The 141215-nt window shown below is 41.2% G+C and overlaps 16 protein-coding genes across 22 annotated transcripts; 10 read left to right on the plus strand and 6 right to left on the minus strand.

The window, feature by feature from the left end:
* The first annotated feature begins 2452 nt into the window (after nt 1–2452).
* LOC108600890 lies at nt 2453–6146 on the plus strand. 2 transcript variants are annotated; one of them, XM_017988709.2, is made up of 2 exons: nt 2453–2860; nt 3723–6146. In XM_017988709.2, the coding sequence occupies exon 2, from the start codon at nt 3989–3991 to the stop codon at nt 5882–5884; it is 1896 nt and encodes a 631-aa protein (XP_017844198.2). In that variant the 5' UTR covers nt 2453–2860; nt 3723–3988; the 3' UTR covers nt 5885–6146. The 2 variants fall into 2 exon arrangements, 1 of the variants encoding a protein (XP_017844198.2); XR_001915206.1 differs by lacking the exon at nt 2453–2860 and adding an exon at nt 3539–3644 and having other exon boundaries at nt 3723–3812.
* A 1161-nt stretch (nt 6147–7307) lies between these two features.
* LOC108600460 (protein draper) lies at nt 7308–19890 on the minus strand. 5 transcript variants are annotated; one of them, XM_017988050.2, is made up of 12 exons: nt 19592–19890; nt 13145–13474; nt 12920–13083; nt 12726–12851; nt 11338–11584; nt 10237–11273; nt 9747–9953; nt 9188–9688; nt 8816–9124; nt 8598–8753; nt 8475–8507; nt 7308–8359 (listed from the first exon to the last, which is right to left on the minus strand). In XM_017988050.2, exons 2-12 carry the CDS (start codon nt 13261–13263, stop codon nt 8106–8108), a joined length of 3153 nt encoding a protein of 1050 aa, XP_017843539.1. In that variant the 5' UTR covers nt 13264–13474; nt 19592–19890; the 3' UTR covers nt 7308–8105. The 5 variants fall into 5 exon arrangements, with proteins under 5 accessions (XP_017843539.1, XP_017843538.1, XP_017843540.1 ...); XM_017988049.2 differs by having other exon boundaries at nt 13145–13477; XM_017988051.2 differs by lacking the exon at nt 8475–8507 and having other exon boundaries at nt 13145–13477; nt 19592–19889.
* Nucleotides 13804–14961, plus strand: LOC108600461. Its single transcript, XM_017988055.2, has 3 exons — nt 13804–13913; nt 13970–14148; nt 14213–14961. The coding sequence occupies exons 2-3, from the start codon at nt 13973–13975 to the stop codon at nt 14952–14954; spliced, it is 918 nt and encodes a 305-aa protein (XP_017843544.2). The 5' UTR covers nt 13804–13913; nt 13970–13972; the 3' UTR covers nt 14955–14961.
* A 227-nt stretch (nt 19891–20117) lies between the features above and the next one.
* LOC108600991 (cyclic GMP-AMP synthase) lies at nt 20118–21709 on the plus strand. The gene is made up of 2 exons (XM_017988854.2): nt 20118–21384; nt 21452–21709. The coding sequence occupies exons 1-2, from the start codon at nt 20404–20406 to the stop codon at nt 21692–21694; spliced, it is 1224 nt and encodes a 407-aa protein (XP_017844343.2). The 5' UTR covers nt 20118–20403; the 3' UTR covers nt 21695–21709.
* Nucleotides 21710–21763: 54 nt separating this feature from the next.
* Nucleotides 21764–31438, minus strand: LOC108600992. The gene is made up of 5 exons (XM_033293676.1): nt 31299–31438; nt 23216–23382; nt 22745–23155; nt 22429–22683; nt 21764–22365 (listed from the first exon to the last, which is right to left on the minus strand). Exons 2-5 carry the CDS (start codon nt 23236–23238, stop codon nt 22101–22103), a joined length of 954 nt encoding a protein of 317 aa, XP_033149567.1. The 5' UTR covers nt 23239–23382; nt 31299–31438; the 3' UTR covers nt 21764–22100.
* A 5521-nt stretch (nt 31439–36959) lies between these two features.
* LOC108601168 (BAI1-associated protein 3) lies at nt 36960–50651 on the minus strand. The gene is made up of 10 exons (XM_017989100.2): nt 50225–50651; nt 48000–48210; nt 45409–45649; nt 43213–43381; nt 41987–42287; nt 40791–41303; nt 40253–40726; nt 37627–39016; nt 37322–37568; nt 36960–37234 (listed from the first exon to the last, which is right to left on the minus strand). Exons 1-10 carry the CDS (start codon nt 50649–50651, stop codon nt 37143–37145), a joined length of 4065 nt encoding a protein of 1354 aa, XP_017844589.2. The 3' UTR covers nt 36960–37142.
* Nucleotides 50652–81299: 30648 nt separating this feature from the next.
* On the plus strand, nt 81300–82354 carry LOC108598448 (uncharacterized protein F13E9.13, mitochondrial). The gene is made up of 3 exons (XM_017985087.1): nt 81300–81416; nt 81489–81571; nt 81633–82354. Exons 1-3 carry the CDS (start codon nt 81341–81343, stop codon nt 82296–82298), a joined length of 825 nt encoding a protein of 274 aa, XP_017840576.1. The 5' UTR covers nt 81300–81340; the 3' UTR covers nt 82299–82354.
* LOC108598447 lies at nt 82309–84524 on the minus strand. The gene is given in 5 exon segments (XM_017985085.2): nt 82309–83123; nt 83178–83340; nt 83342–83663; nt 83718–84275; nt 84345–84524. Coding segments are annotated over 5 exon segments (1908 nt in total). The 5' UTR covers nt 84466–84524; the 3' UTR covers nt 82309–82379.
* Nucleotides 84525–84705: 181 nt separating this feature from the next.
* Nucleotides 84706–87210, plus strand: LOC108600715 (RINT1-like protein). The gene is made up of 5 exons (XM_017988452.2): nt 84706–84873; nt 84929–85762; nt 85826–86051; nt 86114–86903; nt 86972–87210. The coding sequence occupies exons 1-5, from the start codon at nt 84733–84735 to the stop codon at nt 87156–87158; spliced, it is 2178 nt and encodes a 725-aa protein (XP_017843941.2). The 5' UTR covers nt 84706–84732; the 3' UTR covers nt 87159–87210.
* Nucleotides 87211–87314: 104 nt separating this feature from the next.
* Nucleotides 87315–89659, minus strand: LOC108600717 (major facilitator superfamily domain-containing protein 1). The gene is made up of 2 exons (XM_017988453.2): nt 89558–89659; nt 87315–89260 (listed from the first exon to the last, which is right to left on the minus strand). The coding sequence occupies exon 2, from the start codon at nt 89132–89134 to the stop codon at nt 87713–87715; it is 1422 nt and encodes a 473-aa protein (XP_017843942.1). The 5' UTR covers nt 89135–89260; nt 89558–89659; the 3' UTR covers nt 87315–87712.
* A 270-nt stretch (nt 89660–89929) lies between these two features.
* Nucleotides 89930–90624, plus strand: LOC108600405. Of its 2 annotated transcripts, XM_017987956.2 has the most exons (3): nt 89930–90054; nt 90111–90256; nt 90314–90624. In XM_017987956.2, exons 2-3 carry the CDS (start codon nt 90132–90134, stop codon nt 90477–90479), a joined length of 291 nt encoding a protein of 96 aa, XP_017843445.1. In that variant the 5' UTR covers nt 89930–90054; nt 90111–90131; the 3' UTR covers nt 90480–90624. The 2 variants fall into 2 exon arrangements, with proteins under 2 accessions (XP_017843445.1, XP_017843446.1); XM_017987957.2 differs by lacking the exon at nt 89930–90054 and having other exon boundaries at nt 90072–90256.
* LOC108600401 (structure-specific endonuclease subunit SLX4) lies at nt 90470–94279 on the plus strand. The gene is made up of 5 exons (XM_033293703.1): nt 90470–90555; nt 90649–91178; nt 91240–91976; nt 92030–92174; nt 92236–94279. Exons 1-5 carry the CDS (start codon nt 90488–90490, stop codon nt 94221–94223), a joined length of 3468 nt encoding a protein of 1155 aa, XP_033149594.1. The 5' UTR covers nt 90470–90487; the 3' UTR covers nt 94224–94279.
* A 448-nt stretch (nt 94280–94727) lies between these two features.
* LOC108600403 (ADP-ribosylation factor-like protein 5A) lies at nt 94728–96177 on the plus strand. Its single transcript, XM_017987955.2, has one exon. The coding sequence runs from the start codon at nt 95329–95331 to the stop codon at nt 95866–95868; it is 540 nt and encodes a 179-aa protein (XP_017843444.1). The 5' UTR covers nt 94728–95328; the 3' UTR covers nt 95869–96177.
* Nucleotides 96178–96490: 313 nt separating this feature from the next.
* LOC108600402 (ras-related protein Rab-43) lies at nt 96491–97731 on the minus strand. Its single transcript, XM_017987954.2, has 4 exons — nt 97381–97731; nt 97230–97314; nt 96733–96989; nt 96491–96677 (listed from the first exon to the last, which is right to left on the minus strand). Exons 1-4 carry the CDS (start codon nt 97591–97593, stop codon nt 96573–96575), a joined length of 660 nt encoding a protein of 219 aa, XP_017843443.1. The 5' UTR covers nt 97594–97731; the 3' UTR covers nt 96491–96572.
* A 480-nt stretch (nt 97732–98211) lies between these two features.
* LOC108598953 (glutathione S-transferase 1) lies at nt 98212–98987 on the plus strand. The gene has a single exon (XM_017985724.2). It carries the CDS (start codon nt 98303–98305, stop codon nt 98966–98968), a length of 666 nt encoding a protein of 221 aa, XP_017841213.2. The 5' UTR covers nt 98212–98302; the 3' UTR covers nt 98969–98987.
* A 3198-nt stretch (nt 98988–102185) lies between these two features.
* On the plus strand, nt 102186–103382 carry LOC108598176. Its single transcript, XM_017984792.2, has 3 exons — nt 102186–102507; nt 102589–102982; nt 103036–103382. The coding sequence occupies exons 1-3, from the start codon at nt 102186–102188 to the stop codon at nt 103316–103318; spliced, it is 999 nt and encodes a 332-aa protein (XP_017840281.1). The 3' UTR covers nt 103319–103382.
* The last annotated feature ends 37833 nt before the right edge of the window (nt 103383–141215 follow it).

Genomic DNA, 141215 nt, shown 5'->3' on the forward strand with positions numbered 1-141215 from the left:
TTTGGTTGATTTGTCTGCAAGCTGAAGCATTATCCAGGCCAATTTACAGTTGCTTGACCCACAGCCTTGAGCTACACTGTGCGAGCGAGAGCGCAATATATCGCCATCTTATACATACATGTCTCCAAGTTGTTGTCTGCCATGTTTAGTTGCAATTAAAATGCTTTTATCTTATTAAAGCGTCTTATCGGCCAGACAGCCTTTTAAGATAGCAATGTGTGTGCAGCGTTTAGCGGCAAGTAGCAAGTGGCAAGCGGCAAGCGGTAAGCGGTGAGCGGTAAGCGGTGAGCGGTAAGCGGTAAGCGTCTCTGCAATCACAGTGGCTAATAAATTGTCTAGCTTATCCCAAGCTGATCTCAGTTACATTTCACAGTTCCAATTCAATGAGTCGCGTCGCGATTTGTTTGCTTCGCCAGCTTTCCCACATGCAGCAACATGTGGCAACTAATCACATGCAGCTCCAATCAATTCCAAGCGCCTTGTATGCCCAAAACAACAACAACAACAAATAATCAAACGACCGTTTTGCACGCTTCGACATTTGCTCGATTGAATTATTAGCGGCGCATTGCAAGTTGCAACAAGCAACAGTGGGGCAGGCCAACTTGGTCACAATAAAGCCGCTGCCGCTGCCACTACTGCGACAACGACGACGCGACAATGCCCCAGTGGCACAGCCATGTTGCAGTTGACCATATTTGAGCGCAACTGCACAACTGGCCACAGCAGCAGCAACAACAAGTTGCAAAACAAATTTGTCAGAGTTTTATCCATTTGTGGCACGGTGTGGCATGTTTGGGCCTTTGTGTGATTTGTGCAATTGTGCTTAACATCAGTCAGCGCCTGCGTCTGCATCTGGGTCTGCGGCTTGTCATTAGCTAATTTGGCAGCCTGTCCCGCGTTTAATTAAAGAGTCAGACCTCTGACTGCGCTGCCCCGTCTCGAGCAAACACTTTCAATTTCTTGAGCCGCATTTGCTTGCCCTTTTGAGCCGCAGCCCAAAACGCCCAAATCAGCAGCTCACGTAGTGGCTATTAAGGCCACAGCATCACGATCTGCTGCGAGTGAATGACTTGAAGCTGCTTTTCGCCTGTCGTCACACCCCCATGTAATCCTCGCACGATCTCTGCAGCGCTTTTGATTACGCGCCTTGCACAAGGAGGAGCCAACAGCACTGCCCAAGCTTAAGCTAAAACTCAAGCTCAAGCTCAAGCGCATGTTGCACTCACTGACACTGACAGTCAGTCTGCCTGCCTGCCCCACGCTGCAGTTGCAATGGCCGCAAGTCAACGCACCTTGGGGCTTTATCCTTTCTGCGCTTCATCAGCCTTTAGTTATTACGCTTAGCAGGGCACCTCAGCTGAGCCAATAAGCTGCGGCTTGTCCTAACCAAAATAAGATATAGAATGTAAGTTGTACTCGAAATTAAAATCAAACAACTACTGATGCATAAAATAAATTATAAAGAAAATTTCATAAAAGTCAAAACTAAACTTATTACTGAGTTTCTTAATTGATTGGGCCAATAGATTTATCTCATCTTAGACATGAATGCGTCTAGTTTTGGACATAAATGTTGTTTTATTTAAGCTTTCACTTAGACGAGTCTAAATAAGTGAATCAGGTCTAATCTAAATCTAAAGCATCGTTTACATTTTTTTATGTTTAATTTTCAGAATTATCTTTAAGGCTAGCAGCATTTAATTTGCAGCTGTCTGTTGTAATTTAGCTTTAAATATGCTATTGGAAATTAAATGAAAAAATCTTTGCTAACGCTTTTAAGGCAAACTTCAAATGGCTGGCAATGCATTAAGGCAGCTCAAGTTGCAATCTTTGCGTTGATCGCATTTTCAACTAAGTGCAACTGGCAAATACTTGGTTAAGATCCCAGAGCTAAGGGTAATAAGAGTTCGACATGCTAGCGATAAACTTGATTTGGCGCGACTAGATTAAGAGAAAGACAAAGAGAGAGGACGAAGGAGAGCGTGCAGTGGCTAAGGCCAAGGCTTCATACACATAATATTTGGTATTTTTGAAATACCGTCACGTTTTAACATTTTACTACTCACTTCTGGCACGTTGTTGCCATTGAGCATATCAGTTTGGAATTTTATTGGCCACGCTTCTTGCGTATCTGCCAAGCATTTGTTGTTGTTGCTATTGCTGCTGTTGCTTTTGCGCCTGCGTCTTTTGCCATTGCCAGAGCGCTGATCTTGGCCTTGATAGCGCTTATAAATGTATCCACAGCGCAGAACTCTTGCCCGCCAGGCTGCTGCGCTGCTGGCATTGCCATAAGCCTTGACGCTTATATTGGCGCATATTTTAAATATCTCTTGTGTGGGTGTTATTGCCTGCTGAGCCGTCTCCTCCATATAATTGCCAATAAACAAAGCTGCATTGTATTTATTTGACTTTCCCCTGTTCACAGCACCGCCTAGCTATGCGCACAATGGACTCGACCCGGCCAGCGCTGAAACCGTGGCAGCTGCTACTGTTCGCTACCAAGAGTCCAGCACACTAGAGCTTTCGCTGCAGGTGCAGCCCAACGATTACGTCGAGACCAATCACTGCCAGCGCGCCCCGCCGCCGCCTTTCTACTGCCCGCTGCCGCTCACGCCGCCCCCCTGCTATTCAGAGCGACCAGCAGTGGTGCCCCCACCACCACCACCAGCACCAGCACCGCCCAGCAGCACAACAGCAGCGCGTCAGCAGGCGCGTCGCCGTCGTCGCTTGCGCGAACTACAGCAGCAGCAGCAACAGTTTGTCCACAGCTCCAGCAGCAGCGATCAGAGCAGCGACAGTGACACAGAGCTCAATCCACGACAACGTTCACGTCGACGCAGCTCACGTAATGCAAGAGGTAAGCAATTCTATTTGTTTAAAACTCATCCTTTAACTATCCATGAACTAAGTAAGTTATTGCTCTAGTAAATACCAATGAATATCAATTAAATTATATAAAAGATTTATGAGAATTTCTATTAAATATATATTTATAAATGTTACAGCCCTTCATAAAAAACGAATATATAATATTGTAGACAAAAGCTAGCCAATAATCTTAATCCTAAAGATCCTCTATGTATTATAAATAATTTGATATATTTTCCAAAAATTAGTGCAATGTTCTTGTGTAGACAAATCTTACTTCGAGATACTAAATTGCTTTATTTGAATTCAGTACCTTTTGTTAAAAGAACTTACTTAATTTATTTGGAATTTTTTTTAAAAGTCGTTACGGTTTTATTTTTTACTTAGCAGTAAATCAAGCAGAACCATATAAGTTTGGCTTACAGAAAAGTAATTTTGTCAAATGTCCAAATCGGTGCTTAGGCCAAATTTGATGCGCAGATTGCGGAAACCAGAAGCCCAATGAGGTCTAATGCTGATTTTTATGTGTTTTAATTTAGTTAATTGACCCTTAAGAAATCGTGCCTAACTGTCAAAATATGAAAGCGTTTAAAATTGTCTGTTAGTTAAATAAAATGTTTCTGTTCTGTTGTTTCGTTTGTTTCAATTTTATTTAGCGTGAGAGATTTTTAAAGAGCTGTACGTATATAACAAATCTAAGAATTAAAATTGACTCAGAAAAAAAGACAAATCAAATATAGAGACGGTGTTTAGTTAGTTGGTTCTTAACTAGAGTAAGTTATTAGTTTAATAGCTAAGATTATGCGTTACCAAATAAATTTCATACTAATCCTTTTGCTTTTGCTCTACAGATGCCTATTGTCCGGACTTGCTACACGCCTGTGAACTGATATTGCAACAGCAACAACCCGGAAGCAGCGACAGCTCTGTGGGCAATTTTACAGTTACACCGCCACCAGCCACTCCTACACAGCAGCAACTGCGTGCAACAAGTTGCAGAAGCATCGAATACAGCTCCGACTATGTGGAAATCGATGAGCTGTTGCCGCTAGGAGGCGCCGCACGCGCCAAGAGCACACCACAACTGCAGCATGCTGTAGCTCTGGACGGTCTAGCGATGGGTCAGAATCTGAGTCTGCGACGTCCGCGCATCTCACTGACCTGGGTGCTGCGAGAGCAGCATCAAACGCCGCCGACCACACAGCCCCAAGCCAATGAACCAAACACCGAGAAGCCACCAAAGGAGCAGCCGAAAGACTCACACAAGCTAAGCAATGGCCATGTGCCAGAGCCAACCAGCACAGCGACAGCAACAGCCACAGCCACGTCAGTGCAGCAGCGCACAGATCCTGTGCCCACGCAACTGGACGTGGGCAAGAAGCGGTATCGCATCAAGCAGCTGCCGCCGGGCGCTGAGCCACTCAATGGTTATGCAACGACGCCCACGGCGCATCAGACGCCTGGCAATGGGCAGCTGGCGCAGCAAAAGTTCTTCAGCAATCAGAATCTATTGGAGTACAAGGACAAGACGACAACGCGTCAAGCGGCTACTGTACCCGTACCCATACCCATGCCCGGTGCCCCAGTGGCCGCCGCCTCCACCAAAGAGTTGCTATTTGTTTGCACGCCTCAGCGTGCGCCCAAGAGCGATATACACAGCGAGGCGCTGCTGCTGGCGCGCAAGCGCAATGAGATACGCAAAAAGCTCGCGCATCGATTGCAGCAGGCGCGTCAAGCGGCAACAGTTGCTACTGCGCCGCCAGCAACTGCAGTGGCTACTGCCACTGCGGAGGCCACAGCGCGTCCCGCAGCATCCGCGGAGACACTAAAGTGCACCTACTCGGAGCCCAGTCTGGTGGCAGTTTCGGAGGCAGGCGCACCACAGCAGCAGCGTCGCCATCGCCATCGCAAGCGACGCGAACGGGAGCGACAGCGCGTGCAGCGCTTTGGCTATGAGATCCACAATGTGGATGAGTTTCTGTCGCGCTGCTCGCTGGCGGCGCCTGGGAATATACCAGTGGTGCTGGCCACAGCCAGCACGCTCTACCAGACGCGACCCGGCGGCTATCAGCTGGAGATTGCGCTGCCGCTGGGCATGGTGGTCAATGCAGTGTTCAAGAACCAAAACTGGCTTTATGTGCAGACGCCGCACGCCGAGGAGGGCTACGTGGGCTATGCCTGCTGCCTGCCGCTGGGCATATTGCCCTCCGCGGCACGCGGCTCCAAGCATACGCCTTGCTGGGAGTCCAATGCGGATGTCTTTCCACGTCCCTGTGGCAACATGACCGATTCCGAGAAGGAGATACGACTGCGCGGCGGCACTCGCTCCGATGGTGCACGCACGCCTCGCAGCTCCAAGCCCAGCGAGGAGTTGTTGCCGCATAACAACAACAATAACAACAACAACAACAGCAGCAGCCATAGCAAGTTGTATGGCGAGCAGCATGTGGACAAGCTGTATCTGCGCGCCGCCTCGCAGCCCAAGCTGGTGGAGAAAGCCTATGCCCAGCTGCGCTCCACCAAACAGCTGGGACTTAGCGCCGGCTCTTGCTCCGCCTCTGTGCGCAGCGCTGCCTCAAACGATGAGTATGTCACACTTCAGCAGCACCAACAGCAGCAGCAGCGATCGCTGACGCCAAAGCAATTGTATACGCAGTCGGCGCGGCGTGCGTCCAATGTGTCGTACATCACGAATGGCCACAATGGTCAGCATCTGCATCCAAAGAGCATGCCGCAGCCGCAGTTGCTACAACAACAACAGCAGCAGCAGCAGCAGCAGTCACAGCAGCTGCTCAGCGTGCTGCGGCGTCAGCAGCAGAATGGCCTGCGCCAAACTCTAGTCGCCATCAATGCGGATTACATAACCGAGAGCATTGTTGTGCACAAGGGCGAGATCGTTACGCTCTGCGAGTGCCGCGAGTCCAAGGATCAGCGCCAGTGGTTCTACATTAAGACACGCGACGGACGCGAGGGCTTCATCCCAGCCGAGGTTGCGGGCCACGGCTATCTGTAGACAGCCCAGACTGATTTGATTCGCCAACACCACAAAGTCATGCTACATACATTTAAATTAAAACTAGTTGGAATATTTCATACACTTAACATACCTACGTATTACATAAATATACAATTTAGCAATGTTTGTAACTTTTATAATGCTTTTGCTCTCATTAGTTGTAGTCGTATGCGTGTGCTTCATAGATATAATCTGTGCTATGGGTGTATATGTCGTTAGCAATTGCATTTTACCAACTTACAAACAACAAAACTATTTATATGAATAATGTACTTGATGCTTATACTAAATAATTTAAATAAACAATATACATACATACTATTGAAATTATACACAAACTTGCTGGCTCTGTACCATACATGACTATAATGAAATTTTAAGTATGTGCCGCACTCAACTCGCATTTAACTTCGCTGAGCTACCGACTATTAGTGTTTGAATTTGATACAAAAGGAAGGCGGCATAATTTTTATATATTATATATATAATTAATCATAGAGCGGAGACATACAAATTTTAATGCAGCTTAACACAGATATCAGCATAGCAGGAGTATCTGAAATCGGATGCTGAGCTCTATACTCATTTGAATTGTGTCTGGCACGCCCACATAATAGATGGCAGTTAAATTGGATTTCAGAAATAGTTCGTTTGTTTTTTTATGCTCACTTCAAATGTGTTTGCCACGCTAACAAAGATAGGTATGAAACAGCGAAATCCAATTTGCTTCATCGAATTTAAAAAAAAATATTAGACGGAAATCTTATCTGTAAAATTAGCCATTATTTTGCATACAATAACGTCAGAAAACAAACGCAATAGTGTTTGACATAAAATAACTTAATAAATCTTTAATTTTAAATGGATATAACGAAACGTTGGTTGATATATTAAAGGTGAGAGTGACAGTTAGACAGACGCCAACGATCGCCGCTCACAATTGGAGGAATAAACATAGTTGGATTAGTCCACTCTCAACCTTATGAGATTAGATCACTCTCTAGATCTACTTGGAGCAGGAGTGCATGACCAATTGCATTTGGGCTCTTAGCGCATTGATTTTCATGGTCACCGAAAGCCTCTCAGCACACGAGGTTTTCAAAAATATTTTTGACACCCAGCTACAGTTTAATTATGTTGGGTAACTTTCTTTTTCGCAAATCGCAAACAAAACAATAATGTACGTTGTTGTTGTACATGGAAAAACATCCAAATTTAAAGTATAACCAATTTTCCAAAGTACCAGGTGTTACAGCTTCTTATTTAAAAAAAAAGTAATATGGCAGCATTGGAATTTTTTCAAAAGAAATATTTTATAGATGAATTGAATAATAAAATAATTATTTTGAGTCTAATGAATTTGAAATAAAATTTCAATTCGGTTTCAGTACAACATAAACGAATTACACAAATGTTTGTTTTTAAATAATTTTGTTTTTTATTTTGCCTTTGTAAGACAGCATTAACTTGAGCTTTAACTTACACTCTACTACTGTGAATACAATTTAATATTTCTAAACAAAATATGTAATGCCAATATTTTAACTAGAAATATTTATGCTAACAAATATTTTGGCCAATCGCTTGCAGTTAATGTGGATTTAACTGTTTTTATTTTGACATATAAATTTCACAATTATTTTGTAACGTTTAAAATTCAATTCTTGTTGTTATACAAATATATATATTTGCTTATGTATACCATATGCACATGTATATGTATTGGGTATTGCCAAAATTATTGCCAGTCTCGGTTAGAGAGCTAAAGGTATCGATTTACATTTTTTTTTTTAACAGCACAAATTTTCTTAAAAAAGGAAGATTACAAATGTATATATGTGTATATAAATATATATGCCTGTATGTATATGGTATGTTAAACTAAATGAGCATACATGAGCATGAATACAATGGTTGAAAAACAAAACTATATATTATAAACATTTACAAAAAGTCGGCACACTTGACGCAACACTTAAATGCAGCGCTGGGTTGTAAAGGGACCTAAAATATAATTTACAATTACATAGTTGACGCTAAAACGTTAAAATGCCTGAATACAAATAGACAAATACACATTGAAAAAGGAAAAGCAGACGCTACACAAAATGTACACAACTTAATATAACTTAACAATTCTAATGCTTTAAACAATTACTGACAATCATTTAAAAATATCATTATAATGAAATCATATTGTAAGCCCAGCTGCAAAAGTTTATTTGCTCAGGTCCGGACTAGAGCTGGGCGATGCTGTTGACGCATTGTCCAAATTGTTATTATCAAAGCTATCGTGCTGCGCCTCCGTTTCCACTGGCGCTTCGGGCTTCTCCTCCAGCAGCACGGTCATGTTCTTCACATTGCTGGGCTTCTCCTCGTTTAGATTAATGTTCAGCATGGTGTCGTTCATGCGATGGTAGTGCGGCTTCTGCGAAGTGCTGGGCCGCGAGTAGTCCAAGTGATCGTATTCATCTAAGTGGGCAAGAACAGAAAGTTTTTTTTAAAAAGTGAAAGCAATCGTTAAAGACAAAACATGAGCAAATGCTAACTACACACACACACACACACAGAGACAATGATGGCTTACCCTCCGGAAACAAGATCTTGCTATAAATTTTCACTAGTTTGTGTGCATTTTATAGGGAATATAGCATGATAGTTAATTAATACAAGCGCAAAGCAATTTTGCAATTAGAGTTTGAGCACATACCGGGATCCTTGTAGCCTTCTTTCTGTTTGATTTCATCGTAGACGTGCTCCTCCTTAAGCGGATCGCCTATGGCATTGTACACATTCGGATTTGTCATATCCGCATTCATGTTCTTGTTGAGCAGCTCGTGATTGTAGTTGATGGAGTAACTGCCCACTGCAAAAACAGAAGAAACAAATAGTTTAGTTTGTTACTGCGCACTGAGCTGGGATAGCTACCTCTGCTGCTGGCATTCGAGTCGTCGCCGTAGTCCGTGCATAGCGAGCCATTCTGGTTAAAGTTGTTCATCTTGGGACGCAGCTGATGCGGCAGCAGACGCGTATCTGGCTGCATGCCGTACACAGGATTATCAAAGTTATGATTGGCTGGGGGCCAGCCCAGGCCATTGGTATCGTGCGTATAGTGCACATGGGCAATCTCTGTCTTTAGATTCGACATGCGTCGGCGATAATAAAGCAGCAGCGCCGCAATGACGGCTATAGAGATCACCAGGAGCACCACGCTCAGGGCCATGCCAGCATTGTGAGCTGTCAAATTAAAATACGAATAATTAGCAAATATTTAGCTACTGCGTAATTTAGTTTGTTTACATTCTTCCACAGGCGCTGCCATGTGCTTCCAGGCAATGGGCTCGTCACAGTTCTCGCCGGTGTAGCCAATGCGGCAGACGCAACCGTTCGCTGCATGACACTGGAAATTGGAGGTGGGGCAGGCGCAGGACTGCGTGCAGAATTCGCCGTAGAAGCCCTCTGGGCATATGTCCTGGCACTGATCGCCCATCCAGCCGGGCAGACAGATGCAGTGGCCGTCGTTCTTGCGGCAGACGCGATGATTCTGGCAGCGACAATGACGACTGCAGTCCTGGCCATAGGTATCCTCCGGGCAGGACTGATTGCAGTTGGCGCCCGTCCAGCCGGGCAGACACAGGCACTGACCAGTCACATGATTGCATTCCCCGTTGTTCTTGCAGCTGCACTTGAGCATGCATTTGGGTCCATAGAAGCCGGGCGGGCAGGCATGCTGGCAGGCGTGTCCCATGTAGCCAGGGCTGCAGTGCATCTGACCAGTGATGTGATCGCATGTAGCATTGCCTGCAAGCATGAGAGGCGTTAGCAAGTGAGGGGAGTTTTCTATGCGATTAAGACTCACCGTGTAGATTCTCTGGGCAGCGCTCTTGGCACTCCATGCCGTAGGTGCCCTCGGGGCAGGGATCAGCGCAATAGGCGCCGGACCAGCCGGGCGCACAGATGCAGTCGCCAGAGTCGTTGTCACACGAGGAGTTGTTTAGGCATCTGCAAACTTTAGCACAATTCTCACCATAGAAACCGCTTTGGCAGTTGGTCTCGCAATGAACGCCTTGGGTACCGAACAAAGAACGGAAAAGAACAAACGAGTGCAACACAAGAAACATAAATTAAAAACTAAATGCCAGAAGAAAAACAAAAGCAGTAATGAGGCGAGTGTGGTGACTGTTGTGTCGGGAGGAAGGGAAGACAGTTGAGAATACATTTTAATGATTTGAATATAAAGATATATACAAGATGCAAGTGCAGCAGGTGTCATGTGTGTGTGTGTGTGTGTTTGGAGATGTGTCAGTGTGAGTGAGGTATGAGCTTGCCAAAGCCGGCACCCGCCGTACCTTTGTAGCCCTGTTTGCAGATGCAGCGTCCCGTCTCGGCATCGCAGCCAATGGAATTGTATTCGTCGCACTTGCATTTGTGGGCACAGTTGGTGCCGTAGCTGCCTGTGGTGCACTTTTGCTCGCAGCGCTGGCCCGTCCAGCCGGCGGCGCAGGTGCAGGTGCCGTTGATGGGATTGCAGGCGGCATCGTTGCGGCACTCGCAGCTGCTGGTGCAGTCGGGGCCGTATTTGTTGAGCTCGCAGGGACGATCGCATTTGTTGTGCCGCCAGCCGGGCGCGCAGAGGCATTGGCCCGTCTCCGGTGCGCAGGTGGCGCCGTTTTGGCAGTCGCAGTTGAGGGCACAATCCTGGCCGTAGGTGCCGGGGCCGCAGCTCTGTTCGCAGCGCTCGCCGCTGAAGCCCGGCGCACAGATGCAGCTGCCGTCGGTGGGCGAGCACTTGGCGCCGTTGCGGCAATTGCAGTTCTGCTCACAGTTGATGCCGTACTTGAGGAAGGGGCAAGGACGCGTGCACTGAGCACTGCTCCAGCCAATGCTGCACTTGCAGCGTCCCGTCTCCGGATGACAGAGTTCCGTGTGCTCCATTTCGCATTCGCAGGTCTTGTTGCAGTCCACGCCGTATTTGTTGATCTCACAGATGCGCTCCTCGCAGTGCTCGCCCTGCCAGCCTGGAGTGCAGATGCACTTGCCGTGCACACTGCAGGTGGCGTCGTTTTCGCAGTGGCACTGCTCCGTGCAATTGACGCCGTACCTATTGAACGGACACTCGTCGACGCAGTGCTCGCCCATGTAGCCCGGCGGGCATTCGCATTGTCCGGTTATATGATGGCAGGGCGCATCGTTGAAGCACTCGCAGGAGCGTTCGCACCTCAATCCGTAGCTGCCGGTGGGGCACTTGTTGGCGCAGACATCGCCCGTCCAGCCCTCGGTGCAGTCGCAGTCACCGTTATGCGGATCACACTTGCCGTCGTTTTGGCAGCGGCAATCTTCCTCGCAATGATCGCCGTGCTTGCCGTCCGGACAGCGCATGTCACATCTATTGGTTTGGAGTTTTCAGTTTGTTAATAGCTAATACTAAGCCAGCGACCACGCCCACTTACAAGGGACCCGTGTAGCCGGGGGCGCAGAAACATTTGCCGGAGACATGGTGACAGCTGCCGCCATTTTCACAGCGACACAACTCCGCACACTTCTCGCCATAGCGATCCGGCGGACAGTTCTCGGCGCACTTCTCGCCCGTGTAGCCCTTGGCGCACTCACACTCGCCCGTGTAGGGCTCACAGGTGGCGTTGTTTAGGCAATCGCATTGCTGCTTACAGTCGATGCCATACAGACCCGGCGAGCAATCTGACGAAAAGGATCGGTAACGTTATCTACATGTTGTTATCTCTCTCTCTCCTCTCGGTCTCTCTCTCCTCTCGCTCTCTCTCTCTCTCTCTAGCGCAATACATTTACAGTTTAGTGGCGTGTTACAAAAATATAGCTTAAAGCGTGAATTCCGCTTGACTATATAATAGCACCTGTCGTGAGTCCACTAATTGCTAATTAAGTAGTGTGGTGGTTGGTGTGAAGTGTATGGGATATGTGTAGATTGTGTGTGTGGTTGCGCATAGCAACAGCGGAGAGGCACAAAGATCTAACTAAAGCTTGCTAAGCAAACAACATAGAATTGCTCGTCTGGAAAGAAAAAAGTGCAACGCGTGTGAATCGGGAGAGCGACTCTTCTAAGAAAAACCTTGCAGAGAATATTGCAAATTAGTTGTTTAAATAATTATTGATTCATATAGCTGACGCTCGTATGTGAACTAAAGAGAATGATAAAGTTGATATAAACGATGATTTATGCCTGAATCCCTTTAGAAAGGCCTTTGGGCTTATCTATCAAGATAATTTGACTCAGACAATAATTAATATGACATGACTAAACTGACAATAATTTATAAAAATCATTGAGACTAGTTTCAATTCAAAGTAAAACTTCAAGCTCGACAACATTGTTGAAAATGTTATACATTTAGTTTGATGATAAATTGGTGCATTAGCTTTAATCTCTAAGCTAATTACTTGAAATAAGTGATGAGAATCTTTCTTAAATTGATACATAAACAATAATCAGACGACCATAATCACATTGGTCATATCTCATCAGCATAAAAGCATTTTTAAGATTCAAACATAACTTTATATGACATGACATGACTGATCGGACAAGATTAATTGAAACTAGTTACAAGTTTTATATAGAAGTTTAAGCTCGACAACATACGCATTTTTACTAAATTTTGGCATCTCTGCAAGGCTTTGGAACACATATGTTAGCCACAACTACAATTAATCAAGTTGAACATGAAGCTAGCATCCAACAACGTACTGGAGGAGCAACGCTGTTGGAGCTCGACTCCATGCGCACCCAAGGCGTTTCATTACTCTTAAGGATACACTTAAAGTACAACAATAAATATGGGAGTTTAAAGAAATTGAGACGAACTTATATTGCAGACTGGTCCACCGTATCCTTCGCTACACTTGCACTTCTCCGGAGCAATGCATTTGCCATGCTGGCAGGGTTTGCTGCAGTGTGGCACGCACTCGTTGCCGCTGCGCTCGTAGCCGTCTGTAAGTAAGTGAGGTGGCATGTTCAATAGGCATATAGGGCAATCTTGGATGTGGCATGCAACTTACCGCAGCAGTCGCGTACAATGCGCGACTTGGTCAGCGTTTGAGTTTTATTCACAATGCGATGTTTGATGCGATAGGTGGGACACTTGAGCGTCAAGCTGAGACAAAAGACGCTGTCTCTCTCCTGGAACGATTGCATTTCCGTAACAACCACGTCCACTTCATAGCTGCAAGAGACGTAAAGTCCCAATTAATAACAATTCAAACTTTATCTCTTTTTCTACTCACTTTTCACGCTTTTTGCATATATTCGGTCCTTCCAACTGATCCAAATCTATGAGCTCAGCTAATGCTAAGCTCGCTAGCGTTAGCAGCGCCAGCGCCAAACTCCAATTCAACTGCAGCATGGTGCGTGGTGGCTTAAACACTAACGATGTGTGTGGCAGTAACTGCTATAACTGCAATTGCTGCAATTCAAATCATCACTGGAACTGAAGCCACAGTGCTAGTCATTTAAATATAAACAGGGATTAGCCTCGCTGTCGACGATATGGGAGTGAGTCAAGAGCGCAACAGTCGCTTAATCAGCAAGCACGACAAACAAAGGCGGGAGGGCTACTGCTGCAACAAAGATGAGAATTGTTAACTTTTTTATTGTAAAAAATACAAATGGGTATTTCCAAAGCGATTTGTCGCGTGCAAAAGTGTTTAAATTAAATGTAAAATGCTATAAAAAAAATATAAACAAAAAAATATTATGCGCCTGCCTGAGTTTTTGATAAGGAAGAATTCCCTAAGGCAAAATTAACACGAATTATAGGGGGCTCATTCATTTTATACGCGTGCGACTTATCCAAATGAATTGGCAATATATTTATGAAAAGTTAATCCTAAAAACTAAATCGAATATTGTAGATCAAGCAGTCCACAAGCATTTGTCAATCTGTTAGCTGCTCATTACGTAGCTAAATTTCAACACAGCCGGACTATAAGCAGCTATAATAGTCCCCAATTTAAAACCAACAAATACGTAAATCAAGCAGCTTGGCTATAAACGGTGAGTGCGAATGAATCACACAGCGAACATCGCTTGAGTTTATAACCAATGTGTAGATAATGCAGAAACAACGCTCACCGTACACTGGCGGAGGCGGCGGCGGCGGCGGCTTCAATGTGCAGCAGCTGAAGGAGCCAAGCTTTGGCCAGCACAGTTGCCCCAGTGGCATGCCGCTGCTGGCGCAGCTCAAGCAGCAGGTGAAGCATACAGTGAACGCGGGTCCTTCGTTGAGCTGGTAAGTGTGAGTGTGAGTTCAGTAGCTAGTGCTAAAGTAGACACCGCCTTGATCCCTTGACCAGCAACTTGCCGCCATTGAATGTGCTGGGTGGTGGCTTTGAGCGTGGCTTGCGCAGTGGCACGCCGCGTGGCTTCATGAGCAGCGGCAGCTTCAATGGCAGCTACGAGGGTGAGATACCGCCATTGTCATTGCCATTGCCGGGCGGCTCGGATGACATGATGCAGTGCGGCGAGCCCAATTTGCTGAAGCCGTCAATCTCAATGTCAAGGCAGATGCCAATGCCAATGTCGGCGCAAGCGCAGAGCTATAACAGCGAAACGGATTCCGATTCGGAGTACACCCAGCACAAGACGAGCTTTGGCAGCAAGCACGAGCTGCGCTCCCGCCGCATTTGCGATAATCTCAAGTCGTGCTTGAACGCGCAGCAGCAGCAGCGCATGGAGACGGCACTGCAGCGTTGCGCGCAGAGCAAGCTCCTGAGCCATGTGCTGCTGCTGCTGCACTTGCTGGCCGTGCTCATAGGCGCCACTGTGGCGTACACACGACGCGCCGGCCTCACTGTCAGCCAGCTGAGCCTGCGGCTCTGGCGCTGCAAGTTTCAGCTGCGCAGTCTGCTGCGCCAGTTGCTCTGGCGCATGGCCAATGCCAAGGGCAACGATGTGCTCATCTTTCTGTGCATTCTGATTGTCACTCCCTGGGTGTTTCTGCTAGGTCTCGCTGGCTTTCTCATATCCTTTGTGTTTAGTCTCAAGGAGGGCATCAGCTATCTAGCACGTCAACTGCATCTGCGTCTCATAAACTAGAAACCAAACTCCAACCAACGTATCGTCGATATATTAAATATGCTACAAGTTGCAATAAATAACATACATATATACAGCCAAAAATAATTTCAAATTCCAAAGCACAGCACACAACAGTTTTTGTTTAAATGAATAGCTTGATGTATGTATTGGTATGGCAACAAATAAATGCAGCGGCAATGAGCAATGTTTAGTAATTTATTGCTGTTTACATAAATTTATTAAATATATATATTTTATAAATGATAACTAGGCAGAGCAACAAAAGCATTTCCGTTGGCTAAGTATTATGTTTTATCAACTGGCCGCATTGTTGTCCAGCTGCGTTCATTTCACTTTCAATTGTGCTGCACTTTAAACACACACAGAGAAATCACTCATCATGCCCTACAAGCAACATATACATATGTATGTATATATATCCATACATATTATATAATACGCTGTGCGTAGCCCAATGCGTCATTTATTCATTATAAAATTAGTTTAATTTAATCTGCGCAGAAACAAGCGCAGCGCAATTTGTTGCTTTTTACTTGATATATCGCTAAAATAGAAACATTTCAAGGCTGGAGCTTAGCGGCAGATAACCAGCCGGAAGGGCATCTCAAGCCTCGAATTTCCTCGTAGCATTGACTGATAGATAACGGAAATTTGATGATGTGTGAATTGTGTCAAGCATATGACCCAAAGAATTGCAAAACTGCGATTTTAGAAAGCAAATTGAAAGCAAGTCAGAAAGAACAATTGGGCGCAAGCGACAGTGTGAGACTCTGTAAGTAGCTAAGTTCATATACCCAAACAGAGATGTTCTGTCATTTTATTGCAACTAAATTGTCTAGGGTGCCAAATCAACCCAAAAACAGCTTCGAGCTGGTTTCAGGCGATACAGATTCGTCTTTTGTGGGAAATGCGTGCATTTTAGTACCAACAACAATAAAATCCCTCAATCTCCCAATATTCCTGTGCTCCAAATTAATGAATCCAAGTAATGTATGAAATGATTGCCAAGTGAATCGCAACGGAACGCTTGAATAAATCACACAGATATATAATTATTATTTGTACTATAATTCGTTGTAGTGACATGACATGCCGGTACGTTGGATATTATAATTATTTTGACTACACTACGTGACTCGATGAGCTCCACCCAACGCTTTAGCTAATGTCGTTGTATGTTCGGCAACAAATTCACTTATTCAGTGCGAAATCTGTAGCAGTTAAACTTGCGTGTCATGAGGATAATTACAGAGAAAGAGTATCGCATGTCTACTTTTTCAAAAATTACCCACAGCATACACACGTGCTGCATTCTAAATGAAACATTAACAACTTACATATATGCATATGTGTGTGTGTGTGTGTGTGTACGGGAAAATAACAAGATAACCCGTGTGTGTCTATCTGCTTAAAAGTAATAATTTTTATAGCCCTTAGACTCTAGGCAAGCCGGCAAGATAAGCAACAGCCTTAAGATAAGCAAATGCTGATAATATATTTGCCTGCCTGACAGTGAATCACTCAACTGTATAGAAGAGTCATGGACCAACTGCCAGCACAAATTGAAATAGTAAAGCAAGGGCTAGCTGAGCTACATAAATAAGAAAATGTCTATTAACTATTTACATTGTTTATAAACAATTACTTTAACTAGAAACGTTTGTCATGTACATAGCGTGTGCAAATAAACTTTGCACTTTAAGTAGTTTTCCTGTTGCACACACACATGCACATATGCACATCTATGTGTGTGTGTGTGTGTGTGTTTATGAGCACATATGCCAACTACATTCGCTAAGTGAAAATGAGACGCATGTGAGTCACAGCAGCCAGCGAAATCCAAACAACACCTCAACTATTTGTAGCTACTATATTATTATAGTTGTATTTGTATCTGCGCCTATTTATTTTAAATTTTTATTCAATGGCTGTATATGCAGCGACTATATATCGATTTATGGACGCTCAAGTTAGTCATTCATTCACTCATTCATTCATTCATGCGGTGCCAGCATCTGTTATTGTTTCTCACGCCCGTTTCATTCATACGCTTAATTATGTGCCGCCTCATTAATATGTTAATAACAATTACAAGCAATCTATATAGCATTGTACGATACGAATTGAGTATCAATATGTTTGGTACACAAGTTGTTATCAGTGCAAATAATTGTAACAAACTCTTCAGTTCCCGGTTTCAGAACTTTGAATTAATAACATTGTACCTTGTGTTTTATTCTTAGAAAAGTTGGGACTATATATATACTTTACGTTATATATAACAGTGCTGATAGTCCAGCTGTTTATTGTTGATAAACTGGGTGCAAATGAGTAATTGCAAAAATGAAAACTTTAAGTATAGATTATGATTTCAGTTCATTACGAAGACGTTTTATAATATTTTTAAAGGATTCGTTTTGATAGTCAATGCTATCTAAGCAATGAATAAATGGAGTAGCAATGATCATAGATATCATAGTTTCGCTTTGAGTGTGTGTTAATTTCTAAGTCAAGCGTATGTCAAAGTTGGGGATTCCAACATTTGTCTCAGGCTGGTTTTTATAAAAGCTGTGCTGGATATCGCTGATGAGTGGATGCACTGTATACTTACAGTATATAGATATGCATGTGTATTTGTAGCTTTGTGTATTATTCATAAATGATATCCAATCCTCTAGTAGAATGGCGTATGTTGATTAAAGCTGAACCAAGTCGTTCAGCTTTTGTTTGAGTAACTGAGCGAGCTTATAAAGAACGAACACAAGTCGCACTTTGTATAATCAAATCAAATTCAAGCTTTATTTTTCTAACTGCCCGCGACGCAAATGCTCCGTTGACAGTTGTCAGCGAAAATTACTAACAAAAAATGCAGCTAAAATCAACAAGAATTTAAATAAACGAACACCAGCTGCTGAGAAATAATAATTAATACTTTATACGCAAACAAACAAATGTTTCGTGCTACAATTGGCAATATGTTTGTTTTTGCAGCAAAAATTAATTATTTTCACATTTTTGCTTTGCTATTACTTTAGGTTTGAAGCAGATTAATTTTAAAAAAATTTTTTTAGTGAGTTCGGCAGGGTCTAAAGTTCTTAACAATTCTGCTGCGCTCAGCATTACTTTCCGAACATACAAATCACTTGTAATTTGGACACTGGCTAGCAGTTTCATTAAAATTGTTGGAAATTCTACAGCAGTTTCAACAGTTTCAGGGGAATGTAATCGCGTTGAAAAGCAAACAATGCCTGACAGATTTAAAATGTTTGCATTTAGCTGCTTAAGACTCGTAATTGCTGGCAACACAACGAGACGTGCAACATTAACAAATATGCCGCTCGTCAGGTTGTTGTCTAGAGCTGCTACCTTTGCATGTCTCTCTCTCTCTCTCTCCAGCTGCTTACATTGCCAAGAAATGTTGTTAGTGGAAATCTTGTCCAGAGTAGCGTCATTGCTGCTGGCCACGCCCCAGCCGTATTATCAATAAAGCTGAGTAATTACTATAAAAATACATATATGTATGTATGCAATCCTTTATCAGGTAAACAAGTGTTGGGACACGTTTGTAACCACTGTCATGAGTAGGAAGCGTTTTGGATATCACGATTTGATGAATTGCAGGCGCGTGTTTTGTTTCTTGCAGCATATTCTACTTTTTGTTGTCTCCCCACTGTGCACGGACTTGATCATGAGATGTCAATGTCAATGAGACTGACTAAAAGTTACAAATCATTTGCATATTTTCATTTGAGACTCAAATCTAGATTTGTTGCAATCTGTGAACTTGGAAACTAACAATATTGCTATCTTTATTGCTATGACGTGTGCAGTTTTTATAAAAGGAAGCAATTGTATATGCACATATGTACATATATATTTATGCATGTTTGTATGCTTGTGACTTCAGCTGATGATGAGAACAAATCTCAAAGTGAGACTGCAGTTGAATCTGTCTGCTGTTCAGCTGTTAATAATTCCCATCTAAGTCACCCTCACTCTGCCCTTTCCCTCCTCCAAGCCAGCATACACTTCGACAAACATATGTACTATGTATGTATCTGAAAGTGTGTATATGTATGCTGGCCACAAGTCAGAGAGCGGAGACATCATTCTCTAAATTGTATATATTGTATCTAAATGCTGATATTGCATATGCGGGCAAATGGTAGAGCGAGATAGCAGTTTTGTTTTCTTTGCTAAGTTAATTTATCGAAAATTTTGCAAATCGGATCGTGCAGATACGCATCTTTCTTCTCTCGCTTTCTTTGCTATTACGTTGTGTGGGGGCGCACACACACACACACACACACACACACTCAATAAAGAACACAATAAAATACTAAAAAAGAAAGAGAAACCGCAAGTCCAAAACAGGTTTAGCACTGTCTTTTTAATGCGCTTCACACTCAAAATAAGAACGCTAATTGACAACACAAATACATACTATATTCATACACATACATACGTATGTACATATATTTCTTAAGCTAAAAGTTAACTGGAACTTTCGTAAAAAGAAATACAAAACTCTTACGCGCGCACAAAGGCCACACATAATTACGTTGTTTTTATATTTGGCCAGCTTACGTTAGACAATTGCATTAATACATATGTATGTATTTGCACTCGCTTACCTTATTATTTTCCAGTATAGTAGACTACTATTAGTAGTTGAAATTTGTTCTCAAATTGAGTGAAATGCACTCAATTTACACTCAAGACACTGCACACGCACACAAACACTAAACTAATAACAACTATAAGTAGCCAAGCATATTTGTATTTTTCAGCTTTAACTAAACTGATTTATTTGGTTTGGCACCAGTAGTGTACACCTAATGACTTTGTTTCACATAAGCAATTGTTTAGCACATACATATATTATTTATTTATTTTGATGTTTTTATCATCCGCACTCACGTTACGCCTTACACAGATACTCTTTAACACCTATTCGATACAATTTAGAATCGACCTTGTCGATTGCATTTAAATCGACTCATCGCTGCAACATGTTTGAGTTGGAAGCGAGCAAGTATCATCCCTTACAAGAGCTTGTAATTGAAAGAGAAAAATACAAATTTTTTGCAATAATATATAAGTAGCTTTAAGTCTCGGTCGGCTTGTGGCTTACTTGAACAAATTAACAAAATTATCGAGTGCATTCAGATATTGTGGTGGTCATCAATAATATCAAAATATTATGATCCCAAACAAACTGTTGATTTTAGTAATATACTGACTAAACAAAAGCTAAACTGTTATAAACACAGTGCTACTAAAACTGTACGCAAACCACAACACTTGTGGCGGCAGAACAATAAATGTATTTTATTAGAGATCGACGTATAATATACAAGAGCAAATAAATTTGTCCAAAAAGTGTAGTTCCCCGGAAATTTTTACTTGACTCGGACTCGGTAACGAAAGACTGTGCACAGTTAAAATGAGTTTTTATAAAGAGGATGTTGACGAGAATAGTGATGAATACGATGAATACAGTGAATTTTCATCAGTACATTACACCACCGAAAGTACTGATAATAGCACCGAATACGAATTGAGCTTTAATGAAGGCATAAACTACGTGCTAAGTGAAATTCGTATGCCGGATCAGCAAGTGAGACTATATACATCACACGCACAAATAATTGAAGATACTATCATAAGAGCCATGTCGCGTTATGATCCATATTTTAAGAATGCGTTTAAAGGTCTGAGTTTGGGCGGCAGTTATTTGGACCATCTTAAGATTTGCTTGCCAGATGAATTCGATATGCATGTGAAAATATACTTAGGCTGTCATCTTGAGCCTGTCCCTGTGCAAGGCATTCCGGGCTATGTGTTTTTGCGTGCTAACAATGAGTATCCGCACAAATGTATAAAGCATTTTCGGAATGGATGGTTTGTTGATCGCATAGCAGTGCAACAATGGTTCCGCGACATTATCTCAGCAGTTATGGACGAAATCCAGTATATACGCATCTCACGGCGCTACTGTTATACAATGTCATATAAGAAGCAAGGTTTTGGCGTGGCACATAATCTAGTGGCGACTGATACTAAGAATAGCGATCGTCAAATAAGTTTTGATTTTGTGCCTGTTTTTGAATTTGAAGCAAAACAGTTTCCCAGAACTATGGAGAGCGTACCAAATAAAGGACGTACCTGGTTTGCTGTGCCGCGCAGGTTCAGTGCGAAATGGAAGGACGACTCCAGATCATTCATTGTTTGCGCTCCACATTGGGAGCGCATTGTACTAAAGAATAAACAAAACCTAAAGGACTCATTACGTTTGATGAAAAGATTCCGCGATGCGAACGACATGGGCGCACTTGTCAGTTACAAACTGAAGAGTCTTTATTTGAGGGAGCTGACCAAGTCAAGAGTTAACTGGGACTGGCCTCCGGGTGAAATACTAATAAAAGTATATGCCAATATAAACATATTTAATGCAACACTAAATTAATTCAAAAACTTTTATGTATTTGCAGATGTTATTTAACTTACTCTGGAGTCTCTATCAAAAAAAGTTGCCGTTCTATTTGAATACAAAACATAATCTATTAAATGAGATAAGTGACAGGGATAGGTATAGATATATCTCAATTTTAAGATCACACGCTGGAAAGTTAGCTTCCCGCAGGAAACAGAATTATTTAACAAGCGACGATATGTACAACATTTTTGGCATTGACGACCAATCTCAATGCAATTCCGAATATGAAGACGATTAAGATACTGGAGTTATAACAACACTTTATTACTGTGAAGAAAGCATTTTTGATGTTTTATATATATGTATATAAGTAATTTAGTTTTTATTATTGCTTTGCACATGTTAAACGATTTCTGTTAGAGTTCAAGCCAAGAACTGTCTCTGGAATATGGCAGCATTTCAATACTTTCTATTATTTTGTATCTCTTGCATATCTTTACATCATTTGTTATGAATAAAAACAAAAACATACAAACTAGCAAGCAACTTGCAGCAGGTACGTTGAGGTCTTGTTAATAACCGCTAAAAACTAGCATCTACTTAGTAATATAATAGATAGATAGATAGATAGATCGTATTATCGAATATAGACGTTTGCTCATACATATGTAAGTAAGTTAGGTAATTAATCAATTGTAATTGCTTCAGTAGCGCTGACTCTCGCGATCCGAGTACTTGCCACTCAGCTTGCTGACCGAGTAGCGATCCGAGTAGGCATCATATTTATCCGCCTTGTAGTTAATCTCCTGCGGCGTATAGCCAATGTTCTTCTGCCAATGGCGTGTCCAATAGAGGTCCTCATTGCGCACCTGCGACGGCGTCTTGGCATCTCGGCACACATACACACAGTAGATCATGCAGCCGATGAGCGTAAGGAAGCCAAAGATCAAAAATATAATGCCCAGTACCCTGAAAGCAAACCACATTGCAAATCATCTGGCCAGCTGCCAACTGAAATTATCGGCCACTCACCAGACATAGACGGGCTCATAGAACTGCACCACAATCACAAATCCAAGCGTGACAAGTATAAGACCCAGATTAAGCAGCAGCGTCAGACAGCAGACGCCCTTAACATTTGGACAGAATGGATTTGGCGCTGACATGGTTTCGATCTTGGCACCACGCCTCGTTGTGGAGCGCCCACTGCGCCCCGTTTTGGCTGTGCTTGCCACCGAGTAGACACTACGTGGCGCTCCCCGCGAAATTGGACGCTGGCTATAGCGACTATTAAAAACCAACATTATGATATACATATATAGAGTTTGATCTAGGCAGGCTGGCTTACCTGATTTCAGATGGCGCCTTGTAGGCAGCACTGGTGACATAGATGTCGCTGCCCGCATCGCCCGCCTGATCATAGCTCAGGGCGGAAGGCGCCCGTGGCGGTTGGCGCGTGGGCGGCGGGCCGCTTAGCGAACGCGGACCGCCATTGTCCGGCGAACTGGAGAGGCCCATTTGACTGTGGCTATAACTATGCTGCAGGTGTTGATGGCCATTACCCAGCGCCGAGCGTGCTTTGCGCGACGTATTGTACTGGGACTGGGATTGCGGCGAGATGCGCTCATGAGCCACCGTATACTCGGAGTGGGCGCGATGCGAATGCGTTTCCTCGCCATCAGTCGAATAGCCACGGTTCACATATGGCGGATCAGGCGTTAGGCGTCCGTGCGTGGCCACATAATGTCCGCCCTTCAATCTATAGTTGAAAATAAAGCGTATTCAGCCAATGCCTATGGGCGGAATTTTGTCAACTCACTTCTTAACGCGTCGCTCATGCATATTGTTGTTGTGGCTGCTGTGGCTGCTCTAGCTGTCGCTGCTTGTTAACTTTTGGCTGCGTTGGCTGCGCTGCGTCTCCTCAGTGTGTGCTTGTGGACTGCTATTGTGCAGTCGCCTAAAAAGTCCCACGAGTGCTGCGGCTGCCTGCGTGCAATAAAAACAAAAATAGTTTAGTTTCATAGCAATTTACTTGTGTCTGGTGTGTTGCTAGTTTTCCCAACTTTTAGCTTTGTTTGCGTCCGTGCACAGCAAATTATTTTAACATATTTGTATAGCTTTTAAATTGTAGTTTTCTTTATTATATACCTGGCTTTCATGAAGAACTCTGACTGCAATTAGCTTTGCTAATTGGCAAGCCCAGCTTAAGTGGCAGCTTTATACATTTATGTTTTAATATATATGTATATTTTTAACTGCTTCTGAACTTTACTTTGCATTGTTCGCATGTCAAAAGCACCGCACAAATTATTTCAATTTTTCTTCGAATGTATGTAAATTTTTGCTGCCTGCCACACCCTAAGCCGTTTCAACTTGCAGTTCGTTGCACTAGCGCCCACTGCAGCGGCAACAGCTCGAAAAAAAATATCTTTCAAGTTCATTGCTGCCAAGCTGAAGTTGCCTGCAATTTGTCACTTGATCACGTACAGTCACCCATTTGGTTTTTAGCCACTGTAAGCCAACGTAACCGCTGAACCATCCCCATCCCTCCCCCAACAACAGTTCTTGCAACTCTTCAGAGCTCAGACTAGTCCAAGTTGCCGCAAACTTAATTATAGTTGTATAGTCTATGAAGAAAATGCAGCTTAAAATAGAAATTGAATTCAAATTTGCTTAATCCTTTTAGGCAAATTCCTATAAAATAATCAATTTGACAGTTGAGATAAACGTAAATGTAATCAAGAATTAAAGAATACAATATTTAAGTAAAATATTTGATGTACATATTAAGCAATGTATTCATAAGTATCAAAGATAGATGTAAGCGTGTCGAGCAAGTTAACTTGTTTAAAATGTTCAACCTTTTGCAGCTGGCTGCAAATAAATTTTATTATCGCTTGTTGTTGTTGATAAAAATTGAGTTATTGTGTCAATTATGGCAATTAAAGGGTGTCGTTGTCTATCGTATGCCCCACTAGCCCGTCAACAACAACACCACCACCACCACCACAACAACAACTGGGAGGCAGCTGCTGGACGCTGAGGACTTGACTCGACTTGAGGCTTGAACCCAACCTTCTTCTTTTTGTGTATTGCAACTCAAGATTGGTTTCTGCCTGCATTGCCCACTTCAATCGCGATACAATTCAAGTTTGCTGCGGTGATTTTTAGCGCCTGAGGGGACTGTTGGGCATGGTTTGTAGGGACATTTATGGTGTGGGCGGCGCCGTCATTGTCAAGTGAAAAATCGAATTGTGGCCCATGCCTCGCATGTGTGGTCGGAGAGGGGAACTGGTTTAGTACACAGGGGCCTATGTCCATTTCTATCACTTGGCGGGCATCAAAGGCTTTTCACAAACTCCCCTGGCACGCTCGTTTGTGGCTTTAACGTTTGTTTTGCCCGCCAGCATTTTTTTGGCCACCCTCCCAGCAGAAAGTAAATATGCAGTATATTTGGAATGCCATTAAAATGTGTTTGCTTACATATCTACCTTAGCCGCCCGCCCCAACGCCACGCCGAACGCCTTGGCTTGTGTTTTAACCTTTAACGCTGCGTAAACAGCGTTAATAAGCCATAAACTTTAAGGAATATACTTATGTCCAGCTGCATATATGTGGCTTATATGGCTCGTAAAGCATTCTGAGCTTTGTGCCAGTGACAAGAGTTTTGCATTTGGGCGGGCAGACGTCTCAACACGACATTGTGTTGTCAGCTCTGGCGGATTTCACAACTTTCGCTCTCGAAACGGCACTGAGCTTCCGGTCGCGCTGGCAACAATGGGTTAACACCACTGCCAGCCAACGGAAGTCGTTACGAAAAGCCAAACCAAACGAAACGAGAAGTTAATTTGTAGCAATTTGCATTACTCCAAGTGAGAAAATACAAGTCAAAGACACTTAACCGCCAAGCGAATAGCACCACCCATAGGCATAGACTTGTGGTCAAGTGTCATAAAGCTGAATTTCGAAGTTTTGGGGCGCGGTTTAGAAAGTTTATTTGTTTTATGCTCCCCATGTCCAAAAACATGGACAATGCGACTGCCAATTTATGTGCGGCCCAGTTAACCCACATAAACTGGTGCAAGGCATTCACTGTAGAACTGCAGGCCAGCAGCACCACTCACCAAGCAGCCGAGCCACATCTCCCGCCGCCTCATCGCCTCAACCGCAAATGCTCCGAATGCGCCTTTCACATGCGAGAGCCTAAGTAAACAACCAACTACTGCGGCCAATAATGACCCACAAAATGAAAAGTGCAGGGAAATAAATATAAAGATCATTGCATGCAACTTGTAAACACATTTATCTTCATCAAGTGAGCGTCAAGTACTTTTTAATGTACTAGATGCTATTTTTAACTTAAACTTCAACTTTTACATTTACTATGATTAAAGTGAAACCTCTATTTCGATGGATACTTTTATTTATAAACATAATTTTAAATTTAGATATGGACACCTAGAGCTTCATTAAAGCAAATAGTAAACAATAAAAGAATAAATTATGTATTATATTTTAATTCTTAAAAGCTATACCGACTTACAGTACATATGGATAAGCATACGCCCGCACATTTATGTAGAAGAGAAACAATATTTTAATCTTTTATTTATATTAAATCTGTGCACTATAAGAAAACAAAATTTTTAATTTTTAAGTTTATAAATATTAGTGCAAGGTTTATTTATCTAAATTTAATTAACGTTATTATTGGCAGTGATAAGCTTTATATATTATTAGAGAATTTCAGATATTTGAACTTGTATTTGATTTTATACAGTTTTATAAATAAAAATGTTGCAACTGAAGAGTCTAATACAAAAGAGCCAAACAAAAATTGCAGTAATAGAGCTGTTCAAATAAAATTTGCTAACAAATATTTATTTGCAGATTTTCAAATACAAAAAAAAAACTTGCTTAATCAATATGCAGCTTAATGGCTAGCGTCTAACAGCGGTACGAGCACTTAATCTCTGACTTGATTTGGCTGCCCCCGAACGCCGCAGCTGCCACATGGGCAGCCAGTATTAAAGCGCTGCTTGGCATCTTGGAGTAGCGTTAAGTAGTCGTGCGTTAATCGCTTTTAATTGCTAAATTACGCGCTGCATGGACAACATTGTGTGCAGACTTAGGCCGTGGAGCAGTAGCATTGGCCCAGACCAGGCCGGGCCGGGCCAGGCTATGGACACAGCTGTTAACACGCAGCTTTGGTTGGTCTATCTAGGGCTGTGCTTGGCCAGCACTAATGCGTGTAATTAGCCGCAAAAAAGCGGCAAGACCACTTAACTGATTTATTAAAACGTTTTTCCATTAAATTTTTAACCCTGCAGGCTATTAAAAACACTCACATAGCCACAACACACACACAATACATATATATTGGGGGCAAAGAAGCCGCAACTGCTAAAAAATGAGCAACGTTTAAAATTATTCACTGAGCTGCACAGTGGCACAATAGCTGAGCTATAATTAATGTAAACTTTTAAATGCAAATTAAACAATGTTTTATTTTATTCTGTTTCATTTGAGTTGTTAATATATACAATTTAAAGCTGGCACTTGTAAGCTTATTTATAGCAGTTGGTGTCACTGTGCGAAAGCCTTGTTAATGCCAAACTGTCCAGTCCTCGACTGCAATGTCAATCTAGCTGGCCACGTTCAAACATGCAAATGGTCAGTTTGCCAAAATATTTTGACAAAAAAGCAAAAACAGAGGAAGCAGCAACACTTTCTAGCAATTAATGCTGGCTCACGTCGTTGCTGTGGCTAATCTATTTGGGTAAACAAGTAACAGCAACAAAAACAGCGGCACTTAACAGCAACAGCTACAAAAATTAATAAGACACCAAGTGCGTCAGTTCAACAAAGGGCGATGAAAGTACAGACATACATATGTTATTTTTTTACAATTTTTTTTATAAGTTTTTCTAGCTGAGCGTAAGCTATAATCAATGCATAGCCAAATATAATGAAATCAGACAAAAGTCAGCTTACAATTGAAGTTGCTATTATTATTATTATTGCTGTTGTTGTTGTTGTTGTTGTGCAGAGAAAGTTGGCCAAACGCACTCACGCTGTGCTTTGAATTATTGAAAGCTTTTAAACAGAAAACCAAATTTGCAGTAAAGGGATTTAGGCTGATTCTAGCATTGACAGTACCTACCATATATATGTATATACGATATGTCTAAATGTATGTGCTTGTGGTCAATTTGGTCTGCATTAATTTCAATCAGCTAGCGCCACTGGCGATTTGTAAAAGCCTAAAACATCAAAGGCAAAGACAACACACATACAGCTCAGAGACTCAATTGCCACATGGCAAACAGCAAGTATTTCCTATTTCAAGTCCCCAGACTAAGCTTTAGTACAACAATAGCAGCAGCAGCAGCAGCAGCAGCAGCAGCAGCAGGTGAACTAAACCGTAACCAACTCGATTTAAAATTGTATAAAAAATATCTAAATAAAACAGTCTTAAGCATCAAATGTGGTGCATAGAGAGCTGCTCCAAAAGTCTTGAACACAATGCGCATTCTTGATATTCGCTGCAAGTTGCTTCAGGGGAATTGTTTACTTCCAAACACAAACCTGTTCACAGTCAAAGTGTTGGCTAAAAGGCTTTATTTATAGTCTTATGTGTGTGTGTGTGTGCGTTAGAACTTGAGCTGCGCACTTGCAAAAATTAAAAGCAAAATAACTGCAAATATTCATGGGGATTAGCTAAACTGCCAACTCATGGCGCTGGCAACCGCAGCCGAATGTCTAACGCGTTGGCCATTTGGTTTGGACTTAGCCAACAATTCCCACGCTCGTTGGCTTCAATTTGAATTAACTGTTTGCTTTAGCTGTTGTCTATTTGTAACTGACAAAAATTAATTTATGTTCATGCAAAATTTCGCATGCAGACTATTATTATTATCGAATTTTAAATGCTTATTAAAAATATAAATACTTGCAATTATAGCACTAAACTAATTTAGCTTTAGTTAATTTAAAGAAGACAATGCAGTTAAAATTTAGTTTATTTTGTGTTTTTTTTCTCAAGCTTCAAGGTCTGTTGGCAACTGCGCATAATTTGAGGCGTGCTAACATCCATAATTTATCAAATACATTGCTATTGTTGTTGCTATTGTTATTTTACACACACACACACACACATGTATAATTTTAAATGCAGACGGGGCTTTGTGGGCGTAGATTTTGAAGTTTGCTTTAATGTCAAGTGTGGCAGATAAAGTTGCCATGGCTCAAGGCACTTGAAGCAATTTTTAACAGGCATAAGAGTGCCGGTTGCTTTGACTCGATTGGGTCATTGATTCATTAAGAGCGATAAGTACAGAATTTATAAAAGACTCAAAATAGCAGCAAGAATCTGCTTTGTTAGTTTTGGCTTAAAGTTGTATTTAAATTTCGTAGCCACAATTAACAGATTGGCATCAACATCCAATGTATGTATGTGTATGTGTGAGTGTGCATGACATTTGCAGTTTAATGTTTATATAATTGGCACGCAATGACACGAGACATCAATTAGATGATGAAATCATTATAAACTAAGAGTTTCAATTGCAGCTAAAAGCAATTTATGGCCAAGACCGAGTAAATGTCAAATGAAAGTTACAGCACAGCAGTTTTAAAATGCTGTTTGCGCTTAATTATACCTCAACTGTCTATGTGTGTGTGTGTGCAGAGATGAGCTGAACGTTGAGTGATTGATTATTGCAAAAGTATATGGTTTAATTTTGTATGCGGCAAAGTGGTGGTGATTAATGCTGATTGATTTTGTGTATATTTACTATGTGCTGATTTGCATTTTTTGGCGGCTAATGTTTGTCTCTCGTATAGGTTTTTTATGCGTGCGTGTGAATGCGCATACGCCACGTTGAACGACGTCAAGTTGAGAAACCTGTCTTAGGCCGTTGCGTAACTTTCGCTAGCAAAATGGCATTGTTGAGATACCACTGCACACACATAACGGTAAGAGTAGCTCTGTTTGTGGCCCAAAGATGAACTGCTACTCAATTAAGGCAACCACTAATGTAGGCTTGCGGCTAGACTTGCTCGCACAGTCAAAGAGCCAAAGCTATTCTAATTGCTATGGAGCTCATAGACATTGGTCTATGCCGGTAACCTAGCCAATTTGCTTGCGCGCAGTTACAAGCTCAGCTTGACCCCAAAAAAGTAAACACAAAATAATGAAAACAGACAACAAAAATTATTGCTATCAAAACATTGTCATCAGCAAAATAAAAAAGCAAAACTAAGCACTTGGCCCGCTGGCGCTTGGGTTTTGAATTTCTAGTTGCCAACTACTTTTATTGGATGGCAAAGCGTACGCCAAGCTTGGCTGACTCTTTATCATAAACATCGCTAGCGGTGCAAGCTGCTGCTGCTGTTGCTGTTGCTGTTGCTGTTGCTGTTGCTCTTGTGGGCTATGGACTGGGAACTCTTTAAGCAGACAACTGAAAACGCAAAACAACTCAAAACCCGAAAGCCAGTTCTGTTATGCACAGTGGGTTGCATGCCAAGTGAAACGCTTCGAAAAAAAAATATAAACACTGCTGTGCGGTAACCCAACGGTGTGAGAGTAAGAAAACTATTCAAACTCCTGGGATATTTATGTTAAATACTCTATAATGCGACTATTGTTTTGCAAATGAATGTTTTATTGGCTTGCCAGCTTTGAACAAACAGACTAATGCTTACAGTTTATTTAAGTTGACACTCATAATGGGGTTAGGCTGTTTTGCATATTTATTGTAACAGTATTTAAAAGCTTGCATAAATATTATATAAAATTTAAGCCATGCATTGGGTCATTCCAATTTTTTGTTCTACTTTTTGAATTTGGCAAAAGTCGAAAATATATATAAGCAACATAATGAAATATTTATAATGCCTGCAAAGTTAACTAAGTGTAAATAATTTATTGAAGTATAAAAAAAGGAAATGACAACTGCATATATATTTAACTTTATTTGCACATCTTGCTTAGTCTTTAATTAATTAATTATATGTTGCCTAGTGTTGCATGTTTTAGCATTTGTTACAGCTTCAATGCCATAACAATTGCATACATGTTTCGCTTTAATACTACAATTTATTATGCTGCTAAAGCAACTCTGTCTTTAATTAATTAATTAGACTTTGCCTAGTTGGTTATAGGTTTTTGTATTTGGTTACTTTCCTGGCTAAGCAGGAAAGCATGACAATATTGCGAAGTAAGCTTAAGCCAAAACCAACAATTGGCAATTATCGCAGCCAAATAAGTAGCTCACACACACACACACACACACACACACGCATTGGCTGCAGACAAGTTGTGCACTTTGGCCAAATTTGCTTGGGCTTATATACTTAGCTGAATTCAACTAATGATCGCTTCCTGCACTTAACTTAAGTAAACTTTTGGCAGCGCTTGCATGGCGAACAGCTGTTGAATTTCCGCAACGCTGACAAATCTTTGGCAAATGACATAAGCAAGTGGCAAAAAATAAATAAAAGCGAATCATGCTCAAAAAAGGCAATAATATGTACACATGTGTGTGTTGCTTTTTTGGCTTGTTGCTGTTGCTGTTGCCTTTTTCACGGCCAACTGGTGTGTAAAGTATGCGAGAGATCTGTTTCAGTTTCAGTTTCAGCAGTAGCTTTAACTTTAAAGCCTGAGCTGGCGACGCCCACCCGTTTGATTTATGCTTATTGCAGTTTAGAGTTCAGATGAGCGGGAATAAACCGTATTCTGACCTTCTAAGTGGAGCGCTGAATTCAATTTGAAGCAACTGTGACAATTAAATGCGCAAAAGTAAACAATTTATGCATCAAGTTGTAAGCAGGTCTGAATGTATTTCAATGTGGGCAAAAAAATATAACTTAAATATATATATATATAAAAACTGGCTTACCTTCTCTGCTCATTGTTGTACTGCCAACTGTGGTTGTTGTTGTTGTTTTTATAGCTGCTATTGTTTCGTTTTATTTATTGTTAGCGCTTTGCCAGCTACAACGACAGGTTGTTAGTACTTTATTATTATTGCTGTTGTTGTTGTTGACATAATTGTTGTTGTTGTTGTTTTCGTTACTGCACACATTTCATTACACTGACACTGCACAGAATAAAAAATGCCAAATATATTTATGCATACAAATATTAATAAACTGTCAATGAGCTGTGTGCTGTGCGTGTGTGTGTGTGTGCGAGTTTGTGTGTGTGTGTGGCTTAAATCCCACTGTTGGCTGGCCAAAACGACAGCCAACACATGTGTTTATGTTATGTGTGATATAATCGCCACCAATGAATGAAAGGCGTTGCTGATTTTTCACACACAACATTTATATAGGCGTGTTAGTTGTTGTTGTTGCCTGAATGGCAAACAGAGTGTGCCCAACAATGGGCAAAAGCATCGCCAGAGTATGCGACTAAGCCAAATCGGCCATAATCTTGGCTAAGGCTAATAATAGCAGCAGGTTTTTTGGTCTGCCAGCAGCCAAAGCTATGCGCCTACACACACACACACACACAGACAGACAGGCGGACACACATACCAAAGCAAAAGGGCAGCTTTAGCTTGCACGCATATCGTTCAAAACTTTTAGCACTTTTTTGTAATTTTTGTTTGTCACAGTTTAATACTTTGTAGTTTTATTTGTATTTTTGTGGCTTAAAAATTCAAATGACACTCACGTAATACTCTAAAAATAGTTGAATTTATTGCGCACTGATTCTCGCGTGTTTGCTATGTATGCGAAATCTCTATGCACATGTATTTGTGTGTGTTTGCTTGTAAGTATGTGTGTGTGTGTTTGGTTGGGGCCTAAGCGCGCACTCGTTGTGATTGCGTCGCGTTTTCAACTCGAACTGAGCCATGTTGATCTGTTGCGCACCTGTGTTTGGTCTAAACGGGTCTAAAATGCCTCCAAACTGGTTTTGGCGCTACGATCTGCCGCTCAGCTAAAAACTGGAGAGCGAGAGAGAGAGCGAAGAGAGCGCGCAAGAGCAAGAGCGCCAGAGAGTGTGAGCTGTTTGCTTGAGCGCTGCTTTGTTAACGTTGCACTTTGCACTTTTGTGCCGCATTTTGTTGTCAAACTGCATTTAATAACCGTTAACCGAAAGTTCTGCAACACGTGCACAAACTACACAATGCTATCGCTGTGTGTGTGTGTGTGTGTGTGGACACTTCATTAGACACTGCGACTGCGGGCAACGTTCGACCAGCTGCCGCACGTGACTTGCAACACCAAGAAGGGTGGGGTGGGTGGTGGGTTAGTTGTCTGGCTTTTGTAGTTAATTTGAATTTAAGCTGCAACAGCTCATTACGCAAAGTTCCCAAATAAATTGCAGTCTGTGGGTGGGTGTGGGCAGCAGTTTAAATTCTTCGCTCATTGAATATTTATGCTATGCAAGTTAACAATCTGGCATACATACTATTCACGCTAGTATGAATGCTTACATGTAGTACTAAAGTCTAAGCGTCCTTGTGGGCAAAAGAGAAAATAAAGCACAAAAAAAAGAAGAGAAATGGCTGCTGGCATGTAAATAAAAATTCGCATTCAAATTTATGCGCAGCGCTAGCGGCAACACACACACAGCCACACACACACACAGGCAGAGTAATGGTAAAGCAACAAGGCTGAAATAATATGGCGCATTTTGCATTTCCGGCTGCACTGAGCAAAAGTTGAAGTAGCTTTGGCTTTAATTGTTAGAGTTCTATTGTAGTTGGTCGTCTTGTCTGGCCAGCAGTTGCTGCAGCGTCATAATTTGCTGTCATGTGGCAAGTTGGCAAGTTGCAGGCTAGTTTGATGTATGTGTGCTGCTGTTGACAAGTGCAAAAGAGTTTCTAGTTTTACTTGCAGCACACAGCGCTGAGAGTCAAGCTGCTAGACATTTGAGGCATGCCACACATGCCACTCACACACACACACACACTCACACACACAAGCGCATACGCATTTCTTTCTTTGCGCACTCTTTGTCTTTCGGGCAGTTGACAGTTGGCGTTGAATTTTTCGTGTTGCTGCTTCTTTGGCATTGAAGTCGTAAAAACTTTGTGCCACGTTGATGTCATAAAAGTTGCATGCAAACTGCTGAACAGATTCACATTTTAGCGTGCCACATTTCCGCTTGCCACAATGCTCTGACAGCTTTAAAGCGCAACTCTCAACTTTGACAAGCAAACAAATGGCAAATCATTTGCACACACACCATGTTGCTGTTGCTGTTGCTGTTGCAAGCTTTAAGTGCGACAGTCGCGTGTGCCTTTGAATTTTAATTTAGATAAAAGCTTTGTGCCACCTTGCGGCGCCGGCGCCTTTGCGAGGGCAGCACTGATAATGCACTGAAATCAATTCCAATACCATAACCTTTGCCAGCGACAACATTTTGTGTTTTCAGGGCCTAGCTCATGGGGAGGCTTAGACCGTTCCGAGTCCACTTATCCTTAAGTGCACACAATCGCACTTCCTTCGACCTTTTTGCGTTTGATTTGCAAGCATGGCGTCCAAAGGGATTTGTTAAAGTCGCAAGAATAAAACACAATTAATGCCAAAAGTATTGAATTAATATTCATTGACATTTATTGATTGAATTTGATAAGGTTCGCTGCAGCATTATTTATTTATTTTTTTTGTATGCTTACACTTTAAAGTTTAAACATATACTTGTATGTATGTATATTATTATTTTTAAGTTTTTAATAATTTTGCTTGAGTTTAATTTGATTATTTCTTGTTGCGCACACTTAAACACTTACAGTTTAGTTTAGAGTTTGTTTGCTCAATTGGAGAGTGTGTAGGAACCTGCATGTGGCTCGTTAGGAGTTCTTATTAGTTAAAGTTTGTTGTATATATATGTTATATATACACATTTAAAGCAATAAACACCTTAATAAACAAATAAGTTGTTAGCAAGTTTCTTCGGCGGTAAACGTTTGCATTTGTCTTGGCTTCAAAATTCAAACATAAACATAACACACGCAATAACAGTTCATAGTTCATTATCTATGTATATATATGTATATGTATAAGCATATGTGTATATGTTTGTTGTATATTGTTGCATTTGGGACTTAAAAATCATAAAGTACATAATCAAAAATAGTTTGTCTCAGTTTCAGCTTGTATATAGCATTCATATGTATGTATCTTGTATATATATGTATTTGTATTTGTATTTGTATAGTGTGGCATAATTTTCTAAACATGTAGGAGGGCTCTTTGTTAGGTTCTCTTGCATTTGTAATCAGCACAACTCTTGTATATTCTGCTTTATAGTATAAACTTGCAGTAAAAATTGAATTTTGAAATCTCTCAGAATTTATCTACTGCAGACATATATGTTATATATACGATATTGCCGCATATTTAATATGTTTTTGTTGTTTTGGCCATTGGTTTGCATTCAAGTTAGTATGAAAATGTTATTCGTATATGTGTTTGTATTTTATATTTATATTTGTGTGTTGGCTTCTGGTAGTTGTATGCTAAATGCTTTTGGTCTCTGTGTTTTTTGGCCAATTTCGCATTTGTTAGTTTAATTCGCTTGATTTGCTTTGAAAATTGTTATTCAGTGCTTATTACATTTGCATAATAAATATTTTGATTCATTTTATTCTTTTGGTTTTGTGTGTGTCCGTGTGTGTGTTGGTGTCTTGATATAGCAAATAATGATAGGTACACATATATCAACACACAAAAACATTTGACTATTTTCTATGTATATTTAGATTTATATAACTTTTATATGCAATATTTTTGGTTAAATAAATTATAAATTAGCAATGCAAATGGCGCAGTGAGTATGTGCGTTAGTGAAATGAAAGTATAACTAAAAATATAGGTATATTATAGTAAGTAGTAAGGGTATCACATTTCAAACCTTTAAGTCTTACACTAACTATGCCGTCTCTAATACGAAGTCTAACTATTGTGCCTTGTCATATGCATGGCAGCATTGTTTAAGCTTCGATGTTGTTTTGTGTTTGGTTTTTTTGTTTTCTTAACGGCAATACTAAAAGCCAGCCAGGATTGTTGCGCAGTTTCGATCGATGTGTGTCAACCCTACTTTAAGTTGAAGCAGTGCTTAGGCCGAAAGTAAATAGCACATAGTGTAAAATAGCATAGCTTGGGGCAAAGAAAACAAGTAGCAAGTGGTACAACTGCTTAGTCTAAATAGGCGCATTACATTCATAATTTATACTAATTTCAATTTGTAAGTATATATTTTAAAAATATGCTTCATATTTCTATGCATGTATATGTATCGGTATGTTTATGTATATGTATGTGTGTATGTAATTTGACTTGGATTTTGTTGCTCTAGTTCATTGTGGTGCAATTAGCTTCACTAAGTGTCGCCGCATTTGTTAAAAAATTGTTGCCAATGCAGAGAGGTATAAAAAGTTTTGCTATATAGTTTACAGTTTTGAATCATAGCATTAACAATCTTAATTTATAGAGACCCATTGTATATAGTACAAAATTTACAATAGAAGCAACCAACTTCTGTAGACTTAGAAACTTAAACAAAAACTTGGCCTAGAAGAGTGGAAAAGAAATGTACAAAATAAATCGAAGACGTGTGTATAAAAAGCAAAATAGCTGAAGGCTACTTTAGGTAGGTACATACAAAAAATCTGTGCTCAGAAAATAGTTTAGTTTTTTAGACTTAAGTTACACTGTCCATTGGGCGTTATACATAGGTATAAATTGTTTACAATAATATACTTAGTTTTGTGTGATTTGTTATCGTTTCTTTTTGTTTTATAAAGAAGCTCGGCGTTACGCAATATTTTTGATTGTTTTAGGTTTCCACACTGATATTTCAAGTAAAATGTGTTTGGGTTTATTTAGTTTCATCGCGCTTAAATTGACCCATCAAATATTGTTGTGTATTTTATAAACGTGCCTCAAGTGTTTACCTTGTATTAAGCGAAACTGTTTCTCTCCTCCCTTCAGTACGGCTGGTAGCAATTGGTGATTTTGTTGGTGAGTTCAGTTGGTGTTGCTGTGAATTCACCAACGCTAATCTCAAATAATGCAAAACCATTTAGTTTAAAATATTGTTTAAATAAAAACAAAGCAAGCGGCTGTTGCTGAAATCACCAATGCTAATTACACCAATAAATGGTGACCGGTGACCAGTGCAGTTACTAGTCCTTCACCAGTGGGCCGTACTGGAGGGCTATAAGTCTGTATGGGTATCTTCAAAACGCCGTTGGGTGCTAGAAATGCTTTTGTGTTTGTGTTTTTTAGTTAAATATTTATTTAGATTAATTGTGGCAATTTTCAGCAAAGCTACGCCTCTACCTAGCTCTTCCCTAATACTCGTATGTGTTCAACAGTTTATGTCTTCTCTGTTTGTTTGTTAAAAGCAACATAAAGTCTCTAGCAAGCTGTGGGATGCCTGCCGCTCCACACAACTTGTTCGTTTTTGCACCATTTTGAATTTAAATTTTGCTAAACATTTACAAAGTAGATTTTGTGTTCATTTTTTGTTAGACAACTACGTTACATAATTTATGTTATAATGTATGGCTTACTTTATACATTTTTAGTTAGCTCTGAAGAGAGAAACAAATTTGAGTGAAAATAAAATACACTTTTATGCAATTACATTGCCCTGCTGCTCCAGCGTTTTTCAAACGTCTCTCCTTATACCTTTCACCATCTATCTCTCTCACCTCACCTGTCTATCTGTCTGTCTGTCTGTCCGTCTGTCGGTCTGTTTATGTGTTTGTGTTTGTTTTTGCTTAGTTGATGAAACGCGCCTTCTGTTTGCGCACAAAGTCCTGTGCCTGCTTGTCATTGATGCGCAGCTCAAGGATTTGCAAAATGGGATTGCCTGCAATGGAATTTTACGTTTTGCATAAACATGTGAGCCCCAAAGGGAAGCGCCAAGGCAGCGGCTATTAAGCTTGTTTACACTCACATTTATCCTTTTGCTGCATGAGCGGCAACTCGATTTGCTTCAGGCCATGAAAGTTATCCACGCTAGTGCTGTAGTCAGCCACGCCGGGTATGTTGCCCAGCGCCAAATAAGCCTCGCCGCCAAAATCGTTGGCCGTCAGCACATCATGATCCATGACAGTAAAACAAATCATGGCGCCCTCAGTGAGGCATTGCTCCAATGTAACCGAAAACTCGAAGCATTCATCGAAAATGGGATTCAACGTGCGCTGCAAGCGAGCAACTCACTCAGTTTTCAAGCCCAATCAGGCGCAATTTAAAGCTTACCTTGTGCACATTCGTCTGCTGCTCCATGCAGTGCTGAAAGATGCGACGTGGCAACAGCTCGATAACGACAAACGGATCGCTGAAGCCATTAGGATCCAGCGGCACCACATCCCGCGCATGCAGCACCTCCACGCAGAGCGAGTCGTGATTAAAGTAAGCGCGCACCGCTAGCGAGCCATATGGACTTGGACTTACAGCCATTAGCTGCTCACGCAAGCGATTCATGTAGAACATGTCGATGAGACGCTCCGTCTCCGTTTTGTGGAACTGCAGACGCTGCTCGATGCGCCAGAAGTCCTCAGTATGCAAACACTCCAGCAGCAGGCCCTGACCCTCGGCATGGAAGAAGTCCACCAGCAGCTGCAGTGCCTCGTACAAACGCTTGTGAAAGTGCGTGGGCTTGTCCGAGTCATCGCCAGTTTCCATTTGGCGAGCCATTTCGCCCAGCACGGTCTTCCAAATGAAACGCAGCGAGCGATTGAAGTTCTTCGTCAGCAGCGCGCTATTGAGCGCCGCCAGATGGCAGTCCAGATACTCCAGCAGCGGCACTATGGCCTGATTGGCTGGCAGCGAGTCGGGGGACCAGGCCAAATGGAATACGGCCTTTTGCAGCGACATTTGCATCAAGGGCGCCAGCTTGGATAGAATGCGCTCGCAGCGATTCTCCATGTGCGTCAGACTGGACTCGAGCAGATTGTCGGCAGACTCCTCCAGCGGCTGCTCATCGGAGCGAAACTCGGCCAGTGTGCGACGCACATACTCCACATTATTGACGGTCACGCACATGTCGTCGGAGCAGCGAAACGGTCCCTGCTGCTCATAGTAGCCGCTCTCCGCCAGCGTGGTGTGTATCAGATCGCAGTAGTGCATGGCTGCCGAGCAGACCACATCGATGAGCTGCGACTCCAGCATGATGGCCGTATCCTCGTCCGGCCAATTGATAACCTTCCAGAACTCTTTGATGTTCAGCAGCGTGCTGGCCGTGTCCACCGAGGAGCTGCTATAGCGCACTATGCGCTCCCCCTCACAAATGGCGTCCATGCGTATGGCGGCGCGTATGCGTTGCAGCGCTTTGGCCTTGCTCACCATCATCCAACGCTCAAAGGTGGGTATGAACCACTCGTGGCTGTTGCTCAGCGCCAGCGGCTTCTCCGGCGGCTGTGGCTGTGCGGACAAGTGTCGCTTCAAATGACAGAACTCCTGCAATGCTAGAAACAGCTCGAATGGCTTAGCGTCCACCGGCTCGGCATCGCCCTCGAGCACTGCATACTGCGACAGATTCACCCGCACGCCCGGCACCTGACCAGCTGCCATGCGTGTGTAGATCTCCTCACCCACCATCGCATCGTACTGCTTGTAGATAATGCTAAAGTATTGAATGCCGTTTGTGCTGCGAAAAGAGAAGCAGAGAATGAGCGGGATATGTAAAGCTGCTTTTAATTAAGCTGCACGGCAAAAAAGGATTCAGTATTGGGTTTCCAAACTTCATAGCTTATACAACATAACTGAAGTCCCTCTGAAGAATTTCATATTTCTTAACATTGTTAGTAGTCTTACAGTTAAGTGAAATCAGACAACATATATATATAAACACTTATTAAGCTATGTTATCTCAATTTGTATGGGTGAGAAAAATTGATAAAACAATAAAAGCCAAAAGATATTTATAAACTAAAAATTGAAAGCTGTATTGAAGCAGCGTTATTCTTAGCATTAAGTGAAACTTAAAACATTAAAATGGTTGCCATAGAATATATTTTTAGAATTTTCTATAGATTACGTTTTGTCTATTTCAACCCTTATGCAAAATTAAGTGCATATTCTTAGTAAAATTGAGTGAATAGCTTATGTACACAAGGAAGTAACAATACCTAGGCTTTCATATCCTGTGTGGGTCAAGTTAGTTATGAAATTGCGCATTAATGTATGTTGGCATTTATAGAAGTTTCTATTTTCGAGTCGACAATTACATTACTTAGTGCCTTTGATACAGGGTCCTACACTGTTGACTACAACCAATTGTAAGAACTCTTGTTGACTAATTGAACAACCTGTATGTCATACAAAAGACTCGCTCTGCAAATTGAGCGAATTATTGCTTCCTGTGCAAATCAAATGATGCTACTTTAAATCACTCGCAACGCTAAATTAGAAATGCTGCTCAAACACTGTCGTCGCGATGGCAACACGTAAACGTGAGCGCCTTTTTTATTGACAGCGGCAAAGGAATGAGGCTTATGTGTGATGCGCATGCGATGTGATGTGATGTGCGCTCATTAAGCAGCTTTTATGGTCGCTAACTGGCGCATATGCTAGTGATTAGTTGACCAAAGGCACTGGGTGCTCTCGAACTGCTTCGAGTCTTGGCTATCACATTTTGCATAAAGCACAAACAAAAAATAAAACAAAATTAAATGCGGTCGACATGACAACCCAACCCAAAGGGTCGAACTTCATAGTTGTGCTGTTAAGCTGCTCCTGAATGTGCTTTGTGCAACCTTGAGGCGTGTGTGGGTGTGTGTGTGTGTGTGTGTGTGTGTGTGTGTGTGTGCCACACGTGCCGCACATGTTTAATACAATTGTCCAGCCAGGCACACAAGTGTGTAATCAGGCATCGTTTACTCACTTGTCGAACAGCGCATGATAGTAGGTCTGACCCAGCTGTATGTCGGCCGTTAATGTTGTAACGAAATTCGATAATGGATTGGGCAAGCATTGCGATTCCCGCAGCACATTCTGTCCCCACATAATGGAGCCCTTGCGTAAGGCATTCACCACCTCGCCGCGCACGCCCTTGTTGAAGGGGCAGACGGCACGAAAGGCGCGCATGGAGCCCAGCAGCCCAAGACAGCGCAGCAGGAACTCCAGTCGTATGAGCGAGGGCGGATGCAAAGCCGGAAAAATGTCCCGATGCCGTCGTATTTGGTTCAGCGAGCGTTCCACAAAACCATTCATAGCTTCGGCCAACCACTGCTCCAAATCGCGTGTGAGCGCCTCCTGAATGGGCTGATTCCATTGCTTCTCCACATCGCTCAGCAGGCGATGCAAGAACTTGGGATCCAGCGGCGTCGAGCGATTCAGCTTGGCAGCTGCCACATATCTATAAAGCAAAAGCAGACAAGCATATTAGCAGCGTAGTGTGGTTTAGTTACTTCGTTTAGTACCTTGCCATGGCGCAGTGCAGATCAGAGAGTTCCGCCTGCACGGCCAATTGATGTAGAATGGTTAGTGCCGGACCGGGAAGATCACCGCACCAGGTCCAGGAGGGCTCATGCGTCGTGACCTCGTGTTGCATGAATACCATCTGCAGTTGCTCGATTTTGCGCAGCTGTGGCTCATGGCACTCCTCTGGCGCATTGCCGCGATCCTCGCGCGTCGATAGCCACAGCTTGAGTCTAATGCGTCCCTGCACAGTGCTACGTTGAGAGCGCGCCTCCAGCTTGAACCAGGCATCCAATCCGGTGGAGGGTATCTCCGCTATGGGTATGTTCACCGAGCCTAGAAAATCATCCTGCGAGCCCTGACGCGCCGACTGACAGACCTGCTTGAAGAAGCGCCCCAATCCGCGCACGCCGCGCACCTCGTTCAGCCGCGAGACCGCATCCATGACGCAGCTTTCGTCATCGTGGTCCCATATATCCAAGTGAAATGTATCTGTGTTGATGTCATCGATGTCACTAAAGCGGTGAAAGTCATTAAACTATTCAACTTTGTCTACTGCCTTGCATATTTATGTATAAGTGGGTGTGTCTCCTATCTCACCAACCCGCTGCTGTTCCTGTTCCTGCTTCGCCACTTTTAATTCTTTTTCTTATGTTGTATCGCGCACAACAAAAATAAAAGTTATTTGTTTGCTTGAATTTAAAATTTGTGCAGTGAAATTTATTCTTTTGTTGCTTGTTTAGCTTGCAATTGCAACATAAATTTGATTGCAAGTGTTATTGTCATTGTTATTGTTATTGAGAAATGTATTGCCATTTTATGGCGCAATTAAATGTGTTTTTTGTGTTGTTCTCTGTTTTTTTTTTTGTTGCTGCTGCTCGTAAATAACGCTTCACAATGAAGCACACGCTTTGTACTTTGTGCGAGATCGCAAGCTCAAAGATAAATGCGTCGCACGCGGCGTATGCGCAACATTTGTCATGCCAGGCTAGGCGTAAATGAAGTCTCCCGCCTCATTTAGCATAGACGCTACTAAACGAAACGAAACTAAACTCTACTCAACTCAGCTCAGCTCAACCCATATAATTGAATAAGTCCACGCAAATCCGCCATTTAGCAACGATTTGTCACATAATGGCCACGTGATTGAATTTAAATGTCCGTTTCGTCAATGGAATTGACAATGACTGGCACTTACAATTTGAACTTCTCATTCCATTTGGGACTTAGCGTGTGCGGCTTAATGCTCGTTGCCTTGATGAGTTTGGCCGGCACGGGGCCGCCCAGCGAGTCGCGCTGCTCCCGTCGACCGGCCTCGCGCCGCTTGAAGCTCAGACGAAAGCTGTGCTTGCGATGCGGCGGCGAGTCCGTGGCGCTATTATCAAAGCCACCGCTCATGTCGGCGGACAGGGCGCGTGGTGTCGGCGGCAGCGGCAGCGGCGACACGGGCGGACCGCCATCCGGCTGTATTCCGAGCATACAATACGGATCCGAGAAGCCTGCAAAGAGACAGAGATAGAGAGAGAGCTCAAAAGCAATCTAAAGTAAAGTAGAAACGTCGATAAAGTGCAGACGAACGTAAAATGTTGAAATATTAATTAAATGCCAATACCAAATGGCGCATTGCAATGACATTAAAAGGCAATTAATGGCAGTCAGCTGCAGGGCAGGTGTCTTACTGGCCACACATTGCGTATGATTAACATTTCATTTGCATAATGCGACGCTCAATTATTAAGCAACTGCGCAGACAATAAGCCTGGAGGCCGCCGAGACTGTGGCCATTGGGATTGCGTTAACAATCGCTTAAACGACGCGATTGGGAGCACTGAATAGCGAACTACTCAGCGCTTCTGCTTGACTGTAAGCCCAAATGGAATGCCAATAGGCCTAAGCGAAGGCAAACGCACCAAACTTTGCTGCATTGTTTGTTTGTTTGTCAGTTTGTTTGCTTGTGAGTGTGTCAGGTGGGTCGACAGGCAGCAGCCGTCAGCAGTATATTTAGCAGCTGCTAGTATACAACAGTTGCACTGACTGACTGGCTGGCTGGCAGGCTGGCTGCCACTCAACGTATTCCTTACACATCCTTGAGCACATTAAAATGCGAAATTGCGTTGCCTGCTAGAGCTAGACTGCTCTACTGCCGACTGCTGCGTCGCTGCTCTTGAGCATAATGAACAAAATGGGTAGCATTAAATTGCAAATTTATTGAACGACTTGCGGCTGGGCTCTCAGACTCAATAACTGCGTCTTTCGTTTGCCTTGGCAACTGTGACTGTCGCAAGACGTAAATATACAAAATTGTCAATACACACACACACACTGTGCTGGATTTCATAATGCAATTACTATTGGCTGCCGCAAATCAATTTACAAAACTAAAAATATTTACGCACGCCGTCGACAGTCTGTTGAGACTCTTACCATTGGCATCCTTTGCCTCCAGGCCATCAGCTTCGATGACAACCGCAGAGAGCACGATTATCTTTGGTTTATCCTCGGCGGAGGCGTGCAGCAGGCGATAATGACGATCCGGATTGACACCAAAGGCGCGCTGTGCATGCAGATACATTTCGTCCTTGTAGTGTGCAAACTGTAGCAAAAAAGTAGAAAAAAAAAGACAGAAAGATTCAAATCAAATTGCAATTGAGTTTGAGCTCGCATACCATACACGCAGCTGTGTCGGTTGAAATTACGCATACGCCGCATATTGCAGCACGCATGTAATTTAATTTAATTACTTTGTTATTTATACGTAAATATTTTGCACGTACCGCCCGCCGACAAACGCAATTTTAATAACAACAAAATTTGCATAGCAAGCATTTTGCTTTCATCTTGTTTTTGTTGCTGTTCTTGTTGTTATTGTTGTTGTTTATCATTGGCATCCGCCATAAGCCAATTTCTTGTTTTCGATATAAAATTTGTTGTTCTAGCCTGCGCATTTAAAATTGCGCTATATATACAGGCAGCATGTATATTGATTTATTCAAGTCGAATTTATTAGCTTGTCGGCTTGCCGTACACGCTTCAAGTGGCGCTTTCATCAGGAACCTTTCAGCGCATTTGACTGAGTCGAGTATTATTATTTTAATTTGATTGCCTTGGCGTTTTGCCTGCCTGCAGTCGCCTAGGCAGCTGGCGGAGCAGCTATCCAGCTAAATTAGTAAAACAACACAGAACAGAGCAGTCGACTTCATTTGCACTCTGCTCTCGCATAGTATGAGCTATGTTTCAATTTAAAGCCGCATAAGTTTCATCTTTAATGCCAAATCGCTTCAAAGTGATGAAGCTTCGAATTTAATATTTAACGAGCTGCTCAAACTAATTGCAGAAACTTGATATCTCAATAATAAGTAAGGACCAAAGCTTTTTGTAGCAATTATTAAAACTAGCGCTCGGATCTTTATCGTGTACCTCTCGCTTTTGTATTCTGGCAAGCCAAATTGTTTGGCCATTTACTTTGAGGCTAATACATCAGCGCATTAAGTTGCTTGGTGTGGCATGGCTTGGATCTAAATTCTCTGGTGACAGCATTGGATTTATTTGCGCGCATACCTATATTTATTTCTCCATTAATTTTTATTAAAAGCATTAACCCACTTGCGCAACTTGTAACTGAAACGCATTTATTTGTAATTATTTTCCATTAAATGCAAAAAAAAAATCCATATACATGGATAGTTGGTGCGAGCAGTCGAGCAAATGGTTGCTTAAGTCCTGCCCGCTGTGCTGCGTCGGAAATAAATAACTTTGTTGGCCCGAGACCCCGAGAGAGTTGTAGCAGCTTCAACTCAATCACAGCAGGACTAACGTTATTTTCTGCTGGCGCTGTTGAAACTTTGATTACGCGGGCGTAACGCAGCCACACCCCCAGCCAGCACTGACACTGTTTTGCTGTACCCCCTTCGTATTGAAAACGTGCAAGAGCGCGCGCTTGAAGTTTTATTAGTTAGTGTGCCACACTGGGTGTCTAACAATTTTTCAACTGTTAAATTAAAAACGATAATTGAAAAATGAACTTGTGTTAAGCAGCTTGCTTGCTTGGCTGGTTGGCAGCGGGGTGAAGGGGTGGAGCCCACTTGTGAAAATATTGGAAAAATACTTGCAACTGGCAATTGAAATGAAACTAAAGAAGCGTTAGACCAAACGAGAAACGCTCTACGTTTCGATAATAAATTTATAATTGAATTTATGCCCACATCGTAAGCCCAATGCCACAAGAACTAATTTGAGCTTAATTCGCCCAGGCAACGCTGTCGGCAGGCTTAAGCACTTTGGCCCTTATGCCCCAGCATTAATCATTTAAATTGCTCAACATTTTAGCTTCAGGTTAAACGCATGTGATTAACTAGACCCTTCAATCATCTATCATCTTGCAAGGGAGCTCGCCTCGGCATGCTGCTCGCTAATTTTCAAACATAGCTACCTAGCTACCCACCCACCCGCACACCCACACACAGTTTAACCCACAATGCTGCTGTAATTTGAAACTATTTACATAAGTTGAGCTCAGCTATGCGAAGACCTCAATCAAAAATTCATGCGCTCGCTCGCTCGCCAGCTTTGGCTATTGATACATGCATAGTATAGTACATATAACTAAATGTTGTTACTGACTTGTCCGCCGGGCGCGGGTGCGCCCACTGTATTGGCTATGGTATGTAGAACTTCGACGTAGAGCTTCTCCTTTTCATCCTGACGGTCAATGGACTCCTCAGGCGCTGGGGGATCACGTTCATTTTCGGGATTAGCCTCAGCACGTGATTCAGCAGCACGCGTTGCTGACATGCGACGATTTTCACGTTTCCAGCCCAGCGATGTAAAGTTCTCAAAATACGAGCCATCCGTTTCCTGTACGCTGTAAAGAAGACATGAGACAGAAAGAGTGAAAAGTCTGAATATGCATATGTGAATTTTCATGTGTGTGTGAGTGTGTGTGTGTGTGTGAGTGCACTTCATTTCAACAAACAATTTTCAAATTGACTGCCTGCTGCTGCTGCTGCTGCTGCTGCCTTTAATTGGCAGTGTCAATATGCTCTACATATTAAGTGTGCCATTTGCATTTTGGGCCGGAATGCTTGTCGTACCTATTTTAACATTGATAAGGGTCACCAGACACAGTTGGGTTTGTATTTGAATTTCGATTGCTCGCCCTCTGTCTCTCCGACTTTCTGTCTGTCTGTCTGTTGCTAATTGTATGTATATATCTATTTCTATTGAAAACTTATGCAGCATGCGTGCTGAGCATATTGTATATCAATCATACGCCTCGTGCGACCAGCAACAGATTTGCTACACTTAGAGACTTAGCGCAGCGCCATGGACTGCCATGAAATATGACGAGGCTCCTAATCGTTGGATTTGCATGAGGTGGAGCTATGTACTATATATGCAGCTGTAGCGCAAAACTTTTCACAGTCAGCACTATAAAAATAAAAAACGGTCAGCAGCTAAGCGGCTTAACTTTGTCGCCAGCGTGAAACATTTTTACGTTTATGCCGACTGCCAACTGACGTGGCTCTAAAAAAAAATGGGTATATCAAGTGTAGAGTGCCAAAAAAAAGGAGCAGCAAAAAAAGAGCAGCGTGTTTGTCCTCTTCTTGCTGTCTCGACACTAGTCGGCGTGTGAAAACTGCTGTGAGTGTTGCTATCATGGCCTCAGCATTGCCTGGCTGCATTGTTGGCTGGCTCTGCGAATTTGTATTTATTTAGTTGCTTTGTTGGAAATTTAATTTTAAACTTTTCGCTTTGCAGCGTTGTCTCGTTATCTCTGTCGTCGCTTGTACTTGTCGTCAATTTGAGTTTTAAAGTTCTTTAAGTATTTGGTTACTGCTGCTTGCTGCTTGCTTGCTGCCCACAAAGTTTTGCAACTTGCAACTTTTTATTCTCTTGCTTTACGAAATGATTATTATTTATTTATTTTGTATTTATCTTGTCGCTAAAATACTTGCTCCGTTCTTCAAGCAAACATAGACGCCGTCCTAAGGGCAACAACTTGGCCGAACTTGCGCGCAATGATTCATTATAAATATTGCCTTTTAAATTAATACATACGGCCCATTAAAAAATTATGCTAAACTAAATGGCATTTAAATGTGTTTGGCAAACAATAAATTGTAGGCTTTGATTTGTGTTTGTTAATTAATGTTGCTTTTTATTTATGCATGCCTGAGGTTTTGGCAATTTCAGCCAGCTAATGCATTAGCACGTAATTTACATTTCAAACGCTGCGTATACGCAATGTGGTTAGCTTTTGGGCTAATAATAGAAAATAAATTAGTGCATGTTAATAAACAATGTTAAATGCACGCTTTGTCAGCTGCTGCAACACGAGGCAAGTTTGGCTTATTATAGCGCCCGCCCACCTAGGGAAATCTCATTTGATGCTTAATTAAATGTAACCTCAAGACCAAAGTCTCATTATGCGCACATTTTCAGTTAAAGCTGTAGTCGCATTATGCTAAGTAGTTGCTGTTGGTGTTGCTCCTCCTGCGTGGCTCGGCGACAAGGCGCTCTGGCTGCAGCATGTTGCATTTAACGGTAACAAGCTTGCCGCAAAGCTCAAACCAAGCTGTAAACAAGCAAACGCTGCCAAGTTGCTACATAGCCTTGAATATACCTACGTTCGCTTGTGTGTGTGTGTGTGTGTGCGTGCTGGCAAAGCAAGTTTTGGGGCTAAAAGTTTCGAAGAGCTCGAAAGGTTGAGACCCGCATTCGAAACTGCCAATGTTGCATAGACTTAGGCACTGGGCGCCAAACTTTTGCAAGCACAAAAGAAAACTGACAAACAAAATAAAAACAAAACTGAAAACAAGAGAACAAACTTTTGTAATTATATAATTATGAAGGTCGACTGCAAAGTTGAGCATTGAATACAAAAAATATTTGAAAACAGCAATTGAAGGAGTACATTAATTAATTGGTAAATAATTCATTTGATGGCTGACAGCAGAAAATCTCCAGGCCTATGACCAAGCTACCATTCCAACAAGCAAATATATTCCCAAAGACGCTCATTAAGCGCAGGCTCCATTTAATTTATGCATGTCTGCCTATCTAACTTGCAGTCTGTGCGTGTGTGCGTGTGTTTTATTTGAATATTATTTCCAGCTTGTCAGCTAATTAGCATGAGCAAACATGTGCTGCATTTAATGCTGAAAATTCATTTGCGGCTTTTCGCACATCATCAGCTATGCATTAACACTTACCCGGAGTTGGAGCGTGGATCCACCTCGGGCCAGCTGAGGCGTCGCTTGCAGAATGCCAACGGTGGTCGTGGCGGCGGATCCGGTTGGTGCAGCGGTGAGTTACGGCTGCGAAACGAGCCGGTACGCGGTGGCGCCAGACACTCCAAGGCGCGCGATTGGCGACGTGAATTAATGGGCGAGGCATTGCCGCTGCCTGGCGCCTTGGGATAGCCTGTGTAAATGGAAAGTTGTACAATATAAATTAAATATAGTGCAAAATTGAATCCCACACATTAAAGCTTTGCAATAACATGGCTAGAGTGTCTCCCAACCCTCATGTGTGCTCAATTTGTTTAGGCTTTTATGTGTGTCTGTTGCCTGCCTTGAGCTAGTCTGGCAGTTAGAGCAACAAGCTCGTAACTTTTCATACAATGGCCGCTACTTAACAGTGAAGCGAATGTTAATGGATTAAGAGCAACTGCAATTTAGCGTCGGCAACGGCAACGGCAACAGGCGCCAGGAAGGATATAGGAAGGAAACCAGGCAGCCAAGGCAACTGGCAACTTAGCTCAAGTCAAGTCAAGACTATGTGATGCGGTCACTGCGGCATCGTGTGGTAGTTGCACGAAGCCTGAAGGCAATAGCACCGCAACCTTGACATGCATCTGTGCGGCTGCTGTGCTGGTGGTGGATATTGTTGCTGGCGCACAATGGCAGCAACTTCAACTGCATTTGCAACTGCAACTAAGACTCGTTAACTTTGCAGGCAGTGCTGTGACGCTGTCACTCTATTAATAGAGCCAACCATTGGCTGTGGCTGGGTTACCAAAACTTTTGGCTTCTTCTGCACTGCCTGCTGTTTTGCGTTAAAGCATAAAAAGCGTAAAGTCAACTTGCCATTGCCAAATGGCAACAGTCAGTTGGGCGCAAACAAATGCGCTTACACGCTGGCGGTTGCAAGCTCCCAAGTGTGGCCAAAACCGCTCGTTCGTGGTGCATGCGACTAGATAAGCCAATTTCAATTTGAATCAAAGTGCGGTAGACGTTTGAAAATCCAAGCACACAAAGCGACGGACATTGCAGTGCAGCGGTTTTGGGGCAGCAAGTGCTCCGCCTTTCCTCCGTCTGTGTCTTGACTTTCAAAATGTGTTTGCATTCGCCAAGGAGCAGCTACAGCAACAGCAACAAAAAGCATATTTAGTTACACATTTGTCAACAGCACAAAACGAGCTTTTCCTATGAAATGTGTGGGAGTGTGAGTGCGACAAAGGATTTGACACACATGCAAGTTGATTGCGTTGGCATCGCCCAGTGCTGTGTTTTGCATTTTGTAGCGGATTTGTCGCCACATTTGCTTAAGCAGCTCTCAGACTTGGCAAATTTTCACTCAAATGCCAAAAGTTTCAGCGCATTCAAAACTAATGCAATGTTCTCTGCATTTATATTGGAATTCTAACATATGTCTCTGCATCTGTGTGTGTGTGGTTGTGTTTTTGACGCCCCAACGCAAATTCAATAAAGTTTTGCTGTTTTGCCTGCGTGCGGTTTACCCAGCACACACTTACAACTATGAATTCTACATTGATTTTGTTGTTGTCTGTTTTTGCAAAGTTTACGCTTTTGTTTTATTTATGGCTTTGTGCAGCTGCGCTGAATTTGATTTTAAAATTGAAATGGCATTCATAGCCAATACAAGTTTGGCATGTCAAGTTTTCATTCTCTATTCACTTACTCGCTACTCACATTGCTGACAAAAAGTTTCCAGCCCAAGTGCAAATGTACGTTTGAATGATCAAAACAAACAAAATTGTTTTATTTTAGGGGTGTGTGGAGCTAGGCTGCGATCTTGGCGGAAAAGTGAGGCTTTTACATAATCTGCCTCTATCTCTTCATTTAAGTTACTAAGTTCGCCCGCAAGTTTATTTAGTTTTTAATTAATACGACGCTTGCTCGTCATGTTGGCGTGTTATTAATGAAATTATATTTAGAAGAACATTCATCAAATATAACGAGGGTCGTTATACATCAACGCTTTTCATTAATCTTCACATTTGCCTTAATTTCGCGTTAGCTATCAGACAACTAGTCCAACCCTGGCAGCTGACCCCCAGGCCCATGCCATTTATCACTCTAATGTATATTTGCTGTTTGTCTCTAAGTATAAGCACACATATGTAAGTGTTTGCATGTGTGTATGTGTGCACATAGAAAAGCAAAAGAAATCTAAAGTGGACATGGTCACTTACCTAGTAATGGATTAGTAGCATTTGGATTGCCGATTACTACGCCGCCAGCGGGATAATTGCTGCCTGCTGCTGTTGCCGCCACGCCCGCAGTGGGCTGTGCTGGTGCTCCATAAACGCTGGCGCCACTTAGCCCCAGGCCGCTGCCAATGCTTGCCTGTTGCTGCAGGGTGGGGTGTGTGTGCTGCTGTTGCTGTAGCAGCAACTGTTGCTGCTGTAGTTGTGGCTGGGACAACTGTTGCTGTTGTTGCTGCTGCTGCTGCTGCTGTTGTTGCTGGTGTTGTTGGCCAGCGACTGCAGTTGAGGCGCCGGCTAGGCCCGCCTGCTGCTCACTTGACTCCTGGCGCGACAGTGAGAAGCGTCGATTGCCAAGTCCTAGGCTAGATATGCCACTTGTTACATATTGTTGCATGGAGCTGAGGAAACTCATGGCGGCATTTGTTGCTGCTGCTTTTATTACTCAAAGCAGCGTGGCTTAATTGGCTTAATTGTTCCCGTTACAGGGCACAGTTATCATTAACGTTGTTGTTGAGCTTGTTGCTGTTGTTGCTGTTACATAAATTGATTTTCTCTTTCTGTTGTTGTTGTTGTTCTTGTTGTTGCTGTTGCTGTTGTGAAATTAATCTTTTGGAAAGTCGGTGAATGCAAAGCTCAGGATTTGAGCACTAATACGTTATGTTTTGTAATTATAAGCGTCCTTGTTGATGCTGCTGCTGCTGCTACTGCTGCGTTGCTGTTGTTGATATTGTGGCTTGTATTGCTGCCATAAGCCCAGCAGACAATGCGAGCTATAAGCTGCTCTGCAAGTAGAAGAATTAAATTTCCAACGACTGAGATTTGTCTTTACGTTATTTTTAGTCTTAATTGAAGTTTAATTCAGGCTTAAATCGATGCCATGTAAAATGAATTTAAGAGCTCTGCGCTGATTACACTCGCAGGCACAAACGACTTTGATAGCATACTTTTTAGCGCTCGATATACAAGTGATTAAACAAGCGCCGCTTTGCCCCACTTGTTGACGCTGCTGCTGTGTGTGTATGGGAGTGTGTGTGTGTTTTTTTAGTTCGCCTGCAGTTTTATCTATCATTGATGAAGTGAGTTTTATTTTTTTTATTTACTCTTGTATTGACTTATCGCCTGCTGTTTGTGCAACCAATTTTCACCCACACATGCACACAAACACATATCGATGTGTGACTGCAAAAAGGAATACGAGTGCAAGCACTCGAAATGTGAGTGCATGAATGCATTTATACAATTTATTGATTGCCTGCTGTAGCTGCTAATTAATTTCCTGCTGAATTGAAGCATTAAGTCCTTTTACTTGGCTTGTCATCTATCTCTGTCTTGGCACTAATTAGCGTTTAATCAATTGCGGCGCTGTAGAGCAAGTGTGCGGTTGATGGCTAATGCGTCTAATCGATTTGGCGCACCTGCTAAAGTATTCTCGCCACAAAAGTTGGACGTGAATTTATATAAAACAGATGCGGCGGCACAACAATTGCAACCTACTGAGTATATCTCCATTATTTACCGCATGCATTTATTTATTTATATAAGAAGTGTGCAGCAATTCTAAGAAGACAATCATTTGAGATTGTTTGAAACTTAATAAGTATTTCCTGGAAAATAGATGCTTCAAAAGCAGAACTATTTCAATGCGATATTCTGCGAATTTCTATGGGCAGCAATGTATTTTTAACAAGCTCTTGCTGGTTGTCATCTGTAACTAGGGTAAATTAATTTGCTGTTTATTGGCTTTAAATGCCATAAATGCTTGTGTCAGTTAGTGGCAGCAGTGTGGCAACATCAGTGCAAACAATTGAGTGACTACAGCAACAGCAAACAGCTGCCAATCGCTACTGTTGCTGCTGCTGTTGTTCTTGTAGTTGTGGGATTAATCAGAGTATTCATAAGCACACACACACGTAATATACATGGATTTATGCATAGTCACAAGGGAAAACACGCAACGTTTGCCTACGTATGTGTGTGTGTGTAATTAGCGTGCGCTAGATGCGCCAAAAACAATTTGCAAAACGCATTTGCTAAGCTTCAGCTGTGTGCGTTTATGTTTGTTGCTTTGGGTGTGTTTGTCTGTGTGTGTGTGGGTTTGTTTTGAAACTGTAAATGCTAAATATAAATCAGTCGGTGAAAAGTTGATTTATACGACGCACGTAAATTCGCCATTAGGCAACAGACAAATGTATTACAATTAAATGTAATGAAAGCAATGCGTGGGCAAACTTAACCTCAAACGCAACAGCTGCCAACGCTTCCGGCCACACATGCGGGTAGGCGCTAAAAATGGCTGAAAGTAGAACTTGGCAGTGACTAGAACTTTAATTAAGATTAATTGGGCACTGGACAAGCCCTGTGGTAAACGGATATGCCAATGGCAGCTTTAAGTCGAAACCTTCATGCGCGATTTTCGTGCCTTGGGATTGTCAACTGCTTAGTGGAAAGTGCTAATGAATGTCATTAGGAAATAGCTGGAGCAGCAGCCCGCCGCCACTGGCTTCAATCTATTTAGTTTTTATTAATGCTTATGCATGCGACATGTGTGTGCGGCAGCTACGCTTCAAAAAGTTGCCGAGAGCAGGGAAAAACACAAACTCAACTCGACTAAATGGAATGCGCATCGCATTAATGTGGTTTCCAAGCTAACATGCTGTGTTGACTGGGACTAGCTTACATATGAGGTCAATGTAATTAACTTTTTGAGTCTCTCGCAAGCAAATGAAATCCGCCGACGCAAAAGCCAAACAACATAGATAATATCACACTAACCTTTGTTTTAGGTAACTATAGAGAAGACATAGCTTGGATAGAAATGTAACTAATATTCATTAAATACTGTAGGGTTATTTTTTAAATTAGACTTGTTGATTTATTTCAGTTTAACGATATGTTCGGTACTCTCTACTGTTAATTAATCTACTGCTGCCAACTTCTACACTTTCGTTAATAGATGTCAACGCTAGTGTATACGATAAGCACAGTATCCACACCATGGTCGACATATGCTTCAAAAATTCAAGACATGAATGCTACTAGCAACTCATTAGAACTTTGCTGAAGCTTTTGTTGTTGCTGCTGAGGAGCCCAAGTCAATTTTCACGCATTTCACGCTGTGACAAACGAACATGAGTTGGGTGACACTTGAGGCATGAGCGAATGCCTGTTGATAAAACTGAATGCTGGGCCATAAAAATATACACACTTGTGCTATCTACAGCAAAACGAAGCAGTTTATATACTAACTTTAACATTATATTTTAGATTCTTAAATGTGCTGTCATTTTATTGTCAAGAGCGTTGAGCCCAGCAGCAATGCTTTCTCTCTCTCGCTGGTTAAGGCTCGCTCTTTTTCGATCGGCTTAGGCTTCGGCTGACTGATTGAATCGACGCTCTCGCTTGCTCTTTTTTGCTCACATTATCTGCGCTTTGTAGCTTAGCAATCTGCATATGACGCCCAACTGCGTTGCCTTTGAGGCTTACCCCAACTACAAAGCAAAAAATAATAAGCGTATCACAAAAGCCGCAGCGCATAAAAAGAATGTAAAAATAAGCGCGTCCTGTGCGGGGCAATCGAATCCCAGTGGCACTGCAAGTGCGACGCAGCGAGAAGAAAGAGAAGCAATTGTAAGCCAATTTCAAATGCGAAATTATTATGTCGCTTTGTGTCATTTTTTTTTTTCCAACCCACATATATAAACATTTTTTCGCCTTTGCCAAGTTGATTTTTTCATAGCAGCTCCCATTTGTGTGAGTATGTGTGTGTGTGTGTGTTTACTTTTGAAGGCGTTGCCATGAAAATGACAAAGCCGCTGCTCACACGGCAAACGGCAAACGGCGAACGGCAAACGCATGCTGCGGCATAAAATTTATTTTCACTTCTGCTCTGCCTGGCGCGCTTGATATGTGGCTTTAAAAAACAAAACACACGAAAAATAAACATGGTGGCAAAGGCATTTGAATTTCGACACAACGACCCTAACAAATGTGCGGCGTTCAAATGTCTTATTTAACTGACAAGGGCGTAGACATGGGCATGGGCGTGGGCATTATATGAATTATTTTATGCACGAGCTAACTGCTGCTATAAACAGCGCAGCAGCTGCATGGAAAACGTGATTTAAGGCCCATCCTTAGGCTACAATGAAGAGAAACATGTCAACTCTGGCAATCAATGTTCACAGGCGCGCAACAATGGCAACAACAGCAGCTGCAGCTGCAGCTTCAGCTTCAGGTCATTATCATCATAATCATAAATCATCAACTGCAGCACATGCATCACTTTCCACACCCATCCACCCACACTCGTTATTGTTAGCCAAGTAAAAGGCAACTGGGAGCGCAGCCACTGGCAAATGCAATAAAACACAACGAAAACAGAGCAGCGGAGCAAGCTACAGCAGCCAAGGCAGTCAAAGCAGGCATAAGTAATGTGGCCTGACCATGCAAAGTGCCGAAGCAAAGTCCGCTTTGATAAATGCGCTCAACAACAGCAGCAGCAACAATAACAGGAGCAAACAACAACAACAACAGCCGCAGCTGCTGTGCAGCAAATTGCTTAATTTGTTAAGACTACACGCACACAGCAAGAGCGAGAGAGAGAGAGAGAGTCAGATAGCGACAGCTGAAGCCAAAACGCAAAGCTCAAGCAGAGCTTACACTGCGTATGAGCAATTTGCGCAATTGCAACAGAAATTCAATTAACTTGACTTCACTTGTTGACGACTGAGTTGCAATTGCTGCTGCCAAGGAAAAGTGTCAAAAGCACTGCATTTGATGCGCAAAAACGTTTTGATAAATTGTCATGCAGCAAACGCTTCTAATTAGTAAAGATAAACAAAAGTGCACATGTTAGAACGAAAGGTCAGAATGTTGCAAACAAAAACTTTCGCTTTCATAACATATGCACGTTCACATGCTGAAAAAACTTTTTGTATGCCAAACTTTTGTCACTCAGTTTTCAATTATAGACTGTCTATCTAATTAAATGTCCAGCAAGCCAAGCTGACGCGCAAATTCTAATCAAATTTCTTTGTCACAAGCTAAATGCCAATTAAAACTATCAAATTACGCATTGGCTGCGGCTAATTATATGCAGAACCCTTCAAGGCATATAGTATTGTACTAGATCATATAACCACAAACAGACGCCGCTCACTCATTCACTGTCGATGTGTGTTTGTGTGTATGTGTGTGGGTGTGTGGTTTGCCCAAAAAATGCTTTAACATTGAGTCGCATCGCGAGTCTGTGCGTGTGTGTCGCAGAGGAAATTGGAGAATTTCATCTGGACGTCAGAGTAAACACACACACGCATACATACGCATACGCATACATAATTAATACGTTATGTGGCCTAATTGTCAAGCACGTATGTTGGCAGCAGTGCTGCCACAGAAAAGGGATAGAACAGTAGATAGAAAAAGGATAGAAAATGAAAAAGAAGAGCTATTAAACAGAAACTTTATCATTAGCCTTATTTTTAATTCATTTATAGATATAATATTATTATTTAATTAATTGCATAAATTGATTTTTAAGCCCAATTCTATACATTTTTTGTTTTTTTTTTTTTTTTTCATGAAAATTTGATTGATAACACTTTTGGTTTGGTATGTATTTCATTCAGCAATTGCAAATAAAACCCGCAACCAACCCATAATTGTTTTTAACATATTATATATTTTTATATTAATATGCAAGCCTGAGCTATAAAAATTTGATAATTCTTAGAACTTTGAGTAAAATAAGAAAAAGCTAAAAGGCCAACTAAAAGAAAAAGGCTACACCACCGTATGGGGTACAAATAGAATTATTTGCGGCATTTTGAAAATGACAAATCTGTACGGAAAAAGGCTAAAACGGCAACACTGGTTTGCACCACAGCACAGGACAACACACACCCACACAGAGAATTAGCAATTTAATTGTTGCCTTTGACATTGCAGCATTTGCGAAATAAGTAGCATTGTTGTGTATGTGGTTTGTACTGACTGCCGCCCACATTAATTGCAAACGCTTAAAGCTATCGATTGGCCTGTATGAGATTTCTAGGCCATAAACATCACATTGTGCTCTGCTGTGCACTGAAGTTGAAAGTCACCTTGCCAGTTTGATGAGTGCCAATCAAGCGACGCGACATAACGTCTGAAAAAAAAAAATATTAGCAGCTGTTGCGTTGCAGATTGACTTGCCTTTGTTCGGCTTCAGTATGTCAAACAACAAAGACGTCGACTACAACTTGCAGTCTCTCTCGCACATTGTTGCAAATTACAAGAAACAACCAAAATGGTTGAATGCACACTATAAGCCATAAGCTACATATATAAGCATGCGGGGCCACCTGCCAGACGTTCAAAGTTTCCAAGTGGTTGGCTTGCTTAAAGTTCATTTTACTGGCTCAACAAAAGGCCATAACAACAACAGCAACAACATCAACAGTGTGTAGTTGTAGTGGCAACAAGAACGACAACAACAACTGCAAATTCATTTGCCATTTTTTTACTTTTTCATTTTGCAGCGTCCTTTGCCATTGGCCTTTATGACGAGCCGAGGCCGAGTTTATTGTTTGCCTGCAATGGCGCCGCTTAAGCATGCACATTGGCTTTACCGCTCTGTCTGCAATTAAACTCGCAGCGGCATATTTACAGTAACGCACACACACACACACACACATTCACTTGTATGTGCTCTCTGTCAGCAGCTTGGCATTCATATGAGTTTTAACTGCATTTTGTTTTTACTGTGTATATTCCCTCAGCGCCTGGCTTTGTTTGCTTAACTGCGTGGTAATTAAAAAGCATTGAAGCCCATGTAATGTTAGTTAATTTAACTCACAAGCGAGCCACAAAAATGCGCTCCCCAGCTATTTTCATAAAAAATAATTTCACTCAACAAAAACCACAGCTTAGAGCTTAGATCGAAATAGTTGGCTTATAAATAAATTCTGCGAATTGGTTGTTAATGCATAAGCTCTCCTTATTTTAAATGCAAGCACTTGTTATGGCTATACTCTTTACTCAGAGTAAAAATAGACTTCCAGCTAAATATGTAGGCACTTGTTATTTATATTACATTTATCATCATAATTTATATCATTTATCGAACTGTTGCATGCAGTGGCTTCTGTATTTTGTTTTGTGGGATTGTATTTATTATTTTTTCTACGCTTTGATGATTGCAAATAATTGTAGAAGGATAAATAGATAGCTACTGAGACCTATTAAGTTGATTGCTGTGGTAACAGTGGATAAACAGTGGATTTTTCTCAATTTCGGACAGTAGACGCGTCCTGTAGCGATTAAACAAGCCACTAAGCTAAGACGCCTTTGCGTTGCCTCAAGGTACATAAATAACAAAAACAGACATTGCAGTTAGTACTACAGACTGATGGCATTCGCAGAATTGTCTGCTGACTCCTTACGCATGTGAATTTGTGGTAGCTATAATTTTTTATATAATAAATTTTGCAAAGTGTTGCTCGCACAGCATACATACACACATAGTAATGTATGTAAGTACGTCTAGGCTTGCACATAACATTATATTTTCTATTTATACCAGTGACTGGGGCGACCGCGTAGTCAACAAAACGTTAAGCGGGATTAGAGACGGCGTAGGAGAGAAGTGTAAACATCGTCAGCAAGGTGACAACGACATGCGCTGTACGCTTTACAACTTAACACATTTTATTTATTTATTTTTTATTTTTTTCAGGTTTGTATATAGATGGGCGTGTTTTGCATATGCCTTTAATGTGCAGCTTAAGTCCGTAAAAATAGCAAAAGTCGAAGACTAAGACAAAAGCCAAGGCAGCAGCTGGAGCGGCAGACAATGCCATTGGCAAAGTGCGAGGGCTTGGATTGGGATGGGGTGTGGTGTGGTGGGGTCGTGTGTATCTGCTTATGAGCATGTTATAAGTGGATACAAGTAGCTCTTGTCTTGACAGCTTTGTTTTCGCACATTTGCTGCTGCTGCTGCTGCTGCTGCTGCTGCTGCCGATGTTGTTGTTGATTTTCTTTTGCGCTTTGTCTGCGTTGCTTTTGTTTTTGGACGCCTTGAGGCAGCTTGAAAATGCGCAACATTTTAACTGGAGTTGAAGCAGTTGGCAATGTCAGCTGCACATAAAAAGTTTTTAATTAAAATAACCGAGCAATAAAAGAGCGCAACAGAATGCTGCATAAACAAGGCCAGACAGCAGCAAATTTGCCAAATTACATATCACGCATACGCCGCATGCAGCAGCAGCAAAAGCTGTTGCGAGAGCAATGTCCTTGTCAATAGCTTTTGATCAAACTGCGTGGCAATTAAAACTCTTTTTAACCAGCTAGCTAGCTATACTTTTTCAGCTTTGCCAAAGGTCGTTTGGTTCATGGTGAACAGTGAATGGCCTTCAAGCCATGGTCAAAGGCTGCGAGGCAAGCAGTTGCATTTACAGAAGTTACACGCTTGAATTGCTCCTGGGCAGCGAGCAGTAAACAATGTCACAGCAGCAGCAGCAACTCATTAAAATATCATAAATCAAATTGCATAATAAAAACTGTGCACAGCAAGACGTAGGCGAGAAAAAAAAGTTTTTATTTTATTAAAAATGAAGGAAATGAAAAACTGGTCAAAGAATCTTTACAGCTTGTCAAAAGTGCGTAAAATATGATGTGCGAGCTTCGAGCTGTGAATTGCGCTCTTCAGAGCTTTTGCAGCTAAATTGATTGATGACACGAACGTCAATTTGCTAAAGCCACGCCACGCCCACGCCCACATGCCCTCGCCCGTATGCAAAGCGAAATTGTGCATGTGTATCCCAAAAGGCAGGCAGGAGGGTCGGTCGGTCGGTAGTCGTGACCCAACAAGCTACTGCTCGACAGTGAGTGCCATGAAAAATACATTAAAATGCGGTCCGTCTCTCGAAAGTTGATGTCTCATTCGTACTAGGGGCATGTCTGAGACGTTACAAGCAACTTTTTGTTGCGCTGCGCCTGGCTCAAAGCCCCAATGGTCAGTATCAGTCTCAACAGCGGCCTAGCACAGACTGAATAACAAATGGCAACTGCCTGTTTGAATTGATGATGTCCCTTTCTCCCTCTCTCTCACTCTCTTTGTATGTGTGTTGTGATAATTGCAAATTTGTCTTTGTTTATTGTCCGAAAAATTGTTAAACTGCGTATGTTGTATGTAAGTTGTTGGCTGTCATTTGTGTTTGAAAGTTGCTGTTTCATGGCAATTAATATTTATGCAAGGTCTACGCCAGTCTCTTGTGTTGACAGGCATTTAAAATATTTATAAAATATGCTTGTTTAATAGTGTCACATATTGTCACATACACATGAATTTTGCATGTAACAAGCAACGAATTAAACTTTCAGTTGATCAAATTTTTGCATACATACCACAAGGCGCAAACAATTTGTTGGCACATTGTACGCCGCAGAGTTCTTGAGTCCTTTTATGATTCGTTGTGTGTGCTTAAGCTACATATTGTTGTTGCTATGCTGAGCACGTTTCGACGGCAGTACTGCCAAGCAACTGCGCCTGCAAAGATAAAAACCAAAAAGACATAAAGCATAAAAATAGCAACTGCAATTACTTGCGACTGATGCCTTTCTAATTTAGAGCTTCATTTGTGCGGCTCACGCTTTGAGTTAAAGTTAAAAATATATATTTTTCGCTTTCCTTGTTTCGTTTGCTTAGCTTTTTGGGGCGTGCCATAAAATGTCCGCTAGACAGGTACAAAGCAACAACAACAAATTGCAACACTTTAAGCAGTCAGCGCCAAGTCACGTTAAGCATACGCCTCCTTGGCCTTGTACATAAATTTAATGCCAGCACAGCTTGTCTCACGTTTACATTCGTTGTCCTTTCTAGCAACTCCAGCCCAGCTGCATGAGTATCCGCTTCCGTTTTGTTGATTTTTACGCACTTAAGTGCGCACACCGCCATTATCCGCGTTATCTAAGCAAACGCAACTAAATTAGCAGCACAGCCTAGACCCTAGACATAGTTTACTTCTGCACAATGTTGCCTTGGACGCAGGGCTACGTTTTTTATGGCATTTAATTGCTTGCGCAGTGGGCCTTTTACAGGTTTTTACCAATTGCACGCTTGATTGCTCGTCCGTAAAGCTGCTCAATGCTGGATTTGTTAAGTGGATTTGTTGATTGCTCAGTTCGCAGTTAGAAAGTTGTGCAAATTTAAAAAGTAATTTAAGCTGGCTAAAGCCAATCCAAAGCCATAGGCCAAGAGCAATGCCCGAAGCATACAATTTTGAGCGTTTATCGCTGTCAATTCCAACTGCAAATGGTCAACATTCAAACGGGGCCAAGTGCAAATGGCACAGTTCAAGTCGAATAGCCGCTGACCATTTGCTACTGCTAGTGCAGCAACAATGCAAATGAAAATGTACAAGACAACAAGTGCGGCATGTGGACACAAAGTGTAGCTGGGAAATGACAAAACTGTCAAAGTGTCATTGGCTCGCTGCTGCTGCTGCTGCTGCTACTGCTTTTGCTACTGTGTCCGTTTGCCTTTTTGGTCAGTTAGTCCCCCACCCAATTACCCTTTGTGTGTCACACTGGCTGGCCGCCTGCTAACAGACATTTTGTGCCGTATTTACGCTAAAAGCTTTTGTTAATGGTAGCGTCAATATATTTTCAAGCTTTAATGTAAAAAAAAGAAAAACTGTCAGTTGGAAATGAAAAGAGAACAAATGCCGCAAATAAATAAAAAGTACGCTTCATGCATTTGACGAATGAAACCGAATATACAACAGACAACACATGTAAGTACGTGTGTCTAAGTGTGTGTGTAAGTGTGTGTGTAAATTCATTTGCCACAATGCATTACAATGCTGTGGCTGATCAAGCGCGCAAGAGCGAGAGCTAAATGTTAACTCTACTTTTCTATATATATTTACTTTTGGGTGCGCATATATTTTGGCCACAAACGGACAAGCCCACAAGCTGACCTTTGCACCCCTTTGGCAGCCTCAGAGTTGCTGCGCCTTTAGCACACACACACACACACACACAGTCGAGTCCTTGGTAGGTAGATACTGTTGACTGTTGGCTCTTGCCTCGGCTTGTTCGCATTTGCACAATATAAATTTTACACGTAAGCTCATGGCATACATACATGCTGCTAATGTATGTGTGTGAGTGTGTAAAATATTGTTTGGTATTTTGGGCACGTAAAACATCAACGCATAAATACAAAACATGAGGCATGAACTGAGGCACAAATCGAACTACTGCGTGGCTGCCAAGGCAGCAGTTAAGGCTGCCAAAAGTGTTGCAAAGCTCACACACACACACACACGCACATACTTGTGTGTATGTGGCACATACTTATGTTTGATTGATTGGCCGATTGTGTAAGAGCCAAGCTGAACGCAATTGTTGCATGCGTGACTGCTGCAAAATGTTCAATGCTGAATGCCTGTTGAGTTCCAAAGAAAATTTAAAGTTTGCAAAAGGTTGCTCCAAAGGCAAGCAAATTTATTTAAAGCACACAAATCAAGTCAAATCAAATCAAAGCTGACTAAATCAAAATATAAAGTCGCATTACGCATACGCCTTGTTTTACATAATTCGGAGAATTGCTGGCTTTGCGACCTAAGCTGTTTACTTTGCATTTCACTACAACTATTTGCCTTTGTCGCATTTCTTAGCCATTGCTTACGTGCTGTCTTGCCAAATGTGTTCGCATATGTGAAATTCAATTTGTTATAATTTGAAAATTTCATTTTACGTTATGGAAATGCGGCACGATAAGCTCACAGCGTAGCTGACTACCCACTGTTTGGCTAACGAAACAGAGGGCACAAAGGAGAGCACAGACACACACATACATATGTCTATATATACATGAGTGGGCAGGCGCGACAGAAAGCAATTTGCGGCAGCTTAACTGTCGATACAAGGAGTGATTCCAATTTGTAGCACCTTTTTATGATACTCTATGTGAAGGTATTATTGGTGCGTTATACACTCAAGAGCATAATCAATTTTTAATTCGCGGTTAAGCTCTTAATCCGTTTACAAAATATATATTTGTAAATTAATTTTGTTCGTCCATGAATTTCTGTATTTCAATTTTCTGTTTATTATATTTACATATTACATTTATATTCAGCTCAGTGAATGTCAGCGCTTTAAGCGTTTTAGTTGTTGTGGTTATAGTAGTCATATGCTAAGCGCTAGTCGCTGCTATAAATAGCCTGTCACGTTTTGGCCATTTTTAGACACGCCTCAGGTTCGGCCTATAAAAATAAAGTTTCCTTTTGGGCAGCTAAAAACAAATTGCAAACAATAAATGAAGCTGCAAGCCAAATACACACACGTACACTTGCATAGACATAAATATGTGTATCGCAGCAGCAACAGCAGCCGCAGACATATAATCAATACAACACACAGACAGGGACACAGACAGATACACAGCCAAGTTGCCTAAGGACTGTTGGCAGTTTGTTCGCAATTCAGGTGCCAAAAACTACATTCAGTGCGCCGTCAATACGAAAATTGTCAATGAATTGCCTTTTGGGGTATGTCCTTGTTTCAGCACACACACACACAAACACAAGTCCTTTCAGTTTTGTTCGAGTGCTTGCTGTCAGTTTGGTTTGTTGTCCATTGATTGTTTTACCTTTAACAGGCGAGTGTCTCTCTCTCTCTCTCTCTCTCTCTCTCTATCCCGCAGTGTTTGCCTTTGTTAATAGCTCTCATTGTTGTTGTTGTTGTTGTAGCTGTTTGGTCATTAGTATTAATCGTCAAGTGTCACACGATTCTTGGATCTTGAATGAGCACATTGTCATTGAGGCGCGATTTTTCCAGTCGATGTGCCTCTGCCGAGTCGTTTATTATTGAACCATTATCAGTATCATATTTGTTATTTCAACCTCACGGCACTGTCATACTAAGGCGCAAGGCACGCAGGCCTGACCGCGTCATAGAATCCACCATAGTGACATGTAATACACATGACAGGTCAACCAGATGCCTCATGATCACCGCTCAGATATATCGCAGAGACACGCGCTCGTCTAGTCAGTACCAGCGAGAGAAGGCCTAAATATATATTATGTTTTTCGGATAATGCATGAGAGACTCAAACGTTCGCTTTGGTACATATATGAAGCGACACGACGGCGAGAGATGAGAGATGTTGGAGTGCACATTCAGGAGCGACGCAGTGAGAGCAGATCGACACGAGAGACAGAGCCATGACATAACAGACGAGCGACTCGCGCCTTGCAAGAGATAGATACACGCTGCTGCAGGCGCTTGCGGCTCACCCAATACACATTCGCCCTGCATGAAGAGATGAAGGTAGAACCGATGATCAATACCACCGGAGTACTGTTATTAAGCAAGAAATCAATCAGTTATGCTCCGCAGCGCTGCGCATGTGCCGCTCAGATAACCCTGTATCAAGTGCAATTGATGCGACGAGCTGAGCCTCTAGAACGATATGAACATCACTAACATTTTTCGACTGTATTCGTGAGCTGGCTGCACAAGCAAATACTCGCAAACATGTAAGAGTTCTATGCGCGCTTTCGGCCGGTCCCACGTATTGTTCTACTAAATTCAGATGAGAGGCAACAGTCAAATTACTGTAAAGTAAAGAGAATATGTCATGAATACACATTTAGAGCTGAACAAAATACCTATGCTACAATCAAGTGCCTAGCAAGACCACACATCAATGAGTACATCCACATTAACACATGTTTGACAACAACCGCGTCCAGCGACAATGAATTTGTAGTGCGAGTCAAACACGAGGCGACCCTTGGGAGGCGACCAGGCTCTCACCCCCTCAAACATCAATTGCACCGACGCGCTCATTATGCTAGATGGCGACCACATAAAAGGCCGAGCAATGACACGACTGCCCTCACCACACCACCGCACACTACACCACACACTACCACGCGGATATCATTGCTACACGGGTACAGGCACACACGCTGCACAGGAAATTGAAAAAGTTTGTATATGCCAGACTTCCGTTTCAGCTGAGTTCGCGTTGAGTGTGCCACCTAATTTAATAAGGCAACGCGACATGGCCACTTTTTACAGCGCTCACACATACGAACACACACACACACACACACATACACACAGGCCATATGTGTGTTTGATGGGTGTATATGGCGCCCAAATTGCCGTTACGCTTTCGGAGGGCGGCCTTTGTTTAGCCATTTCCCAAAAACTTTCTCTCTAAGTTATCATATAAATATGTCTGTGTGTGTGTTTGTGTGTGTGTTTAGCTCTATAAAAAACTTTGGCGTGTTGCGTGTTTATTAAAAGCATAGTCACTTTTATTTACTGCCTTGGACAGCATGGCGTATGTGCAATAAATTCAGCTTGGCAGCCATTATTGAGTAAAAATCCATACATGTTCCCCATGTGGCAAACAAATATTGAAAAGCTAAACATAATGCTGCATAAATTATTGTTGTAATTTCAAAAGCAAGCCTTGCCAGGTAAACTTACTCCTTCTCTCTCTCTCTCTCTCTCTCACTCTCTCTATCGCTTTCTCTCTTTTCACTTTGTCATTAACAACTGACAGTCGCAATCTACTTATGCACACATCATTATTATCAGCTACACTTTGTGTCATTTATATATGTATGTGTGTGTGTGTGTTGTTTAATTTATCGCAGTGCTGGCAAATATGTTTACTTTGGCTGCAAGCACTTGGCCCTTGTTGTTATTGCCATAATAAACCCATTAAATTGCAGCTCCGCCATTTGCCAACGGCCAAAGCCAAAGCTCGCCTAAACTGTCAACGCGGCTCGAGTGCTTTTCGCCTTGACGGCTATTGTGGCTAGCAGGCAGGGCAAGCGTTAGCACGAGTCCACGCATTCTACAGTTAAAAGGTTTTCGCTTTTATGCCAGCTGCTTTTTCTCTTGTTTACGCGTTCAACACTGAAGTGGGTCAATGTGCGTTGAACTGATTAGCGAGCGCTTCGTGCTGTTGTGCCTTGGGACAAGCTGCTCATAATTATGCCGACATTTGTGCGCTCGCCGATGATGAACACATCCACCTTTAAACGGCGCACGCAATAAACTATTTCCCAAAATGTTTGTGCCCCCTCCAGCAAGCAACGTAGCGCTTAAAGCCGTCTGGCAGCTGCCATCAGTGGCCAGAATATCAACAAACGCAAATGGCTTGAGCATAAATTGTTTGCTTTACTTTTCGGGCCAACAAAATCGATAATGCTCAGGCGGTGGCGGTGGCGGCGGCATCGGCGTCTATATAATATGTCTTGCATTCATTCACAGTTTTTTTTCACTCTCTCCCTCTCCTTTTTGGTGTTATATTTTATTTGTGGGTTAGAACTGCTGTTCACATGGTCGTAATTTATGCCACGCCCCTCCTATAACGACGCCAATAATATAGGAAATTATTATCGCAAATTTTCGTATCATACACACATTTGCCGTTACTGATTTCTCATTTCTTTTGCTCGCTTCATTGACTCTGCTCTGGCTCTGCTTTGTGCTTTGTGTGTGGGCAAACTTTTATGCGCTTGAGCGTCAAGCTTTTCATAAATTTAAAATGAAAATGTTTATGCCCGTATTTATATTTATGATCAGGCCTAAGGCTCATTAGTAAACCAAACTTAGGTCAAATAAAAACATAAAAACTCAACAAAATTTGCGCACCATTTTATGTACATTTGCAAATGTTTATGTGTCTGTCTCTGTGTGTGTGTGTGTGTCTGATTTTTTGCTGTTTTAGCGCATTTTTTTGCATGTCAAGTTGGGCAACTTCATTTGGCGTTTATTGACAGCGACAACAGACAAACAAAGCAGCAGCAGCAGCAACAACAATGACAACTACAATAGACAGCAGCAGCAAAAGCAACAGCAACAGCGACAACAACAAGCTGTAACTTTTTATCAAGTTATTAACTTATCTAATTCGATTATGGACGGGGCCATGAAGCGCGCAGTTTACATAGCCAAGCAATTCAATTAGAGATGTGGCGCAACAGCGCTCACAAAATGGCTGCCAGCATTCACACACACACATATACAAATACAACTGTAGAGACAGCGCAGACAGACAATGAGGCTGTGCAGCAGTCCATCAAAAAAACATTGGACAGCCCTAAGCGGTTGCCTGTCTGCAGTTAAGTGGGCGACTGCCCAACCCACCCTCCGCCTAACAGTTTATGCAAAAAGCCTATTTGTGAGAACTTGTCATGTTGCCTTGTTGGCTTTTGCTGCTTTCGCCATCTATCAAATTTCAATAGCTTTAGCTATTTACGCATCACTATTTATTTAATTTGCCTTTGCAATTTTAGCAATTCATCATTTGTATTATTGTACTATGTGCTTATGAGGATTGGGCGTTCCCAAAATAGAAGTGGCGTCAAAGCCAAATTTCCACAAATTTCCACATAACTTCACTGAAACTTAAAGTATTCTTTACTTTATTTTCAAATTTGAAATTCTTTTTACGCAATTAGCTTTCAAATCGAACTTTATTAAAAGAATCAAGTGCTGAAGCCTGCAACCAGTTGATCTAAATTGATTTGGCTTTAGTGTTAACTGCATATACAATAACAAAAGAAAGATTTTCCAGATAATTTAGCTAGCAGGCCTGCCTTATTTAATATTGCATATTAAATATACAGCTATGATTGATTCAGGGTTTTGGTAGCTAACTAATTTGAATAAAAAATGGTCGTCAACAAAAACAAACATCGTACAGCATAATAAGCAAATATTTCCATAATTTGCTCCTATTTTGAATTGGCTTAGCATTTTTACTGTATTGATTCAATTTTGAATTTATTGTAACATATTTTTGCTTTACTCTCACAATGCTATGCGTTTTTAAATATTCGTATAATATTAAAGACATTCCGCTAGCATAAAATATAGCTCGGATAGATACCAGGCTTAAAGCGAAACATTGTTTGTTATGTGCTTATGGCCAAACTGTTAATTGCTCTAGAGTGCGGCTTGTTTTTGTCTGTACGTGACCTCTAATGCTAATACACTTGTTGAATTCTACTGAAGTTGTAGTTGTTGAAGTGCGACATAATTATAAACTACATATAGTCTATTCAAATAGGCAGCCACTTGACTGTAGAGTGTACTTCAAATTCGTGTATTTCACCACTTAAACATTAATTTCGCTTTCTTTGCTCTTTTTATGCAATACGCTTTGACATTTTTTATCAGAATAGGAAAAAGGTATCATGAGTCGATCAACACATGACTGACTGTCTGACTGACGCGCTTTCGATCAATATCGATTGCGTATTTCACCCCGACCGGAAATATTAAATTTTCAATTGCGGCCGACGCTTTTAGTGTGTGTGAACGTCAAGTCAAAGTGTATCAAAAAGTTGATTGCGTTCAACTCTAATGCGTTTTTGTATTTGTCTCTGCTTTGTTTGATAATTGGTTTTGGGAAATGAAAGCAATACGCAAAGAGAGCAACGAAAAAATACAAAATATGAAACTGTTCGATATGCTGAGTAAACTGAGCAATGCCCCAATCTATGTACGTCAGTGGATGTTGAATTGGCTACTCCCTGCTGCTGACCATGGCCAGCTGAGTTTTCCAATCAAAGTTGTCGTTGCTCGGTGCCGTTATTGAAAGGAGCTTAATGCCCAAATAAGCTGTCCATTATTCAGCAACATGTACAGGAAAACACAAAATATACACACATACCCACTCAAAGCGCCCACACACAAAACTTTCTTCATTTCTTCAACATTGAAAGCCGACATTCAAATGCGCCATAGCTGCTATGTATGCTTGCGTGTATGTGTGTAGGCGGGAGACATGGTGGGTGGGTGGTTGCTGCTGCTCATGCATTATGCGCATTGTTTGACAACTGACAAAAGCAACTTTTGTTGTAGTTGCTGTGTAGCGCACGAAAAACTTTATGTTATCTTTTTGAAAAAGCAATAGAAACGATGTTACAAAAAACATTTTTTGAAGCAGCAATGCGTTGTTAAACAGCCCACATAAATCACGTACACAGCACCCACAATGGGCGTGGCTGTTCGCAACCAAAAACCAGACCAAGCACGGCCTTGTGCTAATTTTCGAACAATTGGCAATTGGGCAACGGGCAGCATCAGCAGCAGCAGCTAACCATGGCTAAATCAACTTGGCCGAAAATTCAAATTGTGCAAAGGCACAAGGCCACAGCACGCAGCAACAGTTAAATCAAAATTGCTTGCCTTCAACTGTGGCTGGCAACCTAAGGGCTGACAGCTGCCAGCCAGGTGGTGGCAGCTTGGTTTTTGTTAATATAATTAAGCGATTGAGAGTGAAAGCCCGCATAAGCTTTGAGTATTTTTAATTAATATTTTTGTTTGTTTTGTTTTGCTTGTGCGACGAGTGCATTATTTATTTTACATTCGAGAAAGTAACAGACGTCTGCAAGCACAAGACGTATTACAAATTACGTATACGCTCTGTGTGTCTGCGCTGTGCTGTGCAGTGCTGGTGCTTTAAGTTGCCTTTAAGCCGATAAAAGCGTTCGAGTGTGTCAGCATGTATTTCAAGCGCTACGGGCGTGGCGCTCATATACTATATATGGGTGTATGTCTGTAACAACAACAACAACAATGACAACAGCTCATGCAAAATGCAGACAAAGACTGAATAAGTTAGAGAGTGGCAATGCCAAGGGCTGCTGGTTAGCAAATTTAAGCTGGCGACTTTAAGCAAGTCGAGTCGAGTCGAGTGGCCAACTGGCTGGGTGGCTGACTGACAGCTCGACAGCGCCAAGAGTGAACTAAATGCTCGACAGTTGCAACAAACAGCAAACCCCAAGCACCATACCAAGCTGTCCGACTGACAGTCAAGTCAAGTCGAGTCATTCATGGCAACAGTCGCTACGCTTCCGTCGCTATGTTTTGTGCGCTCCAAAGTTTTGTGTCGCTGGCGCTGACGCTGACGCTGACAAGGCTGCGGTTGAAGCGGCAGCGGCAGCGGCAATGGCAACTTGAAGCTAACTGTCGCGTTCAGCTGAGCTGCTCTATATAGCCTTATATCCGTTGCCGCAGCACTTCCTGTTTACAATTTAAACTAATCAGCAGCCAAAGCGTTTGATGCACTTGCACAGGCATCGTCTTCAATAAATGCAGTCAACATTGCTTGACTGCTCTATTGACATGCCAACTATCAGTGCTAACATTAAGTAAATAAAACTAAAATTCAACTCAAGCTGTGCATAACCAAACAGTACAAACAACATTGCCAAGCAACCCATAAATTAAGTCGCCCCAAAAGTTGTCAAAAACTTGCTAGCCCATAAAAGTAGGCAATAAAAATTTTATACTTTTTAAGCGCCTACAGAATTTTTGTTTAATAATAATTATGTAAAAGAGTAAATGAGCATTTGGTAGCGATGGTACACAATGCTTGTTACGCTGAGTGGCTAAAGGGCGCGCAGCACTCAACCACTCAACCACCAGCAAGCACGCTGTTTGCTTTATCTCATTTAACACTTGAGGAACTTTTTACACACAGCGGCAGCAGAGTGTGGGAGACAGACAGACAGACAGACAAGCCGACCGACATTGTGTGCCTGTTGTATGTGTGTGTGTGTGTGTGTGTTTGCTTTTACTTTAAGTAGGTGCACAGCCGCCTAACTGCAGCTGCTTGTCTCCTGTTACATATACTGCTTGCGTGTGTGTTTGTGTGTGTGTCCAGGCATCACATTTGCACATTAACAGTGTGAAAAATTATGATTGAGCCATAAAACAGTCAGCTGCGCTGCTTAAAACGCTGCTTTGTGGGAGAGTGTGCGTCACCTGGGACTTGCAACCTTAGCCACAGAGCGTGCCAAAGTTTGCTTTGGCTTAGCTAATGCCTGCAGGCCTTGGGCCCCACATATGTGTGTACTTTACCAAAGTTTTTGGCAAGCAATACGCGTGCCACGCCTTTCAGCCCTAAGTTACTTAATACATACATATACATAATACACACACACACACTCGAGTAGAGGAAATTTACACTTTGTCTTTGGTTTCCGCTGACACTGACTTTTACAACTAACATCTGTTGTTAGTCGTCGTTGTTCTTGTTGTTGCTGCCTGCAGCCACATGCCTCATCCCAGGGGCATTGCAATTAGAACCACAACAGGTCTAGTTAGTCGGGCTTTTGTGTGTACTTTGCGCACTTGTTTATTTAGACGCTTGCCTGGCGCATATTACTGTTTATTGGCTCAAGCGCTTTGGCTTGCTTTCAATTGACTCTGCTGGTCTTTAATAATGTACAACATGGCCCATAAATCAATCATGCGACACTCTGATAAATATAACGCATATTTATGTACTCCACACATGCCCGCACTCATACAAATACACACACACACATATGTATACATTTGTTTTTGTGTGCTAAAGACAATAAGCTCGTCGCTATTGGCAGCTGCTTTAGTTGTATTTATTGGATTTTGTGCAGCTCAGGCGAGCGTTTGGCTCTGTTAAAGCTGATTGCTATTTTTAGCTTTTGCGCCAGGCAGGCAGGCGCAGGCATCAGCAACAGTTGTAAGTGCGTCTGCCTATATATAGACACAATGAGCGCGTCGAAAGCTTGTCAGTTCTTTGGCTAAAAATAGTTTGCTTGCCAAGGCTGCAAGGTTGCAGTTACGCTTGCATCCACCAACAACTACAGCAAGCGTTTGAAATTCTATGGTGGCACTTCAGTTTACAGCGCAGTTTGTTGTCTGCTTTGATGCTCTTAAATATATGCAAGCAATGATTGTTGAATTTTAATTGTTCAACGCTCTTTTTTATTACATTCTTTTCGCATTTAAGTATTGTTCGCATAAGCGAAAGACACTTTGGCAGCAAGCCTTTAGCATTTCAATTGTTCGCTCTCTAAGCTGGCATTTGCTTTGCTATACTCCATACCCCACACTCCACCCCCCACCCACTTTGTCGCCCGCTTTTGTGCGCACAATTACGCAGCAACAACAAGAACAACTAAAGCAACAGCAACAAAACCAAAGTAAACGCAACGAAACGAAACGTAAGCGTTGCTCCGTAATCAGAAAGACGTAAAAATTTCTACAAGCAGGTAACGAAAATATTTGAAATTGCTTTTTGCTTTTGCCATAACCTTTTGTTACCACCCCACAACCCCCTCCACTCGTGCTTTGGCATTCCGTCTGCTCTAATGGCATAAATTTAGGCAACTGTAGCTGCTTGTGTTTTTAGCTTGTAACAAACGACGCCTTGTGCTTGACATTTTTTTTACTTATAATGTTTCCTACCCAGCTTTACCTCTTACTTGCTATTGTAGTTGTTGTTGTTGCTGTTGTTAAAAGCTTGATAAGGTTAATTGCCCATTTCTTTGGCGGTGCTCTTATGCTTGTTATTTGCCAACAACCTTTTGGCTGCTATTTATATAAATAGAAGCATATCGAATTCTGATTTGATGCTTCATCAATGCCACATAACTAAAATATTTTTCTCACACAGCAGGCGACAGGCACGTTAGAATTTCGTCCACTGCAAGTGACACAGGTCAACAGCGCAGCTGGAATTTCGTTACAACTGTCAGTTGTATGAAAGTTTCCTTTGCACGCTTGACTCAGCTAATATATTCAATTTCTTTATATGAATATATTTACTTGCTAGCAACGAAAAGTTCATATGCATGCTAACTGCAATTGAATATATACTCCTCAAAAAAGTGCTTGTAACTTATTTACATTAAATAGATAACTGGCAATTTTCCAATCAGAAAAATTAAAATTGTGGGTGTTGAAATGATTGCACTCTAGAGACGAAATCGCATTCACTACATCTGACATTTTATCAAGTAAAAATATATAATTTTAATTATTTTTATATCTGAATAAAATATTTGTATAAAATAGAGTGGATCTCTGAATTGTATTTCTCAGAAGAAACTCAAGGAAGCAATAATTTTTAATCAAAGTTAGAACTAAATTAATAAAAAAAATAATGGTAAAAAACTTAATTTGGCGTAGCAAAGCTTGATATTTTCAAAGACTTTATAATTTTCTAAACTTTTGTTAAGTGAATTTATTTTCAATTTATTTTTAATTTATTGTAATAAAAAATGCTTATATTTTTAACACTATAAAATTCTAGCTTTCATTTAAAAAACTCAGTTTTCAATCGACCTAAAATTAAATTAATATAAATAAACAAAAAGTTCAGTAGAAATGTATAAAAATAAAGTGATTTTACAATTCTGTTTTAATTGTTATTAATAATTTAAGAGGTGCGTGAGATTGTCTTATTAATTGACCATTCGTGACAATATTCCATTTATGTATTCAAAGAAAAGATACTCACACCCATAGCATATCTACCATGCAAAGAGTGCTCTGAATATTTTAAATATGTCAAATCTAATAGCTTGACAATTATAGATTGCAAACATTTCTCTTTCCATCCCTCACTGTTACATATTTGAATGCTCAAAACTCTATCGTTTTATTGTCTTGGATTGCTTTATGTGCTTGTAGTTATTAGCACAAGCAGCTGTGCAGAATTTATCTTGAAAATCTGCTTGCAACTATTTTGGATACAACAGACATGATGGGAAAACTTTTGCCAAGTCGCATATATTTGTGAATACATGTAGACGAGAATGCAAAAGTATTTGTATGTGCGCTTGACGCCCCCTATGTCTAACCGCAAGAGCCGCAGCAAACAAATGTTGTAACTACAATAAAATAAAAATAAGAATAAAAATAATTATGAGTAGATAAGTTGGGGAAAAGTGTAACAGCAAAGCAAAAAAATAAACAGTCATGAGCGCTGGCTCATAAATTTACTTCGTTTATTTTGTCTCTGTTTTATTCTGTTATTGTAATGTCCAACTCAAATTAAAATACTACAAATTGCAACCTTTTGTGTAAGTTGACGGCAGTAGCTACAACAACAGTCAAGAGTTGAGTGCTTGTCAACGCCGTCGACACTTGAAAGTGGTCTTAATGAAATGTCCACGGTCAACGCTTTGAAGTTGCCCATTTAAGACCGTCCAAGCCATAAAGCACACAAGTGACTACGGCTACAGCTATGGCTATGGCGAACGGAAGCAATATGAAAATTATGATAAAATATGGGTACGCCGTTGCTCTCGAGTGCTTGGCCAGTCATTAAAATGAAACTCGCGCAAATTATGCAGTCGAGCAAAAACAAACAGCAGAAGAGAAAAAAGCCCCCAACTTTAGCATTTGCCTAGCTGCGCTTGCTGCTCAAAAGCAGCTTAGGGAAATGGAGGCGGAGTGTGATAAAATGACAGAGAGAGATAGAGAAAGATAGCGAGTGAGTTGGTTTTGCTGGCATTCAGGCCTTCTAGGCAAATATGTCGCCAATGTTAAGTGCTTCATTTAATTAACAAACTTGACATGAAAGCCCTGGCACGGGCACTCAACCTTTTGTGCCTGCTATTGGTTTCATCTATTATATATATATATATAGTATAAGTACGTATGTATTTTTTGGTTTACTTTTAATTGTCTGCCTGTGTGTGTTTCAACCACCCTAAAAAGTTATAGCGCGCACAACACACACATTACTCATACGCCAGGAGTGCTGTAAGGACATGTAGCGTCAAAGCAAACAGCAACTAATATATTTCATTTGTTGTGTGAGCTTTAATTGCAATTAAATCAAATAGAACAATATTTTAATTAATTACTGAACACATCACATAGCCTGCGGCAACTGTAACACGGTGCGTATGTGTGTTTTTATCTGCATTGAGCTGGAAAAGCAACAGCTGCACATTTCCCAGCTGCCAGTCAACATGTGAAAGTTATAAAACAAAGCAATTGCCTCCTTGGCATAACTACAACTACTCATCATATTTACATATATGTTTGTATATATGTATGTATGTGTATATGTATATGAAAGTCGCAATTGAATTTCATAAATCGCGCATTTATTTGATTTTCATCAGTTGAACAAATATGCGCGCTGTGGATTTTATTTGCTTTATTGTAACATGCATATTAAATGAAATATTTTTAATGGATGTGCTGACTTAATTTTATATCAATTGCCATTTATTTGTTCATACGGGCGATTATACAAAACGAGTTAATGCCCCGTTAATTTGCATGTGCGCTTAAAAATTCACTTGGCGCATAATTATAAATAATTTATATGCAACATATTTTAGCCCCGGGGGATTACAAACAAACGTCGAACTATAAATAATAAGCGCAATAATTACAAAACAATAAATATGTCATTGCAATGCATTTGAGGCTTTCAGAACTCACCTCTAAGCCCGTTGTAGTCAGCACATGTATTAATCGTTGCACTTTTTAATTGCTCAGCACTTTGTATGTGAAATGTTAAAAATTCTTTGCAATTTTAATTCGACTCGTAGCATTACTTTTTATATATACTTGTATGTTTGTACGTAGCTAGGTAGGTGAGTAGTTTGCTATTGGTCTGCGCACTACTGCAAAACATTGAGAAGTATATTTAATGTGCCGTGGCCAGTACGATCGTAAAACCAATGGTTATAGTGCTCTTGTTAAAACACACACATACACACACACACATATGTGTGTATGTGTGTGTATTGACCGTGTGCAACAGTTGCTGACTGGCAACTACAACGACTTTGGCAAATGGCTTTTTATTTTATGACCAAATGCAATAAAGAATTAAATTGCAAACCGCGCGCAACAGTTTGCAATTATGTGCAAATGCACATGGCTTCCTTTTCAGAATGACAGACTCTCTTGCTCACACGCACACAGCTGTCTGTCCGTCTGCATTTAGTCAGTCCAGCCGCCACCACAGACACAATTTGTTTTTAATTGTTTTGCTGCAGCTGCTTCACAACTTATAACAATTTAGTTGAGTCGAGTTTGGTTTTTTTTCAGCACAATTGCGTTTCAATCGTCCACGCGCGCGCTCGCTCACTTTGAAACTTATAAGCACACACACATTCAATGGCCATTCATTTGGTTTATTTATTCACAGAAAAACATCAACTTCAAACTGTCTGGGCGCTTACATTGAATAAAGACTTTGCTGGCCAGCAGCTGCCGCACTGTGCTCGACTCCCAGATGCTGCTTTAATCGTTGCTACCTACAACGACGCCTGCCAACTGCGAACTGAACTGCTCCAGTTTCGTGTTTCACCTTATAAAGTGGCCCAACAGCGCGCTGTTGTTACTGCTCCCGTGTTATCCTTAGAGGCGAGTCCCGATTGCCTGACTAACTGCTGGCTCTGCCTGGCTGCCATGTCCGTGTGTCTGCTTCGTTTCCAGTTTGGCGCTTGTTTGATAAGAACTCGACGTGGTGTGCGTGTTGCCGAGAGTCGGCAAGAGAAAAACAGAGAGAGAGAGAGAGAAAGAGAGAAAAAGAGAGAGTTTGGCTGCTCGCTCGCTTGGCGATGTTTTCCGAGCAGCCAAAACGCAGCAAAGTTTAAACATTAATGTGCTTACACTTGTTTTTATATGCAAATTATTTATGAATTAGATAAACAATTTTATATTATAAGTCATATTTACTTAAGTAATTTGTACTTGTATTTAAGTTTAATATTTTCTGTAACAATAAGATTTATTTACATATAAAAAAAAATTAAGAACTTCAATAAAATATTGCAATTTAGCATCTGCATTTCATCTCCTCCTCTTCAACGAATTCTACGCACTACCCAATTTTTGGGGCTGTGGGTGTGAGCTTTCATGAATGAACACCCTCCTGTTGCATTTGTTTTTATTGTACAAAGTAGGTGAAAATCAGGCTGACCTCATAAATGTAACACAAAGCACTCTCTCTCTCTCTCTCCACCCGTTTCGATGGGTTGGCTGGCCATGAAGTTCAAGATGAAGGTTATGTTAGCAAGCGTATCCGAAACTTGAAAACTTTCATAGCGTCGGTAGAGAGAGCGAAAGAGCTTTTACTCTGTAAAGCGCGCTCACGCAACGCAAATCAAACGGTACTCTCTCGCTCTCAATGCCAAAAACAAAACATCGCGCAATGTCTAACATGTTGCTGCCAAGGCGCGACTTTCAACTTAGGCCTTGATTTGTTTTCTTTTCTATGACAGCGCGCCCTAAAAATTATGCTACACTTTTGTGATGAGCACCATCAAACAAATGGGGCTGGCGAGTCGTGAGCCATTCCATGCGTTTACGGTATACGGCAGTGCCCACAAACAATTGCCTGAGCTATTTCTTTGGCACTCTAGCGAACACATTCCTTTTGACTCCGCCCGCGTTGTGACCCAATTTCCGAGCAGCACGTACAAGGCGCTCAGCAGACGCAGCAACAGAAGCAGCAACAGCAGCAAACAGCAGCAGCTGAAGTTGGAAAGCACAGCATGCTAGGCATTAAAGGCATTTGCTATGCGCACAGATTTTGCAGTCATTCCTTGCGCTTGATTGGCTTTGTACTTTTTGTGTGTGCGCCATCACATTTTGAGGCATAACGTGGACCAGATGCCAAGTCTGGCAGCGCTAACACACACATCTGTAGGTCCGGGGGCAGCGCTGGCGAGTGCGATTTGCATAGCGTATGTGAAGCGTGTTACGTGGCGTATGCTTGATGCGTGCTCTTGCTCTGCTGCATGCTGCCAATTACTTGTCAACACCATGCGCTCCAGCAGTGAAGCAACTAACTGTGATTGATTGTGTATCTAGCTGCCCGGGACTGTTTGATGAAAATGGCAACTGAAACTGCAGCAAAGCAAAAAACCAACCAAGCTAAAGAGAAATTTAACAAAAACTTTAACTGAGCTCAAACAACAATGCAAGCAGCAAATTGCAACTGAGCTGCTTAAGCGGGCGTCGACAACAGCGTCGAGTTGCTTTATTGCGCTCTCTCTCTCCTCTCTCTCTCTCTCTCTCTCTCTCTTTCTCTTTCTCTCTCGCGCACTCACTCTCAGTTTGGCGCTTGCTCTCTTACACTATAAAAATTATAAAAAGTTTTTTTTGACTGGCGTCTTGGTATCTTTTCTTAATTTGAGTTGGACCAGTCAAGTTGTGCTTGCTTGTCAATGGCATGAACTTTAGAACTTTGATTGCACACACACACATACATTCGCAGAGGGAGAGAGGTTTCTAGAGATAGCAAAGTTTTGCAAAAATCTATATTTAGCATGCGCTGCTGCTTGTAAATATTTGAGCCAATTTTAAGGTGAAATAACTTGCAGATGCGAGCTTCATTAGCAGCACAACAATTTGCCTAGAATGCATTTTATTACGCTCCAGGCGTCGAGGCAGCTAGGCCACTTGGCTGCGCGCCAACAATGCGGCTCACTCTGATAAGCCAACAGACAGCGGCCAAACGCAATGACGCAACTAATGCTGATGCTTAAGCTTCTTCTACCTGTCCTAGCCAAGGACAACTGATGGCCAGCGAGCGCGATACAAATCACTGTTACTAATTATGCTTTCATTTGAAATGTAATCTGATGTGGCTGGCACCAATGGCCGGAAGCGGTAGCTTAAAAACAAACAAAATGGCGATGTGGCCAGCACACGCAACTTGCAACATTGGCACATTATTATTGCCACAGGCTCTAACAGCTCAGTTAGAAATTAAAGACGCTCGCATTAATTTTTTTGCCCGCTTTTGGGGCATTCCTTAAATGCTTGAATTCGTAAATTTATTTTTAATTAAAAATTTAGCGGTGTGCGCTTATCGCATTGCGACAATTTCAGTTCGTGGCTATAAAGCAACTTGATAGCTGCCTCGTTTGTGGCAAGTGGCAACCGCCATGAGCCGCACCCCAAAAATCGGGCAGTACAAATAGCTTTAATACGATAGCCTGACAGTTGTTGTTGTTCTTGTTTATTTGTCTACGCTCGCTTTGGCGTTTCGGCTGCTTCAAGGGTGTGACTCAGGTGCAAAACCTAAGGTCACGAGGACCACACCACAGTCTGCTAGCATTTGCTATTGCTATTGGCGCCGTTTAATTAAAGTTTGCTTGAAATTTAGTTAGCTCGCCCTATTGTTTTATTTGTTGAAGCTACTAGCTACTAGTTAGTGTCACTACACCGACGATTCTCCCGGGCAATGAGAATTGAGTAATTTATTTGGACAGCTCAAGCACTGCTCCAAATTGAGTACACGTGTCGTATGCGTATTATATTCTTATGCAATTTGCCTGTCTAGCTTATTTATTTTTCATTTATTTATATAAAAGCCCCTGCTGCGTAGCTGTGCAAATGACATTAACTATTTTTCACTGATTGTCTGCAAAGTTTGATCACGTTAATCAATTAATGCAACGCAGACTGCATGGCATAAAAAAGTCTCAAGCAGCTCATCCAGCTGTGCTACAGACACAAGAGAGACAGATATGTATATAATCACAAACTGTGCAGCCAGCACCTGTGCGAGGTCATTAAAGGCAAACGCGCTAATGCACATAAAAATGCCAAAGTTATGATGCAGCAAAGCCAATCCAATGTGTGTGTGTGTGTGTGTGGGAGCAGACAGCATATACGAATTAAATATAGTGACAGCATGGGTATAAAATAAAATATATTTAGGTCTCTTAATAATAAAGTTATAGCCTTTGCTTTAATACCAATTCGACACACCCAGCAACAAATCAATTAAAGCAGGCGTCAAGGTCACAGGTTCAGGCTAATAAAATAACGTTCTGCACCACCTTTGGTTATCTAGGTTAAATACGGACCGTACCGTCTGCTTTATATGTATACATATAGTAAATTTCGAAAGTTTTTCAATTTGCGTGTCCACTGTCGCGTCTATTACCCATACTTGCTAGTTGACCGCCATTATGATCGATGGCTTGACGATGCAGCCAGAAATTATGACTAGTGATAGTAGCACGCGCACGCAGTTTGCTGCTCTAATAGTTTTGTTTACCGTTAGCATGGGTATTTGTAGTTTTCATTAAATTTATTGTTCAATTGCATTTGAGGTAACTAATGAAAACGCTCAAATGCCAAATAAAATGGTAAATTTATCAGTGACCAATGTAGCGTATGCGCATTGTCAAATCAAAAGTATTTGAAATGCTAATTCGACAAATGATAAGGGCCACAAAAATTAGCTGTGAAAATTAAATTTACATAGAGATTAACCAACTAACTTTCTTAGCCAGAGTTAAGAGTTACCCTAAAACTTTTTCAGCCAAATTGTTGTCACTTTCAGTTGCAGCTTGCCTATCCAACGATTGTCAACCTGTTTTGAGGTTAAAGCTGCAGCTGACAGCTCGACGGACTGATTATTACATTTCGGGTTTGAGATTGCAGTGTACACAAACTTTTCAATTCGAGCCAATATAATATTTAGCCAGTTAATTAAAACATTTTTGATATATAGTAATACTCAATAATTATGCATAGTAATCAAAAGCGAGGCCCAAATGCTTATAGAAAAAGTTTTTTTATCGAAGCGCCTGCTGTATTTAGCAACTTTTTTGCACAAAAGTTATAGACAGCTAATTAGCAGCTACAAAAGCAGCAACATAGCAGAAAGCCAGAGAAAGTAATAACGAGCTAAGTGTAGTTAAAGCAAGAACCTTGAGTAGCTGTTGACTGTTTAAAGGCGTAACTCGTTGTGCTGTTTGCTCTTCAATGCCACCCACACACACACACACAAGCCACGAATGCCAAGCATGTGTACAATTGCAAGTCTTAAGTGATTATTCCTTGCATAAATCGCCTGTGCAAGACCAAAGAGGCAGTCACTCAGGGAAACAACTTGTTGCAACTACACTATGAACTACACGTGTCCGGTACGCTTTTCTCATCCCATATCCATCTGTTCAGCTGTCTGTCAGCAACAATGCAGCATCAAGCAATGTGAATATAAGCCAGGCACCCTCATGAACCTCACAGCACACGCCATAAAAAATGTATATTGTTTGGTGAGCAGGTGTAAAAATTTCATGTTTGAAAAAAGAATAGCTTAAAATGCTTGGGGCTTTCATTATTTAAGGCATGAAATATGATGATTGGCACTTTACTAGACACAGTTTTCTTATATGCATATATATTTATGTATGTATGTCCGAAAACGTTTTCATGTTGCTAAGCCTTTTGGCAAAACAAGGCAGAATTCAACTGGAGTTGTGTAATTGAAAATGATTTTGAAATAAAAACAAATTTTATTAAATGGACCAACGGAAGAACAAAAGCCGTAAGGCGCTTTTACATATTGTAAATACGTGTAATTTATACAAAGCTCTATTGTAAAATTCACAAAGCACACACACATAGGGCTTGTGTACATAAATGTACACACACACGTATATACATATGTATATAAAACAATGGGCAAGCAAACAAATTGAAATGAATGTGAATGTGAATGCAATGACAAAGGAATGGGGCGAGCGTGCGAGTGAGCGTTTGTGTGTAGGTGTTGCTTGCGATAATTGAAATGCTGTCGCGTGCAGCAAATACCGACGCCACCACCGCCACTTTCACATCCACATCCGCCTAAGCACTGACAATCATCCATAGGCACGGCCCCACCATGCCGCAAGCCAAATCTGCTCCTGTCCAAAGTCCAAAAGCAAATCAAACTCAAGGACAGCGCTCGCCGGGCTCGCAGTTTGAAGCAATGTTACACTGTAGCAAGGGGACGCAACAACAACAACAACTACAATGGAATGTAACCATAGCCATGCCGCAGTCCACAGCGAAGCCTTTTTCATTTTGCAATTTTCAAACAGCTGCCAATGCTTTTCCGCTAAACGCTAAGTACTGCTGGTTGTTGCCATGACATTCGTATGCAGCGATAAGGCTTTCGCTTTTGTTTTACCCGGATGCCTTGCATTGCTGTTATGCGGGCAATAAGGTAAACAGCTATTCAAAATGGAAAAATATTCTTGGAATAATTTGCAAAAGCTTAATGGCAGAAATTAAAATATTGCTTATGATTTACCATACAAAATTTATTCTAAATACTGTATTTGAAAATGTCTGCTCCTGCTTAATTAATTATTAACAATCAAGAATAAGTTTCGAAGCCGCTTTTGAGTTTCGAATAGTTTTCGTGACCACTGTTACACATCTCTAAACAGTAAGGCCATCTCTAAGCTATAACGCCATCTCGCTCGCGCACGTGTTGCTCTTTAACAAGCAAGCAAGCTTATTTATTTTGATTTTTTTGGCATGCAGCGATTTTTGCAGATATTTGGTCAACAAAAATGCAAAGTTATTGGCATGATACACGTGGATGCACTGCCAGGTGAGCCGTCGACCAAGCGCATATAGAAAATATAAACATGAAATAATAAATAAAAACAACAATAATATGAAGGCACGCCAGGCTATGCCGGCAACTGGCAGCAGACTATAGAGAAGGCCAAATACGAGGCTGAGCTGTACAAGCGCCAGCAGCTGGTAAGTTAAGCCATATTTACATACAAATTTTGACATTGACTTGCAATCTCTGCATTCCTAGGACGCCGTGCTTATAGAGAATATGCATGACATACCATATGTGCAGGAGAGTCACTTGGGTCCCGAGATTGTGGCCTGCATGACACGCTTGGCGCAGTCAGTCCGTTCCATACTGCCCAAGCAAACACCGTGTGGTGTGCAACTGTTAGCCTGTGGCAACAAGCAAGCGTTGGCTGTAGCCAAAGCCAGTCAACTGCAATTTATACGAGCCGAGGGCTTTGTGTTTGGACATGTGGCGGACGAGGGCTATACGGACGCCTGCGCCGGCGAGCTGCTGCGTTATCGTAGGCTTATCGATGCACAAGATGTGCTGATCTTTACAGATCTAAAGAAGAAGCACAGCTCACATGCGATAACCTCAGACGTCAGTCTGTTGGAAACATCACATGCAGCAGAGTTCTTTTTAACTGACGGCATTATAATCACGGGCACGGCTACAGGCCAGGCAGCGAATCCCAATGATGTGGCAGAGCTATCTGGAAAACTGAAGGTGCCACTTATTATAGGCTCAGGTGTAACAAAGGATAATATAGCTTCCTATTACAAGGAAACGCAAGCTGTTATCATTGGTTCTCATTTCAAAAAGCGAGGCAACTGGCAGGAGGACATAGATGAACATAATGTGGAAAGTTTTATGAGCAAGCTTTGTGAACTGAGACAGACTTAACTGTTGGAAATGCTTTTATTGTTCAATAATGATATGAAAATGTTTGTAAATATGTAATAATGTGATATGTAATTTTAAAGTCTAAAAAAGATTAGCAAAAAAGTCATAAATGCGCTCACGTAATGATGTCGGTTTGTTGATCTCGCTGCTTGGAAATGCAAAAGGCTTCTGATCGGAAGCATTGTTACGCATTGCATCCAGAGTATCATCAAACTTGACACGCTTTTTCTGTGGCGGCGACAACAGCGCATCTTGGCAAGTTTTTAATGTCTGGCCCGGCGTCGTCCAACCGCCACTCTTCTGACTACCACCACTCAATCTCAACGGAAAGAGCACATCGCGAAAATTACCATCGCCCAACTCTGCATCAAACAGATCCTCACGCTTAATGGCTGTGGGTATGGTGTTGTCCACATTGTGTGCGCGAAAATAGGATTTTGAATCAGAGTAGCGACTAGCAAAACCGTAAGTGGGATCAGCATCAGCCGAGCTGACTGTGCTGGTGGGCTTGGTGCGCTTAAGTATGCCTCGCACATTGGTTACCTTGTCGGTAGAAATCATCTTATATAGTTTGGATATGCGATTCTCTTTGCAAGTAGATGGCTGCTCAGCTGTACCCTGACGACGCAGCTGCACTGTTGGTGGTGTGGGAGGGGGTGGTGCTGGACGCTTCACAATTACCGTCAACGGTTTGTTACTTGTCTGAGCAGTTCTTGCACTTGGTATTTTGCGCTTACGCGGAAAGCAATCACTATTTGCTAACTCATCCGCCTCCTCGTCAGACTCTATGGATCGATTCTTATTACGAAAAACAGTCTCGAACTCCTGTAAACATTCAAATAAATACAAATCCAAACGAAATTCTTAAAGTTCACTTACACATTTGCGTTTGTTGGGACTCAGCACGTAGTCAGCGCCGAATTTTTTCATATCCTTTTTGCGTATAGGCGTACGCTTGCTGGAGTCTTTGCGTAATGTCTTTCGACACTGCACATGTAAATCGATGGCATCGCGTATGAATCCCACCCAGGTACGCGCCATACTCGTAGACCTTGCATTTCTTCAGCGGAAAGATGCAGCAGCATTCTAAGGAGTTTTCCACTTGAGAGTTAGGAGCACGTTCCTTGAGTACCTTGCAGTACATAAATATGTCCGACATGAGCACACAGTAGCGCTTTATTTCATTCCCTTTGTGCGTGATCTTGGATAACATACCCTCTTTTATGACACGACGCGAGGGTTTGACAATATTGGGTGTGCGATTGACGAGCGAATTTTGAATATGTATCAAGTATTGTGTGATTTCCTGCTCCTCCACGCAGGAGTTGATGTGCGATGCAGTTGCTTCAATCTCTTTGACAGATTCTGCAATTTAAGACTTGTAGTGATCACGTAAATTAAACTAATATCGATTCTTACCCTTGAGCAGTTTATAGTCCTGATCCGCTGGGCTAGTGTAGAGTAATACCTGCTCCAAAAGTAGCTTGTACCGTGGCACTCGCTGTATAGGCACAATCATCAACGAATTTAGCTTTCGTTGTATCTCCGGTCGGCTCTCCGTATCTTCCAGAAATTTGCGAAACACCGGATTCTTATTTGTTAGTTCTTGCAGTATAAGCATGGCACCACGATAGTCAAAAGCATAGACCGAGTATAGTTTGAAGAATGGTGCCATCTTCAGAAAAGCCTGTGCAACGTTTTCCATATTCGCCTCCAGCTCGCGCAGAAACTCTCCGTTTAGATTATGTATCATCTCAATCTGACCAAACAGCGCCGTGTGATTTGAGGCATCAATAATAGCTTGTTCCTTTAGCGGCCGAACAAAATAATTCATGAGCAGCTCCAGCTGCTCCAGATAGGACTTCTCCGAAGTTATAATCTCCTGTACAGCTTGCAATCGAAATCCAATTCTTTTTCCCGCTTCCGGGTTTGGCGACCCAATAGGGCTGCTTGAATTGCTGTCCAGCATTGAACATACTGCAGAAAAATTAAAGAGAAGCCTTTGATAAAAAGACGCGTTCCTTTTAAGCCCCGCCCACAAATTACCTTTCTTGCGTGACTTGGCCGTCAATAAATTTCGCTCCTGCAATACCTGACGCAGCTCACGGCTGAAACTGATCGGCGTGTGTGGTGATTCGCCATAGCCTTTTTGCCTGGGCGTAAACATTATCACTTAATTTTTTTCACAAAAAAAAGTAAATGAACGCGACGCTTGCTACAACTGCACACCTGCTGGCGGCTGGTTTTGAATATGGACTCGATAACAATGTGTATGTAGCCCTAGGGATGCTAAGAACTAAAAGTTCATTGGTGCTGGTTCATTTTGACTATTTTGAACGTGTATGCAGCCCTGCTTTGAGAGTGACTGCATCAACAATATTTATTTTTGTACGTGGTCGTGTTTTTTCTTTAAAATTAAAATTTAAATGATAAAATGCATGCAACGTTGAGTGAAATTGAAACCCGTGTGGTGTCACGTCTAAACAAAGAGCTTGGCAAAGATGCCAGCAGGCTACATCAGTCTACGGAGCTTGTAAGCCACTACAAGGAGCGGTTGAAATCATTACAACAAACAGTGAGTTCTCGATACATTGAATAACTGTAAATATTAATAAAATTAAATATTGCAGCTTAATTATGAGAACGCTGATCCGCAAAGAGAGTGTCGATATAGATCGGCGTTTCAGTTTCAAGAGCAGGTGTGCGAGAGTATTGACTTTGAACTCGAGAAACTCGCTCAATTCTCTGCGCAGCTTAAGTTAAAGCTCAAGGAGTGTCAGCCAGCGCTGGATGGTGTTGCTGAGGATCTACAGAAAGTGCGGCATTTTCAAAGGGTAACTCAATATCTGCGTCTGGTACAGGACATACAAGAAATCAGCGCTGCCTTGACCAACACTATTAATGGCAAGGACGAGGCAAAACTGGTTAACATCTACCTAACGCTCTACGAGGGCAATGACTGTGAACATAGCGTAGTCGGACGTCTTCAGGCAGTCAATGCGCAATCACTAAAATCCTACGCCGAAGCCACTGCCATCTATTGGCACCGACGACTTATGCAGCGGCTGTCCAGCGAGTTTGAAGCTGTACTCAAGAGCCTACGATGGGCGCACTTGGAGCAGCAGCCGTTGAACTATTCTCCCAGTCGTGACACTGCCAAGGCGCAACTGCTTGCTGAGTATATGTTTTTAATTAAATCACCAGCGGAAGAGCATGCCCCTCTGCAAAGCATCACTCCTAGCATTGTCTGCCCGCCTATAAGTCAAGTGGTGCAGCTGTTGCTGGCGCCTTATCGCCAGCGTTTTACGTTCCATTTTACAGGCACACGCCAAACAAATCGATTAGACAAGCCTGAATGGTTCTACACACAAATTCTGAATTGGGGCAAGGAGACGCATTTCTTTGTGGGCAACACATTTCAACCTGCCGCTATGAATGCGGGCAAGCTTGACTACAATCTGCGGGTGAGCCAACCTTTTATACTATATATAACTATGTATAAATTATATATTTCTAATTTATTATAGCTGGAATTTATGCGTGGCTTAGTGCAATTAATCATTGAGAAGCTTGCTGTTGACATAGAGCAAATAGCACAGGATGAGCACTTGTTTGCGCATCTTTTGGATGAGACTTTGGCCTTTGAAACAGAGCTGCGTGACACATTTGGCTATCCAGCCAGTTTTCCCAGCGCCATTTCTGTGCTTACACAGCCTATGTATTTGCTTCGATGGATTGCGCTGGAGGAGCAGTGTAAGCTGAACATGCATAAAATATAAAAACTTGTGTAATTAATAAGTTCATGTTACTCACAGTTTGTGCGGAAAAAATGGATGATATACTGCAGGCGGAGACACCTTTCCAGCTCATTGATCCCAATACATACGAGGATGATTTGAAGATACCCAAGTGTGCGGATCAATTTATGCGCTTGTTGGAGGCAATAAAAGATCGTTACTACGCACTCATACAACCAGGACACCAGCTGCAATTCTTAAGCCTACAACTAGAGCTAATTGACAGCTTTCGGCGACGACTGGTGCAGCTGCATAGCAGCGGCGCTGTTGCCAGTTTACCCATACTCAATGCTATTAACTATTTGATTATGGTGTTGCGCGAATGGGGCGAGAATGTGCACTATTTGCATCTGCATGCTGCATTGGCAGGTCCGAATGCTTCCGAGATTAATTCGGTGTTTGAGCATGCTGTCGCCGAGTTAGAGCATTGGGCACGTCAGCTAATGAAAAACCTGTCCAACAAAGCGGTTAATGAGATGAAAGCCAAGTCAATGAGCTATCGACATGATGCCTGGCCCAGCATGCCCGAACAGAATAGCAAGGAGCCGTTTATACTCTCACCCAGTGGCGGGGAAATGTTTCAAGTACTTGTCACGCTGCTACACAATTTAGAGAGTGAGCTCTCCACTAATCTCTTTGAGCAAACGCTGCGATTAATGGCCCAACAAATTGATGACTTTATGCTAGAGAGCATGATATTAAACACAAAGTTTTCACCAGCTGGTGCCGCTCAATTCAACTATGATATGACGCTGTTGTTTGCGCTTTTCGGACAATACACTCGCCGTCCCGAGCTGCTTTTCAAGCGGTGAGTCATAGTGTCATAACTGTAACGTTTACGCTTATTTAATCAAAATCTTTCGCATTTACATACAGAATACATGACGCTAGCAAATTGTTGACTGCGGCGCGGAGCACGGCACTGTTGCTGCTGGAAACACTGAGTAGTGGGCAGTCAGTAGAGGAGAAAACGAAGCCACTGCATGAGCTACGCGTGCTCAGCTTGGACAGCAAACAGTGCATTGAGGTGTTGGAGCGACGAACCGACATTAAAATGTTTTGAAATAAAGCAGACGTGGTCAGTTTGATAAACATTTGATGTGATTACATTTCTAGGGAATTGGGTTAGCTGAGCAAATACTTGGACCCAAGCTGATATACCGGCTGAGCACTGAGCAGTGAATTGTAAATATACATAGTTTAAAATTGTAGTATGGAATATTAATGATTTATAACTCTTTATTGTTTAACGTTTTGCCTAGATAGTTGATTGATAGAATTTTCAATTTGTAAAACATTTACACATAAAAACATGCAGTAACTTTAGTAATAATAAATTGTTCTAAAAATACATAGCGTAAAATTAAATATATATATGTATTGTGTATATATGTACATATATATGTAAATGTAGGTAACCATATATTCATTTGACAAACAATTCCTTTAGTAAATACAATTTGACGACATACAATTGCGCAGATCACAATATCCAGGCATAGATCATAAAAATTCTATAATATCTTTCGAGGGATGAGCCCGCATTTCAGATTGCGTATCAAAACTGCGGGCGTTGCTGCCGCTGTAAGTATTGTCCGGCCTGCTTTATATTCCTGTTTATTCGAAATGCTGGTAGGTATCGGCATTAACATAGCTCGCACGCTGGCGTGGCGACATGTTGAGATTTCCACGATGCTTCTTGTCGTAGGCCCAAATCACGCATGTAGCTATCAGCGCTATGGTCAGCCAACTCATGAAAAAGAGCTGCACCCATGTGTGGTCACTCTTGGTTTGATCAGCAATAATGCCTGCAACAATGGTGATAACAGCTAGTCCCAAATTCTGTACGGACTGACAAAAGCCGTAGGCAGTGCCCAGCTGATATTCGGGAATGATGAGCGCCACAAGTGGCCACAAGCTCGCGGCAAGCATGGAGTACGAGAGTCCCATAATAGTCATGCCAACATATGGATTAAGTTCGGTGAATGTGAGCAGTGCATGTGCGCCAATTGTGGAAATCGTTGCCGTGAAGACCCAGGTGACATTACGTCCGACTTTGTCAATCAGAAAGCCAAACAAAGGCGAAGAGACTGCGGCTATAAGATACACCAACGCATCTACCTTATTTGCCTCCACATCAGTGTAGTGGAAACGATCCATGAAGAACTTTTGTCCGAGCGCAATAAACGGAAAGATGGCCACATAATACGCCACGCAAATTACAGACACCATCCAGAAAGGTGGCTTGAATGTAAATATATCAGTTAGCTTCGGGATTTCGCCACTGGGATTGTTATTGCGCTGTAAAATGCGCTCTGCCCGCTTGTCCATCCAGCCCAGAATCAATGCACACATCAGAGACATGACACAGGTGAGTGTGGCAAAGAGTAGTACTACACCCAACGCCTGATGTCCTTGATAGAAGTTGCTCACGTATTTGTATATGCCTGGCATCACCCAGAAGTTGACCGTACTGCCGAACCGTGCTACGGACAATTGCAGGCCAAACACCATATTAAGCTCCTTGCCCTTAAACCAGAGCACTGCATAACTGTTTTGAGCCACAGCCAACGATTCCGCGCCAATACCAAAGATAAAACGTCCCAGAATCATCAGCCAGAATGCGTTAATTAGGCCGCCAGTGGCAAAGATAAGTTGTCCCACCAGCAATATCAGCATATAGATGATTGTGCCAAGTCGTATGCCAAACAGTCGATCCACCAGAAAGCCACCCAGGAAGCAGAGCACTACATTTGGCCATGAGTAGATAGAATAAATGAGCGTGAACTGCGTCAAACTGAGATCCATGTCCCTTTTAAAGTTGTCCTGCAGCGCACCCGGATTGTCATAACAGAAATATGAGCCAAAGCCAAGCAGGCACATGAAGACCAAAGCCATTAGGCGATGACTCAACCGAGTGGGCATGCAGCAGCCACCCTCTGGTAAAGCTAGCTCATTATCCTGGCGTCCGCCATTGGTTTCCTGTGTCGTCGCCAGCTCATCATTGTCCACAATACGCTGCTCGTCTTCCTGAGCCATGACTAAGTTGCACGCTGTATAAAATTGCACTGATTGCTTTTAGTTTGGCCGTCTGTGACCCGCAGTAAGGGCGTATTATGATAAATATGTATTTGATATCGAATTTGTTGTCGTGTTTTGCTTTTTCTGCAAAAAAAGAGAGTAAAAAACATTTCGCTGTATCTGGTTCCACTGACATATAGACATGCGAGGGCGGCACACAAAGTTTCCGATCTCAACACTGTTATTTGCGTTGTTTTGATGTAGAGGTCGCCAACATTATATGCCACTCATGCATGTGTTTGTGTTTAACTCTTTCGCTTTGTCTTCTCATTTCTATAGTTATCTCATTCGTTTTTGTTTATTGTACTACGCAGTCTTTGTCTACTAGTTTTTGCTTAGAGCGTCTATGTTGCTTATCAGACTATTTCACAGTCCACTTACCGTTGCCAATTAATATGATTATAAAACACACTTCGTTTTTAATTGGAACAGGCGCAGTTATTGCACCCGCACTTTATTAATGTACAATTTAAACTAAACTCGATTTTTATTTTCTCTTCTATGTTAATTAAACGCTAATTAGAGATGGATAATCAACAATCGATAGTTTGTATATCGAATTGACTACAATACACATTCGATTTCTCGCTATAGCGCCACCTAGTGTTTCACATCTAGTGCTAATTACCTGTTACTTGTAACTAAAACCATTGCTGCAGTCAGAACAAGTTTATGTATCTTCCACAATTTTATTCATTGCACTGCATGGTTTTGGGGAAAATATAAAATCTGATTGTTAATATGATTAGTTCCTACGTCATTACCAAAGCTTAATATTAGCATTCTTTGCATTTTAATTTCAAGCTGTAACTGTAACCAACCAGTTGTTTAGCTGTTCATCCCTGGCTGCCTCTGGATGGAAATTACAAGATATTAAGGTGCTTGCGATTGTTTATAAATGCATTTAATTATATAATCAATCACGGACACACAGGTTGTCGCTCGTGGCTTGGTAATGGATTCAATTGATACTAGTAAGCGCAAACCCAGACGCACACAAGGCACGCCATCCTATTTCTATCGGAATCGCTTTGCCTACGCCTTCATTGCCGCTGGAACGGTACTATTTGGAATTTGGAGGTTTGTACTTGTGTTCACATGGTAATGAAATTATAACATTTAATGATTAATTGCCAGCTTGACGCCCATGCAACGCATTGCTAACGAAAAACTTCACAAGCAATTTTCGCAGCCCACTGAAGCTGAAAAAGATCGTAAAGGCTTGTTTGATTTTACAGCGCCGCGCCGTGGACAGTTCATACGCGAGGCTATTGAGGAGAGTCAAGAAATGCAGAGACGTTAAATAACAAGATGGATAGACAGACACGCAAAACAAATTTAAAGAAACTCCAACAAGAAACGGGTTCAACAAAGCTGCGGTAAGGGTGCAGCCAAATATCTCGTAATTGATTTGTTAGTTGTTTACCAATAAAATGTTGTGCTACATATTCTGGTTTTCTTGCTCATTTAAGCTCGACGCGTAGCAATAAAGCAACTAAAGCGACAATGACGCTGTCCGAGTATTTCGCCACTCCACCTGACAAAGTCGAAGAAGCAGCTTGTGAGGAAAGAGAAAATGCACTGCCATCGCTGGACACTGATCCCTTTGCTGAGCCTATAACCAAAAAAGCACGTGAAGCACCTGCTGTGAAACAGCCTAAGAAAGCACCAAAATTAAAAGCTAGCGCGCCAGCTCGTCGTGGTCGTGCCGGTTTGCGTGGACACAGTAAAAAACAACCGCCCATAAGTGATTTTCTGCGTAACGAGCAGCTGTTTGCCGAGGTCACAGCCCAGCACTGCATTGCAGACAACTTTAATCCAGATGACATTGAGATGGCCCTGATGCTATCCAAATCGGAAGCTGAAAGACTTGGTAAGCTAAGGCTGTTTGAAACAGACGACTCTAAAGACGTTGTTGACCTGCTTAATAATACTGAGCAGAGCAGTGAGAATATACGCCAAAAGCTACAAAAGTATGGTTTTCGTACAGCGGCCAAGGAAGGTGAGTTTTTAATATCATAAAAAAATATTCAATTAAAATTTCAATAATTTCTGAATTCTAGAATACAATGTACTTACGTTAGCTACGTTACCTGCAGCTAAGCGTGGCAAGCGTTGCAAATGGGCAAACAAATTTACGCCACTTACACTGCGCAATCCGGATATACAGCAGAAAAAGATAGACAGCAAGGTGGCTGCAATAATGGCTCAGCAAGTGACTACAATGTTGCCTTCCAAAGGGGACGTTATACCACAGCATGAACTCTACAGTTCACGGCTGCAACGGCTTGCGTCGAGCGCTGATAGTCGCATAACCCACGAGCCAAGCGAAGGCGCCATATCCAATTTAAGTGCGTATTATGTAGAGAAATTATTTGAAATATGTTATTCGCCAGCCAATCAGTTGCTAAAGAACTGGGCTAGCATTCAAGGACGCGATTCATCGCCTGAAAGACACAACAGACAAAGTTTGCGATACGAAAAACAACTGGCAAAAGTCTACGTAGAACTAGAAGCATACTTTGGCAAGGTTTCCGAGCGAGCGGAACTAGATGAGTTGGAAAATCTTGTAATTAATAATATGATAGAAGAGGACAGCAAATTGTTGTGCAATGAAGTTGAAGTTGTATCAAGTGGCAGCATTTCGTCGCAGCCACCCGATAAGCGCGCCAGGATGGTGGACAGTGAGAGTAATTTCAAAGAGGATTTCGACCAGCCCAGTACATCATCGAAGGTAACTTTGCCAACACAGACAATGCGTAGCATTTCACCTGATCTATTTGCCGATTCGGATGATAGCAAGGAACGCCCCCCCCCCCCCCCCCCCCCCCCCCCCAACCTTCACCTGATCTATTTGCCGATTCGGATGATGAGCAAGAGAACGAACCACCTACGCTAGTCAGTGATGCTATAGATATGAAAAACATATCGTTGCAAGTTTATAAGGACATTACCAATAATAGCATAAACACATATGAGGTGTACTCCAGTGATGAAGGTAATGCATGACGTAATTCAAAATTTTTTTATATAATGTTGACCAACTTTATTTGTTTTAGTGAAGACTGTTGTAGAGCCTTCAGCGGAGCAAGCTGACAGCTTTATAGATCTGACAGAAGAACAAAAAAAGATTGAAACTATATTAGGCCCACCATCACATAGTACAATTTGGCCACAGGACATTTTTCCACCTAGTCCCATTCATGAAAACTACCTCGACTTGGAGTCCACATCGTCAAGGACTGAAGACTGCGTCATTTCTGATGAACTATATGCAAAGTATACGGAAGATAAAGTAGATGATGATCTTTTTAATTTAACCTTAAATAGCCAGACACTTCGCAAGAACTCCTTCAATTTAAGCATAACGAGCTCCGAGCATTCCATGGGATTTTCTACACTCCACATGCTTTCCGTCGCCGCACCGAATAGCTCTAAAGATAACTCATTTAGTTTCACACAACAAGATATTACAAAAGCAGAATTTCAACGCACTCGTAGCTTCACACAATCTCCGAAACAGAAATTAAAACTGGATAATAGTTTCAAGAGCCCATTGAGCCGCAAAAGCAGTTCATTTTTGGATAAATCTGGCACAGCATTTGTTTCACCGTTTAGTCATTCAGATGCTAGCATTGATTTGACCGAAGATAGTGACGCTGATGATGGGGAAAATGATGGAGTGCTGCTCTCCGATGATGAAATCAATTACTCCATATGGAAAGCTAACAATACATTTAAGGACAAGATAAAGCCATGGGTCGACAGCAGTGACACCGAAAGCGATCATAGTTCTCAAATAACACATGTTAGATCTGTGCCTTACTTCAAAACATCTGAAGACTTGGAGGAGTTTCTGGCTGCCTCACCCACAGCTTCCAATAAATCATGCAATTCACGCTCGCCCAACAAGAGCGCTCTTAGCAAAGAACGCGCAGAATTTGGTATTTTAGATGCAGCGCTTTCACAACACTTTTCGCCCACCCAGACACATAGCCCTGACAGAGCGGAAGTATCGCAAGTTCAGATTGATTGGTCTGATGCATCATTCTTGGACACGCCCACAGAAGCACCACTTAAGCGTTATTCCAGTCACAAATTCAATGAACTTTTAAATGGCATCTCAACCACAAAAAATGATAAGCCTATCTGCTTTGATGATGGGACCGATGAATTCGATCTTTTGGTTTTTAAAAGCACAAAGGATGTTACAATTTCTACAGCAACGAATACTCTGCCAAGTGGTCTGGAGCGTCTCCTTGTTGGTGAGATCAATATGGATACATTGCCTGAGTCATCTGCACCTTCCGTTAGTCCATTTAAATCAATCGCATCAAGTGAGGAATTGGAAGTCGACGGCAAAGTGTATGAAGTGCGCATCTGTGAGACGCCAAAGCCGAATTTTATTAATCTTAATGAATCGGAGCTTATGAAGCAATTGTATAATTATGGCATCAAGCCACTGAAACGCAAACAGGCAGTTAAGATTTTAGAATTCATTTATAACCAAACGCATCCAATAGTACTACCAGCAGACGAGCCCCAGGCTAAGCAGTTGCCATTAGTACGTTCCAAATCAACACCCGTAAATAGAAAACCTCACGCTCAGCTACTTCGCATGAGCAGCGATGATTGCCTAACACCTACCGATCCTGAGAAACAAACGAGCTTTAAATTTAGTGATCCTAGTGGAGATGAGCTGCTTCGTTTCTCACAGACAGTGCCGCTAGCTCTGTGCGATGATTTTGAGTACTATGTGCTGCAGACAAATGTAACCAAGAAGACAGCGCAGCCTTTGTTGCCACTGCATGTAGCTTGGCATAATCTACTTAGCGCTAACGCAAGCCTTCATGAAAGTATACTTATGTTCGAGCCAATAGATTTGCAAGAGATTTATTTGTACTTCAAAAAGATGGGTCACCGCTACGATCCCAAAGATCTCAAGTGTTTCTTTGACAGACGTTGCATTATATTCCGTTATGAGCTGGCTCCGTCTTCTAAGCAGATACAACGACATGTTCGCAAGAAACCTAAAAGGCAAAAGTAAATTTATAGCATGTACATAATTATTCTTCATCGATTATTGAAATTGTAATAATTCAAAACTCGAATTGTTATTTTGTAATTGTAATTAATTGAAACACGTATTATTATTTTGGCTAGGCCTATACTTATTTTTTTACAAATACGAATACTTATATTAAATTTGTAGTTGCTTCAAAAATGTATATTTCCTAATAACTGATCAATAGCTTCTTCCAAAATATGGTCAAGATTGGGTGAGGGCGTTGACTCGTCCATCATTATAATCTCGCATTTCGCATACTTGTCAATATTTTGAAATCGTGCCCTACATGGCTGCTTGCTTCTCAAATATTTCCCACATTTGTCTTCTACTTTGTCGACAAACACATCTAAATCCGGATCTGCCGCGGGTTCCTGCAAACGCTTGGAGCATGTGATAAACATTTTAAGACTCATTTTAAAGCAACATTTAAACTGAAATGTCAAAGAACTGTAAATTTATCCTGTTAGCAATAACAAACTAGATTGAACATGTTTTTCCAACGGCTAGTTTGAATGACAAACTTTATAAAATCGTTAAATTTCAAAATTATGTAAGTTATCGGCAGGCGCAGCGTTGCTTATAACAGATGTCGCATATCTTTCCCACCAGTTGCGAATGTCATCGAATACTCCCAATCGATAGTGTACTCTCATCGCTAGCTGAAATCTTGGGCAATTTTTTTTGTTTCGACAAACTAAAGCAAAGCCTGCCTAAATCTTTGTGCAAACACAACAATAACAACAAGTGTCTGGGTCCGCGAATAAACTGACAAACAATATCAACGTCAACATATTTAGACGCGTCGTGGCCAAGCGAGCACCTGCTATCTGAGAGTGAGAGTGAGTCTGAGTGCATAATTTACTGTTGGCCTTCCGCTCAGGCAACAACAAAGGCAAGGCATCGACAACGACCCACACGCTTACGCACAGACACTCACACGCTCACAAAAAGTACACACACATACACATATAAACACTTATGCTCATAGATTGTGATACCGTGAGTGCGTTTTGGGTTTTGTCATCAATTAACAACAAAAACATTCGCTTTACACTCCCGCCCGCGAAAACAACTTTAACTACAAATGGGGCTGCTACTGTCGCGGCTATGGCGAATGTTTGGCAATGAAGAGCACAAACTGGTTATGGTTGGACTGGATAATGCGGGCAAAACAACTATACTTTATCAGTTTCTGATGAACGAAGTCGTCCACACCAGCCCCACAATAGGCTCCAACGTTGAGGAAGTCGTCTGGCGAAATATACATTTTTTGGTATGGGATCTGGGTGGTCAGCAGAGCCTGCGAGCGGCATGGAGTACCTATTATACAAACACAGAACTGGTAATTATGGTAATTGACTCGACGGATCGGGAAAGATTGGCTGTGACGCGAGAGGAGCTTTACCGGATGCTACAGCACGAGGATCTAAGCAAGGCCAGCCTACTGGTGTACGCAAACAAGCAGGACCTGAAAGGCTCTATGTCAGCAGCTGAGATCTCAAGGCAGCTGGACCTAACGTCCATCAAGAAACACCAGTGGCACATACAGGCGTGCTGTGCGCTCACGGGCGACGGCTTGTATCAGGGACTCGAATGGATTGTGCAACGCATTAAGAATAAATGACAGACACAATCGGACGGCGCTAGCTTATAGTTAAAGAGTTAATTTAGACAAATAAATCAATTTTATATAAATGTAAAGACAGACGTAACTATACAAAACAATTGAAAGGGGATGTTTGAAATGTTTGAAAATATGTACGATTGTTGCAAATGGGAAGCCATGCCAATTTTTACAATGCTTTAGTTAAAAACTTTTGCCTTTGTTTACAACAGTTGCCTGTCGCCCTGATTAAATTTAAAATACGTGTACTAAACTATGCTAATATTAAGATCTAAGCAGCCAATTAAATGCAAACTTCCAATAAATTTACATAATAAACATGTTTATTTCAAAAATCTTTAAGTCATACATACAGAATTTGGACGTGTTCTTATTGTTACGAACTGATAAACATATGCATTGTAATTGACATTGTTAATTCATTGCATGGTTGTTGTTGTTGATCATGTGTGAGATTGTTTTTTGTACTCTAGCCACCCATTTAAACAAAAATACTTATAAATATATGTCTTCGTATGTGTTAAGTGAATAAATTAAGTTGTTACTTGCCTTGACAAGTAAACTAAGAAATTAACAGTCTACTTTATGATTAAAAACAATAAATAAATACAATATAGCCACACAAAAGTTTGATCACAAAATAATAATAATAATGATAAAAAAAAGGGTTAGATAAAATAAATGAATGTATACTCTGGAAGTTTCTATGTGAGATTGCAGGAGCTGCTACAGCTTTTTAGAGGCTTGCCCTGTCCCAATTGCACTGTTTGCTCATTCAGTTCCTGCACGTTGCTAACATCATGTTGTCGCTAGAAAGAGACACTCAAATTATATTTTAAATAACAATCTAAAGCTTACTATTACCTTGAGTTCCGTGGCCAAACAACGAAATGCATCTTCCACATTTGTATTTTCCTTTGCAGATGTTTCCATAACAAATAGAATTTCAGGTATATATTGACACATTTGCCGCGCTTCCTCAAAGTCAACCTCGCGCTCTGCCTCCAGGTCACACTTGTTGCCTATCAGAATGATAAGCACATTGGAAGCCGTGTACCTTCGCACCTCCTCTATCCACTTTTGTAGGTTGGCAAACGTTGAACGTTTTGTGATGTCATAAACTGCAATCGCATACAAAATATCTTGTTAATAAACAGTTTAAGTGGCAATTGCTGCTGATAAGGTCGCTATGACCAATGTTTGGACTGAAAATCACAGCCGTAAACATTTAGAAGCGTGCGCCTTCTTATCTACTTACAACGCGCCATGACATTTTCCCGCAGAGGTGACGATAACGTTCCAGGCATGACAAATGCGTGGGCGTTAGCTAGCACAACTAAAAATGTAAAAACTCGACTCACCAATTATGACACCATTGTTGGCACGATAATAGCTTTGTGTTATTGTCCTAAATCTTTCCTGACCCGCAGTATCCCAAATTTGGAGCTGCTCCCAAAAGAAACTGTTAATTACTGCGACATTAATGGGATTTGGCCCAACATTGTTAGCTACCTTGACTTGTTTGCTCTCAATTTCAATGGTTTTCATGGAAAAGTCAACGCCTATGGTGTTGCCGTGCTTCTCCACATAGTTGCCCGTTTTGAAGCGCTGCAGAATTGATGTTTTCCCCGTGCAGCAGTCTCCCACAAGCACAATTTTAAAAAGAAAATCAAAATTTTCTTCTGCTGGCAGTGCCATAAGAGTTTGAGGATTGCGCGCTGTCATTTTGTCCGGCGTAGTTTCCCTGCAACTTCTGCAGTGTTAATGGTGTGGACCGTTGTGCAGTTATTTTCTTTTCTAATTGTTTATGGTTATTATACGCTTTTCCTTGTTGTTTGTTGTTGGCAGGTGTTCGGCAATTCGATACGTTTTCCAGCACTTAAAGTACAGTGCTTAGAAACACTACAAAGAAATTACGCGCCTAAGTTTGAAATTAAAAAAGTATTAAAAAAAACTCAATTTTTCTGTTATAATAAATGCAAAAGAAGACCAGGAAATTGCATTAATTTCTTCATCTTTAATATATATTATAATCTTTAATAAATGTTTAAAAAAGTAATCACTAATTAGTTGTTTACCAATTGATGCCCGCGAAATGAAATATACATATGTAAATTATATATGTTTATATTATATTTATGTATATACAATTCCTGATTATTGCGGTTGCAGTTGAGTCTCAAATGTCGTATAGCGTAGCTCGTATATTGTATATATCTATGAATAAATCAACTGTTTGTTTATTTCATTTAATCAATTCACAACAATAGCTTTTCTTGATGACATAGAATCCCACGTCAAGTGTGCTTAAAAAGCTCAGTTGCAGTCACTTATATGAAGCCGCAAAAGTTTCGTGCTCTTTATTTGTTCATAATAATAAGGCAGAACTGGTGGAACTCAGTTTTTATTTGAATTGTGTTCCTATTGTGTAAACATGTCGAAGATTGTGCTCTATGGCATGGACATTAGTCCTCCTGTGCGTGCCTGTCTGCTAACCCTACGTGCCCTTGAGGTGCCCTTTGAATACAAGGATGTTAACTTGCTGGCCGGCGAACATATGAGTGAGGAGTTCTTAGAAAAGAATCCACAACATACAGTACCGTTGCTAGACGACGATGGCGCCTTGATTTGGGACTCCCACGCCATTTGCTGCTATCTGGTTGACAAATATAGCAAGTCAGATGAACTGTATCCCAAGGATCTGGTTAAGCGTGCTCAGCTGGAGCAACGCTTGTATTTTGATGCAAGCATATTGTTCATGTCTTTGAGAAACATCAGCATACCTTATTTCTACCATAACGTAGCTGTGGTGCCGCAAGAAAAAATTGACAATGTCAATGCTGGTTATAAGCACCTAGAAGCTTTTCTCGGTGACAATTCCTATTTGACTGGCGAAAATATTACAATTGCTGACTTCTGTTGTGGAGCTACAGCTTCCTCTTTGCCAGCTGTGCTGGATATCGATCCGGAAACATATCCGAAAATAACTGCCTGGTTGGATCGCCTTAATCTGTTGCCTTACTTTAATGAAGTGAATAATGTGGGCGCCGAGAAATACATAAATATGTTGAAAAATGAGCTGACCGTTGAATGCTCTTAAATTAAGTCTAAAAACAAATTTATCTTATTTCATTTTCAATGTAATGTATTAAACAATTTATTCAATAAACGTTAATCGCACTACTGAATTATGAGCGCTTACGTTTGAACTGACAGAGCTTTTAAGCTTTTTACCATTGCGCAAGACTTTCAGTATCACAAGTTATTTAAATGAAGCAATTGCAAATGGAAAGCGATTGACTGTGTGAAATAATTTCAATTAAGTTGCGCTGCTTAGTTCCAGTGGCCAGCACGTACATAGGACTCTCTGATAACGATTTATGTGCTTAAAAGCAGCTAAATAAATTTTCACCACGTACTTAATGGTGGCGCCATTTAGTTAACCCATTGTAAGCTAATTGAGCTGTAAAACTTAACTACCTAACAAAACATTTCACACTGTTTTCCCCAATGCAATTTTTATAGCATTTCCATAAGCAGAACCTTGACCCAGTTTTACCCTCAAGCTCACACTTCTAGACTCACTTTCAAAACACAGCGGATGCTGGCCATCTTCAGTGTGTTACGGCTCACGCACATATCAGGCCATAAAAACATGTTCTATGCATGTTCTCTTAAAACAAATGCAAAGCAGCGAACCCGCTGGACAACTGAAGAACTGGATAGGCACATGATTGCCAAGTGGATTGGAAAACCGCATCTGAATTCGGTTTGTACGCACTGTCGGATTCATTTCGCTTTGAAAGTGTAATTGCGTACCCAAGAATTTTATCCAGGCAGTCAGTCAGCTAACTGCTGATGTATGTTGTTAAACAAATAACGAGTGAAACTAATTTGCCACCTTAGTTGTCGTGGATCATACCATGTTGTTGGCGCATGGCTGGAGATCGACCCAAATCGATGCCTGATGGAGGACTATGACTCACTGGCAAATCCTAACAGCTAGCATAAGCACGATTAGCAATGTGTTCAAGACCCCGTACCAGTCCAAGTCAATGTCTGCCTGCTTTTGGACAAGAGGAAATGAAAACCACACACAGACACTCACACACAAGTCATAGAAGTCTTCAAGTCTTTCATACTGGTTTGATATTTTGGCTATGGGTAGCTTCTGCCAATGCAGCTCTTTATGTATCCATATGACTGTGTGTGTGTGTGTGTGTGTGTCTGTGTCTTGGTGTCTAAATTGTCGTGGCGCTGCTTTAATCGTTGACTGCAAACATTGGCCGCTTCAGTTGAATTTCAAACGTTTGCGCGCGCGGTCGCTTGCTAGCCTTAAAAATTGAAAACGTGCAAGTAGCCAACGGTTTCGAGCTCGAGGATAAACGTGCGTGGAAAAGTGAAAAACGTGTCAAGAATTTCATGAAGCAAACCTTAACACAGACTTGAAAAGTGAGTTTAAGCCGCTGCTCATGAGCTGTAGTACTTCTTGTGGCAACTAAGTGCTTGGCATTTGGGTTAAGGAGTTGCCAATTGAAGTGAAGTACAGCACTGAGATCCTTGATTGGCTGATAAGAAAACAAACTTATGTAAGCTGGCATAGAATGTGCATAATCAAAGCAATCAATAGTCAACAAGTAAATTGTAAGGCGAACTTCAGGCAACGACTTTCTATTATAGCAAAGTAATTTACGTTTGTGTGTGTGTGTTTTGATTGATTTTTGTTTTGTTTTTGCGGTTTATGCATGCGCATCACGAACTGATTGTTGGCGAAATATGTGATTACAGTGGACACCACTTGCACTTTCCTTTCCCGTAAACAAATTGCCTTTCCCATTGGTAACTGCTTCTAATTTATTATGCAGTGCCATACGTCTGCGTGTGGTGCAATCGCTGACCAGCGGCAACTGCTTAAAACAAAAGACTTAAGGCACGAACTTCAACTGGCCCTTTGGTCAACGAATTAACAATTCGTAAACGATGTTATTCAAATAAGCACTATTTTTAGCATTGCACTCAACCTGTTAACCCAAATTTCAGTTTCATTCTGTACTGTTTTAAATTCTTGCATTTTATTGACTGGTTTCCAATTGCCTGCTAAAGCAGGAAGCTTGCTTATAGTATATATGTATGTCATTCAGTCCAATTAAAGCTCAGCTTGCACTGATTCGCCATAACTTGTAAGTCTTTTCACTCTTGTCGCATATCTGACAGACATTCGTTGCGTGCCTGTAGCTGTCTTTATTGTTGTTGCTTGTCGCTTGTCTGTTGAAGGCGTTACTCTAATTTGCTATAGAAATCAAAACTATCCTTTACGAAATTCACAGCCGCTCCACAACTTGGCCAATGGCTCTATGTCAGTGTCAAAACATCGCAGACAGCTAGACTTACGCTCATTCAATAATTGTTTTTGTTGTTGTTTTCATAGACATAACAACAGGGATCACTTGACAACAGACGCGCCCAGCAGCTGCAGCTACGTTAAACGCTGACCCAATTGCTGCTGCTCTTTTCGTCTATCATTTTGTTGCAATTTTTGCGCATCTTTCGCCGTCAAACAAGAGATGCTTCACCTGTTTTCTTCACAGCTAATCATAGTGCAAACAAGCCACGCCCACCTGTCCAGACTTGTTGTTGTTATCATGTAGTTGCCTATTTGTTGACTTATTTGCATAGCTCAAAGTCCTGACATAGCTGGTGAAACTTCTAAGCTTGAACCCTTGCAGCGGCCAAGCATTTAATCCACGCCGACGTTTGCATCGTGTCTGAACCAGATATCATAACCAGTTGGCCATTAAACTGTAGCCTCTGGGAAAGTGCATTAGAATTTTGGAATCTTGTCAAACGTGCTGCCTGACTAGCTGATTTGGTTGCATCATCGACAGATTTGGGCCAATGTAAAAGTGCGTCGTGAAATTTGCAGGCGCCGATAGGTGAAATTGGCTTGTGTGAATGATTAATATATATATATATAGGTGCTTTCACTGCGTGAAAAATAAAGAACTGAATTCGCATTTTATTTTAACTAGTTGCGCGCAGAATTTGATGTTAACGGTGCTTGAATGCAATTTGGTGGAAGCTTTCGCGAAAACTAAGCAAAATATGCGCGGCTAAGAAACCTGTTGCCATTTGAGCAGCTGCTGCTGTTGGTCCAGGCTAGTCGACTGGCCGGCTTAGTCGAATAGGCATCAGGCGAATGGGGCGTGCTTAATTTTGCTGTTATACAACTGTTAAATAATGTAATTTGTAATTCATAACTCATCAGCGCTAGTTTGTTGTCCAAGTCTTACGTATGATTAGACTATTCTGTTTGCAGCATGCGTGTGAGAATACACCTGCCACTTTTGCTGTTTATCTGCTTAAGCCAACAGCTACGAACAGCTGCGGAGACGCTGACTGACGACTGGGCCGCGCAGTTGACGGATGGAGAGGCTCAAGCTCAGACGGATTTCGAAACGTCTGGAGATGCCAATGCGCCGCATATACGTAAAAAACGTCTTGTTTGGATAACTGACGATGGACGTCTGGCACTGCCGCCAGGCACAACGCTAACATTTACGCCAACAATTGCAATGCCATTGGTGCGCCATCCGCCTGAAGGCTTCTTCTCAAATCTAACCATCAGTTTTCCCGTCACAAGTGAGTAGCTACGAATAACTCTCTCTCTCTCTAGCTTTCGATAATCATTCAATTAAATATTCACATGTGTATCAACTTTAGTTGACTTTGATAAGCTGGGACTGACGGACAATCAAAATCCACTGGGTGACTTACCCTTCTTTGCTCGTTCCTTTGGTCATGGTGCGGGTCAGATGGTGGGCGAGTATGTAGCACGGTACTTGCATGTGCAGAGACGCAAGCGTGACTTGACCAGCGCGGCAGCAGATAAACCCTACAAGATTCAGGACACGCTGCAATTTCCGGAGTTGCCCGCTAACTTTAAGCACATTTTTCATGGCGGCGAACGCGTGCTGCTCTATGGAGTCGTGGAGGACTTTCTATCCACTTTTGGCATGGACGGCAAGGCGTGTCTGCTACGCACCATTTGTGAAATGCATTCGCGCAGCTTAGAGAAGTTCGGCGTGTTTGGCGAACTGACCAAGCTGTTCCTAACGTGAGTGTAAAAATAAATGCTTATGGCTTCTTAACAAATTCTCTGTTTTTCAGCGTAACCAAGTCGCCATTTTCGGAGCTGATACCAGAATATGTGCGTGCACAGCGTGTAGGCGAGGGTAAGCAGGCACCTGGTGAATGCTTTCCTTATTACAAGGCCTGTCCAAAAAGTATTTTCAAGGCCTTGGCTAACAAGTATAGCGCTCAGTCGGCGACAACAGAGACAACTACAACTACAAACAAACCTGTGGGAGAGTACCATGAGCAAGAGGCGGTGCTGCTGCCAGAGCAGCATTCAGAACAAGAACAGCTTAATACCAATGCTGTTTACATGTAGATTGGAGTCCAGACTAGTTAAACCTCTTTAAGTTTAAGTGGCAGCAACTGTCTCGTGTTGCCACAATGAGTGCACATTGAAAGTCATTTGTTTGTAATTAATATACATTAATTTTTATTATTATGTAGCTATTTATTAACTATTTATTGTTAGTGTTAGGCGTTGTTAACTTTGTAGTTCTTAGTACATTTTGTTATGACTTGTAAATAAACGTAATTGTGGCATATACTCAACAACAATTAGTCAGTAGTTATTTTACTATCTTTAGAAAATATTTGCATTTTATTATTTATTTTGAAGTATTTGTATATAATTACAAAATATATTTTGAATTTACGCCGCTCACAAGAATCATGTCTAGATTTCTATCGATATATCGATATATCGCGTGAGTTAGCATCCCAGGGCTGCAAAGCGAAACTTTTAGTACAGCGCGAAAATTTTAATTTAACCAATTCATTGTTTAAAAATGTTGTTTTCAATTTAAACAGAATCCCCACAGTAAAAAGGAATGGCAATCAGCTTATAAATAAATATAGCGAGCACATGCTGTTAAAATTATTCTCATTCTGCTATTTATTTCAGTTATCTAACCGCTATCAATAAAATATGAGAGTCGAGGGCTGTGGCTAGAGCATAAAACGCATTTTATGTGCATTTCAAAAACAATAAACCAAAACAAGAGGCCATGCGCCGCACACAGAGCGATACACACATCCGCATAGAAGAGGCGCTTTGCACAATGAAAACAAAAACGCAGGCCTAAAGACCAAGCCGGGTGGGGGAGAGCTGATTGGGCGGAATGCTCCATTGTTTGCGTTCCTGTATGTGTGTGTGTGAGCAACCACACTTAAGCTCAATCAGTAACTGACCAGCAGAACATATTACATATTAAGCCTGATAAGCACGTTTGGGCGTAAATAACGACCAAAGCCACGCTTCAATGCTGATAATAATGCATTCAAATGGTCGTGGGGCGCTAACCAAAAATGTGGGATATAAGAATTTTCCTTAGCACAGTCAATTAAGCGACTTATTGGCCATCAAGTGAGTGCAGTTTTTTGCCTGCCCTGTACTTGATATCGCAATAACGCCGTAAATGGCATAAATGACACAATTGACCGTCAAACAAGCCGCAAAACTTTGGCAAATTAACTGAAGTACGACTGCTGCTGCTGCGACTACTACTACAACGTACGCAAAAGTTTTTACATAAATTTTGTAAATTATTATATACATATAGCATTCGGACTAAGTTTTGCACTCAAAAAAAAAGTTGTACGGCCGTAGAGAGAACAAATGATGAATATATCATATGACAAAAATATGTAAATTGTTGGCTAATTTGCTTTAATATTTCAGCGCTGATTTGCATTTGGCATTAAAAAGAATTTCTAGCAAATCTCAATTGAACCTGGCTCAATCCATCCATATAACCAGGGCACTTTGCATTAATTTCGCATAACTTGGATATTTGTCTGTCATAAACGAAATCGATTTGCTGCAAGAATTCTATGACATTGTTATTATAAATGTAATGCATCAGTTATTCGCAGTAGTTTCAACTCAAGTGTGCAGAGATTTGCTTTCTCCTTTTTATTTTTTTCCTGACTGCTTTCCGTTATTTATCACGCGCCAAACTTAACGCGCCTTAAGCCAAACCCAGTTTGCTGTCACTGTATGCGCGGTCTTGGAGTCGAACTCCCAGACATTGAGCCAGCGGCAACGAATAGATTAAATCAGGCTAAAGTGCAAACACTGTGTCAAGTGTAGCCCAAGCAGACGCGACTAACGACTGACGCCAGGACACGAGTACTGATATGGCCAGTAGAGTCCACGGCCCGACTGCTGCTAGACAAAAAACGGCTAAATGTCAATCTATTTAACTGGCAACGCGATAGACAAAGTGGAGGAGTGCATGTGATGTGGGAACTAAATTGCAGGTGTGAAATAAACTGCAGCCAGATAAGTTTTGTGAAGCGCATTAAGTGATAAGTGTCGACTAGTAACTGAAACTCTTATTATGATCATAAAATGCTTATCTAGTTTGTTGGGGTCTAATCAATTTGCAAACATGCAACATGACACTTGCCACATTGAAATTTCTGCTGACTTGAAGTCATGTCATGCGTGAGTTGTGGCCAATATGATACAATTTGATGTCAAATAGCCACAGAACCCATATGTTTGATGTTCCACGATTGATATTTGATGTGGCTCATAATGGCAAGTGCCACTATAGTCGAGTATTGGGAGCAACTTAATCGAGTTCAGTCTGCTATTTGGCTTGGTTACAATGTTGACTTGGCGACTGCATGTAATTATCAAAGGCATTTCTAGCTGACTTCAGTATGCGCTGCGCTTAATGTGCGTTAAATTGTTGCAGATACACGGAGACACACACAAATATATGTATATTTGTATGTAAGCAATGTAATTAAAATGTTGCTACAAATTTATTTAACTATTTGCTGTGCCGCATGTTGTTTACAGACGTTTAACAAGTATTTTTCTGTTTTTTGTGCTCTGCAACTTAATTACGCTATTTGCCTGGCGTTGCAGTTTGTAAATAACTCGAGTAATAATTAATGTTTGCCTTGCATTTTATCATAGTCTACTTACGGGCGGCAGAGCGAGCTCATTGCTTGGCGGCTTATGCGCAGCTTTTAATGGCAGTTTATGCAACTTTGTGAGATAATGAACGCTTGTTTGTTCAGCGCTTAACTTGCCCCATGCTGTGGCATATAACTAATATTTATAACATTAAATTTTTATGCCGTAATCAGGCTTAACTGCCTGCTGCCACATATCTTAACAATTTGCCACTCAGTCGTCACACATAAGCCGCCAAGTCCACCTACCAAACGCAACTCATTTGCCCTACCACCATTCACATAGGCAGTCGGCGGGTAGCGGCTGGCAAAACATGCAGGGGGTGGCAGGGAGCAACAACACTGCACGACATAGTTCCATTAAAGTTGTGACGATAACGCGCCAAACTTTTGCGCCCTACGGAGTTGGCTGCAATTTGCCATAGCCAAGCCGCCAAGCCCTTGGTCGTAACTTAGGCGCTGCACTAATCAAGCGCTGCATACCAACAGGCGCTGCTGGCTGGCTGGCTGGCTGGCATTTATTAATAACGCCGCCACCACCACGCTGCGAACTTTAAATAACCCAACAAAAACTTTAGTCTAGCTCAAGCTTGTGACCGACTTCTTCCTACGTCTCGTCTGATTTATTTATGCTTAAATAGTCTATAGACTAAAACAATACGCTCAAATAACAAGTCCCTTACGAAGGTATATAGTTTTAGAAAATACCCAAACAATCAATAATTACTTACTGTTACACAAAATAGTGTTGCAGGTGCAAACAACTGTTTACTGCACATTGTTGCATAATTGCTCATTTTATTTTGCTTAACGGACAGCGCATCTCTACGTCGCTTTGACTTTGATAGTTCCACTTCAATACCCACTCACTCAGCTGCAACTGCAACTGCAGACTTGGCTCACAGTTGTTTGTGTTGGCATTTTGTATTGCCATGACTATTATTATTATTGAGGCACATGTTGCCCTCAAGGCAAATGCAACGTTTTGCATCAATTGTTATTGTTGCTGCTGCTGCTGCTGCTGTTTTGTTAGTGCTGTGGAGCATTATCAATCTTTTGGCTGCCAGCCAAACTTGTTCTATAATCAAATACAATTTTCAGGCTATTCGCGACACTTGCCTGCACTGACTTTGATTTCATGCTGCTGCCACCTTCGCTGCAACAGCAACGGCAACAGCTGCTGCTGCTAGTTACGCCTGTCTGCAGACTGTGCAGTGTCCAAATTTAGATATGCTGGCCAAAAAGTTCAGCACACCAAAATTGGCCGAAACACACACACACACACACAAAACAGCGACAAGCCGCAATGCAAGAAGTATTAAAAAAAAAGTGTGCAAGAAAAACTTGTAAGAACTTCAATGGCAGACCCAACCTCAACTCCTAGCTACTGTCGTTGCTGTCTGCTCTTGTCTTTGGTTAAGTTTGCCAACTTGCCAAGCTAAGGGGGTTGCTTGGGTTGGCGCTGCATTACATGTGGTTACGACGGAGGCATCGACAGACTTTGCAAGTAGCGTTTATGGCTTGTTTTCTTGCTGCACTCCTTGTTGTTGTTGTTGTTGTTGCTATTGTTATTGTTGTTGTAAGTGGCGATAGTTGGCGCAAACTATAGTGTATTGGCCAAATAGTTGTTGCTGTGCATAGTTGGCCAACACAGTTTGTTGAATGCTTTCAATAGGCATAGATTATGTTAAGTAGATAATATTAATTTCAAAATTTATTTTTATTCAGACATTCAGTTGGTTGTATTTATAAAAACTGAATAACATGCGACGCACTACTGAATTAAAGCTCACGAGTTAAAAGTTAGCTGCTGAACTTGGTCGATTAACGTGAACTCAAAGTTCGCATTCTACTTTGTAGTGTATACCTGGACGTCGTCGTATGTGTCTTTTAGGCATGTCCAAACCTTAAGACAACCGCAAACTTTTCTAATAACCTAAGATACTTGCTAACAAGCACACACACACAGTGACAGTAAATAAAGGCAAGCAAAAAATAAAAATGAATACAAAAAAAAAAGGAAAACAAAGTAAAAATGTTGTGCAGTCGATACTCGATACACATGCATATCAAATTGATGTGTTATTTTGTGTTGTTGTTGCCTTGCCTTACAACAAGTTTGAAAAGCAAACACAGAGCGTTAAAATTTCAAAAGTAAATTTGCCGAGGCCCTGGCAGTTGGGGCTATATTACGTACTGCATACGTGATATATTAGTTTGCAACGAAGTAAAATTGGGTAAAACTATGCGGTAAGAGGCAGCATTGAAATGGAAATGCAAAATAATAAAAGCAATACATAAGTAAACAAACAAACAAAAAATGTAAATGTAGTAAATTCACTTACTTGCACACATGCACACACACACATGTACATATCGCGTATACGTAACTTTAACTGCTTACGCATCGTCAATTCCAATTCAATTTGCATGGCAGGCTAAAGTTATGGATAGCTGTAAAAACACAGTAGCAACTGCTTAGTTTATATGCAGCATAAATTTATTAAGCAATTTATTATAGTTTTTCAATTTTCTGCTGCTGCATTAATTTAGCAACTGCAATTGTAAACCAAAGCTGATTGATTGCCAGCCAGCTGCAGTAAACAAAATATGAAAGCGGTGAAGAACTGTGTTGATTAATACAACAAGTAAAAGTATTAACTAACTGTATGTCCATTGCTTTTCTCAGCCTTGACACACTGCCTACTGGCTGCTAATGCAATAAGCGCAAAAGCCTTTAAGGCAGCTCTTACAACTTTTTGGCGCCTGCATAGCACCTGCGAGGAACTTTGCGCACTGCAAAGTTGGCCAAAACTACAGCAGCCAGCTCGTGGCTCAATTAGTTCGAACTTGGCCCAAGCAATTAGAGAATGCATCTTGCTCTAATGGCCGCCAGCTGTCCAGGTGTTCTACAACTATTGTAACTGATCTTAATACTGCAACAATAGTTCTATACATTTTATTGAACATATGTAAGTGCCGAGCATTTTCAATATCAAATGTATCCAACTTCCGCTCTGACTTGGACTAAATTTCTGGCTACTTCTGCAAGTTAAATAGACTTGTTGAAAAGTTTAATGCCTAAACTACAACTCAAGTTTGAGTTCGTTCCTGCACATGGCCGTAGCCAGCATGTAGTTAAGGCAGCTGTTTTTACACCCTGGGACAGTATGAACTATAATTGTCCAGAATTTTTAGTTCATTTTATTAATTATAGCTGGTAAAGTTCGAAATTCCAATAAAAAAGTCATATCTTGGTCAAAAACTGTCAATTCTTAAATGCCTTACTATTTTATTATATTTTACATTCAAATCGAATACAGTTCAGCAGCTGCTACACCCATGTTGCTGTAGGTCATTAGACCCAACTTGAGAATATAAATGCATGTAGCTCTCTGGCTAGCATTTAAGCTTGTCAACCTGCAAATTTCTTTGCCAGCCAGCTGGCGTTTTGTATGCGCTTACTGCAAGTATTTGAATTTTCACAGCTCACTTGACGTCCTTTGTGTGTAAAATAAACGCAGCATTGTCAAAGAAGCATATCTAAGCGTCTTTATAAAATAGTGTTACTTCAACTTTGCTCAACGCAACATGTTGATGAGTTTTTAATGCTGCTTTGTTTTTGCCAACAACTGTCGCCGGCAGCGTTGTCGCTTCGGATTGTGCCTTGGTGTGGGGCTATTCAGAGAGAGAGAGAGGGAGGGGCCATACTGTGACTGGCAGTGTTAGTGGCACGCAGCTTTCACAGCCTGTCAGGCTGTCAGATATGGCGGCCCAATTTCGAAACTTGTTTTTCCTACAGTTTGCTAGTTTTCAGTTTGCCATTTCCAGTGCGTGCCAAACTGTTGGCAATGTGTGCTAGCTTGTTTCCGCTCGCTTGCCAACCAGCCAGCTTCCAATTCCTGCAGGCAACTCGCAACTTGAATTGATGCCCACACCACGCACCCCGCACCGCGAGCTTGGCAGTTGACATTCTTTTAGGAACGTTTCGTTAATTCATTTTCTGTTTAAATATCCCGTCGCGCTCCACATTCAGTTAATTCACATTGTAATTTCCAATTGATGCGTCGGCAAAATAAAAAACACAAATACAAACAGCGAATCAAACAAAGCTCAAGGATTCAAGTTGCCGCAAAACTCATGTACTGTAATTGTATGCAATACATTAAAATTGCAATTTGCATTAATTATGCAAAATTATGCGGGCGTTTTTTACTTGCGGCTTTTTGTTGTTGTCGCCTTTTTTTCGTTTTGCCGTTTTGTTGTAGCATGTTTGCCCTTTCAACAAACCCCAGGCTGTGCAACAATTACGCCCACTTGCGGATATTTATAAATTTTATGCGTCGTTAAATGTTGCACAATTGGAAGAGTCTATGGTAGCTGACTATTCAACTGCAAATTATGCTAAAACTTGTAACTGGCAACTCAGAAAAACTTTGTCCAGCGCTTTTGTTCATTAAATTTTTCGAAAAAAAAAAAAAACATAGCATGTTCATTGTTGTTCTTTTCGCTTTTATGCTTTATTTCCACTCAGACGATCAATAGAGCCTTTTGCTGCTGCTCTCGCCCAAATTGGTCCAGTGCTTATAAGCTGTAGTTTCATTTTGGCAAGCACTTTGCTCTAATGGCTTTTGAAACAATTGAGTTTTACTTGCGAATAGCATTGTAAATGATTTCAAATACTATTTGTCAAACAATTTGTCTTTATTAGCCAGCAGAAGACGCTGCAAAGATTTAGTGCACTTGTTTCCTTTGTTTGCTATTCAAATGACATAAAAAGATTACGAATAATTTACATGCAAATTTTATGAATGAAAATCAGCTGCTGCTGCTCCTGCTGCTGCTATTGAAATACAGTGGACGCTCGCTTATTAGAAATAACATATAACAAATGCTAAAAGTTTTCAACTCTTATTGCTTAGCAATAAATTTATGGGCATTTTCTTGGACCATAACCAATTGTAATTAAAGCAAAAGCCCTATAAATATATTCATCATTTTTCTATACAACTGTTGGCTACAATAAATAAAGTTTGGACAGGTGTATATTTAGTTTAATTGATATTATTGTCGAGCTGGTCAGTTATTCTGATGCCATGTGACAGGCCGTGATCTATGGCGCTTCTTTATTTTTAGCTCGTTCATTAGAGTTAAACAAACATTGTATTTATACTAGTGTTCTACATTCAAATATTTAGGCACGCCAAAAGCTCATCAAGCATGTTCCAGATTGCTGGCATGCCAAGCTGTGATTACATGGAAATAGTTGGCAGTTGTATGTGTGTGTGTGTACTGTAAAGGGAGGGGTGGGGGGCAGCTATTTGGTTTGGCTAACTGTACGCAGTTAGTACTATAAGTGGCAATAGCTACAAGTTTCGCATGCTCTTCACATTCACGTTCACTTGAAGTGCATTCGGAAAATTAATTGCTTGGCACTCGAGTGTGTGTTTGTATACTTATTGTATATGGTATGTACAATTTTCTGGTCTGTTTGACATTAATCAATGACAATTTGGCATGGCCAGACGCGTTCTCAAGTGTTAAAACGGGGCGTGGAGGGGGCGCACTCGAAAGTGTCAATATCAAATGAATTGCAATTAAGCTGATGTGTGAAACACTCTACTCAACTTAAACGTAACTCAGACTTCTTTATATGCCCAGATACTGTCAATGCCAATTTACTTTTACGGCGTACACTTTAACGGAGTGTCAGACGTTGACAATTAAAATGTTACGCTCTCTCTCTCTCTCTCTCTCTCTCACACACTCTCTATCGCACGCTATTCTGATTTGTTGTCTCTCATTAGCGCACACTTGTACCTTAACTTTTTGCCGTGTCCACTGTTGACAACGTCATGCGGTTATGCAGTAACCGGAAACGGAAGTGATAAGCGACCGTCAACTTGCCAACAGTTTGTTTTTTATAACTCACACTCCAGTTACGACTTTCAACTGTACGAGTAGTAGTCTGTTATGCAGTTATCGCTGTAAAATTTAATTAGAAAAGTTGCTGGAGCATACAGTGGGCGTGGTCAGGTGGCAAAGCACACTCAAGCACTTAGTGAGTGCGTTCAAAAGATGCCCATTTACTTTGACAACGGACGCGGTGTTGGAGTCAAAGTCGAAGCACTCTGGATAAGTGCGTGCTGACAAAAGTTGCAAATTTCCCAACGCCCGAAAACGTGACAAAAACTTACCAAGTGCGTCTCTGTGTGCGTGCGTGTGTGTTACTGTGTTAGTGTGTGTGTTAGAGAGAGTTGAGAGCGACCAACGAAGCGTGTCGAGTATGCAAAATAGGTGCAGCTGCGGAATGTGGCCCAAGGCGCTGTCCTCATGTGGCGCATTGTGCAAACAGGTGGCAGTGTCACCGCTAAAAAACAAAAAACCAAACGGCGGCACCAGCGACGCTACAAAGTAGTGAACAAGTTCGCTGCCTGAGTAACCTCGTTTATTATGCCATCGTGTAGGCGACAGCAGCGCAACGGGGGCGAATGACTTTTCGTGCATGTCCGACGCATGCAGCAGCAGCAGCAGCAAAAGTGGATGGAGATGGGGATAGGGATGCGGGTGCAGTAGTAACAGCCCAGGCCACAAGGGAGGTGTAGGTAGTCTGGACGCTCGCTCTCTCCCGCCGCTTGCTCTCTGTGCTTTGGCAGTTTGACTACGTGCCCAGGACGCCAGCAGCAGGTGAAGCTCTGTGCACTGGCTGGGCAAAGTTACCTCGTTGGTTGAGATGGTTTCAAATTATGCAACTGGACAGCTGAGTAACTGAGCTTGTTTGGGCTTATAATCGATGGCCACGGCCACGGACTGAGCCAGACTTAACTGCAGCAGCAGCAGCAGCGGCAGCCAGACCCAGACCTGGCCAATCAATGCGAGTACATGGAATTTTAAGTTTACTTTGAGCCTCGGCTGTAGACAAATTTGTTGCTGCAATGCAGGTTTGTAAATCTTGGCTGGAATATCAATCTGCGTAGCCGCTATAAATTATTGCCTAAATGTTGCTGACATTCCCGTTGGTTGAGGCAATGTTATTAACTGCTCGCTTGCCAGTTTGGCGCATAACTAACATCAACCGCAGCCGGTCTCTGTCACATTATAAATTGATTACACCCGCGACGTGACTAATGAACATTAATTTGGCCAACTTTGACGCTTCAGAGCGCTGTCCGTGGGACTAAACTCGAGTGTTAGTAGAACTCCCACGAAACGTTAGCCAGAAGCTAAATGTTGGCACGTTTTGTGCGGCAGGACCCCCCAGCAAATAGTTTCAGCCTGGCTTAGATGGAGCGCAACAGCAACAGTGGCAGCGGCAGCGGCAACGCTTCTTATTTGCCTGATAACATACAGGAGCACGTAAGCAAACGGTAAATGTTGCACGTATGCGCGGCCATTGTTGTTGTTGCTCTTGCTGTTACAGCTTGTTATCTTCAACTTGTTGAGGAGCTCGCTCTGACATATGTGTACCCACTGTGTCCATGTGTGTATGTGTGTGTGTGTATGTTGCACTAGTGATTGCAATCATTGTGAAAATTGAATTTGTAAGTAGGCAATTTGAGGCGAGCGTGGAAAAATAAGAATAATGCTCGCAATGAAACTAAATTAGAACCAGAACCCTAACTAAAGAGTCTAACTTGCTTTTGTCGTTAAAGTTGTTGTTGTTGTTGTTGCTGTGGATGTGGCTGTCTGGCATGACACATTCGGTTCACGCACACACACACACTCAGAGTGACACACACACACACAGGTTAACTTAAGCGTTCAGCCTGGCCAAGCTATTTGCATAAATGCTGAGAGTTAACTTTATGACTGACTTGTGGCTAGAGCTGATATACAGTTTGAAATGCGTCACTCTTTAGCTCTATTATTGTTGTCGACTGTTTGTTTGGCTATTTAACTGTGGCTGTAACTGTAACCGTAGCAGTGACTGTGACTGTTACTGTGCTTATTAGTCGGTTAGTCTCGAGTCCTGGCACTTGCATTTTGTTTGCCATTAAAGTAATTTGCATAGTTGGCATTTATGCAGGGATAAGCACAACAATAACAAAGGGACAGCGACAACAATAGCGGGCCACAGCACACAAATAACAGCGATGCCCGCATTGATTTGCATTATTAAATGTTATGTATACGCAGCGTTGACCTCATTTCAAGCGCTTAACTCAACTCAGTTAGTTAGCTTTATAATTTATGCAGCTAAGCACAACAAAAACAAAATGCCTATGCATTAAGCAAACCCATTTGAGTTCTTAAAGCTTGCTTGCCGTTGCCTTGACGTAATTTCCTGTGTGGCATAAACACACACACACACACACACACACACATATATATGTTTATAAAGCATATGCATGTGTTGTATTTATAAATTGTTATTGTGCTGCGTATTAACCATTACCCATCTGTCTGCTGCAAAACAAAAACACAGCTGCGACACCATGCAACAAAACGAGTTAGAATTGTGTGGCACAACAGGCGCTTGTGTGTGTTTCCTCTTTAGCAACAATATGAAGCATGAAATATGATGTAAAATGATGTGATTACAGTTGAAAATGTACAAAGCATATATACAGAAAAAGAGAAAAGCATATAATATAAGACACATGACGTGCTAGAGGTGGAAGCAAGATGTTGACGATGACAACCAAGTTGTTGGCTGCCCAGTAAAAAATACAAAAAGCTGCGCATTGCAGTGGAAAAACTCAGCAAAATTGTATGTTGATGTAAGTGTGTGAGTGTACTCATACATGTGTGTGTATAGCCGAGATTGACAGTTTGTGATATGGTCTGAGTAATTCAGATGATGAATTATCCACTTCCCGTTCTGCCGTTTACTCTATCTCTGTGACTGCACAAGGGCAACTAAATAAATGGAACACAGCATATGACAGCCAAAAATAAAAATAAAAACTCATAAAGAATATTAAAGCAAAATACACAAATTTATTAAATTTAAAAGAATATTAAAGTAAAAAATATTTAAATAATTTAATGTATGTAAGTGTGATATTTATAGCTGACATACAAATATTGCTGAAATATAAATACAGTTATATTGATAAAGTATCAATTGATAGTATCCATTCAAGCACAAGAAGTATCTGGAGCTGAAGAAGAGCATTGATTTCTACGTTTAATGTTTTATTTTTACTTGCAGATGCTGCAGCATCGCGAGCTCATCATTAATTGCAGTGAGGATGTCATTCTTTGGTGTTATAACTTCAGCGTGGGCAGAAAGAGTTTAAATATATGATTTTAAATGTTTGTACGATTCGCATTACGAGCTAGATAAATTGATCATGACACCTGAATTGATGCTGAGCGTTGATGTACATCAAATGCCAAGAAGTTTCTTTTTAAGCGCTGAGCTCACACTTTAAAGAGCTTTAAATGTAGAAAATTATTAAAGTGAGCTCGCCCCTAAAGGCTTATGTAGAAAGTAGCTGTGAATGTGTGTGTGTGTATGTTTCTGTTAACACTTTTGCTTTTTATTTTAGCCAAGCTAATTGATAAAGCGTTTTTTAAGTGCGTGGGGCGAGCTTTTAAATTAATTTCTCGATTAAAATGAAACGAAATGTGAACGGCAATGCGGCTAATTGCACGAGCTTTTGGGTCGATTGCGTGCCTGTTATAAGGATCACCCTAGACCTACCACACACACACACGAACGCAAGTGGACAATGTAGTGAAAAAGGCACTAAAAAATGAAAGGCTTGTGCTGGGGCTCTATTGTCAAATTTGTCGATTTAAATGGTTGAGTTTTGGAGTTTGCTGTGTTCTGGGCTGGGCTGGTATGAGCTCGTTGCTCTAACTGTTGGTCGTTTGTCTGCTTAATGTCAGTACTCGCCCTCTCGCTCTGTCTCTGTCTCTATCTCTGACCTGACCTGACTACCTGGCTGGCTGACTGACTGACTGAGAGACTGTGAGACTGCGAGACAGACGCAGAGCCACATGCTGATGAACACGTCTTGTCAGCGGGCTAACGAGCGCCACTTACACGCTCAACAATCACTTAACCTCAATTGTTGCTGCCAAAAGGAAGAAGTATAAAAGGCAATGCCAATGGCTGACGCTTGGTTTACTTCTGCCCGCTCCCTTTCCTCATTGCCGCTTTGTTTGTTTTGTGCGTCTGTGTGTATGTGTGTGTGTGTGTGTTTACGGGCGTAAATACTTAATTAATTAACTGTTTTTTACGCACTCGCTCGATATATGTACGTACGTATGAAATATGCTTTTTTTCGAGTCCTTACAAATGTTTTAATTATGCATGCAGAAAGCAAAGCACATACATTGGCTATCAAGGCTATGAACGAATGGATTTCACTTGATTTTACGCTTTAAATTTTAGTATATTTTATGTGAGAGCACGCGGATATGTCTGCTTAAAAGAAAGTGCTTAACTTTCGGATTTATTCTGGCTTAACTTTTACACTCATTTGCCATTTAATGCAATCAAACTGCTGCCGAGCAGCATGCGCTTGACACTGCAGCTACAACAGATACGTAGACACTTATATAAGTATCTATGTCTATATAGCGCAGTGCCAGTTGGTAGCTGTTGGTAATGGCTTACAAGCCATGGCACACTGTTTTGCCAGCAAATTGACAATGACGCCAACTGCTAGGGCGAGCAAGTGTGGACGCGTGGGCGCGCGGGCGTGGAGTGCAGATTTGTAAGCCAGTTTGCCGTGTAATAAGCAATTATAGCGTCAAGCAAAACTTGGCAATTAGTTAGTTAGATTTGTGCCAAGTTGAGAGCTTTGCTTAATCGAGTGGCGGCAACTGCAACTGCAAGTGCAAGCTCAAGCATATGGCGGGTGTGCTTAAAGCGTCTTTCAGCCAAAGTTAGGCGCCGCTGCTCACGGCTTAGCTTGACTTGACTCTAATGTAAATTGAATTACGTATACGCAGCGCGAATTTAGCCCAGCAGCTAAGCTAATGGAATTTAAAAATAGGAAAAGCAACCCCAACACACAAAAATTAGCAATTAAATTGTGTAGGGTGTAGCTTGGCAAGCAATTTACCTGACTGCGTTATGATTTCATTAATTTAAAGGCAACGCCAGTAGGCCCTGCAAAGTTGTGTCGTGTCCTTGTCGAAGTTGTCGTGGTTGTTGTTACTGTTCTTGTTGTTGTTGCTGATGTTGGCAATTAGCCAAATGCTGCTGCTGTTGAAAATATGCAGTTAGTTATGAGTAGTTCGAGCGCGCTAACTCAAACTCAAGAAACTCGCATAAAACCAAGTGCTTGGTCGAGGCTAAGGTCGCATTAGTTTAAAATTTAGTTTGGACTGCTTAAATGCGAGTCTGCCAGAATCTTTTAAGCAAATAAATGTAAATTAATAAATTCATACAAATAATAACAACAACAATAAACATTAATAAGCTATTGTGTGTGGGTTGCGGACTGTGAGGCAACCAAATGCCGCAGCAATTGAAGTATGACCAAAAAAATAAACAACAAATATTTGCACTCAATAAAAGCAAATTGCGTTTGGCAGCAAAGCAAATAAAGAGCATAAAGTCGCCAGCAAACAAACTCTAAAAATGGCAACAAGCAACAGACTAAAGGTATACACAGGAAGAAAAAAAAATACAAAATATATATGTACACAGATATATAAACACGGAAGCAAAGAATCTCAGCAACAGGGCGAGAGCAACAAATCCCTCAACAACATCATTATCAAAAGCCCAGCCAGCGTAAATAGCATCAAACAATTTGTAAGCAATGTTGTTATTTTATTTTCATTTTCAAATGCTCGTAATTGTAAAGTGTTGTGCATTTGTGTGTTGCTGGCTGGTGCGAGGGATTTGCCACAAAGCTATACTGTTCATTAGCTCTGTATTGAGGCAATTACATGGCTTACTTACTTTGCAACATCATCATAAATGTGACAAAAGTTAATTGAAGCCTGCACCAAATGGCGCACAATACAACAACAACAAAAACAACAGCATGAAAATGAAATGTAAATTTGCATTTTTACACTGCTAAATTACATTTATTTGAACACACAGTGGCTTTTATTTGTTAACTTTTGTAAACTTTTAATAAACGAATGCCAATTTAAACCATAAATTCAATACATAGGCTTAGCCTGCTCAGTAAGCCGTAACTAATGTGCTTGTGGCATCAACTGCTTAAGTCAAAGCAGCACACACACACACACACAGTTGCATGTAGCCACAATTCAATTTGGTCAATCAACTGCAACTAGAGTTGAGAGCAAGAGTAACGGGATTCTAGTTAACTGGTTTATGTCCTGTTCAAGTTTGTTGCCTGCTTGCAACGTCTGCCTATTGAAGCCGCTGAATTTATGGCTTAACATTTTAGTTTATGATTGATGTGCATACCAAACTCACATGCAGTTGCACAACAAATGTATGTGTGTGTGAGTGTGTGTGCGTGTGAGTGTGCTGGTATGCGTTGCTTATGCCAAATGCTAATGAATTCATGCATTTATACTACATACAACATGAAAAGTCATAAATACTCTGACTTTGCCTACTTCATGCAACGTTAACTGTAATGCGTGTGTGTGAGTGTTTGTGTGGTGTGTGACTGGGGCTAGAGGTTAGCGGTGCGGTGGGACAAACTCATTTCCGTCACTGACACAGTCACTGACTTCATTTAATTTTCAAATTTTCAACTCAAGAGTCAAAACGAGGTTTTTGCCAAAACGCCTTTTGTTTTAGTGTAACAAAGTGAGACGAAAGCGAGACAGCTAACCAGACAACCAGAGAGAGGGAGAGACAGAGAGAGTGAGTACACTCAGTTGGTATTGCAGACGCTGGAGACCAGCTAAAATTTATAACAGCACGCATGCACATACATTTGGAAGGCGTGGCTGTTTTACATTTTTACATTTTTCATGTCTCTGCTGGCGAAAGTGCTGCTGCTCCTGCTGCTGCTGCTGCAGTTAGTGGAAGGGTCAGAGCTGGGGGCTGTTGCGAGCGGGAAGAGAGTTTTCATTACCATTTTCATGCTACCTAGCGGCAGCAGCAAAAACATAAAAGTATGATATATTAGCATATTACGCATACGCCGTGTTGCTGTCTGTTGAGTGTGTGTGTATGTGTGTGTGCGAGTGGTTGAGTGTGTTGACTGCATAATAATGCGCATTAAGCAATTAGCGCGGCACGCCGCAAGCTCAGCATTCATATGCTGCGTATACGTAACGCATATAAAGTATACGCCAACGTTCACGAATCAAAGCCTCAAAAAGCTTAATTATTTATATATACGTATGTGGGCTTCTAATTCTAAGCGTGCATAACTTTGCGTCAGCACAAAAATAAAATAAATACTTGTAATTCCACAAAAATTCATTTTATTTATAAACAAACAATATTAGCTTGCACTTGCAAATAATTGAGTCGAAAATAAACTTTTAATCCGGGCACAAATTGCCAATCAAGACATTTTTGGCATTTTGCGCAATTTAATTAAACTTCAAATGGCTTACGTAACGTTTTGCTAAAAAAAAAAATTGTCTGCCAGCCTAATGCCAATTGGCGACAAGCAAATGGCAAATTGAAAATGCAAAACTTGGAGATTTTATTAATCAATCAAGCAACACAAGCATTAAACTTCAAGCTGACCAAGCAAATCTCTTTTAAATCAATCGATCCATCAATGTGTATGAAACTCACGCAACGCGTGGCAAAGATGCCTATTGAACGGGCTCTTAAGTGCCAAACCAGTTGATCTCACTCTCTCTCTCTCTCTCTCTCTCTCTCTCTCTCTGTCGCTCGGCACAGGGCAGAACAGACTGCAGGCCAAAAATGTGCCTCGTTATTTATGTGGGCGCTGAAAAATGGCACGCGCCACAAGTGGCACTCATGTGGCACCAAAACCAAATTCAGCAAATAAACAACTACTCGTGAATATAACAACTCACACGAACACAGATATACGCACACACACACACTTGTGCACACTTTGGCAAAATGTTCGCATATGCATGCAAATAAAGCAAAATACACACAGCAGGCAGTCAGACTGTGCCTGGTATCCTGGCTTGGGCATCAACCTGCTCGAAAATCGTTTCATGCTCAAATTGAACGCACTAATGGCAAGCACAATGGGTTTCAATTGCATAAATTGGCAAATAATACATTTGCTGCTGTATAATGTTATTGCTTGTAATATAAATAACCAATGAATTTAAAAGGAAGCGCGTGGTCTCAAAACATCGCTCGCTCTTTTGAAGGCGTCAAAGGCAGACATAAAGTAGTAGAAGCTTGCAATACTTATAAACAAATAATCTCTTTATATTGCTTTCGAACTGTCAATATTGGTCCACTGTAGTCTGCACTGCTTTTAACGTTTAATGAACTAAAAATTCAAACGACTTTTGAGAAATTCATATAACCCAAATATACCAGGAGGCTTCTAGGCTAAACACTTTCCACAAGCCATTTGCGTGTCCGCCAAAAACGCATTGCTAACGAGCAGCAAGAGCAACCAGAGCAGCATCAGCAGCAGTAGCAGCCTTTTCTTATATTTCGGTTAGTAGTCGCTTTGCTGCTGCTGTTTTTTTTTTGTTCAGCAGCTAAAAAGGGAATATTTGCCAACTGTCTGCTCGTGCTGACTTGGCCTGGCACACAAGTGCACTTTAGTTTTCAATTTTTGTCGTCGTCATAATGCGACTCTCTGGATTTTATATTATTTTCTTCTTTTTTTTCGGTCAGCAACGTTAGCCATTGAGCAAATATCTTTAAATGGGTTTTAAAATCCAGGCAACAACCACAAGCAAACAGGAAGCGCAATGCTCAAGCTAAAGGTTACCTTGGGGATGCATTGAAAACAAAATTTTTGCACTAATGGAAAAGTAAAAGCAGCAGCTGCAAAATATTTGTCAACTCGCCACGCAAAAACCGAGTTATGAGTATTTATACATCACACACACATATGCACATACACACACACAAATTCATTTTAGCTGGCTATGTTGTGCTTGCTCTTGAAATCAAAATCACTTAGAGATATTGTGTTTGGGTTTACCTTATGTTGTTATTCTGTTGACTTGGGACTCAAAAAAAAAGCCGAAAGTCAGTCACAGCTGACATTTCGAGACCCGGTAATACCTTCAAATTTAACATATCAACAAAAATATAAAAACTAAGAAAAAAAGGATCAATGACAGGAATCAAAAGCGTTGTTGAACTCTACCAATTTTTAAGTTTAAATACAAAGCTAAGAATTCTATCGACTGCAAAGATCATTTTTGCGGAAAGGTCTTTTAATCTGTTCATTATCTGATCGAGATGAATAATAATATATTTTTTTAAGCTTTAAGACTTGAATAGGGTTCACATATTTGCTTAGAATATGCATGCGTATATACATCTTGGGACTTGCACAAATCTAATTGGACTTACTTAGAAGACCCTCTGTACAATTTAAAGTACCGGGTCTACAAATGAAATATAGCAAACCTGCTGCCACTGATTATTAGCTTGGGTAAATTGTTTGTCTAAAAGCAACAGCACAACAACAACAGCTAAAAAGTAATGTCTGACTGACTGACTGACTGGCTGTCTATTTGCCACAAGTGGCGCTTGTAGTGTGTTTACGTTGCCTTAACTGGCACCGAAGTACTTGCAACTATTTTAAAATTTTGCACTCGTTTTTAACAGGCACGTGCCTTGCCCGAGAGTACATAAACCCCCCAACTGTCTCCCCGACCCGCAGTTAGTCGAAACTTTTGCATTGTCACAAGCACTGGCTGCCTTGAACTGTATTTGTTTAGGCATCTGTGGGGTTAGCTTAAGTGCAGCAATGTCTTCTTAGGGTTTTGCTTGACTTTATAATGAGCTGATTGAACAAGGGATTTGTCCCGCAAACTTGGATGCAATTGTTTAATCAGACAGTAACAGGCAGCAAATACAATAGATGATACGCTCTAAATTGAGTTGCTTGCTGGGAAGAGAAATAAAAAGAGACTCAATTATGTTTAGCTAAAGTTTGGTATTGCTACTACCTCGTACCTGCTTTTATTGGATTTTGCCTTGCCGCTGTGCCGCCATAATCGACATGCCTTTGGCATCGCAAATAGGCCATCAAGCAGGCAAAGACTGGCCAAAATATGGCGCAGCAGCAGCTTAGCGCAATTAAAAGCCACAGACTGGATAAAATAACGCCAGCTGCCAGCTCAGTCTCCACTGTTGTGGCTTTGGTTGCTGCTGCTACGTGTTCCATGCTTTTTATATTTCAGTAAATTTAAAGCTATAGTTCTAATGCGTTTGAGCTCAAAATCAATGCCTGCTGCTGAATATGGTGAGTGCAGAGTCAGCTTTTAACCTTGAAGCTAATTACAGTTGCCACACAGCACAGTTGCCGCAAATGGAAGTGAATTTGAGGCAAGCGGTGCATTAAATGAAGTGCTCGAGTTACAAGCGTTTGCCTCTTTTTTCTTTTACGCTGGCAAAAAGTTGCGAAAGTTTATAGCCAGGCAAAAGGCACGCGTTACACACAATTGTTAAGCTGCAAATAAATTTTACATAGCGAGCAATGAAAACACTTGAGGAATATTAAAATAATGTAGCAGACCAAAAACTTGCGCGTTACTTTGGGGTTTTTTTTTTTGCGACATGGGCAGCTTAAGCAATTGCCAGCAGCTGGACAAGAGCTAATGAAGCTGCCACGGTCAGGCAAACGGTCTGCATGAAAAGTATTATATTATATTGTACTATATTGTACTATATGCATTACTCGACGCTGGCTGTAAGCTGCCGCTGCCGCTGCCGCTGCCTTTTATGCAAACACGTACGACCCATTTAATTTGGTGACGGGGGCAACTCACAAAGTGTATTGGTGTGTGTGTGTGTGTGAGAATGGGCTGCCCAGAAAAAATACGTGATAAGCAAATTCATAAACCATTAAGAAGGTGGCGCCTTGGCACAAGCGTCAGCAAATTTTATGTAACTTCAGTTGTTCTGGCAATGCCAAAACGAAACTCTTAATGCTCTGCTTGCAACTTGCAACACGAAAATGTTGCGCATACGTAAGTACAACTGATATTGCTTGCATTCAATTGCTAAAATGCGTGAAACCTTTTGTCAGACAGTGCGATACTATCGACCTATAAATATTTTCTTCAGTATTGCAATGTGATAAATGAAAATTGGTACAATTTAAAACAGTTTTGTTTTAAATACCTTATGAATTTTTTTGCTTTATACATTAAGCTGCCAATTTACTGCCCAAGTTTGGTATGCCTTAAAATAACTGTAAAAAATAACAAGCAGATGTAAAAATAAACAGTGAAAAGAAATATGCGATGTTGGCGTCGTGTGCGGTTTCATTAATTTTATAACAAGCATTATGTGTCTTTCTTATTTTTTCAAGCGCAAGCAGCCACTACTACCTAGCGTAGCTAGGTGTCGTAGCATAAGTACACATGTACAGATAGCAGGCAAGTTTGGTAGCCCCTAATTGACTGCGGTTAAATGAAAAAACACGCACGCACAACGCGCGCTCTTTGGAAAAACGCCAAGGGTACTTTTTGAACTGTCAATAGCAAATACGACTATATTCTGTAGGTAAAATGTACACAGTGGTGGTTCGACAGCTTGTAGTTTGCTTAGGGCTCGACAACAAAGTCATGATTAAAGCGCGGCGATCTCAATGTACTGCTTAGGGCTATGCGATTGGTTTATCTACGTCGCTTTTCCAAATATATAATCATTGTAAATCAGGCATTGTATATATTTTATCACAGAATTTATGCGAATGGCGTTGCACGTATCCTTTAGCCAAATACACACAGAGCAGCAGCGGCAGCTTGTGTCCTTGCAGCAAACTGTTGACATTTAACTGAAATGCAGCTTATAGCCAACGCTGCTGCTGCTGCTGCTGGAACTCGCTTTCAGCGGGTCATATGAATTGCAGACACTCGAGGCTTATACAAAAGCTAATGAACAGTGGCTAAGCGTAAATGTTCGCTTAATGAGCGCATCTACTGTGAGCTATGTGCTCAAGTGCGCATCACATTGATGTGTGCAAACCAAGTGAGAGTTTCTAGAGCCAACGCACTTGAAAGAAATTGATTTAAACTAGTTTACGTTTGTAGATAGTTTAGATTGCACAACGATAAGCCGAGGAATAAACAAGCCAAGTGAAGATTATAAAATGCTGATTATATTTAAGTATGTAATACACTACACACACTTTGTGAAAGTATAAAAGGGTAAGCCCATTGCTTTGAGAGCAATAGCAAACAAGAATAACATGATAGACTCAACCTTAAATTGTTAAATTTTATATTTAGTCAAAAATATCTTGATTGTGATAGAAGCTCTTAAGTCCTTAGCAGAAGCGCTTACAATTTAATCATGGCTTTATTTTGAAATACTACGTTAATTTAATTTTGCAAGCCTGTGGCGAGAATCTGTTTAAAATCTAACTTAAACTGCTCTATGCTCAACGTTCACATGAAAGCTGAATCATATTGATTTAAATCTGATTACATTGAACTTCTTAGAAGCTCATTAAAACTTCAATTAGTGCAGACATTTAATTTTCTACAATTGAGGCATAATTTAAATACAAGTTCCATGGCATGCTTATGAGTATAATCAGCTTAAATTATCAGGCAGCAATATTACATACATATCAATCAGAACCAAATCAAATGACGCTCAGTAAAACAAGACATAAATATAATTACTTGTTATTTTAAACACACATAAACAGTGCACGCTCGATAAAGTGAACACTACATTTTTGCAGTGTTAATTAAGCTAAAATTATTTAAAATTAAATTATAGAAAAGGATAAACGCTAAATTATTGGGAGGTTCGGAATATGGAGAATACTTTTATGCATAATCAAAGTAACAATTCGGCAGGAAAAGCAAAAACTCTTGTTGATCTCTTTGAGCGCAACCAACACTTAAAATTTGAAAATTAAATAATTCCAAGATGGGAGTAAATTGTTTATTTAGATTTTCGGGAGTGGGGGGAGGAAAAAAAATAAAAGCAATTTGTCCTGGACTTAGGAGGACCTACATTATAAATTTGATTGCTCTAGCTCTTATAGTTGCTGAGTAAAACGACTCATTAAGACGGATAAACAGACGGAACATGGTATATCGACTCAGTTTGTCTTGCTGATCAGGAATATATATACTTTATGGGGTCTGCCACGCCTCCTTCCCCCTGTTAGATACATTTGCACAACTTCTTAATACCCTTTTCCATTTTTTACAAAAATGTCAAAACAATAAGACTTTCAACTTTTCTGGCAACCTTTATATGTTTAATTTATTTACATTACCGAGCGTGCACTGTACATACATATCAATCCCGATTTGACTGCTTGAACAGAGCAAAGAGAGTACAGAAAGAGAATCTTGTGGGTTGGAGCATCAGTGATGCGCGAAATAAGCTGCCTGATGGACTAAGGTAAACGAACAGGTGAGGGTGCATGTGTAAGCATAACTGGAAAAACATGTAGAAGCATGCTGCTAACAACAACAACAACAGCAAGAGACATCCCACATTCCTGAAAAATATGCATGTTAATGTACCTTTTGTCCATTAAAATTTCAAAGAGCGCGACAAAGTGCCAGCCATCTGAGCCATTATGTGTATTATTGTTTGCTTAACGTTGACTCGTCAAGCACAGCAAACTACAACAACATACAACATATTTTGTCACCGCTGTAATTTGAGCCAACAGGCAAAGGCAAAGTCATTGCTTTTAACTTGAACCTTGACGCGTCGTATGCGTAATTTTTTTCTTGTTTTTGTATATACTACAGTCAGATTAAATGTGCTATGCCAGGCTGTGTCTAGAGGTTAACGCAGTCCTATGAGCGCCATGGGCAATGCAGCACTAATAGCAAAGCAGCCGCAGCAGCAGCAGCAACAAATTAGCAAATAAAATTTTTAGAAGCGCAAGAAGAAATATAAAAAGTGTTGAGCGTAGCAGCTGCTTTCTTGTATACATGAGTGTGTGTAATTAATTTCACTTGTTGCTAGCTGCTGTGTGTGTGTGTTTGCCTTGAAGAAAATGCTGCTGCTATGTTGATACCGCTAGCAGAAAACTGGCACTAATTAAAAGTCTATGCTGTGTCTGTAGCTGTGTCGCTGTATCTGTGTCTGTGGCTGTCTGTGTATGGAGCCAAACATATTGCCATTTTGGCTGGCTGGCTGGCACACATGCGTATGCAGATGAGGCCGAAACTTTATGCACAGGAAGTGTCACATCGTCCTGGCCAACATGGCGCATACGAGCAGCGCAATTAAGTTGATTTGTTGCTTGCGGTCGAAAACAAACGAATAACACAAATTGCTTCTAAATGTAAATACAAATCCACACACACACACACATACCTAGCTGCTCCAATTGCAGCTTTTGAGGTTCTTAGAAGGATAGCGCAAGTGCTATGCACGACTAATTTTTGATTTTCAACACAATACGCAAACGTCGGTCCTAACTACAGAAGTAATTAGTGGCACATAAAGTAATTGAATACTTCGTTTACTAGCGAAAGACGCCGCATACGCTTGCTGATGATTTGATTTAAGATTTGAGTTGCTGCTGCGACGATAACGATGTCGTAACAATAAACATGAGAAACGCTTGTAAAACCAAAAGAGCTCAGTGGCTGCGATTCGGAGATTTCTGCCTTACATCATCGTGGGCCATAGACTGAGAGACTAAGTATTTTATGGTAGCTACTAAAGCTCAAGTGCTGGGCATCAAATGAAACTTTGTCACATAGCGCAATTACAAAATAAAACACAAAAAGTAAATGGAAATTCTATAAGTCAACGCAGCCACGACTAAGTAATATCCCTTGATTTTGCTTAGCTAAATGGACGCTAAGAAGTATGCTACAATTTTTAGTGCCACATAAATATTTATGCCTAGACAAGTGAGTAGCTAAGTATGTATATACCCAATCGTCATTTATAACTTAGCAGCAGCAGCAACAAAAAAGAAAAACTAAGATTATACACATGCAACGTCTTGTGTGCCATATAAATGAACGAATTGCCCATTTAAGTTTGCCATATATAAAGAGCGAGCGAGCGAGCGAGCGAGAGAGAGAGAGAGAGTGTGTGTGTGAGAGCGAGATGCTCAACTGGTCTGTAGTTCTTTGGCAAAAGCTATTAAAACTTATGCGTAGCTCATGTAACACTTTTAATGCCAATCAAAGCGGCAAACACAAACAAAAAAACAGAAGATGCAACTTTCTACCTTTTGTTTCAAATTAATACATATAGATATGAGCTATGTATGGTAGGTGAGTATTGTAGGTATATAAATAAAACAAAACTGAAGTCACAAAGTCAAACAAAAGCTCATTGAAATTGTCAGAAAAGAAAAGCAATAAAGCCAAGGAAACGGCGCAAAGCGCAAAGAAATTGTCAAAATACAAATAGGAAATTGACGCGCAAGAACCAAAAAAAAAAAACAAATAAAACAAAAAAGCTCAAACGAAATATGAACGTAAAAGTTGCCGAAAAAATATATTGAGAGCCAGTGGGCGTGGCCGCACACAGCATACCACAGTCATTGTTGTATGTTTACAGATTTCGGGTATAACGAATTTAATCTTTTAGGTTAACGCGCGCCAGCGAAAGGGAAGGGAAGGGAGCGGGGCGCCCTTAGGCCATTGTGGCTTTATTTATAGACATCAAATGGCTGCCAGCAGCAGAATCATGTTATATGAGCTACTAGCACGCTGCTGCATGTGCGCGTGTGTGTGCCTCTAAATGTGGCAATGTGTGTAATGCATAAACATGACATGTAGCATACGCATAGAATGTGTAAGCCTGCCAGGCCTAAAAGGCTAAGCAAACAAACAACAGAGTGTTGAGTGTGCGGGGGGGTGAGGCATAGAAAACGAGTTATAGCACAATGGCAAGGTCCGATAAAAAGTAAAAGGTTTCAAATGCTTTTAAACAAGCTCTCACTCTTCCAAGCAAGAGGAGAGAGAAGAGAAAGAGAGTGGGAGCTGCTATTGCTGTGTGTTAACAAGCGTAAGGCCATCACATGTCAGACATTTTTTCGACTGAATTATAATTAGCTGCAAATCATACTTAAGTATGGGTGGGTAGCGAGAGCAACAAAGTGAGTCAGAGTTTATTTTTAGCTGCATTTTCACATTGCCATAAAATTAATTTATTTTAATTACACAACTTTGAGTACAACTGTTGAACAAAGAGCGTCGTCTTGGCTTAAAAGCTTTTCAACAATTTAAAGCTAATGCGACCGTTTTCTATCTCTGACTTGCTTTTGTTTAGTCTTTAACTTTGTCTGTGGCCGCTTTGCCGCCCCATTGCCAAATAGACCTCCACCTTGACCCTGAGTGTATTCTGGCATTTGTCAAGTATTATCACTTGGAGCTGTGTGCTCTGCAGTCGCTTTTCCAAGAACGAGTGCCTACGTACAGAGTGCAAAGTGTCAGCTACGCAAGGCGCAACAAAATGTCAAGTGGCAAGCTGCCAGGACAACAGCAAGCCCCACAAAAGGAAAAGAATAAGAATTGCCGAAACCGCACAACTGCACGGCTCGAAGTAAAAATAGTAGAGCTCAGTTGTGGAGCGGTGGCATTTAAAGCTGTTAATGTTTGCCGGCCAGCGCTGAGCCCGTGTCAATGAGACAAACGAGCGTTACGCATACGCCCCGCGCGCACTACGTTACTGCGTGGGAGAACATGAATAATGCTCACGCCCCGCAACACAAAAGAGGATGTCGCTGTTAAGCTTAAGGCGCAGGTTGAACAAAACAATGACACAACAACAACGGCGAAACGAAAAGCGAAAAATTAATAACACAGCTTGTAGTGGATGCTTGTAAAGTGGTGGCGCTGGCTGGCGCTGGCGCGAGTGGCATAGCAGCACCACATGCCATAAGTATGCAAAGTCGCCTAGCATACGCGGCGCATATTGATAAAAAGCGAGGCAAAAAACGACTCGCAAGCCGAACAATGCCATGAAAATGTGCATGCCAATGCAATGCGCCTGAACGATGCCAACGATGCCAAAGCTGGCAAAGGAACTGGAACTGGAGCAGCAGGCGCACAAAAGTATGCAGCAGTTGGCAGTGTGCAACAAAGCTGGCATTCATATTGCACGTGAAGCAAGCTCAGCCCAGCCCAGCCCCTATATATGCCTCATGTTGAAGCGGCAGCAGCAGCAGCAGCCGCCGCCATTGCTTCAGCTGTCAGTTGCCATATGATTTGACTGCATCTGTGCATCGCCTCAACGTGCATATTGATTGAATGCAATGCAACTGTCATACATACCAATGCCATAAACAAGCGACAGCCAGCAACAGCAATAACAATAACAGCAGCAACGGTTGCTGCTGTAGCTGCGATTGCTGGCAGGATCTATCACGCTGCCGAGAAGGCGCAATTCGGATGCAGAAACATAAACCTGCATGCAGTTGTGTTCGTTTTAGATTTCGCTCCAAATGCGCTTATGCAAATTGAGAATTTGAATAGATATTTACTAAGAAAAATTCTACAATTCAATAGAGTAGAATAAGAAACCAAGGCAAGCTTTTTTTTATGTTGAAATTCGTTAAAATTTCTAACTATACTGTATTAAAATTTCTAAGAATAATGCCGCGTCGACTTGCCAAATCGTGGCTAACTATAACTGGCTTCTTTGCTCAAGCTCATGGCTCTTGGCTCTTGACTTTCTGCCTGCTCTGTTGACTATTGTTAGCGCCATACTATTTGGACTCGACAGCGTTCACATGTACGCTGGGGCGCTTCGAACGTCTGTGTGCAGCGTAGCGCAACGGTAAGCGACAAGAGAGCACAAAAAACGCGAACAGCATTCAAGTTCGATAAGAATGTGACTTTGTCTGTGTGTGTATGTGTGTGTGTGCATGTGTGTTATTACGTATACGTAATATATGTGGGTGCATATTTTGTATGCCATACAATGCTGCTGCAGATGAGCTATGCATGCATTTGTTACACAGACACACACACACACACATACATTTACATACACATATGCATATGCATAGAGAGAGAGCAGATATGGGCTTTGAACATGCCGTGTTTGGCAGCTGAAGCGATTTTTGCCAAATTATTTGCAAACAGTTGAACTTTGACGTTGGATCTTAGCATGTCAAATGTGCTGAGCTCGTTGTACTTGCAGCTGCTGTTGTTGTTGTTGTTGTTGTTGTTGCTGTGATAATTGCTGTGCATGTACTTGGCATATGTATGTGGGGACGTTGGGGGCGTCTCATGTTTGGAATTGAGGTTGCGCCTGGCAAATACATATGTCAGCAGCTTATCGCTTCATTACGCCAAACTTGACAGAACTGAAAGACTTGACTCGACGCCCAGTCGTCGGCTTAATGAATATGCTTCAGAATAGAATTGTGTGAGGCGGCATGCAGCTTGCATAAATGAGTGTCTAGCTAGACTACGTACCCTTTTAAAGTCCCCTCCAGAGGCGACAAAAATCTGCTGCCTTGTCTATGCCTCCAGACTGATAGATAGTGAGGGCAGCAGCACGGGCTTGTCTGCAGCAATTTGTGGTGAGTGCTGCGACAACTGACATCAAAGACTATTCGACAGAATTGGCAAGCAGAGAGAGGCAAAGGCCAAATGAGTATTAAGCCGAAGCAGGCAGCGCAAGTGTTAATATTATGAAGCAGCTGTCGGCAAAGTTAATGAGATAAAAGTAGCATGATTAATAAATACTTATATATACATATATATATGTATATGTATGTATGCAATAACTGTTGCTAATTGGATAACAATGTTTTGCAATTAAATTACATTCAGCAGTAAAATCATTGCATATTAAATAATTAATGTATTATTTGTAGACAGTTGAGCACATGAGCTATTGTTTACTATTTTTAAATTATATACATATTTGGCCTACGCAACGTCGATGCCAGCAGCAGCTTATCTGCTTTCGAAAACTAAAGTTTTCATTTCCCTTTGAGCGTATACAGATTTCCCTAAACTCCCAGCAATTGAGAGCCATTCAAACGCAACGTAACTAAAACCTACGTCATCCTTTTTTTCGGAGCAATTTTTATGCTGGCCACTTGGGCTGTCAAGGTTCCTTGGGTTAGCTTTAAAACCAGCTTAATCAAGACCAAAAACTTTTAGCCCCAGAGCAAGCAACAACAGAAATACAAATAAAAATAAAAAAAAGTAACCTATGTTGTAGTTGCTCATACGCCATGTGGCGCGAACCTTTTAGCCTTTGTTTGTAATGAAAATTGACATGTCCTTCGCCAAATTGCTGCAACTGTCAGTGCTGCCTGCCTGCCTATCGCTTGTACCCGCTGCTGCCTTTGTTGCTATTGCTATTGCTGTTTGCCCTTTTGTTAGCCACGCTGCTTTTGTCTCGCGCTGTTCATTTGTGTTGCCAGCCAGCCAAAACAGCCAACCAGCCAGCCAGCCAAGGTAGCTCTCGTAGCTGCCGCAGCATTGTAACGAAGATGTATCGACTGCGCTTGTACACATATGTAAAACTTGTTCATGAATTAAAAATCAACATGTGGCATGCAAAGCGCGTCTTTTTACTTTTTTAAATTTCCACAAAACTTTTTAAAAGCGCTCCAGACGTTGCTTCTGCACACTCAGTTTGCTGTTCCCTGTTCCCTGTTCCCGCTATTCGCTTTTTGTCGCATTTTTCTTTCTTTTGGCTCGCTGGGCTTCTCCCTTGTTGGTCTCGCCCATAATGGGCGCCTTGGTTCAGGCTTTTATCACTATTAACTATTATCTCTGTGAAAAAATGTTGTGAACGGCGTCGTGCCTTCGTCCAGAGCTAAGTACGCTGCTTGGGACAGTTTTGCTAATTGCTTCGCCACGTAATTAATTTAATTAACAAAACTTAAAACTGGCAGCAGCTTCTGTCGTTTTCTCTCTTCCTTTCATCTGCATAATTAAAACAAAGCGCTGCTCAGAAACTTTATTAAAGCATGCCAGCAAATTGAGAGAAATAAATTAATACGCCAATTTTTATTTTCATCTTGCTGTTTTTTTTTGTTTTTTTTTTTTGGTTTTTTTGTTGCAAAAGTTTTCATAATACGCCTGAAAGCACAAAGCGCCGTCTATTGATTTCCTGGCCTAGGTGTACGACTGGCTGATCCCCCAAAAGAAAGGCAAAAGGTTCTGCCCTTGCATGAAAATTAATTGAGAGTTCAAATATTGCAAAGTTTAGTCAGCAGTCTGTAAAGTTGAGGAACGCTGGCCAAAAGGTTGCCAAAGTTGATTAATTAGCCATATTTTTGCATGTTTAAACGGAAAGCATGCGCCGGAAATTGCAAGCAATGGTCAATGAACAGGGCGTATGCGCAATTTGCTTAAGCTTAGGCTAAAAAAATCAGAGTTAAATCAAACTAACTCCCTCTGTCTCTCTATAGTCAAGCACATGGCTTGGACTCGGCAGCGCCCAACTGTTTAACAAACTTCCAGCTGAACTTTTTAGCTCTGCTTGCCACTCAAAGTCAACAACTGCACCCCAGTATATAAAAAGTGAAAACAAGACCCTCTAAAAACTGTGCCAACTATGCTGATGTTGGCCAATCGGGGAGCTTGTCGGCAGGGGCAGGTGCTCATGTCACTAAATTGTCAACAAAATGCAACAAATTGGCAAAAAAGTTTTCGTATGACTAGCAAAATTAGAAGCCCGCAAGCAAATAAATGGATACAATAACGAAAAAGCTCGCTCGCTCTCTCTCTCTCTCTCTATTTTGCCCTTTAAAAATAAAAACAAAGCAGAGACTGCTGCACAAAAACTGGCAGTTCAACAAAAATGTATAAACGTTTTTAGGGATTTTAGCATAGCTAACAAAAAATATATATATATTATATATATAGAGAGATATAGCAAGTAAAAGATGCTAACAACTGCATGCACTGGCAAACAAAATTTTTATTTAGTTTAGTGTTTTATTTTTGTTTATCTAATGCGACAAACGACAAGGTAAAAATGCAAACAAGCGTGGGCAGCTGCTCAATACGGTTACGATACACACAGATACAGCCGTAGACACATACGTAGTGTATGTATGTGTGTTACTAGTGCAGCTATAGATGGGCCGTCGATTTGTTTGTTTATTGATTGGAAAAAAGCAGCACGGCTAAAAAAAGGGATTTCTGGCACAAGCAACGCTCGCTGCACACGTCAACACGTTTATGCGCACACAAACTCATGTTTAGTACCACAGGCAGAATGACAAGATTCTAAATTGCATTGAGGAGTTTTGTGCCTAATAATAATCAAAATAATATATAAACTCGCTAAACAAATAACTAAATTTACATAAAGTTTATTCAGATAATGCTTGGCCTAAGATTCACATATGCTTGAGTTGTATTTAAATAAAAGAGTTCTTAACTGGAAGTTCAACAAACTAGCTCCTGTTCTGTTGCCCCAGCTCTAATTGCTAGTTACATTTTAATTACATTAGGTTACCAATTAAATAAATTTCTACTATCTTGAATACGTTTTTTAAAAACTTATTTAAGTGTTCATACATATTAAGTTATAACTTTTGAATTCCTCCATCAACATTGTCGTGAGGTAGATTTAATTTCTGCAATAAGATTTTTTTCATTTTTTAAATTATAAACTTGTATTTACAATAATGAATATTTTTAGGCCATTATGTGAATTTACAACCTACCTTAATATTAGTTGTAATGACTTAAATGCAAACTTAAAATTTTTCGAAAAAAAGTAGAAGTCTGTTCATTTATTTTTAACAATAATAATAATAATAGTGAAAACTTTTATGGTCGAGGTATAAATCAAAGCATTGACTATTGCTTAAGCTTGTTAAGTGTAATTTTCTAAGAATTCTAATATAGAAAATACCCATTCAAATTTTATTTAAAATTTATATTCGTGCTTAATGGGTTTATAAATATCTACAGGCATTTGACAAATAAATCTTAAGTATTATATATTGGTGATTGCCTAATGCTTTTTATTCACAGAGCAATAAATTTGCATATATTTTAGTCGGACTCTAACTAACATTTACTCGTATAAACTTCATAAAGGCTGCACAATGTTAACTCAAAAGAATATAAAATAAATGCAGGCAGCTGGATTTTAAAGCGCAGCATAGCAAATTGTTTATACAACGAGCACGAAGTATGATCGATATAGCCATTTATATAGCACGCTTGTTGGGCACAAGAACATGCATAGAACGGGATTGTTGTGCACTTAAAAACAAAATGCCAAACACATGCCGCACAAATCAAAATGCGTTAGGCAAAACTCCCAAGAACCAAAAAATAACACAAATATGCAGCTAAAGAGGGATGCAATCGACTAACGAATACACTTTCACATAAACGCAGATGCCACGGCTAACCTTTGACAATTTCAAAGTGTATGTCAACAATGAAATGCTTTCATTTGCATAGGAATGTACGAAATTTGAAATATTTGGGCGAAACGTAACGTGTTTGTGGCAATAGCAAGCTAAAAGTTTATGGCTTAAAATAGTAAGGTCTTAATAAATTAAATGCAAAATTTCATTGTGGGCATTTTTGTGTGCGCTTTTAGTTAAACATAAATATTTCTTTAAACCACAGTAAACTCACCATGCTGCGCAGCCGGCAGCAAATATGCAAATCATTCTTGAAATGCATAAAAACACCTGCAACTAAATTATTGTCAAGATTGTTTAGAGCCCGAGGCGTGTAAGAAGCAACGCCTGCTTGAAACCTGTTCGCACTGCTCAAAGATTATGGTGAGCCACAAATTGTATAACAAATAAATTTTGGAAATTGAAAAACGTCAGCAAATTGTTGCACACGCACACGCAAATCCAGCTAGTTGTCAATTATTAAGAGCTGCAATTGTTGGTTGCATATAAAACTAATGTAAATAATTGCAATACAAACTGGTCAACCGCACTGCAGCCAACGACCCCCACGCCCGCACCCGCACCACCACTGTGGTGGTGGCCATCAGCTGCTGCTGATGATGCGCATGCAATAAATGTTGAATGCTGAATGGCATAGATATAGGCAACGGATATAGATACTCGTATATCAGCTCTAAAAGCCTATTGTAATTAAAATGATGACCAGCTGCAAGCCCACAGAACTGCAGCGCCCCCAACCCCACTTGATCCCACAGACAACCATCAACAAGCATTGAAAATATATTTCATTGCAATTGCAATAAGAGCAACAGCAACAGCAACGGCAACGGCAAGAGCAACTACCATACAAATTGCTGACCAAATCAATTTTCGTATGGCAAAATGCACAACATTTTCATACGAAATACGCGTGGCCGAAAGTGGTGCAGGTGTAGCCAGCTAAGTGGGTAGTTCAGTTGGGTGAGAAATTTATTGATGTTGCTTAGATGGCTGTAAAATTGCAATGTGGCAAAGGCAACATAACATGATGATGATGTACACATGAAATTGCAAGCGTAAAAACGCATCCTTTTCAAAAGGACACACACACATACACAGATACATACAAATGTGTTGGAGTGTGGCTATCTGTTGGCTATTTGGTTGCCTGATCAAAGAGTCAAGCCATTTTCTATATGAACAAGCTTAAGCTTTAATGCATGCTGCTGGATAACATGGCGTATACTTGTTCTGCATGCTACCATTACCAATTAAAATTTAAATGAAGCTTGCTACTGCATCTGCTTATTAAGTTGTTATTATCATTGGCAGCTAATGTGCATTGTCGACATTATTGCCAGACGCATGCAACTCAATTATAATTAAAGACAAAGGGCTACCAAGCGCTTACGCACGCACAATAATAATAACAATAATAGTAATAAGAGCAACAATAATAATAGCACAATATAAACTATTACTACTATCGTGTGAGAGAGAGAGAGAGAGAGAGAGTGCAAAAGGGCACAGCAATTTTGCAATTGTGCTATGGAGCGTGCTATTGTTGTCGCTCGTCATGACAACACAAATATTGAATAAGAATTTTAGATCAGCATAATTTTAGCTCCAACACGCAGCCGTTCAAATACCCTAACTCAATCAGCATTAACTTTAGCTATAATCACATCAAACGCAAGTTATGCACTTGTACAGCTGCTGAGTTGCAACAACTTACATTAATTTAAAGCTAATTTTAGCCAGAGCAATGCTTAAGCACATGCATCCTGGCAACTGTTGATAAATGCAAAATATTTTACAATTTAACAATTGCAACGGCAAACGCTGCGAGGCAGCAGCACAATGATTTTATACAAACCATAGACAACCTTCTATATGCAAACAATACATATGTATATAGGTATTAACAGCCCACTCTAAATGCAGTTATAGTAATAAGCAATTGCTGCAAGAATTTTATAGAAATGCAAAGCCTAAACTTAAAGAAAAGCATAATACATAAATATAAATAGCAGAGTTTGGAAACTAAGCAGAGTCCAATTTCAACAATGTATATATTTCTATAATCCTCAGATTTGCACAAACTGTGAATTCATTAAAGCAAGCATTCAGCCATTGCACTCAAACCATTTTAACTTGGCAGCGTCCACAGCAGATATTTTGCAAAGATTACGCAGCGTTGGCTTCAAGTCTGTGTAATAAGCGATACTAAATCCTTAGTCGAAGCAATATATTCTGCAAGTGCATGCATATTGGCATTCCGTGCCTGTTGAATAGCAGCACTATAAAAGCAAGAGAAGGGAAATGAGAGTGAGAGATGTGCGCAGGTAGAGAGTGTGGATGGGTATGTGCACTGCCTGGAACGGAGCTCTTGACAATCCGTGCGTGGCTTTTGTTTAAAAAATCTAAGCAAATGTATATGTGTGTGTCCGTGTGTGCGTGTGTGCAGCTTCAACTGCCTTTTCCGCTTGCTGCAATCCCCGCCCCAAACGCATACAGAAACACAATTCACAGGTAACTGGCACTAGCAACGCTGTTGGCAGTTGGAAATGATAAATATGCCATCGGGCCAAAGGTGTACAATATTTTTATGCATTTCTCAGCTCTCACACAGTTGACACTATGCCACGCCTACCTGCCCACCTGCCCACCTGCCTGCCTGCCTGGCCGTGTCTTATTTTTTTCTATGTTATGCAAAAACAATTTATTACGCTTTGGCTGGAGATGCGATAGACTTGCCAGCATTCCGAAGCATAAAACTATTGTTGCAAATGCTCCACTAGCACTTATCGCCTTATGGCTTGCCTAGGATGTGCCCAGGATGCAGTCCTTGCCGCTTGCAGATGTGTGTGCGATTGCGTGTGATATGCTTAAATTATTGCATTCCTCTTGCCTGCTTTTATCGTCAAAGATTGATTACATTTCCAGCAAGTGCTTGCTGCCTGCCTGCCTGTGCTGCTGAGAGGCAGAACCAAGGGCATAAAATCCAATTTCCCAGTTACCAGTTACAATCGCAAGCATTGCCTAGTTATGATGTAGGATATTCCAAGAAACAAAAAAAACCAAGTAGCAGTTACCAAAAGACAAGGCGTATGGGCAATAGTTTTAATAGCCCTGCGGCTAGACAAGCTACTGATTTTAGCAGTCATGTAACCAAAGCAGAACGAGAATACATTAACAGTTACAATGTGCAAAATATTGACAAAGGTATGCAGCTTAATTAATAAGCAGTAAGGCCTATGCATATATTTTTAGCAGCAGTTAAAGCTGAGCAGCTTTGCTGATATTATCCTTACACTCGTTCAGCTTGTTTGGCAAACCATTTCTCTCTCTCTCTTCCTTCAACTGTTGGCGAGACTTTCTTCTAAGCTTACATGTTAAACAAAAAGAAGAACTTTAGCAGACTTTAGATTTTAAAATGCCGCCACGAGGCAGAAAGTTGTCGGCTTTGCAGCCAGTTTAAGGCGCTCGTCATGTACGTGTATGTGAATGTGTATGTATGTGTGTGTGTGTCTCTGTGTACACTTGGCATTAACATAATTCATATTTTGTTGTATTTGCATAATAATAAAGCTGCTGATGCTGGCACATCAACAGAACAGCAGTAGCAAAAGCAGCAGCGTCTTTGGTCTTTTAGCTGCCAGCGCCAGAATAGCGTAGGATGAGCTGCTACGGCTATGTGCTAGTGCTAGTGGTGGTGCTGCTGCTGCTGCTGTTGACAAATGGAACACATTTGACTACGGCGCCCGAAAAGCAGTGCAAACAAAACGGAGAGTCGAGATTTATACAAGAAAGAGCGGACAGCCCCTAAATGCAATTCAACAAGCTGAGCGTGCAGGCAGCGCCCGCATAAATGCATGAATACTTAGCATGCGACAGCGTCCAGTGCATTGTAAACTGTGCACACTGGGCGTATACTCAACAATCTATGTACGTTTGCCAGCGAGGTGGACCTGGGCAGGCGTTGACATTGTCATGTTTGTGTCGTTGTATTGCGCTGACATCTGGGTAACATAATTCGTTGACACAGAGGACAACACACACACACACACACATGTTTGTATGCATAAATAGTAAGTACATATATCTTATTTTGTGGTTCCCCAAAGCTTTGGCTGCTGCTCGTTTTGTTTATGTCAAATGTGCATTAGGTTTTTATAACCTAAATAGCATAAAATAATAATAAGCAATGTTTGACAGTTGTTGTTAGTGTTGTTGTTTCTGTTGTTGCTGCTGCTGTTTTTGAGTTATGCACAGCTAGTGACATTTTAAAAGCTGTGCTACAAATTCCCTCAGGTGCAATCAATTTTCCATTCGGGCTGCCGACCTCAGACACAACAACCGCACACAAAAAAAAATTGGGTAACGTAAATAAGAATTAATCACTGAAAAGTTTTGGGACGCAACGCACAGCTGACAATTTGCACGTGCTCCCGTGTAAGCGTGCAAAAGATAGCGCAAGATAGAGAGAGGGAGAGAGAAGAGGAGCTGCTCAGGTGAAGCAGCCAGCGTCCAGTGTCCTCGCCAGTGCTCGCTGAGGCGTTAAAATGCCATCATTAAAAATCAATGTTTAAGGATTTATGAGCTTAACAAAGTGTTAATTACGGCCAGACCAACAACAACAACAAAATGAAGCCAAGCGTTGAGACAACATTAACGCACTGAACAAGTCGGAAGCAAGGAAATACTGAGAATTTAAGGACAGTGGCAGTGTTAAGCGTTAAAGCATAATCAGGAAACTCAATCGAAAGAATAATTGCTGTAGTTAAATTTTCACTGAACTCACTAATCAGTTAGCTACAAACTACAAGCGAATGAAACGAGCAGACAGAATTCACTTTGGCATATACTACTATATTAAATAATTAATTTTTTAGTTTACTACACAAACTCAATGTAAATCATTTTCATTGACATCTGAGTATAACCTAAATTAATATAAAATTACTTGTATGCGTAACAACATGAAAGTTTGCCTATGAAAAAAATAGCACATGTTACTTTGCCATGCAATTAATTCGCATAAATAATTAAGCTAATTGCATTTATGCCCAACACGTTGTAGCTGTTTGTTAAAAGTCTATTTGAATTAAACAGTTGAACTTTGAACGAAAAGTACAAACTTTAAATAACCCACTTTGCAGTGACATAGTTAAGAGTATAAACGTTTAAATAATTCAGCTTCGAGCCAGCGTCAGCGCCAGAGCCAGCAACTAAAATTAGGTCTGCATTAAAGCAGCGACGAATACGACGACGAGTCCGGCAATATTTTAATCAGTCCAACAGCAACAAAGGCAACAGCCCACAAAATGCAAAAAGCACAAAAAGCAGAGGCGTTACAAAGAACAAAAAAGGAGAGTATAATGGAAAAAATAACAGAAAAATGCTTTGCTTTCTTTTGGCTAACAGTGTAACCCAAACAACTTTCGTTGACGACGTTTTCATAATATGATATGAACAAAAAAAAATATGTATTGTATATACATATATATAAAATACGAATAGCGAAAACCCCAACACGTTAAAATAGCAAAAATCAACAACTAAAATACGTAAAAGATGCCAGGCAGCAGTTTTGCCTTTGCATAAGTTCTGAGCGATGGGGTTAAGAGCAAGAGTTGGGGCAATAGCGCAAGCGACGACGCACCGACACACTTACAATGACACACGTGACGACACAGGCAACAAAAATACAATATGAGAATTTATATATAAACACATACATATATACATACATATAGTATGCACATAAGTTTACTGCGAGCCTATGATATACTTGTGTGTGCGTGTGAAGGCCGCACTACCACACACACACACACTCACTCACGCTAAAGCAAAAAGCCTTAAATATGCTTGAACTACTAAAGAAGCCATAAAGCAGCCCAAGCGCCACACCGCAATCGTTTACCTTAGTCTTAGCCCTGACTGCCAAAGCTGCATTGGCTAACATTTTGATGTCTGCCTGCCTCGCGATGTCCTTTTAACAGACCTGGGAGAGCCAGCATTCCGTTTTATACGAATGCTCTCAATTTCGAACTTACTGTTGTGCCCCACGTTGGATGTATCGCAACATATGCGGGGAGATGGGTTATTTTTGTATATAGGTTATTTTATTTTAAAGGCTATTTTTAGGGGTTATTTTTGTATAAAGGATATTTTGTTTTAAAGGCAATTTTTGTATAAGACTTTGGGCTTGCTATATACAGGGTTAGGTACTTTGGGACAGAATTTCCCAGCTAAAGGGAAAAAGGCTCTTAGGAAATTTTTTAATTGCCCAGTTTTGGTTTTGGCTATGCACTGAGTTGGGAAATTTTTGATCCCCAAGCTGGGAAATTGAAGAATATCCTCCAACCAAACTTTAAAGAATACCGAGCAGCGACATCTGGCGGTTATCAAAAACCAACTTCAGAGAATACCGAGCAGCGTCATCTGGCGGTCATCAAAAACCACATACAATTAGCGCTTCACACACTCATCTTAGGCAAGACGAAAAATTTGAAACTTGCGATGCTGATTAGCCGAATTCTGATTGGCTGTTCGTCTGATCGGATTCTTCCATTACCCTTGCGCTTTTGTAAGGCACCAGGAACCCTTGCGTTCTTGCAAGGATTTTGCTTTTATGCTTCTTTACTGCGTTTTCGTATGAGTGAGTAACGAAGAAATAAATTCAATTAAATAGCAAATAAGAAGAGTGAGAGCGCGCCAATTTGACTTGTTAGAAGAGTGAGAGCGCACTAATTTGATTTTTAGTTTCTTTAGCAGGTAAGAGTGAAAAATACAAATTTTGGAAAAATGGAGTTCATTAATGCAATATTGTAAGAAATCTATGCAAATAAGTAAAACAAGGACCCACAGATCAGCTGGGCCGCTAAGCTGAGCTTCGGTGGGATCAGCCTACCACCACCGAAAGCTCTGTATCGATCGGTCACTTAG

The sequence above is a fragment of the Drosophila busckii genome, chromosome 3L, assembly GCF_011750605.1.
Source record: "Drosophila busckii strain San Diego stock center, stock number 13000-0081.31 chromosome 3L, ASM1175060v1, whole genome shotgun sequence".
NCBI classification, from domain to species: Eukaryota; Metazoa; Arthropoda; class Insecta; order Diptera; family Drosophilidae; genus Drosophila; species Drosophila busckii.

Coding starts and splice junctions, on each gene's coding strand:
- LOC108600717 (XM_017988453.2), bottom strand. CDS start 89,134: ATGGCTCAGGAAGACGAGCAGCGTATTGTGGACAATGATGAGCTGGCG.
- LOC108600460 (XM_017988050.2), bottom strand. CDS start 13,263: ATGCTGCAGTTGAATTGGAGTTTGGCGCTGGCGCTGCTAACGCTAGCG. Junction 9,954..10,236: donor CTGCAAACAGGGCTACAAAG/GTACGGCGGGTG, acceptor TCGGTACCCAAG/GCGTTCATTGCGAGACCAAC. Junction 8,360..8,474: donor CAAGATCTTGTTTCCGGAGG/GTAAGCCATCAT, acceptor TTGCCCACTTAG/ATGAATACGATCACTTGGAC.
- LOC108600461 (XM_017988055.2), top strand. CDS start 13,973: ATGCAGAAACAACGCTCACCGTACACTGGCGGAGGCGGCGGCGGCGGC. Junction 14,149..14,212: donor GCGGGTCCTTCGTTGAGCTG/GTAAGTGTGAGT, acceptor TCCCTTGACCAG/CAACTTGCCGCCATTGAATG.
- LOC108600991 (XM_017988854.2), top strand. CDS start 20,404: ATGAGTTTTTATAAAGAGGATGTTGACGAGAATAGTGATGAATACGAT. Junction 21,385..21,451: donor CGGGTGAAATACTAATAAAA/GTATATGCCAAT, acceptor ATGTATTTGCAG/ATGTTATTTAACTTACTCTG.
- LOC108600890 (XM_017988709.2), top strand. CDS start 3,989: ATGGGTCAGAATCTGAGTCTGCGACGTCCGCGCATCTCACTGACCTGG.
- LOC108598448 (XM_017985087.1), top strand. CDS start 81,341: ATGCAGCGATTTTTGCAGATATTTGGTCAACAAAAATGCAAAGTTATT. Junction 81,417..81,488: donor ACACGTGGATGCACTGCCAG/GTGAGCCGTCGA, acceptor AATAATATGAAG/GCACGCCAGGCTATGCCGGC. Junction 81,572..81,632: donor TGTACAAGCGCCAGCAGCTG/GTAAGTTAAGCC, acceptor CTGCATTCCTAG/GACGCCGTGCTTATAGAGAA.
- LOC108600992 (XM_033293676.1), bottom strand. CDS start 23,238: ATGCATGAGCGACGCGTTAAGAA. Junction 23,156..23,215: donor CATGAGCGACGCGTTAAGAA/GTGAGTTGACAA, acceptor TTTCAACTATAG/ATTGAAGGGCGGACATTATG. Junction 22,684..22,744: donor AAGGCGCCATCTGAAATCAG/GTAAGCCAGCCT, acceptor GGTTTTTAATAG/TCGCTATAGCCAGCGTCCAA.
- LOC108598953 (XM_017985724.2), top strand. CDS start 98,303: ATGTCGAAGATTGTGCTCTATGGCATGGACATTAGTCCTCCTGTGCGT.
- LOC108600403 (XM_017987955.2), top strand. CDS start 95,329: ATGGGGCTGCTACTGTCGCGGCTATGGCGAATGTTTGGCAATGAAGAG.
- LOC108601168 (XM_017989100.2), bottom strand. CDS start 50,651: ATGAGTTTCCTCAGCTCCATGCAACAATATGTAACAAGTGGCATATCT. Junction 40,727..40,790: donor CTGCACTGCGCCATGGCAAG/GTACTAAACGAA, acceptor TTTGCTTTATAG/ATATGTGGCAGCTGCCAAGC. Junction 37,235..37,321: donor CATGCAGCAAAAGGATAAAT/GTGAGTGTAAAC, acceptor ATTCCATTGCAG/GCAATCCCATTTTGCAAATC.
- LOC108600401 (XM_033293703.1), top strand. CDS start 90,488: ATGGATAGACAGACACGCAAAACAAATTTAAAGAAACTCCAACAAGAA. Junction 90,556..90,648: donor ACGGGTTCAACAAAGCTGCG/GTAAGGGTGCAG, acceptor TGCTCATTTAAG/CTCGACGCGTAGCAATAAAG. Junction 91,977..92,029: donor TTGCCGATTCGGATGATAGC/AAGGAACGCCCC, acceptor TCACCTGATCTA/TTTGCCGATTCGGATGATGA.
- LOC108600715 (XM_017988452.2), top strand. CDS start 84,733: ATGCATGCAACGTTGAGTGAAATTGAAACCCGTGTGGTGTCACGTCTA. Junction 85,763..85,825: donor AGCTTGACTACAATCTGCGG/GTGAGCCAACCT, acceptor AATTTATTATAG/CTGGAATTTATGCGTGGCTT. Junction 86,904..86,971: donor CCCGAGCTGCTTTTCAAGCG/GTGAGTCATAGT, acceptor ATTTACATACAG/AATACATGACGCTAGCAAAT.
- LOC108600405 (XM_017987956.2), top strand. CDS start 90,132: ATGGATTCAATTGATACTAGTAAGCGCAAACCCAGACGCACACAAGGC. Junction 90,257..90,313: donor GTACTATTTGGAATTTGGAG/GTTTGTACTTGT, acceptor ATTAATTGCCAG/CTTGACGCCCATGCAACGCA.
- LOC108598176 (XM_017984792.2), top strand. CDS start 102,186: ATGCGTGTGAGAATACACCTGCCACTTTTGCTGTTTATCTGCTTAAGC. Junction 102,508..102,588: donor CATCAGTTTTCCCGTCACAA/GTGAGTAGCTAC, acceptor TATCAACTTTAG/TTGACTTTGATAAGCTGGGA. Junction 102,983..103,035: donor CTGACCAAGCTGTTCCTAAC/GTGAGTGTAAAA, acceptor TCTGTTTTTCAG/CGTAACCAAGTCGCCATTTT.
- LOC108600402 (XM_017987954.2), bottom strand. CDS start 97,593: ATGACAGCGCGCAATCCTCAAACTCTTATGGCACTGCCAGCAGAAGAA. Junction 96,990..97,229: donor CAACAATGGTGTCATAATTG/GTGAGTCGAGTT, acceptor ATGCGATTGCAG/TTTATGACATCACAAAACGT. Junction 96,678..96,732: donor GTTTGGCCACGGAACTCAAG/GTAATAGTAAGC, acceptor GTCTCTTTCTAG/CGACAACATGATGTTAGCAA.